Genomic DNA, 144,179 nt, shown 5'->3' with positions numbered 1-144,179 from the left:
CTGACCCACCACCACTCCCCTGCGCACCCCCAGGCTCCGCCCGCTCCTCCCCGAGCCCCGGGCTGGACGCCGCCGCTCCCCACGACGGCCGGCCCAGGGGCTGGGGCGCTGACCTCCAGCTCCGCGCTCACGCGGACCCCGAGCGCAGCCCCACCCCGGGGCCTCCACATCTGGGCTGCATCTGCCCCTGGGGGAAGGGCGCGGTGTCGCTCATCCAGAGAAAGAAAGCGCTCCTCCCCCGGCCGGGCCGTCCAGATAACTGAATCTTACCAAATCAACCTTAAACTTTCCCTATACCTGGGTGGGTCCTTAAGATAGATACCCGCAGGGCAGCAGGATCTGGGGAGTGGGGAGGTGCAGGCCTGGTGGACTCACTTGTCATCCCTGTACTTGGGAGGCTGAGACTTGAGGATCGCAGGTTCCCAGCCAGCCTCAGATACTTAGTGAGGCCCTCTGCAACTTAGTGAGACTCTGTTACAAAATAAAGAATCAAAGAGGGCTTGGAGTGTACCTCCGAGGTAGAAAGCCCCTGGGTTAAATCCCCAGTAAAACACACACACACACACACACACACACACACACACACACAGATATACACGCGTGCGAGCGCGCCAAATTGTCTGGACCTCGAGCTTCTGTTTCCGGGAGCCTCGTGGCCTCGGGCGGGCACTGCCACTCTCTGGGCATCTTCTATTGTCATTTGAATTAGTTTCCTATTACTGCTATAATAAATTAGCACAAACTCTTAAACAACACAAATTTATTATCTAGCAGTTCTACACATCAGGAGTCCACATGGGTCTCGCTGACTGGAATCTTGGTTGTGCTAGGCATGCCTTCCTTCTGGGGTCTCCACAGGCGCCTTTTCCGACTTCTAGAGGCTGCCTCCTCTCTGGGTTGGGGTCCCTTCCCTCTCAGGTTACATCAACCAGGCATGAAGGATTCTGCCCCCAGCTTTTATATTGTTAAGCACCCCAGTGATTCCCTTGGCTCTACCCAAATAATAAATAATCTCCATATTTTAGGTCAGCTGATTAGCAGTTTTAATCTCACCCACAATTCTAATTCCCTTGGCCACACGGCACGACATAATCACAGATTCTGAGCATTAGGAACGGGACATTCTGGGGGGATTTGTGCCCTATGACAATATTTAGGGTGACTTTGAAAATCTCAGTTTTATTTGTTTATGAATTTTTGTGGTCCTGGGGATTGAACCCAGAGGCATTCTACCTCTGAGCTACACCCACAGCCCTATTTTTTTTTTTTTAACTCTGAAACAGGGTCCCACTAAGTTGCAGGGGGCCTCAATACGTTGCTGAGGCTGGCTGCAAAACCGCAATCCTCCAGCCTCAGCCTCCCAAGTACTGGGATTACAGGCGTGCTCCATAGTATCCAGTTTGAGAATCAGATTTAGGAGCAAATGTCGGAATTATGCTTCCTCGGCCACCCCAGGACCTGCGGCATGGTGAGGCCAGAGCGGCCGCGTTGTGGCTGACTTCGGTTCACTTCCACTACCACTCTCTTCCTGGGAGACTGCAAAGTCAGGTGCTGTAAGGTACAGCCTTGCTGCCCTGCCCGGCGTCTGCTGTAGCTTAAAAGCCAGGTCAGATTCACTGGGCTAGAGCTTTGTGTGTAAAGTAAGAGTAAGCAGGCACTGAGTGAGTTTCCCCTTCTCCCATCCCATGCCCTCCCACCCGTATCTGGCATCTCCTCTGTGGATAACAAGCAACGCAAAATCAGCCTCCGTCCTGGGTCTCGGCCTCGCCCACCTCAGGTTCTCAGGGGACACAGAGAGGAAAAAACATCCTTTTACAGCATAAGTGCAGCCCAACTTTCTGGGGGGCAGTTTGGGGATAGGAGTGAGGGTCACTTGCAGGAATTTCGCCTAAGGAAATCAAGTATTCGTGTGCAAGCCTTTTCACTGCAAGATTATTTATAAAGCTGGAAAATCAGAAATAGCCCAAGTGTTCAGGAATAGAGGATTGGTTAAATAAGTTGTACTCCTCCCATGTAATAAAATACTGTACCATTGCATTATATATATAATCATAGCCAGGTGTGGTGATACACCCTTGTAATCTCAGTACTTGGGAGGCTGAAATGGGAGGATCGTATTTTGTGGCCAGCCTCAGCTACTTAGTGAGGCCCTCTGCAACTCAGTGAGACCCTGTTTCAAAATAAAGAATAAAAAATAGAGCTAGGGGTGTAGCTTGGAGGTCGAATTCCTCTGGGTTCCATCCCTAGTACCACAAAAAAAAGGAGATATATAATCTCCAGGTGTGGTGGTACACACCTGTAATCCTAATACTTAGGAGGCTGAAACAGGAGAATTACAAGATCACAGCCAGCCTCAGCAACTTAGTAAGGCCCCCCCAAAACTTAGTGAGACCATGTTCTAAAACAAAACAAAATATGGCTGAGGGTGTAGCTCAGAGATAGAATATCCCTGGGTTCAATCCCCAGTACCACAAAAAAAGTTTAGATATTTAGATATATCTCGTGTTTTGGGTGCTGGTATAGCTCAGTGATATTGCATGTGGTTAGCACTAGCATTCGTGAGGTCTGTTGAGTATGCAGTGTGTAAACACACACACATACACACGGACACACACACACAGACACACACACAGACACACAATTTTCTATAGCTGAGCATGGTGGCACCTGCCTATAATCCCAGCAACTTGGGAGGCTAAGGAGAGAAGGACCGAAGGTTTGAGACCATCCTCAACAATTTAGTGAAACTGTTTAAAAAAAAAATTTTTTTTTTTTTTTGAGCCAGGCATGGTGGCGCACAGCTTGTCATCCCAGCATTTGGGAGGCTGAGACAGGAGAATCGTGGTTGACTGACAGCCTCAGCTACTGATTGAGGCCCTTTGCAACTCAGTGAGACCCTGTTTTAAAATAAAGAATAAAAAATAGGGCTGGGGGTGTTGCTCAGAGATAGAATGCCCCAGTTTCATCCCCAGTATCCAGTACCGCAAAATAAATAAATAAATAAATAAAATTTAAGGCTGAAAGTATAGCTTAGAAATAGAATGCTCCTAGGTTCAGTGTCACCAGAAAAAAAATAAAATAAAATAAAAACAACAAATGAGCCAGGCATGGTGGCACACACTTGTAATTCCAGTACTTGTGAGGCTGAGACAGGAGGATTGCAGGTTCGCAGCCAGCCTTAGCTACTTAGTGAGGCCATCTGCAACTTAGCGAGACTCTGTCTCAAGATAATGTTAGCCGGGTGTGGTGGCTCACGCCTGTAATCCCCGTGCTTGGGAGGCTGAAACAGGAGGATCGCGTAGGTTCGAAGCCAGCCTCAGCTACTTAGTGAGGCTCTCAGCAACTCAGTGAGACCCTGTTTCCAAATAAAATAGAAAATAGGTCTGGGAGTATAGCCCAGAGGTAGAAAGCCCCTGGGTTCCACCCTTAGTACCACCAAAAAAATAAAAAAGATAAAGAATGTTATAAAAAATAGGGCAGGGGGTGTAGCTCAGGGGTAGAATATCCCTGGGTTTAATCCCAGTGCCACCAAAACAAAAACAACAACAACTGCCTGGCTGGCTGGTGAGGACCGACGTCCTCAGAGGCAGTTCGCAATCCTTGCGCACATATAAACACACTCCCCTTGGACTCGGACCTTCTAGAAACGTACCCTACAGATACTGTGAGATGAGGGATGGATGAGGCTTTTTACTGCAAGAATCTCTGCAGCTGGGAATAACCTAAATGTCTGCCAGTAGAGACGAGATAAACAATGTTTGCTCATTCGATGGAGTATAAAAACGAATCGGAATTCTCTTTATGGAACAATCCCCAAGACCTGCTGGTAAGCAATAAATGCTGGAGGAAGAGCAGTGTTCTTAGAGTTTATCAACTGTGTGGGGTTTTGTGTTTTTGTTTTATTTTGTGGTACTGGGGATTGAACCCAGGAGGATTCCCATCTACGCCCTCAGCCCCATTTTCTATTTTTATTTTGAAACAGGGTCTAACTATGTTGATGGGAGTCTCACTACTTGCTAAGGTTGCCCTCAAACCTGTGATCCTCTTGTCTCAGCCTCCCAAGTACTGGGGTTACAGGCCTGGGCCACCAAGCCCGGCATCAACTGTGTTTTAAAAGCGAAAATCACTAGCCAGGTGTAGTGGTGCATTTTTATAATCTTAGTACTTGGGAAGCTGAGACAGGAGGGTCACAGGTTCGTGGTCAGCCTCAGCTACTTAGTGAGACCCTCTGCAATTTAGTGAGACCCTGTTTCAAAATAAAGAATAAAAATCCAGCCGGGCGTGGTGGCGCATGCTTGTCATCCCAGCATTTGGGAGGCTGAGACTGGAGGATCGCGGTTCGCGGACAGCCTCAGCTACTTAGTGAGGCCCTCTGCAACTCAGTGAGACCCTGTTTCAAAAAATAAATAAACAAAAAGGGCTGGGAGTGTATCTCAGAGGTAGAATGCTCCTGAGTTCAATACCCAGTACCACTCACCAAAAAAAAAAAGAAAAAAAAACAAACATAAAAAGAGTGGGGGTGTTGCTTGGAGGTAGAACGTCCCTGGGATCATTCCCCAGTACCACAAAAAATAAAAGTAAATAATAAAAGTAAATAATAATAAAAATTAAAAATAAAAAGGGAAGCCGGGCGTGGTGGCGCGCATGCTTGTAATCCCAGCATTCGGGAGGCTGAGACCCAGAGGATCGGGGTTCGCGGACAGCCTCAGCTACTTAGTGAGGCCCTCCGTAACTCAGCGAGACCCTGTTTCAAAAAAAGAATAAAAAAGCCAGGCATGGTGGCGCACACTTGTAAACCCCGCGCTTGGGAGGCTGAGACAGGAGGATCGCACAGGTTTGATTGAAGCCAGCCTCAGCTACTTAGTGAGGCTCTCAGCAACTTAGTGAGACCCTGTTTCCAAATAAAATATAAAATAGGTCTGGGAGTATAGCCAGGAGGTAGAAAGCCTCTGGGTTCACCCATAGTACCGCCAAAAAAAAAAAGAATAAAAAATTGGGCAGGGGGTGTAGCTCGGAGGTCAAGTGTCTCTGGGTTCCATCCCCAGACCCTCAAAAAAAAAAAAAAAAAAAAAAAGAGGGATAGGGATGTAGCTTGGAGGTAGAATGACCCTGGGTTCAATCACCAGTATAATAAATAAATAAATAAATAAATAGCAAGGCGTGGTGGCTCACACTTGTAATCCCAGCATTCTGGAGGCTGAGACCAGAGGATCACGGTTCACGGACAGCCTCAGCTATTTAGTGAGGCCCTCTGCAACTCAATGAGACCTGGTTTCAAAATAAAGAATAAAAAATAGGGCAGGGGGTGTAGCTTGGAGATCAAGTGCCTCTGGGTTCCATCCCCAGACCCTAAAAAAAAATAAAAATAAAAAGGAATAGGGATAAAATGACCCTGGGTTCAATCCCCAGTATTAAAAAAAAAAAAAAAAAAAAGCCGGGTATGGCGGCGCATGCTTGTAATCCCAGCATTCAGGAGGCTGAGACCGGAGGATCGCGGTTCATGGACAGCCTCAGCTACTTAGTGAGGCCCTCTGCAACTCAGTGAGACCCAGTTTCAAAATAAAGAATAAACACTGGGCGTGAAGTCACAAGCTTGCAATCCCCGCGCTTGGGAGGCGGAGACAGGAGGATCCCGCAGGTTCGAAGCCAGCCGCGCTGGCTTAAAAGACCCTGTTTCCAAATAAAAATATTTTTTAAATGGGTCTGGGAGTGTAAACCGGAGGTAGAAGGGTTTCCAAGAACCCCAGTACCACCAAAAAAAAAAAAAAGAAGAAGAAGAATAAAAAATAGGGCAGAGGGAGGTAAAATGTCCCTGGGTTCCATCCCCAGACCCGCAAAAAAAATAAACAACAACAAAAAAACTCAAATGTTGCATCTATGAAATTCAATCAGCATGGCAGAAGACAAACATTGCCTGGACAGTAACATGTGCATTTGTAGCTCAAAGCTAGAGCCCTTGTCCAGCACGCGAGAGGCCCTGGGTTTGATCTCCACCAGTACTGTCGAAAAAAAAGATTTTGCAATAGATATAAGCAATAAAATATGAATCCTGATAGTGTTTCAACATGAAAACCAGGGAAAGGAGTAGGCCTGGAAATTCACAGAAGAGGAAATCAAAAAGGTCAATTCACACAAGAAAAGGTGTTTAACTGTAGTCATATTCAGGAAACACAATTTCAAAACAATGAGGCTTTGCCCACAATCCTGGCAAAGTTACCAACTGATAACATCTGGAGTTGACAGGGCGTAAGAAACATTTTTGTACCCTCCTGTGCGTTGCTGTGTAAGACAGTAAAATGAGCCGGGCGCGGTGGCGCACGCTTGTCATCCCAGCGTTCGGGAGGCTGAGGCCGGAGGATCGCGGTTCGCGGACAGCCTCAGCTACTTAGTGAGGCCCTCCGCAACTCAGTGAGGCCCTGCTTCAAAATAAAGAATAAAAAATAGGGCAGGGGGTGTAGCTGAGAGGTAGAATGCCCCTGGGCTCCATCCCCAGACCCGCAAAAAGAAAAAAAGAAAAAGAAAAAAAAAGAAAGTAAAATGACAAGGCCTACTAACAATCTAAAGGTACTAGGTTTTGACCCAGTGATGCTGTTTGGACGAATTTATCTTAAACCCAGGAGGAAGGGAGCCAGTACTTACAGATTATTGTAGAAAGCGGTTAATTGAAGTATTCTGTCTTCCATAAGAAGGACAAGTATCCAGAGAGTGCCACCTGAGTAACTGATTGTTCGTAGGACACACGAAAGAGAATGAGTCCTTCGTAGAGATCCTCCTGGAATGATATCCACGGCATATTTTCAGGTTTAAAAAGGAAGTTCCAAAGCCGGGCGTGGTGGCCCACACTTGTCACCCCAGCCTTCGGGAGGCTGAGACAGGAGGATCCGGGGGGTTCGTGGCCAGCCTCAGCTACTTAGCGAGGCCCTCCGCAACATAGTGAGACCCTATCCAAATAAAGAATAAAAAATAGGCCGGGCGTGGTGGCGCACGCTTGTAATCCCCGCGCTTGGGAGGCAGAGACAGGAGGATCGCGCAGGTTGGAAGCCAGCCGCGTGCGCTGGCTTAGGAGACCCTGTTTCCAAATAAAAATGTAAAAATAGGTCTGGGAGTGTAGCCCGGAGGTAGAAGGGCTTCCAGGAACCCCAGTACCACCAAAAAAAAAAAAAAAAAGAATAAAAAATAGGGCTGGGGGCGTAGCTGGGAGGTAGAATGGCCCTGAGTTCCATCCCCAGTACTACCAAAAAAAAAAAAGAGGACGTTGCATTGCTGCCCATATCAGCCCATCTTCCTGCGCGCTGCGGGAGTGCTGGGACAGGAGGGAACAGGCCCAACTGAAAGCCTGTTTTCCCTGGATGTAGGGGGTAGGTTAGAGGAAGAAGGAAGAGAACTCCTCCCTCCGTTCCTTCTTTCCTTCCTCCCTTTTTTTTCTTTCTTCCTTTCTTTCATACGGGGAATTGAACCCAGGGACATTCTACCTCTGAGCTACACTCCCAGCCCTATTTACTTCTTATTTTGTTATTTTTATTTTTATTTATTTATTTTTTTGGTGGTACTGGGGGTGGAACCCAGAGGCTTTCTACCTCCGGGCTATACTCCCAGACCTATTTTCTATTTTATTTGGAAACAGGGTCTCACTACGTTGCTGAGAGCCTCACTAAGTAGCTGAGGCTGGCTTCGAACCTGTGCGATCCTCCTGTCTCAGCCTCCCAAACGCGGGGATTACAAGCGTGTGCCACCACGCCCGGCTTTACTTCTTATTTTGAAACAGGGTCTTGCTAAATTGAGGCTGGCCTTGAATCTATGATCCTCCTGTCTCAGCCTCCCAATTACTGGGATTACAGGTGTGTACCACCATGCCCAGCACTTGTTTTTTCCTTATATATTCTTTGAATTTTTAGAACAAGGTGCAAATTTGGCAAACCATGTGCCACCAACAAGGCCATTAAAATACTACTTAAGAGCCCAGCATGGTGGTACATGCTTATAATCCCAGTACTTGGGAGGCTGAGACAGGAAGATTGTAGGTTTGCGGCCAGCCTCAGCTACTTAGGCCCTTCACAAGTTGGTGAGCCCCTGTTTCAAAATAAATAATAAAGCTGGGCATGATGGCATACACTTGTAATCCCAGCGCTTGGGAGGCTGAGACAGGAGGATCGCACAGGTTCAAATCCAGCCTCAGCTACTTGGTGAGGCTCTCAGCAACTTAGTGAGACCCTGTTTCCAAGAAAAGTATAAATAGGTCTGGGATTATAGTCCAGAGGTAGAAAAGCCCCTGGGTTCCACCCCCAGTACCAACAAAAATAAATAAATAAATAAAATTAAATAAATAAATAACAAAAATAGGACTGGGGGTGTAGCTCAGAGGTAGAATCCCGCTGGGTTTGATCCCTAGTTCTGAAAAAAAAAATTATATATACATATATATATATATATATATATATATATATATATATATATATATACACACACACACACACTTAGAAGAGGAAGCCCTTTGCAACTCACTGAGACCTTGTTTCAAAATAAAGAATAAAAAATAGGGCTGGGGGTGTAGCTCAGAGGTAGAATGCTCCTGGGTTCCATCCTCAGTACCTCAAAAAAAATTTTTTTAATTAAAACAAATGCCTGTCAGTAGTTTCTTTGGGACTTGATGTGTTCGGGCAGGTGAAGTGAGTCCCACACAATTATCCCAGGAGCTGGGAGAGGCCCCTGGAGTTGCCTGGACAGGAGGGCGGGGCGGCTATCTGAGCTGTGCGGCCCGATGGATGGGGAGGGAGGGAGTCCTAGGGATCCAGCTAGACCTGACCGCTGCCGTCAAGGTTTGGCCACCTTCTTGCCCACGGCTGGCCCGGGCGTGCCTCCGAACCCCACAGGGTAAACAAAGTTGTTAAAGAGTCAGCAGAGTATTTCATGCCGGACGCTGTCACTGGATGCATTTGGACTGATGCTGGGCATGTTAGTCATTTCTGAGAAAGCCCGGGTGCCAGTTGGCCACTGCCCACCCGTGCCTCGGGCTGCGGGGTCCTCCTGCCTGGCCGCTGTCTGAGACTTTTGTCCTAAACCCTAAAAAATTGCACTCTGGAGCCGGGTGTGGTGGCGCACGCTTGTAATCCCTGGGCTTGAGAGGTGGAGACAGGAAGATCAGGGTTCGCAGCCAGCCTCAGCTTAGTGAGACCCTCTGAAACTCAGTGAGACCCTGATTCAAAATAAAGAATAAAAAAGCCGGCATGGTGGCCCACGCTTGTAATCCTCGCGCTTGAGAGGTGGAGACAGGAGGATCGCGCAGATTCGAAGCCAGCCGCGCTGGCTTAAGAGACCCTGTTTCCAAATAAAAAGTATAAAATAGGTCTGGGAGTATAGCCCGGAGGTAGAAAGGTTTCCAAGAACCCCAGCACCACCAAAAATAAAAAATAAAAATAAAGAATAAAAAAAATAGGTCTGGGGGTGTAGCTTGGAGATAGATTGCCCCTGAGTTCCATCCTCAATACCGCCAAAAAAAAAAAAAAGAAAAAGAAAAAAATCACACTCTGGGATCCTAGATCTGCCACCTCCTTTTCCGGTCACTCTGCATCTCCCTCCCTTGGTGGCCAGTTCTCACAAACCAGTGTTTTCTGAAATGGTGCCCTGGGCAGAGGGACCAGCGTGCCAGGCCTGGAGTTGGCTGCCTGGGAGGCAGGGCTGTGGTGTCACAGGCTAGACACAAAAGCCTTGAACACTGGGTGAGGGAGTTTGGGCGCTCTCCCGGGGGGTGCTGAATCCCTGGTGAATTTATTTATTTATTTATTTTATTATTATTTTTTATTTTTATTTTTTTTTTTTTGGTGGTGTTACTGGTAGTGGGACCCAGGGGATTTCTACCTCCAGGCTATACTCCCAGACCTATTTTGTGTTTTATTTGGAAACAGGGTCTCACTAAGTTGCTGAGAGCCTCACTAAGTAGCTGAGGCTGGCTTCGAACCTGTGCGATCCTCCTGTCTCGGCCTCCCAAGTGCTGGGATTATAAGTGTGTGCCACCACGCCTGGCTTCCCTGGTGAATGTTAGAAAGGGATGCTTATAGATTAGATCAGCCCTTTAGAGACAGCCCCGGGGGACAGTTTGGGACCAGCTTGTCAGGAGGGTAAACAGAGCAGATGGAGGCCAGGCACGCCGGGCAGCCACAGGGCTTCAGGAGGGGACAGTTCGGGGCTATTAGGAGGCGGTTTCCAGGGCCCTGGTCCAGGGCTGGGGTGGGGTGGTGGTAATGGAGGGCCAGGGACGTCCCAGGGTCACTGCTGGGCTGGGAGGGCCGGGCTGGATCACAGCCTCTTGAGCTAAGATTCTTTAAAAAATTTCTTGTTGCTATTGTTTTCAAAACTCAGCTTGGATTATATTACGAAACTGATTAAAAACACATTTTTTGAAAAAGGGGGAAAAAAAAAAAACAGGAACAAGAGCTGCTTTGGAGTACACGTTCTCAGAGAAGCAGGAAGTACAGAGGGCCTGTTGCTGTCCTGGCCGTGGAGGGGACAGAGGGGACCTGGGCCCCGGGGGAGGGATGGAGTCCCCGAGGCTGGCGGGGCCAAGAGGAGGGCCAGGCCAGGCAGGCAGGGGCAGGCTGAGCCCCGCAGCCCGAGTGGGAGCTCCCCAGGTGGGCTCCCCGGGACCCCAGGGCAGAGCAGGGCCCCAGGGTGCTCAGCAGGGGCCCAGCTCGGCAGGTGGGGACAGGTGACTTCTTGTCAGAGTCCAGCTCGCACAGCTGGGCCACTGCCTCTGGAGGAGACTCCTGTCTCTGCCTCCAGCTCCTGTTCTGTAAGATGGTCTTGGGCCACACGTGTCTGTCTGCCCCTCACAGCCGGCTTGGCTCCCTCTCCAGGTGTCCGTCCCTTTTGGAGCAGGGGCTCCACCTGGATTCGGGCTCAGTGCGTCATGCAGTGACCTCGCAGGGCCAAGGTGCTGGTTTCGGGTGGCCGCCTCTAAATCTGACTCCGATGGTGCAGTGGCGGGGAGGGTCCCGGAGGCTGCGGGGCTTGGAGAGCATCCATCCCGAGGGAGAAGGGGCCCCAGAGAGACCAGGTGATGCGCCTGAGGTCACGGTGATGACTCTAACAGCCCGCGTCCGCCAGGCCCTCAGGACACGCTGACACGTGCTCTTCTGTGATCTTGACCTCTCCTGGCACACCACAGGGCCTGGACAGCACAGAGGGAGGAGAGAACCAGACCCAGGCAGATCCCTGCCCCAGGCCCCGGACAAGGGCCCTGCGTGCGTGTCCTGTATCCTAACACCCTAACACTGCACTTCTGCCCACTGGACATGCTTCAGGTTTATTATTTATTTATTTATTTATTGGTACTGAAAATTTAACCCAGGGACATTCTACTTCTGTACCACATCCCAGCCTAATATATATATATAATTTTTTTTTTTTTTTTTTTTTTTTTTTTTTTGGTGGTACTGGGGTGGAACCCAGAGGCTTTCTACCTCCGGGCTATACTCCCAGACCTATTTTATACTTTATTTGGAAACAGGGTCTCACTAAGTTGCTGAGAGCCTCACTAAGTAGCTGAGGCTGGCTTTAATCAAACCTGTGCGATCCTCCTGTCTCAGCCTCCCAAGAGCAGGGATTACAAGCTTCTGCCACCATGCCCGGCTATTTATTTATATTTTCATTTTTTTGCATGTGTGATACTGGAGATTAAACCCAGGGGCATTCTACCTCCGAGCTATACCCCCAGCCCTATTTTTTATTCTTTATTTTGAAACAGGATCTCACTAAATTGTGGAGGGCCTCACTAAGTAGCTGAGGCTGGCTCCTGACTCAGCCTCCCAAGTACTGGGATTATAAGCATGTGCCACCACGCTCGGCTCCTATTTTATTTTTTATTTTGAAACAAGGTCTTGCTAAGTTGCTGAGGGCCTCGCTAAGTTGCCAAAGCTGACCTCAAACCTGCAATCTTCCGGTCTCGGCCTTCCAAGTGCTGGGATTAACAGCACAAGCACCAGGCTGACATTCCTAAGAAGTGTTTGAACAAGGAGCCTCCTCTTTTTAGTTTGCTCTGGGCCCTGCCAAATGTAGCCAGTCCTGAGATGAAGGCTGTTTCCCCAGCACACAGCGTCCACTTGGAAAACACTAAAGGCAAACAGAGGAAGGTTGAGTCCCCCAGAGGGGAAGCCTCCAGGGCTGGGGAGAGAGTTTTATGGGGGATGTTGGGATAGAAAACTCCTGGCTCCAGGATGTGGGAGTTGAGGGTGGGGATCTAGCACCCCACCTCTCAGATGAGGAAACAGACCCAGAGAGGACATGAGCTCTCCCTGAGGGGCCCAGTCCACAGGGCAGAGCCCAGCCTCTGAGGGACTTCAGATACGGCAGCTCACCCCAGGGGATCTGCCGCTCCAGGGTTCCCTGCATGCCTCCTCCTGAGCCCTCAGCCCCTCCTGCGGCCTGCGGTCTCCTGCAACCGCCCAGCTCTGCTGCTGCCCTCCCAGGCCCCTCCTGTCCTCTCTGCAGCCTGCACAGCTGTGTTCACCGGCCTGGGCCAGTCTACGTTCCCGTCCCTTTTGCCCCGGTGCTGCAGGTATTGCTATAACATTGGATTTTCACCCCAGTTTATTGGTTTCCTGGGTCTTCAGTAAAAAGTGGCCACAAACGGAAGGGGTTTAGTTAGAGGGACAAGCACGTACCCTGCCACTGTCCTGGAGGCCATAAGCCTGTAACCCAGGCATCGGCAGGCTGCGTTCCCACCAATCTCCAGGGGAGAGCCCCGCGCCAGCCAGCCCTTCCTGCTCCTGGTGGCCCTGGCATTCCTTGGCGCCAGTCTCACCGCTGCGGTCACTCAATGTCCTTGGAGGACACTTATCATTGGATTTAGAATTCACCCAGATTGTCCAAGATGGCCTGACCTCCAGATCCTTAATTATGTCAAAACTTTTTCCAAGTAAAATTAAGGTCAGGAAGTGAATGTATCTTTGGGGGGGGGGCACTACTCAACCCACCGCCGCCCCAGGGGGGTGTCCTGCCACCTTCCTCAGCCTCCTTTCAGCCTCTGCTCACTCCCTCCATGGCTCCCCTCCCCCCAGCCTCCCTGCCTCCACTCATAGAGGTCATCGCCTGTGTGAGCGCCACCCTATCTCTTCTCACACTTACTCCTCTACCTCGGGCAGCCCGAGACCTTCTCCAGAGCCCCCTCCTCAGCCCACGGCCTCTCCACTCCCCCGGGCCACCTTGGGCTTTGTTTGCTGTCCTTGTCAGGCTGATCACAACTCTAGAACACTCTGCAGTGCCGGCATCCAGGACTGTACCCTTCCTGCTCACCCCCATGTGCACCAGAGCACCCCTCTGATCTTGACTGGATGTGGGGCCCCCTGTCATCCCCTCATGAGTGTCCCACCACCTCCCACAGACACCGCCCCGTCTTTGTTCACGGACTGTTGTGTCCCGGCCAGCCCGCCCTGGACCCGGCCTACTAATGGACATCTGAACTAAGCATCTGGGGACCTCCAAAGTGTGTGTCCAAACCCACCGTGCCATCCTGCCCCATCTGCTGCCGTCCTCCCTCTTCCTTAGCCAGCGGTGCCACCCCCACCAGGCCCTGGTGGCCCTGTTCCCGGCGCCGGATCAACCCTGATCTGCAGGACCCAGCCCCCGCTACCCCGTGCCCAAGCTCTGGACAAGAATCCTCCCGCTTCGTCTCCAAATACCGGCTTGCCTGCCTTCCTCGGGACCCTGAGTGCCCCCCCCCTCTCCCAAGAAGGGGACTGGCTGTCAGGCACAGGCACGGAGTCTAGCCCCTCCCAAGGCAGGGACGCAGTCAGCCTGCTCCACAGAGCCTGGCGCACAGCACATCGGGCCGGCGGAAAACAGGAGCCGCGCTGAGAGGCCCCTCAGGTGGCCCAGCTCCCGGCTCTTGTCTTCAGAGCCTCTCCGGTGGGTATGGGGGCTCCCCTTGCCCTGCCCAGCCCTGGAGAGTGGCCCCAGACTATTTTAGGGAGAGGCCTGCTCCCTTGGCCTAGGCTGTGAGGTCCACGCCCAGCACTCTCAGGGGCGCAAGTGCCCAGGAGAGGCCACGCCAAGGGCTGGCGGCTGCTGAGCTGCTCAGGCTTCTAAAGGGTCTGGGGATGGGCAGGAACCGAGTCCAACGGGTACCTTCATGGGTGTGCGTGCACAGTGGAGGTTAAAGGTCAGGTTTTGGAGCTGGGCGTGGTGGCACACGCTTGTCATCCCAGCATTCGGGAGGCTGAGACAGGAGGGCCGTGGTTCCTGCACAGCATCGGCTCTTAGTGAGGCCCTCTGCAACTCAGTGAGACCCTGTTTCAAAATTAAGAATAAAAAATAGGGCAGGGGTGTAGCTTGGAGATAGAATGCCCCTGGGTTCCATCCCCAGTTTAAAAAAAAAAAAAAGTCAGCCTTTGGATCCTGGCTATGTCACCCATTACCCCAGCAACCCTGGCTAAATAACATGCCCGTCCTCAGTTTCCCCCTCTGCAGACAGCAACAGCACCTCGCCTCACAGGGTGCCAGTGGAGTGACGCACGGGGCACGGTCAGGCGTAGGTCGGGGTTTTATCACCGTGATCACGGGCAGCCCAGGACGTTGGTGGCTGGCTCGCCTGATCTCTCAGCCCAGAACCCGCCCAGTGCGGGTGGCCCCGCGGCCCAGGGACCGGAGGGACACAGCTGTAGCCGGGCAACTGGCGTGAGGGGTTAGTCTCAGCTTTGGCATTTGCCAGCTTTGGTGGCATAAGTAATTCCTCGCCATCCAGTTTCAATCCACTGCAGAGAAAGAAGCTGGGAAGTCCAAAGAGCAGGTGCCGGTGCAGGCCTGTAATCGCAGCACCTGGGAGGCTGAGACAGGAGAGTCACAGGTTCAAGGCCAGCCTCAGCAATTTAGCAAGGCTGTTTCAAAAACAGTACTGTTTTTCAGTACTGGGGATGGAACCCAGGAGCATTCTACCTCTGAGCTACACCTCCAGCCTTTTATTTTATTCTTTATTTTGAAGCAGGGTCTCACAGAGTTGCAAAGGGCCTCACTAAGTAGCTGAGGCTGTCCGTGAACTGTGATCCTCCTGGCTTGGCCTCCCAAATGCTGGGATTACAAGTGTGCACCACCACGCCTGGCTTCAAAACTTTTTAAAAAATTGAAGACCTGGGGTGCAGCTTGGAAGTAGAATGCCCCCAAGTTTAATCCCCAGTACCATAAGTAAATTAAAAATAAATATAAACAAACAAATAAATAAACTGCAAGGGCATCAGGAAAAGCCTCATGTGTCAACATAATTAGGTTTCGACATTCTTTTTTAATTTTTTTTGGTACTGGGGATTGAACGCAGGGACATTCTACCTCTGAGCTACACACCCAGTCCTATTTTATTTTTCATTTTGAAACAAAGTCTTACTAAGTTTCTGAAAGCCTGAGTTGCTACTGCTGACTTCAAACATGTGAGTTCCCCCCCTCAGTCTCCGAAATACTGGGATTACAGGCATGCGCCACCATTCCTGGCCAACCTCATCTCTTTTTTTTTTTTTTTTTTTGGTGATACTTGGGATTGAACCCAGGAGTGTTCTACCTCTGAGCTATAACCCCAACCCTATTTTATTTTATTTTATTTTATTTTATTTTATTTTATTTGTGGTACTGGGGCTAGAACCCAGGGGCATTCTACCTCCGAGGTACACCCTCAGCCCTATTTTTTATTCTTAATTTTGAAACAGGGTCTCACTGAGTTACAAAGGGCCTCACTAAGTAGCAGCTGAGGCTGTCCGCGAACCGTGATCCTCCTGTCTCAGCCTCCCAAATAATGGGATTACAAGTGTGCGCCACCACACCCAACTTTATTTTTATTTTAAAACCGGGTCTCACTAAGTTACTGAGGGCCTCACTAAATTGCTGAATCTGGCCTCAAACCTGTGATCCTTGTGTTTTAGCCTCCCATGTACTAGGATTACAGGAGTGGGCCTGACTTCCACCTTTACTTTTAATATACTTTGTAAGCAAATATAATTTATTTTTTTATAATGGCCATGCTTAAGAACTGACACAATACCAAGTTACTTCATGCTGGACTGCAGCCTGCAATCGTCCTGTCTCAGCCTCCTTAGTACTTGGATTACCGGAGTGCATCACTATCCCTAGTTTAGAATTACATTTTTTTCAAGGGGGTGGTTATTGAGTACAATTTTATATCTTATTTGGAAATAGGGTCTCATTAGGTTGCTGAGAGCCTTGCTAAGTTGCTGAGGCTAGTTTTGAACCTACGATCCTCCTCTCTCAGCCTCCCAAATACTGGGATTACAAGTGTGTACTACCACACCCAGCTTTAGAATTACATTTTTAAAACACCATTTTGAAGCCAGGCATGGTGGCTCACACTTATAATTTCAGTACTGAGACAGGAGGATCACAGGTTCCAGGAAACTCAGCTACTTAGTGAGGCCCTCCACAACTTGGTGAGACCCTGTTTCAAAATTAAGAATAAATAATAGGGCTGGGGTTATGGCCTAAAAGTGGGTAGAATGCCCCTGGGTTCAATCCCTAGTACAGCAAAAATAAATAAATAAAACCACCGTTTTGAGCCAGGTATTGTAGTGCATGCCTGTGATCCCAGGATTTGGGAGGCTGAGACAGGAGGATTGAAAGTTCAAGCTGTAAGTAGTTGCCTCAACAATTTATCAAGAATCTCAGCCACCAAGCAAGAGCCTTTTTCAAAATAAAAATAAATTTTAAAAAGGCTGGGGGGCAGCCAGGAATGTTGGCACACACTTGTAATCACAGTATTTGGGAGGCTGAGACAGGTGGATCTCAGGTTCACAGGCAGCATCAGCTACTTAGTGAGGCCCTGTTTCAAACAAAGAATAAAAAATAGGGCGGCCGGAAGGAAGGTGGCAGGCCACTATTTTGTGGCACACTTGATATAAACGAACTGCGCCTACTTGAAGTTCAGAGGCTCTGACATGTACGTATCTCCATAAAGCTGTGTCCACATGAAGATAAATAACATACTGATCATGGCAGAAGTTTCCTCATGCTTCTCTGTTCCTCACTCCATCCCAGGCAGTCACCCATCTCCTATTCTGTTTCTGTCATTAGAGATTAGTTTGAATTTCTAGAATTCACTACAAACCAAAGCACACATTTGTGGTTCCACATTTTTTTTTGTTTGTTTTTGTTTTGTTTTGTTTGTCTAGCTGCTTTTGCTCACAGAGTTGCTCTAGGATCAACTGAAGAAATCCGTGTGAAATTCCCTGCACAGTGCTGGGTGCACAGAAAGTATCCAAATCCTCCAGCTGCCATATCAGTCAGTCAGTCAAGGCTACATTAGGCTGCAGTAACAAAGAGTCCCCGGTCTTCATGACTTTCAGCAGGTCTCTTTCTTGCTCACATGACATGTCTGTCATGGGTTGGCCACAGCTCTGTGCAAGTCCTCCATTCTGGGACCCAGGTTGAAGAAGCAACCCATATCTAGGACATTGCCCACCCCCTGGCAGAGACAGAGTGACCTCTGTGGTGTCCTTCTGTGACTCCTGAGGTGTCTTCTCGGAAGCAGCTCACCTTGTTGACACCCACGTCACTGACCGAAGCATGTCATGTGGTGAGCCTGACGTCAAGGGTGTAGGGTGTGCAAACCTCCCCAGAGGGGCAATAACCCTTCTGATCAGTGATAACATCTACCGTGGCTGCCTTCACTATTATCATTGTTATTAGTCATCCCTTCCTGAACTAGAGATGGTGCGAAGGGCTGGCACATGGTCCCAGCCTGCTGCCCCAGGCACGTCACCCCAGGGGCCAGAGTCCTCCACCGGCACCTGGTGACTAGGGCGGTTACCGTCTCAGACATTGAGGGACTAGTTAAATCCCCTGGGCCCCAAATCTCTGCGTCCTTGGCCATGGACCACTTGGTGCACCTCCTCCCTGGAGCCTGGAACCCCTGCTTCTATGGGCCCCATACTCTCCTAACCTGAGCCTCTCTGAGCACTGCCTAGGCCAGCGGCCTCTGCCGGGTTGGCTTCTTCACAGACGCGGCTTCCCTAGTGACCTCTCTGGTCTCACATGGCTTCCTTCCAGGACCCAGGGTCATGCTGCCAACAGCGCCTCTGTCTCTTACTCTGCTTCTCAAGTGCAGGGCACCACCCCCCGTCTTGCTCCTCCAGGGGCTCCACGCAGAGCAGGGCCCCCTTATCCACACAGCCACCAAGGTCTCTCCCTCTGTGCCTCCCTCCAGGCCCAGTGACATTCCCCATCTGCCAACTGGAATCCTAGAAGCACCTATAGACACACTCCCCCATCCCCGCTGTGCACCCTGACCCGGTCTAGGCCACCACCAAGGGTCTTCCAATTGGGTCCCAGCAAATTCTGTTCTTTCATCCATTTTCCACACTGAGCCAGTCACACTCGTAATTCCAGCATTTGGGAGGCTGAGACAGGACATACTGAAGCCAGCTGCAAAAATGAAGCCATGACCAGCCCTCCTCTCCCGTGAACATGCAGACAGACAGCACGTGGGCTCTCTGCTCCCTCGGGGTGAGCTCCCAGTCCCCACTGCACGAGGCTCCGCCCTCCCTCCCCTGCTGGGCCTGGCAGTCTCCTTGGGAACCCTTAGCCTGCGCTCTGGTTTAAACATGCCCCCGAGGTTGATGAGTGGGAATGAGACCCTCAAAGCGTTGTTGTTGGAGGTGGGACCTGGAAGCGCCAACATGGTCATGAGGTTTGCAGGACGGGTAAATGTTATTAGGAGAAGAGTGGGTTTGTCCTAAGAGTCTGTCATCCCACTTTCCACAGTAGGCTTATGCAACATAGAGGACTCTCTAGTCTTCAGAACTGTGAGAAATAAATTTCTGGCCTTTATCATTTAGCCAGTCTGAGCCGTGTGCAGCGGCACACACATGCAATTCCTGTACTTGGGAGGCTGAGACAGGAGGACTGAAGGTTTGAGACCAGCATCAGCAACTTAGCAGACTTCGTTTCAAAATAAGAAATAGAAAGGGCTGGGAGTGTAGCTTGGAGGTAGAACACCCTGAGTTCAATCCCCAGTACAAAAAACTACAGGAACAAAAACACTACAATCCGTGGTATTCTGCTACGGCAGTACCTGACAGGGGTGTGTGGGCTGCGCGCCCCTCTGGCCCTAGGCGATGTCCCTTCTTCCTTTTGTGTCTTCCTAGGCTGCGCCCCTCACCCTCCCACACCACACACCCTGCTGGGCTGGGGATGCTCTGCACAAACGCGGGCACGCCTTCTCTGCATCTTTCCCCATCACCCCAAGAAGGTAGAGTAGGGAGCCTGCGAACGAGCTCTGAGCCGCCTGCACTCAGGCTGCGAGGCTCCGAGAGCTGAGACCTTTGCCCTTCCAGCCTCGCGAGGAAGGCGGAGGGGGTGGAGGGCGGGAGAGAGTGTGCAGAGACAAGAAAACAGTGGCAGCCACGTCCGAGCCCAGGGTGCTCCACCGCCATGCCACATCCCAGCCCTGCCATTACCGCCACAGGCGGCCCTCAGGGTCTTGCTGACTGGCCCAGGCTGGTCTCAAACTTGGGATCCTCCTACCTCAGCCTCCCGAGTAGCTGGGATTACGGGGCCCGCTGCGCCAGCCCAGGTGCTTCCTGTGGACTTTTTACCCCTTCCACACACCTGCATGTTTTTGCTTAGTGAAGTGTGGCATGCCTAGACAAAAACACAAATCCTAATGAAGAGCTCCGTGTGTCACATACCGGCGAGCCAGCAGAGATGAAGGGCGTGGGCTCCGCAGCCCCTCTGTGCCCCCCCCCCCCGTTCTGCCCTCTGAAGGGGCATGCGCAGGATCGTCTTGCCTGTTTGTGAGGTTCAGGTAGAGGAAGCCCTGTGCGCCTGCTGCTCCTGCTCAACGCTGTTGACTCATCCAAACTGTTGCCGGGTGCATCTCTTCATGGCAGAGTAGAATTCCATTGCCGGTGAGCATTCTGGAAGTTTCTGAGCTTTTTTTTTTTTTTGACAGTTTGTCCACACCTTTGGTGAACACACACTCTGGTGGCCTCTAGAGTAACAGGGATGGTGTGTATTGACCCCTGTGGGGTGCTCTGAGCTCCCGGCTTCCCCCGGCCCAGCTGTGTAGGAGCATTCTGGAGTCAGAGCCTCTGGTGCCATCTCTCTGTCTCTGTCGGCGAGCTCTCCTACTTGATGCTGCGTCCAGCCTCCCTCTGCTTTCTGGCTTTGCCTGTGAGCTGAGCTCCCCAAGCGGAGCTGCTTGATAGGAGCCAGCCTCTTGGGGCGAGGCAGGCAGGTTCGTGGCCCTGGTTGAGAGGGGGCAGTGGCAGAGCATGTTCTAAAGGACCCCCCCACCCCCGATTGGCCCAGCTGGCTTTGCTGCAGGCTTTGCATCTTAAGTCTGAGAGCTTCCCTTTAATACATGTCATTTCTGGATTGTGCTGGCTCATGAGGGAGCCTGTTCTCATCCCACAGGTGAGAAAACGGAAGCACTGCAAGGTCAGGCGCTGCTGCCCAAGGCCACAGAGCTGGAAGTAGCAGAGCCAGGATTCTTTGTGTGTGTGTGTGTGTGTGTGTGTGTGTGTGGTACTAGGGGTGGAACCCAGAGGCTTTCTACCTCCGGGCTATACTCCCAGACCTATTTTATATTTTATTTGGAAACAGGGTCTCACTAAGTTGCTGAGAGCCTCACTCAGTAGCTGAGGCTGGCTTTGAACCTGTGTGATCCTCCTGTCTCAGCCTCCCAAGCACGGGGATTACAAGCATGTGCCACCACGCCCGGCTCCAGAGCCAGGATTCTAAACAAATGTCTGCCTCATCCGGAGCTCTCTGCCTGTAATGTGCTTGCTCAGACATTTTCCCTGATAATTAGAAATAACTTGTTTTGGGTCTCGCGGTGGCACACGAAGCCAGGCTCGGCCCCAGCGCCACACACACAGCCAGGGCTGGCCTCCACCCCAGTGCCTCACCCTCAAGGTGGAGGGGCGGGAGCTGCAGTGCACAGAGGAGGAGGCAGGAGCCGCATTTGTTCATGTCAGCTGAACCATCATTGATTCACTGACAATACGGGGCAGGCAGGGGACCAAGCACCCGCCTCATAGCAGCAAAACAAAAGAAGTGAGAAAAACAGAGCTGGGTCGCTCAGCTCACCGTGGCGGCAGGGACCAAGTGGCTGGGACAGGGAGGCCCGGGAGGGCGGCATTTCAGCCAGCTGGCCGGGGAAGTGCTCTGCAGGCTAAGGACAGGAGGCCGCGAGGCAGGCAAGGGCTGGGCGGCCGGTGCTCCTCGGAGCGGAGCCCTCAACACTGCTGGGTGGAGGTGGTTGACTGATGCGTTTGAGTGTTGCCTTCGGCTGCTGTGTGATGAGAGGGGCTACAGGGAGGCAGAGGGGCGGCTGGAGGCCGTGCTGGTGTCCAGAAAGGGTTCGGGCTGGAGGCACAGTGGCGAGACGTGGGTTCCAGGACCCAGCAGCCTCTTGGCGGTGGGTGGCAGGGAGCGTGTGGTGAGGCCTGTGGGGACACATGCGGCCAGAGGAGCTGGTGACCGGGAGAGGAGCTGTCTGGAGTCCGTGGCTCTCTGAGGGCTGGGCTGGGCGTGGGGGGCGTGTCAGAAGCAGGTGTAACTCTGCGTTCTGAGACTCAGGGCAGAGCCCAGGTGATGCCAGGGAACATCACATCAACCCCTGTTTGCCAGAGTTTGGACTGACCCTGGGATTTCCTTCCACCCTGTAATAATGTTGTGCTGTGCACAACATTTAAACTGCAGTGGGGCTGGGCGGCGGTGCCTAGGCCTGAGGCAGGCCCAAGCCGTGCTAAGGGGCCTGGAGATGTCAGAAGAAAACGCCTGCTACAGGGGTCTGAGCCCAACATGGGCCTCGCTGCCTCCCTCTGCACGATGCACAGTAGCACAGAACAAGTTCCAGAAAAGCTTCCTTAGCAGTTCAAATTCTTACTTGTTTTAGTGAGGAAACCTTTTAACAAAAAAAGGTTTATTTCAGCCAGGTGTGGTGGATCGCAGGTTCACAGCCAGCCTCAGCTACATAGTGAGGCCCTCTGCAACTTAGTGAGACGCTGTTTCAAAATATAAAGAACAAAAAAAGAGGGCTGGGTGTGTAGCTCAGAGGTAGAATGCCCCTGGGTTCCATCCTCAGTACAGAAAAAAAAAAAAAAGGTTTATCTCCCAAGCTTACTGGGGCTGCCTTCAGCTGCAGCTACCTAAGGCTGGGCTGGGCGTGCGGCCGGTGGCCCGCAGCTGGCTGGGGGGCCACTCACAGGGCTGGAGAGGAGCCAAGGGAAGGGTGTCTCGCCTAAGGCTGCGGGGCAAGGGTGGTCTTTGGCAGCGGCAGCAGAAAGCGCCTCTCACCGCAGTGCGGGAGTAGGAGGCACCAGGCTGAGCCACCGAGCACCGAAGAGCTGTGAGGTTTGTGTCAGTTCTGCCCTTGAGCAGGCTCCAGGCTCTCGCTTCTCAGGGAAGGTGGAGTCCCTAGGGGGCCCGACTCTTGTGCAGGCCCGAGTGGCCAAAGCCTGTCCCTTGGGTCCTGGACACACGCCCGCCGGCTCCCTCCACTGTGCCCGCTGCACCAGCCGGGTCTCCCTCGCTGCTCCAGGGGAAGGGCGTTACAGGCGCTTCTCCCTGCTGCCCCTGAGGCTTCTGGTCCTACCAAACACAGGTTGCTCAGATTTCAAACCCTCTGCACCTGAAGGGCGCTTCCTGTAGACAGGCCGCTGTCCCCGCCCTGTCCCCCAGGGCCTGAGCACAGAAACTGCCAGCTCTGCCCTCCCAGCACCACCCAGTTCTGCCTAGTTCATCCACTTCCTCCGCAAAACCCCAAAGACGGCAGCAGCCAGCGTCTAGAGAGCCCTCTGTGGTCTACACCACAAAGTCACTCCTCCTAATGGCCCGAAACAGGGACCACTGTTACCCCTTTTGATGAATGAGGAAACTGGTCTTTGGAAAGTTCTGATACCTTGAACTCTTTGGTGACCTACGGGGCCACGCGAGCAGTGTGGGCCCTGCCCCACCACCAGGCTAGCATCCTCTTCCAAGTCCTCTGATTTTGCTGGCTCACCTGGGGCTGCAGAGCACTGGCAAGCCCGAGGTCACTCTTTTAGCCCTCCCCCGCCCCAGTCCTCCCAGCAAGCGGCTCCAGTGACTACGCATTTCCCTCCCCACTGCGCACGGTCCTCATCCCCTCTTCTTGGCCATGTCCCTCCCCACAGCCGAGCACCATCTCAGGGATGACTCATTTCCTCTCCTGCCCACTCAGCTGCTGGTGGGATCTGCCCGGGCGCTGCACCCAACATGCCCACGTCCAAGCTCTTGCCCCTCCTGAAGAGCACCGTCCGCACGGCTCCTCCACCTGCTAGCATCACCATCCGCCTTCCTCCCCCTCATCCTCCACAGCCGCTCCCAAGACTGTAAGAACGGACGACTGTCACCTCACCACTCTCATTCAAGTTATTTATTGAGCAGTACTGACCAGGCACTGTTCACTGCGGCTGGGATACAGCATGGACAGACACACCTCTGCCCTTGAGGGAGGGCAACCTCATAGTGGGAGACAATCATTTAAAAACTAAACATGCAGTAATCAGTGTCTGCGTGGGAAGGGAAGGCCGAGCGAAGGCAGGTGATATGAGTGGGGCTGTTTCCTGTGGCCATCGGGGCCGTCCCCCAGGCGAGGGCACGCCCATAGTGGCTGAGGTCATGAGGAACTGACTCCTGCTTCTGGGAAGCTATGCCCTCAGCTTTGGTGACAGCCCCAGGGACTTGGTTTCTTAATCCATAAAAACTGGTGATACTTGTTGCTAGCAGGGATGGGGCTCAGTGGTTGACTAAGGGTGGGAGCCTTTGGCTGAAGTCTTTTTATTTTCTTAAAATCTGAACTACATGAATACATTTTTTTTGAAAGGAAAAAAAATTGAAAGAGGAGAGAATTTAGTCTTTTGTAAAGGACTAACCATTCTCAAGGAACCACCTAGTATCGGGGCTGCTTTCCCTTCTGCTGCCTCTGCTGCTGTGTGTGGATGCGGGGCCCGGCAGCTGTGAGCAGGGCCAGCGGTGCGCAGGCGCAGCAGACCCTAGGCTAACAGGCACTCCGGTGCGGTGGGATCTCGGTGGCGAGCACGCAGGGCGGTGGGCATTTCAACATCTGCAGAGTGGACACACCCATGCATCTCTCATCTGGGCTTTGCTGACCATGAACCAGACCTGTTCCTGTTATTTCCTATTTTTGCAGAACTGGGGCTTGAGCCTGGGGTGCTCTGCAACCGAGCCATGCTCTGGTCCTTTTTATTTTGGGACAGGATCTTGCTAAGCCGCCGGGTCGCCTCTTACGATCCTCCTGCCTTAGCCTCCCCTGCTCGCTATTTTCACGTGTCAATCACTGCTGCGTCTTATTTGGGAAGCCACAGACAGAGAGTCATACTCAGGAAACCTCAACCACAGACGGGGCCACCACGTAAGATCTCGCTAGGAGCCTAGTTTTATCCACATTCCCCTGCTCTTTCCTGGTGGTAGGGCTGGCTCTGACTGTAGCAGAGCCTGAATAAATGACACTTGTGGGAACTCTGACACCCTGTGCGCCATGCAAGGCCACGCCAGGCCTGGAGGAAGGCGGGCTTGTTCAGGGTATGGCCCCGGCAGCATGATGTGGTCAGCCAGGGCCGGGATGAACTGTTTTCCTTTGGATGTTCTACTGTCAGTCACTTCTATGGCCTCCTTAGCTCTGGGCTGCATGTCAGGCTCCCCTGTCCCTGGAGCCTGCGCACTCCTTCAGATGCCCAGAGCCAACCCTGCACAGGGCCTTGCTTCCCTCTCAGTCTTCAGGGCCTAGAACTGAGCCTGACTCTAACCAGGCACTTAGAATCTGCATCCTGAAAGAACTTCAGATTTTCATTAGTGGCAGTGAGCACAGAAAACCCAGTATCTATACCACCTTAGAAAATCCCTAGCTAAGCATCCAGGGCCAAGGACTCCACCAGTGAGTATAAACCTAACCCCTATTTTCATAACTGATACCTCTTAGCTACAAGATCAAATTTTTTTTTCCAAAAATAGAAAGCCAAGAAGAATTTTCTATTTACCTATTTTGGGGGGATAAAGATGTTATGGCTTTGTGATAGGAAATGAGAAAGCTCGCTGGATTTGCGGGGGACCTGGAGCATTTAATGAATATTGTGGCTTGTCTAGAGGAATGAGTTTCAAAGTAGAAACCAGGTCAGAGCTTTATGCCATTTTAAGCAGTAGTGTGAGGGCAGCTGCCCAGATGCTCACCTTTGAACCCACAGAGCCAAGCAATGGTTTTTGGGAATCATGGGATTCTTTTGGGCAAAACATTTGAAGCCGAGACTACCCTGGGCAATCCAGTGCACGTGACTATCTTGCAGTAACACACTCGGCCGCAGAGCAAGGTAAGCGCAGAGCAGGGAGCTGGTTCTGGCTCTGTGGCCCTCACCAGGACACCTAACACTCTGCGCCTCAGCCCTGGCAGTCACATGGAGGGCAGAGACCTCCGCAGCTCAGTCAGAACCATGCCTGCCTGTCAGTTGTGAGACACTGCTTAATCCCACCGAGACTCAGTTTCCTGATTACAAAGATAAAGTTGGGAGAAGCCACCTTAGCAGCGAGGGACAAAAGGACTTTGGCGTCAGGCAAGTTGTCAGGCTCAAACCTTGGCCCCATCACCTACAGCGGGTCTCAACCTGAGTGGACCTTTTTACCTGTAAAACAAGCACGTCCTGTAAGGGTGACTGAAGGAGCCTGCTCATGCTGCCTTGCGGTAACATTAGTTTCCTTCTTTTATTCTCATGTTGTGAAAGGGATATAAATGTGTCGAAATGTTTACTAAAAAATAAGTTAAATCCTTCAAGAGACTATTGCCAGGGGTTCTGGCATCACACCAATGAGTCATGCTGGGACCCCCCCCAAAGGCCCTGCCTTCTGAGGCTCCTGCAGAGATGCTGAGAGGGAGAGGGTGAGAGGCTGCGGGCAGCAGGGGCACACATTCAGAGATGAACGACAGCGTGGCCCTGACACTCCGTCTTGGTGTGCCCGCCCCAGAGCTGCGCCAGCACCCGCCTGGGCCTGAGACCTCTGCCTCGATGCAGTGGGGGCTCTGGACCATGGCAGCACACTGCCACCCCTGAGACACGGCTACGGCAGTGTGTGGCTGAGAGGCCCACCCTGAGCAGCAGCTGGAGCTCCAAGGCGGCACAGAAGAAACCCTCTTAACGACATGTAAATACTTATGGGTCTCCAGCACCCCGGCCCGGCCAAAGCTCTCAAGCTGCCTCTGTGGCTCCCGCTGACGGGGCTCATCACGCACACAACACGGCACTGAGCCTTCGCTCCCAGGAGGGATCTGTTTTAATCTCAGGAAGTCATGGCTCTGGGAGGTGCCACGCTCTGGCGGCTCCCGCCTTCTCCACACAGGGCCGCCCCCTGCAGGGGGACCCCTCTAGCATGCAGTGATGTGTGGGGCATGCACCAGGCTTAGGACTTGGACTGTGTCCTACACAGTCACCTGTGAGAACAGAACCGGGACTCTGCCAGTGGGGAAGTATCCTTCAGGAGGTGGTGAGCAAACAATGTGGCTAATCAAGGGTTCCGGGTGCAGGGACCCCAGAGGAGCCGGCAGGTGGCGGTGGTTCCTGTGAACCCTCCCACGCCCCCACTCACACATGCCCACACCTGGAGGCCGGGTCCTTTTCCAGTCCCTGGTCCCCGGGAGAGGTGTATGCGGGAAGTGAGGTGCAGCTGGCTTGGCTGAGGAAGGCAGGGCCGCTCACACCCACAGGCCACCGGCGTGGGGACAGCATGACTGCCGCGCGAGGGCCGAGCACCCCGCGCAGGGCGCCCGACTCATGTTGGCGGCCCTCCCAGCCAGGAAGGTTCCAGGTCCTGAGGCGGTACTTCTAAGGCTCAAAATGGGATCTGTTTCCACACTCGACTGACTTGGCTGGTCTCAAGAACTTGAGTGCAGCCCAGCCCTCACCCTCAGACAAACTGGGACAGGTTGGGGACTTTGATGTTGAGATCGCCGATGTTGATGTTCCGAGGGATCTCGGGCAGGTTGATGTTCTTCACGGCGGACACGGCCCGTGCGGGGGCTGCGGAAAGGCCACCCTGAGGAGAAGCGAGAGGCGAGTAAGAGACCAGGCTCCATGTCACCACTTAATGCTTTCAAACAAAGGGATGAGGGAGAACACTGCCAGGCAGCACACACGACAGACGCTTTAACGCCGGGCGTGGTGGCGCACACTTGTAATCCCAGCATTTGGGAGTCTGAGACAGAAGAGTTACGGCTTGAGGACAGTCTCAGTTACTTAGTGAGGCCCTTTGCAACTCAGTGAGACTCCACTTCAAATTTAAAAAAATAGGGCTGAAGGTGTAGTTTGGAGGTAGAATGCCCCTGGTACCACACACACACACACACACACACACAAATAAAAAGTTTAAACTTTTCCTCCTTATTCTGCAAAGGTGGCCAACAAAAACAATCCTTAGGGTAGCTGGGGTTCAGTAGAGGGCTGGCCCAAAGCCTGTGTTCTCATTAGACTGCAAGTTCCTCAAAGGTGGGCTGTGTCTGAGATGGTCTGAGTGCCAGCGTGACGGTACCTGGCCCTCGGTGGGTGCTCAGCAGATGCTCGCTGGGACAACCTGAGACTGTGTGTCCACGAGACGGGAAATATGGGAGTAGTACCTTTTTCTTTTTGGTACTGGGGATTGAACCCAGGGACTTTCTTTCTCTGAGCTATACTCCCAGGCCTATTTTATTTATTTTTTGTGGTACTATGGGTGGAAGCCAGGGGCTTTTCTACCTCTGGGCTATACTTTCAGACCTATTTTATACTTTATTTGGAAACAGGGTCTCACTAAGTTGCTGAGAGCCTCACTCAGTAGCTGAGGCTGGCTTTGAACCTGTGCAATCCTCCTGTCTCAGCCTCCCAAGCACTGGGATTATTACAAGTGTACCCCACCACGCCCGGCTTTTTTTATTTGGAAACAAGGTCTAAGTTCCTGAGAGTTTTGCTCAAGTTGCTGAGGCTGGCCTCCAACCTGCAACCCTCCAGGTTCAGCCTAACAAGTACTGGAATTACAGGTATGCACCACCACATTTGGTTTCTTGAGCCAGGCCTGACGACACAGGCCTGCAGTCCCAGTTCTTGGGAAAATAAGAGTGGAGGGTTGCAGATTCGAAGCTAGCCTCAGCAATTTAGTGAGACCCTCAGAACTTGGTGAGACCCTGTTTCAAAATAAAAAAATAAAGGGGCTGGGATGTAGCTCAGTGGCAAAGTGCCTGCTTTGCAGGTGTGGTGCTCTGGGTTCGATCTCCGGTTCCAAAAAGACAAGAAAAAGAACCCCTTTAAAAAATAAAAATAAAAAATTAGGCCTGGGGTGTAGCCCAGAGGTAGAAGGCCGCAGGGTTCAATCTCCAGTACGAAAGAGAGAGAGACAGAGCGATAGAGGGAGGGGCAGGCTATCTTACAGACACATGCAAAGTCGCAAGGAAATTCTTAAAAGGAAGAAGAACATCACAACTTTTGGGCTAGGAAAGGGTGGGCTGTGGACAAGCCGTGTGGTGAGCAGCTGGGAGGCGGCACACAGGAGGGGGCAGCAGACACAGGGACGGCTGCGTCGAGCCTCCAGGTTCACTCCCAGTGTGTGTGTGGGGGGGGGGAGCTGGTGACTTTTAAATCCTTTTTCCTTGTTGACTTTTTCCTTGTTTCAAATCCTTTTTCCTTGTTGACTGCCTTCAGGATACGCACTGGGCTCTCACCCTCACCCAGCAAGTCTCTGCTTCCTCTGGTTTCCAAACCCCTCGCCTCTGACTCACTCCCTATTCCTGGAAGCTGCCTGGCTTCGTTTCTCAAAGAACTCTGGCTGCCCCAGGGCGGCGGTCTGCAAACACTTCTGCAGCAGGACTGCCAGTCCTCATACTAAGACGCATTCCGGGTCCCGCGAGATCAGGTTCCGTTGCACAAAGCCCAGACACTCTCAAAGATGCGCTCGTAATTAAGAGGCTCTGCTCTGGTGTCTCTGCTCGCGTGAGGTGTCAGCCTCTAACTGCTGCTCCCTGGTGAGGCCCAGGAAGGAGATGGAAGCTCTCAGGGGACAGGACTGACTTTATCGTGAGAGTCTATATCCAGCCCAGCACCCAGTGAGGGCAGATGGGGAATGGTATTTCACACACTCGGCCCCAACTCTACTGTGGCCTTTTGTAAAAAGACTACTAACTGGAAGTGGAGACCAGCGACTCTGCGAGTTGAGAGACACCATGAGAAACGGCTGTTGGGCATGAGGCTCAGAAAGCGCACGAACTAGAAAACCACGGTGGAACTGCAGAAGGGGCTTCTGGGTCCCCCAGCGCGCATGCGGCTTGGAGAGGAGGAATTACAAACCACAAACAGCCACCACCCCAGGCCAGAGCTTGTGCCATCCTCTCCCATCTGCCTCTTCATTCACGCCTGTAGCCTCAAGGCCTGAGACTGCAACTCTCCCCTGTTCAGTTCTCGCGGCTGACCTTCAACTCAATCAGTTTTGCTGAACTCAAGAAAGGTGAGCATGAACCCTTGCTAAGGTCCACAGCACGCTGATGCACCTCCTCGCCCTGCAGCATCTCTACCCAGAGAGGGCAAGGGTGGGCAGCTGGCTCACCTCTGACTTCTCCAGCCTGTTCTGAGCTTCGATCTGAGCCACGATCTCGTTCATGTTCGTTTCCAGCACCATCCCGCCCATCACCACCTCCTGGAGGATGTAGTGTACCTAGAGGGGAAGCAGAGGCACGGTCAGAGCACGCTGCAGGGTGCTGCCACCAGCGCGGACCTGCAAGCCCCTGTGCAGCCTCCTTCCAGTGACACCCAGGGGTCGCTCCCGTCCCTGCATGCCGCTGTGCCAGCGGTGGCAGAGGTGCCTGGTACTCCCAAGGCTGTGACGTGGTGGCTCTGGAGTTAAGTCTTGTTTAAATTTCAGTTCCACTCAATTTTTTTCCTTCTTTTTTTTTATACTGGGGATTGAAGCTAGGATCTTGTATATGCTAACAGGTAAGCATTCTATCAATAAACTATACCCCTAGACCTTTTACTTTTTTTTTTTTTTTTTTTTTTTGCTGTACTGGGGATGGAACCCAGGGGCATTCTACCTCCAAGCTACACCCCCAGCCCTATTTTATTCTTTTTATTTTGAAACACGGTCTCACTGAGTTGCAAAGGGCCTAAGTAGCTGAGGCTGTCTGTGAACCACGATCCTCCTATCTCAGCCCCCCAAATGCTGGGATTACAAGCATGTGTCACCACGCCCAGCTGCTTTTACATTATTTTGAGAAACTGCTTTACTAAGTTGCCCAGGCTGACCTTGCACGTGTGATCTTCCTGCCTCAGCCTCCAAGTAGCTACATTACAGGAGTGCGCCGCCCCGCCCGCCTCAGCTCCACTGTTTCTTAGCTGGCGCCCTGGGCAAATCATCCTTTCAGCGCTTCAACTTCCCTCCAGAACTACAGCAAAGACTGGGTGAGAAAACCAGCGCGTAAAGCACCTTGGCTGATGCCTGACACATGCTGGGCTTACATAAGGAGGGAGAGTTTTTAATATCAATAGTATCATCGACACTGGCTGCATTCAGCAGGCCCAGCTATTTCATTTCCAAGCAAATGAAATGCAATGTCTCCCAGACACCTTCAGACATATTCTCTGTTGGAGGGAAGTGATCAGAGCAAAAGAGAACCCGTTCCTGTACACATGTGCTCCTTCCCTGTCTTACAATTTAGGTAAGAATTGTAAGACAGCTTCAGCTACTTAGTGAGGCCCTCCACAACTTAGTTTCAAAATAAAGGATAAAAAATCAGGCTGGGGTTGTAGCTCAGAGGCAGAATGCCCCTGGGGTTCAATCCCCAGTACAGGAAAGGAAAGGAAAAGAAAGGATGGAGGGAGGGAAGGAGGGAGAGAGGGAGGGAGGGAGGAAGAAAAAAGGGTTGGAGGTTGAGCTGTGAGGTAGAAAGCCCCTGGGTTTAATCTCCAGTACCACACACACAATACATACATACATACATATATACATACATACACACACACATACATACATACATACATACATCAAAATGGCCTTTCAGGTACTTTCAGTCAAGTTGGAAGGATAGCAAGTATCACCTATTGTTGACTAAGTACCACATTATTTTTGTTTGTTTGTTTGTTGGTTGGTACTGGGGGTGGAACCCAGAGGCTTTCTACCTCCGGGCTCTACTCCCAGACCTATTTTCTATTTTATTTGGAAACAGGGTCTCACTAAGTTGCTGAGAGCCTCACCAAGTAGCTGAGGCTGGCTTCGAACCCGTGCGATCCTCCTGTCTCAGCCGCCCAAGCGCAGGGATTACAGGCGTGCGCCACCACGCCCGGCTGTACCACATTACTGAAATAGTCCACGGGAGATAAGAGAAGGAAGAGTGCAATGGCTGAGAGACTGGAGCCTTGCAGAGGCAGTGTGAGGAGCCCGAGGGCTGAGATTGGAGAAGCGGGGTGTGTGTGTGTGTGTGTGTGTGTGTGTGTGTGTGTGTGTGTCAGGTGGGAGGCTGCGAAGAAGTGATTCAGCTGGTGGGTGGACAGGAATGGGAGCGACTGGGTCTGGAGGGGATGGAAGTTTTGGTCCACAGCAGGGCTCCCTGTGTGGGCAAGAGTGGCATTTTGAGCCCCATATTCTCTGATGGGCTGCCCTGTGCACTGCAGTGTGTTCCTGGTCTACCCCAAAGATGCCAGCAGCACCCCTGCAGCTATGCCAGCCCAACGCCTCCAGGCACTGCCAAGCGTCTCCCAGACTCACCCTATGTATGTCTTCACACTGAGTCTTATCAACCATCCCTCCCTCTACAGACACACTCATGAGGCACTCTAAATTTTACCTAATATGATTTATTAACTACCTATATGAAAATGGAGATTTAATGGTGAAATTCCCTATTTTGTTGATTTGCAAAATGTTAACTTAAGACCAGTTTTCAAATAAATTCCCAGAGAACCTCACTGTTTATACTTCCTCATCAAGAATATAAAGTCCTCTGGAGATATGAACTATATGGCAGTTCCTCAGAAAATTCAAAACAGAATTACTATATGATTCAGTAATTCCATTTCTGGGTATATAGCCAAAGTACCGAGAGCGGGAACTCAGAGACACTTGTACACCCATGGTTGCTGCAGCAATATTCACAGCAGCCAAAGGAGGGAAGCAACCTAAGTATCCATTAAGAGATGAGTGGAATATGAATATAACGGAATATTATTCAGCCTTCAAAAGGAAATCTTAACACATGCAACCACATGAGTGAACTCTGAAGGTACTGTGCTAGGTGAAGTCAGACACAAAAGACAAATACTACAGATTTACACTTAGAGGGCACACTTGGTCAAACTCATGTAGACAAAAAGAAGAATGGCGGATGCCAGCATCTTGGGGGAGAAAGAAGTAGTGATTGTTGTTTAATGTGTGTAGTCTTGGGGGCTGTTTTTGTTTGTTGTTGTTGTTGTTTTTATTTTGGTACTGGGAATTGATCCCAGAGGCATTCTACCTCCAAGCCAAATACCCAGCCCAATTCTATTTCTTCTTTGGAAACAGGGTCCCACTAGGTTGCTGAGAGCCTCGCCACGTTGCTGAGGCTGGCTTTGAACCTGGGTCCTTCTGTCTCAGCCACCACACACAATGAGTTTTGGTTTTGTAATATGATGATCTCTGGAGATGGATAGTGGTGATGGCTGTACACTAATGTATTCACATCGTACTTAATGCTAATGAGCTATATAAAATTAAAAATGAGCAGGGCGTGGTGGCGCACGCTTGTAATCCCAGCATTCGGGAGGCTGGGACTGTAGGATCACGGTTCACGAACAGCCTCAGCTACTTAGGGAGGCCCTCCACAACTCAGTGAGACCCTGTTTCAAGATAAAGAATTAAAAAATAGGACAGGGGGTGTAGCTCGGAGGTTGAATGCCCCTGGGCTCCATCCCCAGACCTGCCCCCCCCAAAAAAAAATTAAAAATGATGAAGATGGTAAACTTTGTTATATATATTATCATAACTTCAAAAAGACAGAAATAGGTCTCTATTCTAGTACTTTTAGTATTTTTTCTTTTTCTTTTTTTACTTATTCTAATTTTACAACACTCACCCAATGTAGAAAAGTAACCTTCATTTCATATGAAGGAAAAGTCAATAGAACTGTTGCAGGGCCAGGCACCTCCGCAGCAGGTCTGAATGCTGAATCTAGGCCTGCCCGACTACAGAGCTCATTCTGCCCTTTACATCACATTTCCTTGGAGTCCCAAACTATACCTCCAACTCTCTTTATCCCTAGCCCTCATCCTTATGGAAAAATCGGCAACTTCTCTTTGCTGTGTTAATGTCCCTGTATGAACCCCCATGCTGTATCACCAAGGCCTAGAGTGACGCCAGGGCCAAGCTGACCGGATGAGTGCAAGGATTTCCACACCGCTGAGTAGCATATTACCTGGACCTTAAGGACAGCGTGTATGGATGACAATGTGGTGATGGAGGGTTCATGGAGCAGATGTAATTAAAGGGCTAATATAGTGGGGAGCAGTGATGCACACCTGTGATCCCAGTATTTGGGAGGCTGAGACAGGAGGATTGTAGGTTCAAGGCCAGCCTTGGTTCTTAGTGAGACCCTGTTTCAAAGGAACAAATAAAAAGAATGCTAGGGATATAGCTTGGAGGCACAATGCCCTGGGTCCAATCCCTAGCACCTAAAATAAATAAATGGCATAATATATGATGTCGTGGAGCCCAGTGGTGAGTTAACAGAAAAAAAGTTAAAACTCCAAATATGTACATTGCACCATAAAGTTAGTATTTTCAAAAAGAAGCAAAAATACAAACTTCAGTTCCAATAAAACTAGAAAATAATGCAAATTATAGACCTTAAAACAGGTGAAAAAAGTGTCAGGCACAGAAGCATCTCCTCTGCTTCACAGAAGGAGGAGAGGATGCTGCAGGGAAGACAGGGAGCTAGGACCTCAGACAGGCCTACAAAAATACACTTCCTGGGGCAAAACACACATCCTCTGGTCCCAAACAAATTCCTTGTTTGTGGACGGCAGGAACTTCCTTGGACCTGGAGTTGGGGCCATATGAGAAACCACACAAACAAGCTGTATTTGCCTCATAGAGCAGGTCTCCGTGGTAACAAAGAAGGAAGTCTTTGCATGGTGGAAATACTCATGGATGTCTCTTTATTGGATGGACAGAGATAAAGAGTAAATGAACTCACCCAGAACCCTAAGTCATGGGAACAATGCAACCAGTCTGGAACACAGCCTTGGCACATCCCCGACCAAGAATCCTAAAACAGCTGGACCCTGAAAGACTAACCTGTTTAAAAATGATTATAGCCGAGCATGGTGGCACATGCTTGTAATCCCCGCACTTGGGAGGCGGAGACAGGAGGATCGCACTGGTTCAAAGCCAGCCTTGCTGGCTTAAGAGACCCTGTTTCCAAATAAAATATAAAATAGGTCTGGGAGTGTAGCCCGGAGGTAGAAGGGTTTCCAGGAACCCCAGTACCACCAAAAAAAAAAAAAAAAAAAAGATGATTATAAAAGAGGAGTTTGAACCAGGCATGGTGGTGCACACTTGTAATCCCAGTATTTGGGAAGCTGAGACAGGAGGATCACAGGTTCAAAGCCAGCCTCAGCAACTTAGTGAGGCTTTCAGCAACTTACAGAGACCCTATTTCAAAACAAAAAGTAAAATAGGGTTGAGAGTATAGTTCAAATGTAAAATGCTCCTGGGTTCAATCTTCAGTATCACACACACACAAAAAAAAAGAGAAATCTTCAAGGGATTTATATAAATATATAACCATAAAATAAAAGAAACAAGAAAACCAAATGAAGTCAGGTATGGTGGTGCATGCTTATAATTCCGGACAGAAGGATTGCGGTTCATGGACAGCCTCAGCTACTTAGGGAGGCGCTCTGCAACTTAGTGAGACCCTGTTTCAAAATAAAGAATAAAAAAATGGGCTAGGGGTGTAGCTCAGAGGTAGAATGCCCCTGGATTCAATCCCCAGCACCACTAAAAAAGGGGGTGTTGGGGAGAGCCAGGCATGGTGGCGCACACTTGTAATCCTAGTACTTGGGAGGCTAAGACAGAAGGATTGAAGACAGGAGGATTGTGGCCAGCCTCAGCTACTTAGTGAGACCCTCTGCAACTTAATGAGACCTTCTTGTTTCAAAATAAAGAATAAAAAATAGGGCTAGGGATGTAGCTCAGAGGTAGAATGCCCTCTGGGTTCAATCCCCAGTACAAAAAAAGAAAATAAATAACAAAATATTTTGTGCCAGGTGTAATAGCACAAGCCTGTAATCCCAGTCCTTGGGAGATTGAGACAGGAGGCGTGCAGGTTCAAAGCCAATAGCAGCAACTTAGCAAGGCTCTTAGCAAGTTAGTGAGACCGTTTCCAAATAAAAAATAAAATAGGCCTAGGAGTACAGCTCAGAGGCACAATGCCCCAAGGTTCAATCCCTAGTACCATCACCAAAAAAAAAAAAAAAAAAAAAAATTAAAGAGAGAAAACATTTACTGTTGGCAGAAAAAGGAGGAATATCTACAAAATTCTCAGGTAGAGAAAATATGACCCAAGGATTTTATAACTAATTGATTATCAAGCAAGGGTAATGGGAGGGAGAATAGTGCTCCTGAGTCTGTCTTGATAAAGCTACAAAGGGAAATACTTGTGAAAACTCAGGGGTGACTGGAAAAACCATGGCACAAAGAAAAGACCAGCAGTGATGCCAAAGCTTGAAGAGAGGACCGAGACGAAAATGGAACCATGCTTGCCTCCCTGGACAGACGACTACAGCTAGCTGCAAGGAAGAGAACGGAGAAAGGGGCGGTCGGTGGCAGGCGGAGACCCACGGCTTCCTCACCTTCACAAACTCCCAGGACAGCCTTCAAGTGACAGCTCAAGCAATGAAGACACGGTTATCATGACCTTTGGGACCCCCACCACCCCTGCAAAACATAAGTCCACCATCATCTGCTATAAAAAAAACCAAACCTGCAAATTAGGGCAAAGGAGATCTCTTTTGCTGAGTAGAGTTCTATGCCATTATTTCATAAAACACACTCAATACACATCATTTACAACTTCCAGTTTCTGTAAAGGAGCACTCAGACTCCGGTGAAACAGGAGGTGTGGAATCCTTTAGACTGCTAGGACCCCTCCCCCTCCAGTCTTCTAGCTTAAAATAAAAATCCTAATTCTACTTCCTTTCCTTTATAAGTAGTGAACCCTCCCAGAGCATTCACCTTCGTTTTTATACAATGGTCCCCTCTTCTCACGCCTGTTTTACCTGCATATTAGTTAATTGAATTACATGACTGACTACAATACCAGTACACTGGCATAAACAGAACTGAAAACACAGTGGTGTACGTGAGCAAAGGAGGGGCAAAGAGCTGCCCACCGTCACCTTGCTAGCCAGTGGAGAGCTCTTCGGCTGCCTAGGAGGTAAACTGCGACGAGGGGGAAGTCCTCTGAGTGGAGATAGAGGGGACTTGAGAAAATGGGTGTTGCCAAGCATAGGTATGGGAAGCATGTAGCCAGGAATCGAAACTGAACCCATGCACCCAAAGAAGTAAGAGATACGGTCAGAGCACAAAGAAGGTTCTGTTAAGGAACAGGAAATTGCTGATGGAGAGACCTACAGGGTGCCAGGAGAAATCTAGGTAAATACTGGAAAGGAGAAAAGTTCTGGGAGTCAGAGATAGCATTTAAATCTCAGGGACAGAAGAAAGCAGAGGCAAAGGTCAAGAGCCCAAACACAGCTGGACACAGTTGCACTGAACAAATACAATTATCAAGTAATGATTCTAGTTTCTGATAACTCAGCAACCATCTAGAATAATGACACTAGCAAAATTTATTCAGAAGTGTTTGTTAACAGTTTAAACAAAAGTGTTATTGGTTTCTTAGTCCTTGGCAAATCCAGTGGTAATCTGACCTAGAAATAATCACAACCAGGAAGTTTCATCTGAACATAATGATTAAGATAACCTCAATAAACCAACAAAACAACCTGGAGAAGGCAAAAGAGAAAATATTTTGGGTGATGCAACTAAAATCTTCTTTATGTGTAGGTGGGGATTGAACACAGGGCCTAACACATGGTACGCAAGAATCCTCAGCAAGTACTACACCCCCAGCATTGCATCTGAAATCTTATGAGGCAAAAATGGGTGTTTCTAACATGAAGACATATAAATTTACGGCAATCCTTTAATGAGTGAAAACTGGTACTTTGTTTTTTGTTTTCTTCTGTGGTACTGAGGATTGAATGCACAGCCATCTACCTTTTAGCTACACCCCCAGCTCTTATTTTTTTTCTTTTTTTAGTTTTAATTTTGAAACAATCTAAATTGTGGAGAGCCTCACTAAGTAGCCGAGGCTGGCCACAGACCTGCGATCCTCCTGTCTTGCCTCCCAAGTACTGGGATTACAGTTGTGTACTACCACACCTGGCAAAACTGGTGTTTATAGTCCGTCCTATTTAAATTTTTCTCTTGAAGCTGGGTGTAGTGGCGAATGCTTGTAATCCCAGTACTTGGGAGGCTGAGTCAGGAATATCACGTAGGTTCGAAGCCAGCCTCAGCTACTTAAATTTTTCTCTTGAAACCCATCAAAACAGTGAAGAGCAGGAATAATTTTAGTCAAAATGTCTGTTCCTTTAATGACAACCTAACCCGATACCAAGTCTCTATGCTCTCCTCCCCAAACATCTGACATCCGTGTCCCTTTAGTTTTGTTTTCTAAGAAGCAGTTATATAGGCACTTGCTCCTATAACTGGACCCATTGGACATCCAATGTGGCCCCTTATTTTGTCAGTAGAAGCTACCTGTTTGAGACTTCTCTGTCTCACTCCCTATGGACGGCATGAGTGTCCCGGGCAGGACAGGACCATAGAAGCTGGTACTCGTGCTTTCTGAGACCAAAGTTTACCAACAGGAGAAAGGAAAATATCTAGTGTAAACTGAGGATTCCACAGTGCTTATTCTACTTTGGGGCTCCTAGAAGGTGTAACACTCCTGAAGTGCAACAACGAAGTACAGCCAGCGAAGGTGTGATGAGAAGCTTCACTGCAAAAAATGCAGAGAAACAGGAAAATAAGCCTGGATGGCATGAGAAGAGAGTTGGTGACTACCTGAGACCGTGGTGTAGCTCAGTGGTAGTGCGTGCTTGGCAAGTAAGGCCCTGGGTTCCAGGCCCAGCACTGCGAACTAAACTGTCTAACCCACTGGGACACCCTGATAGGAAGAACCCTTTTTACCTTCTACTGTTCTTCATGCTAATCTTAAGTAGTTTGGTAAAAATCAGAAACATTCTTCCAGGTTTGAGGTGCTAAAACCCAAGGGCTGGGTAACTAAACTTGAGAAGTGCTAAGACCCTCTGTGGAGTGAGCTAATCACCCTCTTCCCAGGGATGCTGCTGTGCCCAGTGAGGTATCTTCTGAGGAACAGGACAGTGCTGGCATACTGTCCTACTTGTCTCTCTCTTTTTCCCACCATGATTTCTTGAGGGCAGAGTCCATGTCAAGTTCTTTTCTGGTGCCCAGTGAACAGTTACTTCATAAACACTGTCAGAATGCATGAGAGGTTTGTCTGGCCAAGAGTGGTGGTGTGTGTCTTTAATCCCAGCACTCAGGAGGCTGAGAAAGGAGGATTGCAGATTCAAGACCAACCTCAGCAACGTAGTGAAATTCTCAGGAACCCAGAAAGATCCTGTTTTAAAATAAAATAAAAAGCCGGGCGTGGTGGTGCACGCTTGTCATCTCAGCATTTGGGAGGCTAAGACCGGAGGATCGCAATTTGCGGACAGCCTCAGGTACTTAGTGAGGCCTCAGGTACTCAGTGAGACCCGGTTTCAAAATAAAGAACAAAAAATAAGGCAGTGGGTGTAGCTCGGAGGTCAAGTGTCCCTAGGTTCTAGCTCCAGACCTGCAAAATAAATAAATAAATAAAATAAAATAAAATAAAAAAGAGCTGGGGTATAAGTTGGAGGCATTTTGAGCTGGCATGACCTCCCAATCTATGGAACATGCTCCACTGTCTGGACACAGCCTCTACAGTTAAAGTAGATTAAAATATGCCCACTAGCTTCATGACAGAATTGTAGAAGTCTAAGAAAAAGGAGTGCCACTCAAGGATACACACCTCAGGAACCTGGCTCTACAACTGCTCGGGTGGGGACCGAGGGCTCCAGGACCTTCCAGGGTTCCATCCTTGGCCACATTTCTCAGTGAGGTCAAGAAAATTCTGAATCCAATCCCACATCAATAGAGACTATCACTAAAAACAAACTGATCTGGAGTTTGAAGATAATCCACAGGAAGGCATAAGCAAAGCACTTATATTAGTCTTTTAAGTAAAAACACAGTCTTAGAACCTTAAGTTGGTCATGCTCCATTTTTAAGTATTAAATTTATAATACAGTTCCCCACCAATATAATAAGGCTCTCAGGTTAATAGCTCATAAAAGTCAACCTAAATACCTAATGTTACACAAAATGTAGTACCACCGAGCACGTCTACAGTTACACCTAAGTATGAATAATACTGTTTCTGCAATAGAATGCAATTCTCTATCTGAATAGAGGGCCCCATCTAGCAGAGCGTCATGGGCAGAGAAGGTAGGTAAAAGCTCCTGGCACACAGCAGAGCAGAGAGCTCACCACAACCCCAAGCTTAATGACATCCACAGAAGTGCTGCTCTGGCGCAGTCCCTCTCCAGGCGCGGTGCCAGCATGAAACCACGGTCTTCCATCTTTCTTAAAGTAATCGTGCTACCACAGAAGAAAATGAACATAACTCAAACAAAGCTGGTCACAGTGGCGCAGACCTGTAATCCCAGTCCTCGAGAGGCTGAGACAGGAGTATTGCAGGCTTGAGGACAGCCTCAACTACTAGTGAGAATCTTTCCCAGTAAATAAATAAAATAGGGCTGGGAGTATAGCTCATAGATAGAATGCCCTGGGGTTCAATCATAAGTTCTACAACAAACAAAACCCCAAAATCAAATGTTAAAAGAGCATGATCACGGTGCTTGTATAGAAAATTAGGATGCCAATTTTATAACACTCAAGTTTGCTTTTGTTTTCTTGTGGTACTGGGGATGGAGTCCCAGGGCATTCTACCTCCAAGGTACACCTATCCCCTGCCATATTTTATCTTAGAAACAAGGTCTTGCTAGGCTGATGAGAGTCTCACTACTTGCTGAGGCTATCCTTGAACCTGCAATTCTCTTGTCTCAGCCTCCCAAGAACTAGGATTATAGGCATGTGCCACAACTCTGAGCAACACTCAAGTTTTCAAAAACAATTCTTAATCACGGACAAGCTAGTGAGTCTATTTATAGAAAGCTGAGTGTTAATAACTTTCTCTGGCTATGATGGTTTTATCAATCCCAGGAAAGGCTTCAGAGAATCAGCAGAGAAGAGACTCTGAGGTGGCAGAGGATGCTTGACTTGTGTCTCTGCCGGAAGATGCAGGGCTCTCATTGAGCCAAAGAGAGGGCTGGGCTCGGCACTGACAGGGAAGAGAAAAATCACTTGAGAATCATCTTGGCCCAGAGTCAGTTTCTAGTTCCATATTTTCCAAATTAGAAAGAAATGAAAAGCAGAAGGAGGCAGAACCATGCCTCCTGGAGATGGTACACGTGCCTTTTCCTCTCTCACCACTACTGACACTACAGAACCCAATTTCCATCCCGTAAAGACATGCAAAGTGCTGCCTGTACTTTGTTCCCTGTGGCTGGACTTGCATCTCTTTTGCCTAAAAATGAACGTATGGTAATCAGACCCAAGGACTGCCGGGTGGCTTCTCTGCAGGGATAGCTGCATGAACACTAAGGACACTAAGACAGACAGGGCTCCGAGAGAATACAACACGAGACTTGAAAACGTAAAACATGCCAGGCGTGGTGGCGCATGCCTATGATCCTAGTACTTGAGAGGCGGAGACAGGAGGACTGCAGGTTTGAGACCAGCCTCAGTAACTTAGTGAGGTTCTCTGCAACTTACTGGGACTCTCTATCAACAGAAAATATAACATAGGGCTGGGGTGTGGCTCAGATGTAGAACACACAGAAAGAAAGAGGAAAAAAAAGAGAGAAAGAAAGAAAAAAAGAAAGAGAAAGAAAGACTTAAACATTAAAGCACCATTAAATTTGGGGGGAGAGCATTAGGGATTGAACCCAGGGGCATTCTACCTCCAAGCTAGCCCCCTTTTTTTTTTTTTTTTTTTTTTTTGTAGTACTGGGGTTCCTGGAAGCCCTTCTTCCTCCGGGCTACACTCCCAGACCTATTTTATATTTTTGAAACAGGGTCTCTTACGCCAGCGCGGCTGGCTTCGAACCTGCGCGATGCTCCTGTCTCCGCCTCCCAAGCGCGGGGATGACGAGCGTGCCCACCGCGCCCGGCTCACCTCCAGCCCTTTTAATGCTGAGTGTCTCACCCAGTTGCTGAGACTGGCCTCAAACCTGTGATCTACTTGTCTCAGCTTCCCCAATACCAGAATTAAAGGCTTGAGCTCCTGTACATGGCCATCATTAAGTTATTTTAACAGGAATCTTCAAAAGTGTATACACAGTCCCCAGACTTCTAAAACAGCATACTCGGTCTGGCTTCTTTGGGCCACCCTGTGGATATCAGTTAGACTGCACTGCCGTGCCAGGGTGCCTGCAGGACTCCCAGGCGCAGCTGCCTGGTCCTGAGCAGCCCCGAGAAGTAAAGCAAGGGGCCGGCAGAGCAGCCTGGCTGTCAAGTTCTGCTTCCTCTTTCACTTGCTTCGGTGTCTTCGGAACCACTTTTACCTTCCCTGATCCGCACAATGGTCATTACAAGTGTTACCCAGATTCCCTGGCCCTTGATTTCTTTTTCTCTTACTCATATGATCATACGTTCTCTCAATGAGTAACAAATGAATACAGTGGAATGTTATCTTACAGAAGGCGTAAGTTCTAGCCATAAAGTAAAATGAATACTATATATAGCCCCAAATACCTTAAATTGCCTATGCAGTCCAACATAGGCCACGGTTCCTTTAGCAATAGAAGTGATGATGGTTTGGGTTTTCTTGTTTTTTTCAGTTGAGTATAGCTGAAGTGGCTGGCTCATTCAGGAACCACACAGGCTGAATATTTGTTTTAAGTCCTAGGATCATTCTAAGCACCTGAGCACGCAGATGACAGAGACCAGAAGCCACGAGGAGCAGAGCCAAGCTTTCCTTCCATACTCAGTCCAGGCACACAGCACACTAACGTGGCGAATCAGCCTGCATTAGAAAACCTCTTTTGCCAGGCATGGTGGCGCACACTTGAAATCCCAGCATTCAGGAGGCTGAGACCTGGAGGATCGCGGTTCACAGACAGCCTCAGCTACTTAGTGAGGCCCTCCACAACTCAGTGAGACCCTGTTTCAAAATAAAGAATAAAAAAAGAGCAGGAGGTGTAGCTCGGAGGTCAAATGCCCCTGGGTTCCATCCCCAGACCTGCAAAAAAAAAAAAAAAAGAAAAGAAAACCTTTTTGGACAGAGAGATGGAGCTGAGTGAGTTAAATGGTTAAATGTGTGCCACAGGTAACAAGTTAGGCTCAGGCATTCACTCATCTCACCAAAAGGGCATAATCTGTAAAAAATGCCTATTTTCTTTTCTTTTCTTTTTTTTTTTTTTTTTTTTTGGTGGTACTGGGGGTGGAACCTAGAGGCTTTCTACCTCCGGGCTATACTCCCAAACCTACTTTATATTTTATTTGGAAACAGGGTCTCACTAAGTTGCCGAGAGCCTCACTAAGTAGCTGAGGCTGGCTTCGAACCTGTGCGATCCTCCTGACTCAGCCTCCCAAGCGTGGGGATTACAAGCGTGCACCACCACGCACGGCACAATGCCTATTTTCAAATATGCTTAACATCACAGACTATTAGGAGCCTTGCGGAGGAAAGTAAGATAAGATGTGGACCCTGTCCTCAAAGGGCTTGCAATCAAGGAAGAAGATAAAACATGTACAAAATTAACTATAATAAAAAGAAGACCGTGATAAGTACCATGACCCCAGTGCAATATGCTATAGTAGCTCAGGTGGGGAGGGGCGGCCGAAACTAACTGGTAAACAGAGAAGAATCTAGAATGTCTGGAATGGCAAATCACCTAGCAACTCAGGAATTATTCTTCATGTTCCAGAAATTCTTTGATTAAAAGGCTTTGTCTTAGCTAGGTGTGGTGGCACATGCTTGCAATCCCCGCGCTTGGGAGGTGGAGACAGGAGGATCACGCAGGTTCAAAGCCAGCCGCGCTGGCTTAAGAGACCCTGTTTCCAAATAAAAATATAAAATAGGTCTGGGAGTGTAGCCCGGAGGTAGAAGAGTTTCCAGGAACCCCAGTACTACCAAAAAAAAAGGGCTTTGTCTTATTCTCTTTAACTACGTAGAATTGAATGTAACAAGAAATGTTCATTGCATATTACGTCCTTTTTAAAGCCAATTCCTATTATGAGTTAGAGTTACTTCTCTGTGAAGCAATTCCTGTGTGTGTGTGTGTGTGTGTGTGTGTGTGTGTGTGTGTGTGTGTGTGTGGTATTAGGTAAGTGCTCTATCACTGAATTATAACCCTTAATTTTTTTTTAATATTTTAGCAAGCTGGCATGGTGGTGCATGCCTTATAATCCCAGTACTGGGGAAACTGAGACAGGAGGATCCCAGGTTCAAGAAAGCTTCAGCAAATAATGAGACTCTCATCAACCAAGCAAGACCTTGTTTCAAAATAAAAAATAAAATAGGGTTAGGAGTATAGCTCAAAGGTAGAATGCCCTGGGTTCCATCCCCAGTGCCACCTACCAAAGGGGGGGGGGTGTAGTAAGACTTCTTTCTAATCTAGTTCATCTTCCCTCCTGGCCAGTTTGTTTGCAGTATTACTGCTCTCAAATGCCACATAGTAGTCCTAAGAACAGAAAACAGTCCAGACCTTGTCGTCTTGAATTTCATCCTTGCCTTCATTGGTTATCTGCTAACCAAACATAGTTCAGGTATGTCTTTTCCATGGTTAGAGTGCTAACACAGGAGGGGGCACTAGAGGAGCCACAGCGTGGTGCAGAAGGAAGTCCCAGCTCTGAACTCTGGCTCTGCACTTGTTGGCCGTATGACCCTGGAGAAACCGAGGCTTCCTATCTCCCAGTCTCTACTGCTTTATCTGTAAAATGGTAAGAACCCGAGTTCTCATCTGCCAGGCCTGCAGTGAGGATAAAAAAAGATAATGCAGGAAATGACAATACTTGAAACTCTTAGCCACTACAGACCTGGTGCTGAGTAAGTACTCGAGGGATGTCAGTGTGTTTCGTAGTTATCCTGCTTGTGTCCTCTGGGGCAGCAAAGAAAATGTCTCTGCTCTCTACTCCAGGATTCTATCATTCTGCCTAATCTGACCAAATGGTAGGCAATCACATAAGTGAAGCACAATTTATTTAAACATAAAAAAAAAAAAATCCAAGCCTTGTATGGTAGTACATACTTGTAATCCCAGTACTGAGGAGGCTGAGACAGGAGGCTCATAGGTTCAAGGCCAGCCTTAACAACTTGGTGAGACCTTGTTTCAAAATTAAAAATAAAAAACGGTAGCCAGGCATGGTGGTGCACACTTGAAATCCTAGTACATGGGAGGCTGAGACTGGAGATCACAGGTTCAAAGTCAGCCTTGGCTACTCAGTGAGGGTCTCTGCAACTTAGTGAGACCCTGTTTCAAAAATACTAAAAGCTGCTGGGTGTGGTGGCGCACGCTTGTAATCCCCGCACTTGGGAGGCGAAGACAGGAGGATGTACAGGTTCGAAGCCAGCCTTGCTGGCTTAAGAGACCCTGTTTCCAAATAAAATAATAATAATAATAATAATAATAATAATAATAATAATAATAATAATAATTGCAGGAGGGGGTATAACTTGGAGGTGGAATGCCTTTGGGTTTCATTCTCATACCAAAACAAACAAACAAACAAACAAACAAATGAAATAAGATTAGGGGTATAGCTCAGAGGTAGAATGGCCTTAGGTTCAATCTCTAGTATAAATAAAATAAAGAAATTCCAGCACTACGCCTGGGTCCAAAAACCTGTGTCCATGAAGTTCTCGATCCCCACAGTTCCTGTTCACTGCCCATGAAATAGCCCTGGGCCGTGCTCCACCAGCATACCCTTTACACATGGGTCAAATGCCTACAAAGCTATTACATCCTAGCAGGCGAGCTACATAAATAGCTCAGGGTCTCTGGAGCACAAACGTTGCAGCAGGAAATGGCAGAGGTGAGACTAGAGAGGAGGCCAGAAAAGCTTGTGGAGGCGTTCACGATGGCGAGGGGCTTCAGCCTCATTCTCCTGGCAACGATCCCCAACATTTTTTCCTACACTCACATAGCACAGTTCCCTCAGTCATTTGGTGTCATTTAACATTCATGAAAGTTTCCAGGAAGATGGAGGGAAAGAGGAAGGAAGAAGTGAGGCATGTCCCTTCTCCTAAAGATCACTGCAGGCAGGGGCATGGGGCCTCTGAGTCATTTAAACACGGGAGGCAGGCAGTCAGGAACACGTTTTTAAATACAACAGTAGGCTGGTGTGGTGGTGCACGTCTGTAATCTCAATATTTGGAAGGCTAAGACTGGAGGATTGCAGGTTTAAGGCCAACCTCAACAACTCAATGCACACAAATTCTCAGCAACTTAGTGAGATTCTCAGCAACCTGGTAAGATCCTGTATCAAAACAAAGACTTAAATAGGCTGGTGGCATAGCTTAGAGGTCGAATGTCAGTGGTCTCAATCCCTAGTACCACTGAATAAATAAATTTAAAAAATACAATAGGCAAGTATGCAAATCATAGATTTAAGGGGATAATTCTGGAGGCAGAGAGGCTGGTAGGAAAAAAGTAAAAATAAAGACAAATTCACCTCTACTGAACTAAGCAATTACTAACTCCAATCCTCAAAATAACTGCAAATGATTGTTACTGTATTTCATCAAATAAAAGACTTCATTGATTGTAAAAACACACCACTATTTTATGTATCACTATAAAAGGAAATTTTTTTGCCAATTAAACTATGACATGCCATTGATTATAAGCCAATTCTCAATGTTAAAATCATAAATATTACCAAAAAAGCAAGCCTAAGAATCAATGAAGAAAACTGAGGTACATAAAGGTCCTTCCAAGGGCTGCACATTACACGGTTAGAATCTGGTAAAGCTGGCCGGGCGTGGTGGCGCACGCTTGGAATCCCCGCGCTTGGGAGGCGGAGACAGGAGGATCGCGCAGGTTCGAAGCCAGCCGTGCTGGCTTAAGAGACCCTGTTTCCAAATAAAAAAATATATAAAATAGTAAAAGGGCTTCCAGGAACCCCAGTACCACCAAAAAAAAAAAAGAATCTGGTAAAGCTGGAAGCCACTTGGTGTCAGAGGCACAGTGCTTCTCCTGTGTCCACTAGGGGTCATCTATCCAGGGATGAAAGGTACCCTGAAACTAGTTAAGTATGAGCAGGTCATAAACTTAAAAGTCAAGGTCTGACTAGAATCCAGTTTTTAAAAATAGGCCTCTAGCTATTGAAGATAATGGCTGAAAATAAACTCATAAAATCAGAAAACACATCTATTACAAATCAACCAATTAACTATGTAAAGAATACCCTGTATCATTGGCTAACTAACAAAGTGTTAATATACTGATACTATTCCAGAAGAGTTTACAATCTAATGGGAATAATTATGACAATTAAGATTAAAAGCAGTACATATCTAGCAGGAATACAAATAGGAGAACTATAATATTGCAGCAATTTTTTTTTTTTTTTTTTTTTTTTTTTTGCAGTACTGGGGATGGAACCCAAGGACATTGTAACTCCAAACTACACCTCCAGTCCTAGTTTTTAGTCTTTTTTTTTTTTTTTTTTTTGGAAATAAAGTCTCACTAAGTTGTGAAGAGCCTCACTAAGTAGCTGAGGCTGTCCGGAATCACAATCCTCTTGTCTTCACTTCCCGAATGCTGGGATTACAAGCAATGCGCCACCACGCCCGGCAGTTCAGAGAAACCTTGGTCAGAGATAAAGCCTGAGTAGATCCTGAAGTTGGAAAAATCAGTAGGGAAGAGGAGAGGACACACTTCAAGGTGGGAAGCACAGGGGATATGTGGAAGGCTGAGAGAAAAGCCTGGCCTGAGCCTGAGGGCCATGTCCCAGAGCAGAGAGCGTCTATGGGGACGAGAGACTCTCTTCCCAGGGACCCTCAGAGGGAGGAAGAACATATATTAAAAAAGGGAAGATGAGAGATGTCTTCTAAGGAGGATGAGAAAGTGTGGTGGGAAAATGGGAGTGAGCCGCTAGAGTCCTAATGCTGAGGTGCCAAGTGCCTGGATCCAGGTAATGGAAAGAAAGGAAAGGAAGAAGCCATGCATTGTGGTGCACACTTGAAATCCCAGTACTCGGAGAATGAGATAGGAGGATCGCAGGTTTGCGGCCAGCCTCAGCAACTTAGTGAGGCCCCGTTTCATAATAAAAAATAAAATAGGGCTGAGGGTGAGGGTGCAGCCCAGTAATACTGGGTTCAATGCTCAATACCACAAAGGGAAAAAAAAAGAGGAAGGAAGAAAAGAAAGGAAGGGGAAGAGAAAGGTAGAGGTGACTGAAAAAATACTGAAAGAAGAGGTGCCCTCTGGTGACTGCTTGGAAGTGAAGGCAAAGTGGCCATCCTGAGGCTTCACGCCTTGGAGGAAGATGGCATAGTGACCCAGGGAAGCCACAGGACGGGTGAAGGGTAGGTAGGAGGGGAGCTGGAGCAGGAGGGGACAGAGTGTGTGCTGTGCACTAGTGAGCGACGGTGGCAGGTCGTCCAACACAGGGCACTGCATACCCCAGAAGCGCCAGCCTTCAGCTTGGCCAGAATGAGAAGCACTGTGACTCCTCTGTATGAGGCAGTGAGTGCACAAGGCCAGATGCTTAAGAGAGGGGCTAGCAGGATGCTGGGACAGAGCTGTGGAATATGCCCATTTTCCCACTTGCTCTTTAAGTAGGAAAAGCCCAAGGGGTTGGCCCAGTAAGTGCTCTTTCTTTGCAACTTCTATGATGAACCTTAGAGGTGACACCTACAGGGTAAATTCAGGTATGTGGCTTCTGAAAATCAAAACAGAAACATTCGTGCAGGGACTTTGCAAAACCCAGGAAATGGGTAGTTCCAGATTTTGCAGAATGGCTTCTCGCCATGCTCTCAGCAGTTATGTAGAGAAGATAGCAGTTATGCTGGCATCCCTGCCAGCCCTGGCTGACCTCAGACAGGGCCAACAATTTGTTCTCCACAAATGTGAACCTTATTTCTTCTTTTGTGGACTGAACCCAGAGCTATTTTACATCTGAGCTATAACCCCTAGCCCTATTTTATTTATTTATTTTTGTGGTACTGGGGATGGAACCCAGGGGCTTTCTACTCCCAGACCTATTTTATATTTTATTTGAAAACAGGGTCTCACGAAGTTGCTGAGAGCCTCACTAAGTAGCTAAGGCTGGCTTCAAACTTGCACAATCCTCCTGTCTCAGCCTCCCAAGTACTGGAATTACAAGCGTGAGCCACCATGCCCAGCTCTATTTTATTTATTTTGAAACAGGGTCTCACTAAGCTGCAGGGGCCTTACCAGGTTGTTGCGGCTTATCTCAGCCTGTGATATCAGCCTCCCAAGTACTGGGATTTCCAGTGTGAGCCAACATGCCTGGCTGAACCTTACTTCTTAAGTCATAAAGAGATAAGGTCACAAAGCCTTAACAGTGACCATGATGTAAATGTACTGTGCCGTTTTCACCAAGCATGACAGACCATCTACTTTCCAAAGAGTGTGCTCTAAGGCTTACTCTGGGTGGCTGCCTGTGCTGCGCACATTCCCTTGACCCTCCCTACCTGTGCTCTGGAAGCTAATCACAGTCCTAGGCCAGGGAGGAAAGGATCTGCAATCTACCATTTTATTGGGCTCAAGCTCAGACTTTGCTTTACAGCAGCAGAATGATTTAACTGTTTGCTAGGCAATAAAGCTGGAGACTGGGTGGGAGGACTATCTGTACTCTTTAATGTACTGAGCCTAAAAGACCCAAGGTGAGCCGGGCGTGGTGGCGCACGCTTATAACCCCAGTACTTGGAAGGCTGAGACAGAGGGATCGCAGGTTCGTGGCCAGCCTCGGCAACTTAGGGAGGCCCTCCACAACTCAGATCTTATTTCCGAATAAGAAATAAAATCGGGTTGGGGGCATAACTTGGAGGTGTAATGCCTCTGGATTCAATCCCTAGGTGATGCACAAGCAAATGTGCATGGCAGGACATTTCTGAAGTTGGTCCCTATACCCATCTGGCTCCCCTCGCAGAAGCAGGAACCCTTACGGTCTGTTCTGTAATCATCACCTACAGTGACCCCCGGGGGTCTCACCTCCTACTCCCGCCGGCGGCTCACTGCGATGCAGCTGTAATGCACAATGGCCCGCCGGCCGTCCTTCAACACACCGCGCTCTGGCCTCAAGGTCCCTGTACTTGCTGGTCCACCTGCCTGCTATGTCCTCAAGCCATACAGCTCTTACTGCTACTACTTCCTCCAGGTTTCTACTCAAATGCATCGTATCAGATGCTTTTCCTGACTCCTCTATATAAAATACCAAGCCATATCAACACTTACCTTACTGTATTTTCCCCTATATTCACTACTATCCAAGACATATTTTACTGTCTCCCCCTTTAGATGCACAATTATGAAGACAGGAGTGTTTTATTAACTGTTTCCCTAGCACCTACAATAGTGGATGGATAGATGAATTTAACAGTAACTGAGTAACCAGTGTGTGCCAACTAACACGTCACTAGAAATACAGGAACAAGGCAATCTGATCCCTACCTTCAAAATACCCCCTGGTGGGGGAAACAGAGCAAATAATGAAATGCTCAATGCCGGCACTGTTCTGAGCACTTCACGTGCACCCAGCCCTCGAAGCTAGCATAGGAGCAGCGGGGCCATGACACACGTTCCTCAGACACAGGCCAGTTCCCAGGGGCGGTGCAGGCTCTGGAGTCCACAGCACTGTGGATGCAGCAGGGAAAGCAGCGAAGGGTGCTGGGGAGCCAGGCAGGCACACACTTGAGTCCAGGGCGAGCGGGGAGTGCGAGGTGCTGACAATGAACGTTCCCTGAGGGGCGAGTCAGAACTGTCACCTGGAGAGCAGGGCCGGGGCTCTGCTCTGGGCAAACTGACTATGAAGCGCCATGAGTTTGGATGGCAACACAGCGAAGTTATGGGACTTGAGACTTCCTGAGAAGAGTGGCGCAGAAAGAAGAGAGGGGTCATTAAGAGATAAGAGCTCCACAGGCCGGAGAACAGGCAGAAAGGTAGAAATACCAAGTGAATGCATGTCAGGGAAACTATGAACAAGAGTGTTTTAAGAATGAGGAAGTATCAAGAGTGCTCGGTGAACAGGAAAGTGTCCACTGGGCTCAGCAACGCGGAGGCCACATCTGCACAATGGCATCACTGTCTGCTTCTCCAAACTCCCCAGCCAGCCCCACACACCCCTACTCCAACCTCCTGCTCTCTGCCAGGGGCAATCCCGCTCCCAACCCACAGGGGCTTTGGAAACTGAAAGGGCTCGGAACCCACTGGCACTTAGAAGGGACCAGGGATACTTAACACTAGCAATTCAATGACAAAAAACAGACCTAAATTGCCGCCACCAGAGCCCCTGTCTAGCTGGAGCTCCCACAGCTGCAGACCTCCACAGCCCTGCCTCTAGCAGACCATCCTCCCTCCTGCCTCACACAGCCTTCGTTCTGCTGCTGTCTCCTGGAGTCCTGGCCTTGGAAACTGACCCAGGCAAGGTGGGCAAGCTTGTGACCCCTACGGGTGGGAGGCGGAGACAGGAGATGGCAGGTTCGAGGCCAGCCTCAGCTACTTAGTGAGGCTTACAGCAACTTAGTGAGACCCTGTTTCCAAATAAAATATAAAATTGGGAAAAAAAGAAACTGACAGGTTATGTATATATATTTCACACATACATTGGTCATAATAGTCATCCTATTTAACAAAAGATAACCAGGAATAAAGCACCCAGGGCAATGCCTAGAGCATGGCAGCTGCGGTTTTTATTAGACAGGAGGTGGTGCTCCTGTGTAACAGATGAGGATACAGAGGCCCAGGCTGAAAGTGCCTGAAATTTTATTTATTTATTTATTTATTTATTTATTTATTTATTGCAGGCCTGGGGGTAGAACCCAGGAGCATTCGACCTCTGAGCTACACCCCTGCCCTATTTTGTTATTCTTTATTTTGAAACAGGTTCTCACTAAGTTACGGAGGGCCTCATTAAGTAGCTGAGGCTGTCTGCGAACCGCGATCCTCCAATTGCAGCCTCCTGAATGCTGGAATTTTAAGCATGCGCCACCACACCCCACTGTGCCTGAAATTTTAAAACCAATGTTCTTTCGAAGCCACAGATTTTGAGAATTTCAAAGCATGATTATCATGCCACTCTTCTCACTTGGCACCGATTTTCTACCTCACACTGCCAGCATTTTCTCCCCAGCTATGTGACTGGGGCAAGTCACACCCAGGGCGCTTGGCCAGCATGCAGGAGGCTGCCGGACATGACGACCTATGGAGGACCCCAGACTCTCAGCCAAAGGCTGCAGATGGACAATCTGCTCTGCCTTTGTCCATGTCAGAGCCTGGCCTCGGCAACAACTCTTTCTTATCATTACCATTAGACAAGGGAGCTTGTAATAAAGCAACGAATCTTGTGTATGAATGATGTTGTGCGTGGCCTCTGGCTGCATGAAATGCCACACCCAGACACATCCTGCATCTGCCGGAGGCAGCGCTTGAGATGCCCGTAAGCAGCAGCATAGGACGAGGGCTCCCTCAGACACCGCCACGCCAGCTGAGCAGCCGCCCCACTCCAGCACCGTCCCCAAGAGCTGCCTACCCGAGACCAGGGAACGCGCCTGAGGGCTTACCCTTCTGTTTGGACTAGAGCTTCTTGAGGGCAGAGAATTTGGCTAAAAGACAAATTTTATCTTTACTTCATCACCTCTGAATCTCCATAGTTAGCAGTGTTCTCCTCAGAGTGAATGCTTAATAAATATTAGCCTGGCACATTCTTCTATTTTTGTAGTATTAAAATCTAGCCGAAGCCAGGCGTGGTGGCGCACACTTGTAATCCCAATCCTTGGGAGCCTGAGACAGGAGGATCGCACTGGGTCAAAGCCAGCCTCAGCTACTTAAGGAGGCTCTCAGCAACTTTGGGAGACCCTATTTCCAAATAGAGTATAAAATAGGTCTGGGAGTATAGCCCAGGTGTAGAAAAGCTCTTGGGTTCTACCCCCAGTGCCACATAAAAAAAAATAAATAAAATAAAAAATAAATCTCTAGCTGGGCATGGTGGCACATGCTTGTAATCCCAGTACCTGGGAGGCTAAGATAGGAAAATCACAGGTTTGTGGCCAGCTTCAGCTACTTAGTGAGGTCCTCTGGAACTTAGTTAGACCCTGTTTCAAAATAAAGAATAAAAAAATAGGGTTGGGGGTGTAGCTCAGAGGTAGAATCCCCTAGGTTCAATTCCCAGTACCACAAAAATAAAAAAATTAATTAATTAATAAAATAAAATATCTCGCTGGGTGTGGTGATGCACAATTGTAATCCCAGTACTTGGGATCCTGAGACAGAAGGATCACGGTTCATGGCAGTCTCAGCTACTTAGTGAGGCCCTCTGCAACTTAGACCCTGTTTCAAAATAAAAATTAAAAAACAGGGCTAGAGGTATAGCTCTGAGGTAGAAGGCCCTGGGTTCCATCTCTAGTACCACAGAGAAAGAAACACAAATGAAGGGACCTGGGTGTGGCATGTGACATACTAGCTAGTGACATGTGTGAAGGAGCCGGGTGTGGTGGGCAGCTTGTCATCCCAGCACTCGGGAGGCTGAGACAGGAGGATCCGGGTTCACGGCCAGCCTCAGCTACCTAGTGAGGCCCTTCACAACTCAGTGAGACCTTGTTTCAAAATAAAGAATAAAGCCAGGCGTGGTGGCGCACGCTTGTAATCCCCGCGCTTGGGAGGCAGAGACAGGAGGATCGCGCAGGTTCAAAGCCAGCCATGCGCGCTGGCTTAGGAGACCCTGTTTCCAAATAAAAATGTAAAAGTAGGTCTGGGAGTGTAGCCCGGAGGTAGAAGGGCTTCCAGGAACCCCAGTACCACCAAAAAATAAAAATAAATAAAAAAAGAATAATAAAGAATAAAAAAATAGGGTTGGGGGTACACCTCAGAGGTAGAATCCCCTGGGTTCCGTCCCCAGTATGGAAAAAATAAATAAATAAAGTCTGAAGGGATTTGTCTCTGTGAGCCAACACACAAGTGCCCAGGCAGAAGCATAAACCCAGGAGGACTTCCATCAGCCTGGAACCCTGCAGTCAGCAGACATCACAACGGCCACATAGCATGAGTGGAGCTACTGGGGTTTTGAAGTTATGTATTATAGAAACACAAGTCTGGCGAAGGCCGCCGGGATCAAGGAGTTCTGCTCTTTATGTCAGGGTAGGCTGATCTTCTTCTGTAATGTAAGGGATAATAGCAAGAACAGTAGCAGGGAGTCTCAATTCTAGCATTTAGGGCACTTACAAAGCAGCAGCCAACATGACATGTAATTTATTTCATGTGCAACTGATGCAGGTAGTAACACTGGTGATAAGCTTTGCTCTTAACCAGCCTTGACAAACACTGGGTTGTTGAGGTTGGATAACAGATAGCTCTAGCGGTCAAAATTGCTATTTCATCTACACTAGTATCTTACTGCTCTTAACCAGTGATAAGGAATGGCTAAACCAAAGAGGCTCTCTGTAATTTCAAGTACTAGGCAACCAATGAGACTGAGGCATGGAGCAAAGTTCAAATACAGACGATATGTACTGAAGAGAAATTAGGTATAGTTTGCAACAATATATTTTCTTTCTTTCTCTTTCTCTCTCTCTCTCTCTCTCTCTCTCTCTCTCTCTCTCTCTCTCTCCTTTTTGTGGTACCGGGGAATAAAATCTGAGCTATACCTCCAGCCTTATTATTATTATTTTTATTTTGAAACAGGGTCTTGCTAGATTGATGAGTCTTGCTACGTGCTGAAGCTGGCTTTGAACCTGCGATCCTCCTTTCTCAGCCTCCCAAGTACTGGGATTATAGGTGTGTACTATCTATATGCCTAAAATCCACACCTAGCTTGTGTGTGTGTGTGTGTGTGTGTGTGTGTGTGTGTGTGTGTGTGTGGTACTGGGGGTAGAACCCAGGGGCTTTTCTACCTCCGGGCTATACTCTCAGACCTATTTTTATATTTTATTTGGAAACAGGGTCTCACTAAGTTGCTGAGAGCCTCACTAAGTAGCTGAGGCTGGCTTCAAACCCGCCCAATCCTCCTGTCTCAGCCGCTCAAGTGCTGGGATTACAAGCGTGTGCCACCACACCCGGCTTCTCTCTTTTTTAATAAAGAGATCTTGGAAATTAAAGCAATCATCATTTTAAGAAAATTAAAGAATTCCCTGTCAGTTTCTCTAAGGGAGTAAGATATTGGTCTTTGAATCGCATCTATGGCCAACACTAAGGACTGAAGATAAAAGGTGCAGCATTTGGGTCTCTGACAACAGTCACCAAACCCCTGGCTCATCATCCTTTAACTCCGCCCCACGGCTGGCCTCTGGGTGTGTGAGAGGATAAATTTCCTCATGGCTTAAGCTAAACCCAAATCTGACAATAAAAAAAAAAAAAAAACCTCTTATTTATCAGCATCAACAGAGGGCTAGAGATTTGATGGAACATAAGGTCAGCCCTGGCTCCCCTCTGCTCTTCCAAGTACATCCAGGTGAGCAAAACAGAGGTGGCTGGGGTGGTCAGATATGCACCTTTTATAAGAAGTAAAACTCAAACAAAATGTCTTGCTCTTCTAGGCCAAGACAGTTCCTCTCATTCAACAAACCACACAAAATATGCACCCTTCATTCTTTCCTTCCTAGACCAGCAATCGAATCACCTGCTTCAAAATCACTAGGGTGTGAAGGGCGTTAACAGCTTTGTTATCACTAGATCTGTCCCCAGTAGGGACATTTGACAAACATAATCCATTATTACTGTTTATGATCCTTTCATCCTAGCATCTACAAGTTCAATTGTGAACACTAAGCATTTTCTCATTTTAGCAACATACTTAGTCGAGATTTTAATCCCACACCACAAGGTTTTCTTTAAACCCAGATACACAGGGTTGCAACTCTCCTGAGAGCTCACTGCAAAATAAAATCTAGAGGACAATATTACCATCTATCCCTCTGACATGGCTACTGAACTGTGACCCTGATCACTAATTTTTTATTATTTATTTATTTTTGCAGTACTAGGGATGGAATCCAGGGGCATTCTACCTCTGAGCTATACTCCCAGCCCATTTTTTTATTCTTTATTTTGAAACAGGGTCTCACTGTGTTGTAAAGGGCCTCACTAAGTAGCTGAGGCTGTCCGCGAACTGCGATCCTCCTTTCTCAGCCTCCCAAATTCTGGGATGACAAGTGTGCGCCACCCCGCCCGGCTCTGATAACTAGATCTTGAAACCCAGTCATGTGAGTTCCAAATCCTGCTTTGCTGTTGAGACGCTGGTTGATTAGAATGTTAGGTCATCTACATAGTTTTCTTCACATGAAACTCAATTTACCATAATTAACACAAACAACAACTCTGAAACTCAATTTACCATAATTAACACAAACAACAACTCAGTCGTGATGTTGAGCTGTGTTTAGGGATTTCTGAAAACAAGAAACAATTGTCCCAGGCAAGATAAGTCCTAGACAGCTGTCCAGAGAGTTGATAGCTACCTCAGAAACCATGAAATTAGACCTTATTCCAGCCTCTGACAGCTCCCCCCCCCCCAGTCTCTGAGAGTTTAAGTCATCAACAAGCTTATGAGGCTGGAATATGGGGAGCTCTTAGGCAACCCTCACCTGAAAAGTTCCCTGCTCAATAAAAGATTCAGGGAGGGGTGCGAGGGTAGAAACAAAGACAAGGACCCTCATCAACCTAGATACACTGTTTCAAAATAAAAATAAAATAGGGCTGGGGGTAGAGCTCGGAGGTAGAATGCCCCTGGATTCCATTCTCAGTACCAAAAAAAAAGGTTAAAAGTTAATTTAGGCAGAGCAATGAGGTAGAAAGTACAAAGTGAGAAAGAATGATCTTTTCTGGCCGGTACAGAGGGTGTGTAGCAAGAATTAATGGTAAGTATAGCCAAGAATAGGATAGGGAAAAACTGTTAAGAGCCTTGAATGGCTGGTCACGGGACCAAGGATAGTCTAAAGAGTAGTTTAGAAAAATTAATCGAATTCCAGTATGTAGAATCAATAAAAAGGAATAGAGAATAAGGTTAAGAAAAAGCTTAGAGAGGCAGTTGGGAGTTGTGGCACATGCTTGTAATCCTAGTACTTGGGAGGCTGAGAGGAGAGAAGGGGAAGAAAGAGAGTGGGCACGAAGAGCGATGGGGGGAAGAGGAAAGGGAGTGGGCATAAAGAGCAGTGGTGGCTCTTTTAAAAAAGGAAGCCATGGAGAGAAATATTGAAGTGGGCTCTGTGTAGGAGACAAATGGAAATTCAGATACAAGCTGGTACCTGGAAGAAATGTCTTCAGGCAGGTGGAAATAAAACAACAGGATTCAGGCTAGACATCAGGACTAAAGTATCAGGCCCAATTCTGGAATTACCTACATGGATGATAATTTAAGTATGAAATCTGTAATAGAAATATGGAGCTGGGTGTGGTGGGGCATGCTTGTAATCCCAGAATTCGGGAGGCTGAGACAGGAGGATCACGGTTTGAAGACAGCCTCACCTACTACTTAGTGAGGTCCTTTGCAACTCATGGAGACCCTGTTTCGAGCTAAAGAGTAAAAAATAGGGCTGGAGGTGTAGCTTAGAGTTAGAATGCCCCTGGGTTCCATCCCAGTACCACACACACAAAAAGAAATACGAGAGGTGAGAGATGACGGACAACACGATGTGCTGCTGGAGTGGGGACAAAACAGAAGAAGGCTCTCGGAGACAGAAAAGTGGGAAAAGAATGAAGAGATTGCTCCGCTGCAGGATTAACAGCTGCAGACACTGCAGACAGAGTAACGAAGGCAACGATCAGGAAATGGTTATAGGATGTGGTGGTTAGGGAATCCCCCAAGAATTTTGGACAACGAGAACAAGACTGTGGGGTTCCAGAAAAGGAGAAGATGAAGCGAAACTAAATGACTGGGTATAAACCACTCACTCGTTCAAGAAAGTTCCATGAATAAAGAGCTGTCTTTTGTGGGAGATTAGAGCAATTTGGTATCTATAGAAACCTGAGAACAAAGGAACCTTAAAAACCAGGTGAAAAAGCAAGATTGTGGTACCGGTTGGGGAGAGATAGGAAGAGGACTTAGCTCCAGAAACAGGAGGAACAAACCTGCCTTTAAGACAGGAAGAGCAGGGCATGGTGGGCACATTAGTAACCCCAGTGCGTGGAAAGCTGAGATAGGAGGATAGCAGGTTTGAGGACAGCCTCAGGATTTTACCGAGGGCCTCGGCAACGTAGTGAGACTCTGTTTCAAAGTAAATAAAATAAACTGGGGCGGGGTACAACTGTAATCCCTGTACATAGGAAGCTGAGACAGGAGGATCAAAGGTTCAAGGATAGCCTCACCAAGTAGTGAGCATCTCATCAACCTACAGAGACCCTATTTCCAAATAAATAAAAATCAAGCTAGGGGTGTAGCTTGAAGGTAGAATGCCTCTGGGTTCAATCCCCAGTACCATAAATAAATAAATAAATAAATAATGTTGGGGGTTATAGCTCAGAGGTATCCCCAGTAGCATAAAAGGGAGGGGTGACATTAGTCAGATGTGGTGGTGTATGCCTGTAATCCCAGTACTTGGAAGGCTGAGATAGGAGTATCCTGGGATCACAACCAGCCTCAGCTACTTAGTGAGGCCCTCCACGATTTCAAAAAATAAAGAACAAAAATCTGGCTGGGAGTGTCGCTTGGAGGTAGAATGCCTCTAGCGTCAATTTCCAGTACTGCAAGAAAATAAAAAGACAAAGGAAAATAGGGCTAGAGGTGTAGCTCAGAGGCAGGGCATGCCTGGGTTCAGTCTATAGCACCACGCACCAAAAAGAGGATATCAACAAAAATAGGTTAGGGATCTGAAAAAGAAACCATAAGATTAGAAATGAACAATTTAGCAGGGTATGGTGGCACATGGACATAATCCTAGTACTTGTGAGGATAAGACAGGAGGATTGCAGGTTTGAGGCCAGTCTCAGCAACAAAGAGAGACTCTTGGCAACCTAGTGAGACCCTGTTTCGAAATCAAAAATAAAATAGGACTGAGGGTATAGGTCAAAGATAAAAATGCCCGAGTTCAATCCATAGTACCAAAAAAAAAAAAAAAAGAAGAACAAAAGAAAAAACCAGGAAAGAAAAGAAAAAAAGAAAAAGCAACTTGGCAGAGCAGCAGGAATTCAGCCGCATCTGGTCCTTATGAAGGCCTGCTACTCTAGCCACTTCCACGGGAGTTGAAGGGGCAGCTATCCGGGGCTAGTTAATGCAGAGCGTCAAGGGCTAAGGCCTGCTAGGAGATTCTAGCTCCAAGGTGGGGTGACTCTTCAACTAAGAATGGGGCTCACAGTGCTATTCCTGTTCTTATGACGAGTGTTTGCATATATAATTTTAAAAAAAGAAAAGGAAAAACACCCCACAGTTCCCATTATCAATAGAAGATATGCCTGAATTAGCAACAGCTTGATATGAGGGCAAAGATAAGTTGAGTATCTCGGGAAAAGAAAGTTACTTGCTGGAAACACCTTCGGACAATTCTAAAGGTGGCCAGGGCAGGATTCTGACTCCTTGCACCTCATTTTTCAAACCACCAGTAGATATGAACAGTCATTTCCCAATGCCATATGGTCAACTAAAAGTAAACAGTTTTATAAACTGTGGACTAAATTTGCAGCAGCAGCAAAAAACTTTATGGAGCTTGTTCGAAGATAAGAGATACGAGCAAGAGTAACATTTATGGCATTTTATTTCCTTTAAAAGCCTTGTCCAATAAAACAGTCATGGCTGGAATGACTTTACTGCTTTAGCAGACATCCTCACAAATGTTCAAAAAGCAGTATTCTAATGATGAAGCAAAAACATACAGTTACCTCAGAAGATGGAGAAAAAGCTTTTATTATATTTTAATATTCTTTCATCATCCAGAGCCATTAGCTAGGCATGGTGATGCATACTTATAATCCCAGTACTTGGGAGGCTCAGACAGGATGATCACAGGTTCAAGGACAGCCTCAGTAAGTAGTGAGGCTCTCATCAACCTAGAGACCCTTTTCAAAATAAAAATAAAGGAGAGCTGGGGGTGTAGCTCAGAGGTGGAATGTCCCTGGGTTCAATCCCCAGTACCACAAAAATAACTAACTAAATAAATAAATATCCTTAGCCACTAGGAAGAGGAGAGAGGAAATTTTCTTAGCCTGATAAAGAATATTTACCCCCCCACAAAAAAAAACCAAGCCAGGTGCGGTGGCGCATGCTTGTAATCCCAGCATTCGGGAGGCTGAGATAAGAGGATCACAGACAGCCTCAGCTACTTGGTAAGGCCCTCTGCAACTTAGTGAGGCCTTGTTTCAAAATAAAGACTAAAAAAAATAGGGCAGGGGATGTTGCTTGGAGGTCAGATGCCCATAGGTTCCACCCACAGTACTGCCAAAAAAAAAAAAAAAAAAAAATAGGGCTGGGGTGTATCTCAGAGGTAGAATGCCCCAGGGTTCCATTCCCAGGACCACCAAAACAAACAAACAAACAAACCAAAAAACAGCCAGGCATGGTGGCGCATGCTTGTAATCCAGCATTTGGGAGGATGAGACAGGAGGATCCGGGTTCGTGGACATCCTCAGCTACTCAGTGAGGCCCTCTGCAACTTAGTGAGACCCTGTTTCAAAAATAAAGAATAAAAAAATAGGGCTGGGAGTGTTGCTCAGAGGTAGCTTGGAGGTCAGATACCCCTGGGTTCCATCCCCAGTACCAAAAAAAAAAAAAAAACATATGGCAAATACTGTACTTCACAGCAACAGATAAAAGGTCCTTTGAAACCAATAACAAGACCTAATGCCTACTGTCCCCATTTCTGTGTGTGTGTGTGTGTGTGTGTGTGTGTGTGTGTGTGTGTTTTACTGAGGATGGAACATGGGCCTCCAGGCTACACTCCCAGACCTATTTTATACTTTATTTGGAAACAGAGTCTCACTAAGTTGCTTAGAGGCTCACTAAGTAGCTGAGTCTGGCTTTGACCGGACAACCTGGAATCCTCCTGTCTCAGCCTCCCAAGTGCTGGGATTACACGCGTGCACCACCACACCCGACCTTACTGTCCCCGCTTCTATTCAACACAACACTAGAGATCCTAGTCAGCACAGTAAGGCAAATAAATAAATAAATAGACAGAAATGGCATAAGAACTAGGAAGAAGTGAGCAAAATGTCTACAGATAAAATATCAGAATTAGTAAGAATTTAATACAACTTCTGATTTCAATATCAACATATAGTGATTTCTATATTGCAAAAAATTTTAAAAAATGAATATTCCAAGCCGGGCGTGGTGGGCACACTTATAATCCCCGCGCTTGGGAGGCAGAGACAGGAGGATTGCGCAGGTTCGAAGCCAGCCGCACGTGCTGGCTTAGGAGACCCTGCTTCCAAATAAAAATGTAAAAATAGGTCTGGGAGTGTAGCCTGGAGGTAGAAGGGCTTGTAGGAACCCAGTACCACCAAAAAAAAAAAAAAAGAATATTCCAAGTGCCATATACATAAAAAACAGATAGCTAGGACTAGGGATGTAGTTTAGTGGTAGAGCACTTGCCTAGCAAGCACGAGGCTCTGCGTTCAATATCCAGTACCATAAAAGAAGTAAAACAAAAACCAAAGGCAATACAAATATCCAGCATAAAAAAATTAGCCGGGAAGCCAGGCGTGGTGGCGCACGCTTGTAATCCCAGCATTTGGGAGGCTGAGACAGGAGGATCGTGGTTCGCAGACAGCCTCAGCTACTCAGTGAGGCCCTCTGCAACTCAGTGAGACCCGTTTCAAAAATAAAGAATAAAAAATAGGGCTGTGGGGGGGTAGCTCGGAGGTAGAATGCCCCTGGATTCCACCCTCAGTACCACAAAAACAAAACAAAAAATAGCCGGGTGTGGTGGCACACACTTGTAATCCCAGCATTTGGGAGGCTGAGACAAGGAGGATAGTGGTTCACGGAGAGCCTCAACTACTTAGTAAGGCCCTTTGCAACTCTGTGGGACCCTGTTTCAAAATAAAGAATAAACAATGGGGCTGGGGGTATAGCTCAGAAGTAGAATGCCCCTGGGTTCCATCTCTAGTACTACAAAAAAATACTATTACTACTACTGCTAATAATAATAATAATAATATGAGAAAAATTTCTAAAGAAAAAATTATAAATGTTCATTGAGAAAGTTCAAAAGAAGACCTAAAGAAATGAAGAGATATACAATACTATGGGTAAATTTGTTATTGTAAAAATGTAAATTAATTATCCTCAAATGTTCTACAGATTTGACCCAATTCCAACCAAAATTCCAACAGGTGTGTGTGTGTGTGTATGTGTGTGCGCGCACGCACTCACATATGATTTATACAACTGACATAATGGAAAAGACTAAGAACAGCCAAGCTACTCTTAAGAAAATGAGTAGATTTTCTCTCTTCACAATTATAAAAATGAGCTGGCTGCTGTGGCACACATCTGTAATCCCAGTACTTTGAGAAAATGAGACAGGTGAATTGTAGGTTTGAGGCCAGCCTCAGCAATTTACCAAGACCCTCAACAATTTAGTGAGATGCTGTTCCAAAATTTAAAAATAACCAAGCATGATGGTGCATGCCTGTAAATCCCAGCACTTGGGAGGCTGGAAGAGGAGGATCACAGCTTTCAAGGGTAGCCTCAGAAACTTAGAGAGAACCTGTTTCCAAATACAAAAAAATAACAAAAATATAGGACTCAGGATATAGTTCAGAGGTAGAATGCCCCTAGGTTCATCCTCAGGTGCCAAAATAAATAAACAAACAAAATAATATAGGGCTAGGGGTATAGCTCAGAGGTAGAATGCTCCAGAGTTGTTCAATCTCTAGCAACACACACACACACACACACACACACACACACACACACACATTAATAAAAATGTCGTTAAAAAGTTGGGTGTAGTAGTCGGGCGTGGTGGTGCATGCTTGGGAGGCAGAGACAGGAGGATCTCAAAGCCAGCCGCACTGGCTTAAGAGACCCTGTTTCCAAATTAAAAAGAGTATAAAAATAGGTCTGGGAGTGTAGCCCGGAGGTAGAAGGGTTTCCAGGAACCCCAGTACCACCAAAAAAAAAAAAAAAAGAAAGTTGGGTGTGGTGACACACACTTAAAATATCAGTAATTGACAGGCTAAGACAGGAGGATCAGAGGTTCATGGCCAGCCTCAGCAACTTAGTGAGACCCTACTTCAAAATAAAAAAATAAAATAGGACTGGGAGTATAGCTCAGATGTCCCCGGGTAAAATCTCCAATACCAGAAAAAGAAAAAAATAAAAGTTTTAAAAAGCTGTAGTAATAGCCAGGCATGGTGGCGCACACTTGTAATCCCAGCATTTGGGAGGCTGAGACAGAAGGATTGCGGTTCATGGACAGCCTCAGCTACTTAGTGAGGCCCTTTGCAACCAAGTGAGATCCTGTTTCAAAATAAAGAATAAAAAAAGGTGGGCGTAGTGGCACACGCTTATAATCCTAGCATCTGGGAGGCTGAGACAGAAGGGTCATGGTTCACAGACAGCCTCAGCTTCTTAGTGAGGCCCTTTGCAACTCAGTGAGACCCTGTTTCAAAATAAAGAATAAAAAATAGGAATAGGGGTGTAGCTTGGAGGTAGAATTCCCTGGGTTCCATCCCCAGTAACACACACACACACACACACACACACACACACACACACACATCCAAAAAATAAAATAAAGAATAAAAAAAAATAGGACTGGGGGTATCACTTGGAGGTAGAATGCCCCTGGGTTCCAACCTCAGTACCACACACAAAAAAAAAACCTCTACAAACCGAGGATGTGGAGAAGTGGGAACTCTAATACATTGTCAGTGGGATTGCATATTAGTGTAACCACTTTACAAAACAGTACGGAGGATCTTCAGAACAAAGCTACCATATAATTCAGCAATACCACTTCGGGGTATCTATCCAAAAGAATGGAAACCAAAATACCAAACTAATGCGTGCATATCTATTTTCATAGTCACATAATTCACAATTGCCAAACTATGAAACCAGCTAAGATGTCCATCAACAAATGAATGAATTACAAAACTATGAGATATGTACACAATGAAATTTTACTCAGCCATAAAAAAGAAAAAAATTACGTCATTTACAGGGAAATGAATGGAACTGGAGGACATTATGCCAGGTAAGATTAGTCAGTCACAAAGGTAAAAAACCAGATGATCTCCCTAATATGACGAAGCTAGAAATTGTAGACAAAGAAAGAAAAATCATAGATAAGCAACTAAGGTGACCTGAGAGGGATGGGAGAAGGAAAGAGGGAAATTTCCTAATGTACATGATATACATTCACCAGCACATCGAAGTCATCACTAAGCCAAACATGAAAAAGAGGGAGGAAATGGGGTAGGATATGGGGAAGGGCTAAATGAGTGATGTGTGTATGTGTGCCTCTACCATCTTGTACTCCATTAAGATGTATGACAATACATCAATAAAAAAAATTTTAAGCCAGGCGTGGTGGCGCACACTTGTAATCCTAGCGCTTCAGGGTCAGAGACAGGAGGATTGCACAGGTTCGAAGCCAACCTCAGCTACTGAGTGAGGTTCTCGGCAACTTAAGTGAGACCCTGTTTCAAGATAAAATATAAAAAATAGGTCTGGGAGTATAACCCGGAGGTAGAAAGCCTCTGGGTTCCACCTCAGTACCAAAAAAAAAAAAAAAAAAAAAAAAAAAGCTAGGCGTGGTGGGCGCATGCTTGTAATCCCCGCGCTTGCGAGGCAGAGACAGGAGGATCGCGCAGGTTCAAAGCCAGCTGAGCGCGCTGGCTTAGGAGACCCTGTTTCCAAATAAAAATTTAAAAATAGGTCTGGGAGTGTAGCCCGGAGGTAGAAGGGCTTCCAGGAACCCCAGTACCACCAAAAAAATAAAAATAAAAAAAATAAAAAACGTCTTCAAATACAATTTTAAAATACAGGCAGACGAGCTAGTCAAAAAATGAACAAAAGCCTCAAATAAGTACTTCAAAAGAGAGAATCTCCCAATGACCGATAAATACAAGAAGAAGCACTCATCTTCCTGAATAATCAGAGAAAAGCCAGGTGTGCCGCAATGCAAAATACCTCCGGACACCCAGGAGACCGGCTAAAAATCGTCCCCCTGCACGTTCTCGATCAGGACCCTGGGTGAGGGGACCGTTCATGCTTCCACAACTGTCAAAGCAGAAAAAAAGGAGACTTGTAGACTGGCTCACTGCCCTTGCATTCCATTAGCTAGTTCATACTTTATGGGCTAAAGCGAGTCACACAGTTACACCTAACTTCAAGAAGCATAATTCTACCATGTGTCTGGAATGAGAAAGAACTGGAAATACCTGATGAACCACACAGATGAGTACCACACTGAGAATATCAACTTCTGGTGAGTACCTGGATCCCCGGTAACGCTCACCCCAACCATGAGGGAACCAACACTCCAGATGAGCTTGGAAACAGCCAGTCTGTGGCAGACACTGTGGCTGTTAGGATCCGCCCAGGACTCGGCCTCGGCCTCAGCTTTTGCCGGTGCTGCTGCCCCGGGGCTTCGCGCTCCCCTGCCTCTCCTTCCTCGGCTTCCATCTGTGGCCCAGCAATTCCATAGCAAGTTACAGATGTCGTGAGAGAAATGTACCTGGCATACCCATTCAATGATACTTCCATGGCAGCATACTTCATAGTCGCCCCAAACTCAAAACACTCTTATCTTCCTTTAGTTCATTAATTTGTATTGAGAGTTAAACCCAAGGACACTCTACCTGTGAGCTACACCCTTCAGCCCTATTTTATTTTTAAAATTTTGAAACAGGGTCTCTCTTAAGTTGCTGAGGGTCTCACTAAGCTGAGGCTGGTCTCAAACCTGCAATCCTCCTATCTCAGCCTCCCAAGTACAGGTATATGCTACCACACCTGGCTATTAATCATAGAATGAATATATAAGGAAAATTAAACAACCTAAGGCTACTATGGCAAAGAGATTCCTAGAAACAATACCAACCAAAGAAGGAAAGACACTGAACAGTACGTTATGATTTTGTTTTGTTTTGTTTTTGCAGGTCTGGGGATGGAACCCAGGGGCATTCAACCTCCAAGCTACACTCCCTGCCCTATTTTTTATTCTTTATTTTGAAACAGGGTCTCACTAAGCTGTGAGACCCTGTACCTGAGGCTGTCTGCAAACCGTGATCCTCCGGTCTCAGCCTCCTGAATGTTGGGATTACAAGCGTGCGCCACCACGCCCGGCGTATGTTGTGATTTTGAACATCACCTTGGAAGCACACTCTGGGCTGCCTAGAGCGTGAACTAGCTTGGACAAGGGGGCTCCCCATTATCCCAATGAGAGGGGCTGCACCCAAACTCAATTTCCCACAACACCTACAACTATACATTCCAGGTGTACCATCCATAGGTCCTAAGTTTTCAGGTATTAGGCAGTTGGCATTCCTAGACAACATCTTTATACAGCTGATGCTCAAATGCAAAATGGTATCTGGGCCTTTTGTGTGTCTCTTCATGGAAAGGCTACTTTCACAGTGGCCTGGGTAAACAGGCAAGGAGGAGACATTGCAGCAGGGACTGGCCCAACACATCTCTCTAAGGGGACAATGGAAGATGAGGGTCTATGCCTTCTCTTCTCTTGCTTAGAAAATTCCCCTTTCTCAGTAAGATCTATCCCTTAATCTATGCTGTGAGATACTGAAAAATTCATCTCTGGCATGGTAAGCAACAGATGACATCTGCAAAGAAACCCACTTTGTACACCAGGTGGTAGCCCCTAAGGTAACACCTTATATATCACAATCTTAATGGTGTGTTAAAATAATAACAATCACATTCTCAAATCTCTTAACATTTTTCCCCCAACTAGTACAGAAGGGAATCTTATCTGAACTATGGCTCTCCTTGACAGCAATCACAACCTAGCAGCACCTTTAACAACTGCCAAGCATAAAACGATTCTAGCACCTGCAAGGAGAAGGGGCTAAAAGAGCTCTGAAGTTCCCATGAACCTTTCCTATGAAAGGAAGAGTGGCCACCTGAAAAGCAACAGTGAGCCCTGGACTCCTGGCGAGGCTTCAGAGTCCCAAATGAAGAAGGACCAGAGCGGGGCGTGGTGGTGCATCCCTGTAATCCCAGTACTTGGGAAGCTGAGACAGGAGGACTGCAGGTTTAGGGACAGCCTCAGCAACTTCCTGAGAATCTCAGTAACCTAGTGAGATCATGTTTCCAAAAAAAACCAGCCGGGCGTGGTGGCGCACGCTTGTAATCCCCGCGCTTGGGAGGCAGAGACAGGAGGATCGCGCAGGTTCGAAGCCAGCCGCTCGCGCTGGCTTAGGAGACCCTGTTTCCAAATTTTAAAAAAATGTAAAAATAGGTCTGGGAGTGTAGCCCGGAGGTAGAAGGGCTTCCAGGAACCCCAGTACCACCAAAAAAAAAAAAAAAAAAACAACCAAAATCAGGGCTAGGGTTGTAGCTTGGAGGCAGAATGCCTCTGGGTTCAATCCTCTGTACTGAAAGAAAAAAACACAGGGTTCTACGATTCTCCTGCACAAGGCTGCTGGGATAGCCACAGAGCCAAGCCAGATATTGAAAAAAACTTCATTCCTTTCTAACATCCAGAGGTGCAGCATCTAAGAATCCTGGCAGAGTCGACTGAGACCAAAGAAGATCCTACTGGAAAACCAGAGCGACTCCAGACAGCATCTTTACAGTGCTAGTACTGTTACAACGCGAGTAGCAATGGGTCTAGAAACAGCTTCATCATGATGAAGACAGCCTCACAAAGAGCAGCGGTCTCCCCAAACTCCTGCTGTCCCTGGCCACAGACCACAGGGACGGCAGTCAACTGACTCACCGTGAACAGCGCTGAGGCGTCTGTGCCCAGCTGCATACAACACTGCTCCCTCGCCTCACTGCAGTCTCCTAAGTCTAATTTGGCACATGAGGACAGAGGCCATGGCACAGGCATGCTAGCAAAACAAATTTGAGAGCACTACTTGGGACCAGTTCAATTCTGCCTGAATATCACCTTAAATTATGTTTCAGATATATCAGCCTTTGCATTACTCCTTAGGAAAGATATAAATTGCACCAAGTCAAAGTTCCTATGTTATGATTATTCCAAAGTTTCATCATCACTGTCCATGCCTAGGAAACTCATTTTTCTTTTCTTTTCCCCCCTTTGGTACTGGGGATTGAACCCAAGAATGTTCTACCTCTGGACCAGCCCTTTTTATTTTGAAATGGGGACTTATTAAATTGCTGAAGCTGGCCTTGAACCTGCAATCCTCCTGTCTCAGCCTACCAAGTACTGGGATTACAATTGTGTAACTGTATGAACTGCACCCGGCTTCATTTTATAGTTATTATACAATTATGAACCCTCACCTTTGGCCAGGTGGCTAGTTATTCTAGCGTCATCACTGCCCTGTCCCAAGACATCTGTGAACAGATGAACCATGATACAGGCCCAGGAGTAATGCTGTGGATGTTAAAATTGGTAATAGATCTCAGCAAAAAAGGTAAGAGAGAGAGAGAGAGACAGACAGACAGACAGAGAGAGAGAGAGAGAGAGAGAAAGAGAGAGAGAGGGAGAGGAACACAAGCTATTAAATTTGAATTATTAAATAAAACAGGTTCTAGAACTGTGAAGTTAAAAAAAAAAAAGATAAATAACTTGGAGATGGAAAGGTGGCTAGAGATGCCCTGGGCTCTTAGTTTTCTAGAAAACTGGATTTGAGAGAGTATATATACCTTATCCATATGGAAGATCAAATCCAACTCACATACATTTTCAAAACACTTATCCAGAGTCTCTACAAAAACCTAGAAAACAAAGAGAAATACAGAAATGAAAATATATTTAGTTCCATAAAAGTACATTTGATAAATTTCAAACCCAACATATCCTCCCTCAACTGCCAGCATTAGCCCTTCTTTTTTTTTTTTTTTTTTCCTGGTACTGGGGATGGAACCCAAGAGCATTCTAATTATAAAAAAAAAATTAGCCCTTTTTTTATTATTTATTTTGAAACAAGGTCTCACTAAAGTTCCAGAGGGCCTCACTAGCTGAGGCTGTCCTAGAATCTGTGATCCTCCTGTCTCAGCCTCCCAAGTACTGGGATTACAAGTGTAAGCCACCATGCCCAGCTCATTAGCCATTCTTGTCCCAATTCAGAGGGACAATCTAAGACAGGAAAACCTTAGTTTTGGAATAGCAATACAACCAAGCAGACACATGTGGCTTTCTTTCTTGCTTTATAAGATGCTAATTTGAATAAAAAATAACAAATTAAGCCAGGCATGGTGGTATACACCTGTAATCCTAGTATTTCAGAGGCTGAAACAGGAGGATCACAGGTTTGAGGACAGCTTCAGAGATGTAGTGAGACTCTGTTTCAAAACAAAATTTTTTTTAAAAAGGGCAAGGAGTTTAGCTCAGAGTAAAACGCCCCTGGGTTCAATCACCAGTACCAAATAAAGAATGACAACTACCTAACAATACTTCATCCTCTTCCTAAATGTTGATGTACACATGTAAAAACATTTTTTTGCTGTGCGTGGTCACTCACACTTGTAAACCCAGCAGAGGCTGATACCAGAGCAACTTAGTGAAACCCTGTTTCAAAATAAAGAATTAAAAAACTGGGCAAGAGGTGTAGCTCAGAGGTCGAATGTCTCTAGGTTCCATCCCCAGACCTGAAGAAAAAAAAGAAAAAACTTTTTTTTTTTTTGGTGGTATGGAGGATGAAACCCAGGGACATTCTATCTCCAAACTACACCCCCAGCCCTATTTTTTATATTTTTTATTCTTTATTTTGAAACAAGGTTGCAGAGGGCCTCACTAAGGAGTTGAGGCTGTCCTTGAACTCAGATCCTCCCATCTCAGCCTCACAACACTGGGATTACAAACATGCACCACAACACCCAGCTTAATTCTACTTCTTAGATATATACCTAACAGAAATACATACACATGTATGCCCTAAACCACAAACAGTTCATAATGCAGAACTATTCATAAGTCTTACATTTTTAAGAGGGAGAGAATATTTCACTGCAAGGCTGTTAAATATGGATCTAAACCAAGAACGGTGGCACATGCCCATAATCCCAATACTTGGGAAGCTCAGAGATGAAGATCATTGATTCAAGGCCAGATTCAGCAATTTGGCAAGACCTTGTTTGAAAATAAGAAAATAAGCCAGGCATGATGGTGCATGCTTGTAATCCAGCATTTGGGAGGCTGAGACAGGAGGATAACGGTTCGTGGACAATCTCAGCTACTTAGTGAGGCCCTTTGCAACTCAGTGAGACCCTGTTTCAAAATAAAAAATAAAAAAATGGGGCTGGAGGTGTAGCTCAAAGGCAGAATGCCCCTGGGTTCCATCCCCAGTACTGTAAAAAAATATAAATAAATAAATAAAAAGGGCCAAGTGTGGTGGCACATGGTTGTACCATGTTTTACTAGGTGCAGGAGTGTGTGTGGGTGGGCAGGTGTGATGGGTTTTTACTATTTTGCTCAGGCTAGTCTCAAATTCCTGGGCTCAAATGATCCTCCTGCTTCAGCCTCCCAAGTAGCAGGGAGTACAGGTACACAACACAGTGCCCAAACTTCCATTTCTTTTATCATTCATTTGTTTGTTAAAATTGGAGTGAGTGGCTGGGCATGTTGGAACATGCTTATAATTCCGGGACTTGGAAGACTGAGACAGGATTACCACAGGCTCAGCAATTTGGAAGGCCCTCTGCAACTTAGTGAGACTGTTTCAAAAAAGAATAAAATAGGGCTGGGGGTGTAGTTCAGAGGTAGAATGCCCCTAGATTCAATTTTCAGTAATGGGGGGGGCGGGCTGAAGTAAATGGCTGGGCATGGTGGCGCACACCTATAATCACAGTACTTGGGAGGCTAAGACAGGAGAACTGCAGGTTCCAGACCAGCCTCAGAAACAGTGAGACCCTGTTTCAAAATAAAAAATAAAATGGGTCTGGAGATGTAGCTCAGAGGTAGAACACTCTTAGGTTTAATCTCTAGTACTACAAAAAAAAAAAAAAAAGTATAATAAATGTATAAAGCACTCTTGCTTTCAAAAATGCCTATGGATTTCTCCCTTGACATAACATTGGCTATTGGTTGTGTTTTATTTTATGGTACAGGGTATTGAATTCAGGGGCATTCTATCTCAAAGATACACCCCAGCCCTATTTTAGTATTTATTTTGAAACAAGGTCTCAGTAAGTTCCTGAGGGCCTCACTAAGTTGCTAAGGCTGGCCACCAACTGCAATTCTCATGTCTCAGCCTCCCAAGTACTGAGATTACAAGGGTGTTCAATCGTGCCCAGCTGGCTCTTGGTTTTATGTATTTATTTATTTATTTATTTATTTATTTATTTATTTATTTATTTTTGCACTACTGGGAATGGAACCCAGGGGCATTCTACCTTAGAGCTACACCCCCGGTCCTATTTTTTATTGTTTATTTTGAAACAGGGTCTCACCGAGTTGCAAAGGGCCTCACTAAGTAGCTAAGGCTGTTCACGAACCTGTGATCCTCCTGTCTCAGCCTCCCAAATGCTAGGATTACAAGTATGCGCCACCATGCCCGGCATGGCTCTTGATTTTGTTTTTTTGTTGTTGTTGTTTTTTTTTGGTGGTACTGGGAGTGGAACCCAGGGGATTTTCTATCTCCAGGGTACACTCCCAGACCTATTTTATACTTTATTTGGAAACAGGGTCTCACTAAGTTGCTGAGAACCTAAGTAGCTGCGGCTGGCTTCAAACCTGTGCGATCCTCCTGTCTCAGCCTCCCAAGCACTAGGATTACAAGCATGCACCACCACACCCGGCATGGCTCTTGGTTTTAAAACTAAAATTAGTTGCTTCTACAAAAGTACTCAAGTGAGTAGGAGGAGGAGAAGGATAAGTATACATTTTTACTGTATACTTGGAAGTGTGCCTGTGGAATTCTGAACCACAGAAACATATTAACATATTATTTCTTTAAAATACAGTTTAAGGATGAGGTCTGGTGGTGCACACTTGTAATCCCAGCATTCAGAAGGCTGAGACAAAATTGCAGTTCATGGCCATCCTCAGCTACTTAGTGAGGTCCTTTGCAACTCAGTGAGACCCTGTTTCAAAATAAAGAATAAAAAATAGAAACAGGGTGTAGCTCAGAGGTAGAAGAGGTAGAATGCTTTTGGGTTCCAGTCCCAGTGCCACAAAATATAAAAAATAAAATAAAGGGGAAAAAATAGGGCTGCGAGTGTAGCTCAGAAGTAGAAGCCCCTGGGTTTCATTTACAGTACCAAAAAAAAAAGAAAAAAAAAAGAAAGAAAGAAACCAATCTCAGCAGCTTAGTGAGACTGTTAGAAACCTAGTGAGACCCTGTTTCAAAATCAAACATAGAATAGGGCTAGGGATGTAGCTCATAGGTAAAGGACTACTGGATTCAATCCCCAATACCACAAAAATAAATAAATAAATATGCCTAAGATTAAAAATGTTTCAGATTTTGCTTTTCTCAGGTTTAGGAATATCGACATATACATTACTGAGATATCTTGGGGATAGGACCCAAGTCTAAGCACAGAATTCATTTACATTTCATATGTACCATATACACATAGCATTTAAGCAGCTTCATGTAATTTTTTAGTGGGCCTGTGTTGTTGTGTTTTTTGGGGTTTTTTTTGGTTTTTTTTTTTTTTTTTTGGTGGTACTGGGGATGGGACCCAGGGGCCTTCTACCTCCAGGCTTCACTCCCAGACCTATTTTATATTTTATTTGGAAACAGGGTCTCTTAAGCCAGCAGAGGCTGGCTTCAAACCTGCACGATCCTCCTGTCTCAGCCTTCCAAGCACGGGGATTACAAGCGTGTGCCACCATACCCACTGGGCCTGTGTCTTGACATGAGGTCAGGTATAGAATTTCCTATCTGTAACATTCAAGAAGATTAAATTTTGAAGTAGCCGGGCGTGGTGGCACACACTTGTAATCCCAGCATTTGGGAGGCTGAGACTGGAGGATCACGATTCTCAGACAGCCTCAGCTATTTAGTGAGGCCCTCTGCAACTTAGTGAGATCCTGTTTCAAAATAAAGAATAAAAAATAGGGCAGGGGGTGTAGCTTAGAGGTCAAATAGCCCTGGGTTCCACCCCCAGATCTACAAAAAAAAAAATTTTGGAGTATATCAGATTTCAGTGCCAGGCATGTGGCGCATGCTTGTAATCCCTGTGCTTGGGAGGTGGAGACAGGAGGATCGCGTAGGTTCGAAACCAGCCATGCTGGCTTAAGAGAACCTGTTTCCAAAAATAAAATAGGTCTCCAGTACCACCACCAAAAAAAAAGAAAGAAAAAAAAAAAAGAACAGACTTCAGGATTTTGGATTTGGAATGCTCAGGCAGGTGCAGTGGTGCACACCTGTAATCCCAGTACTTGGGAGGCTGAGAGAGTAGGATCACAGGTTCAAGGCTAGCTTCAGCAACTTGGCAAGATCCTGTATCGAAAAATAAAATAGGCCGGGCGTGGTGGCGCACGCTTGTAATCCCCGTGCTTGGGAGGCAGAGACAGGAGGATCACACTGGTTCAGAGCCAGCCTCGCTAGCTTAAGAGACCCTGTTTCCAAATAAAAAAATATATAAAATAGGTCTGGGAGTGTAGCCTGGAAGTAGAAAGCCCCTGGGTTCCACCCTCAGTACCACCAAAATAAATAAATAAATAAATAAATAAATAAATAAATGGTTGAGTTTCTTTGCTTTAGGCTATAATGACAGTAAAATAAATTAAATAAAAATAAAAATTATAAATGTTTAAATGTTATTTGGTTTGACAGATGAAAGAAAATTCAAACCATGAAAACTAAGGGCAATCCCAGGGCTAGGTAGAAACCAATAAACCTGAAAGCTGAGTCTTTGAAGGCTGCTCCAGTTTTCCAAGAGCACCACCTGGTGGACATCTGGCAACTTTTACTAACAGCAACAGGAAGGCTGACAAAAGGTTGTTCCTGAAAAAGCACCTGCACCGGGTGCACAGGGAGGCAACACCAGAGGATAGCGGTTCGCAGACAGCCTCAGCTACTTAGTGAGGCCCTTCACAACTCAGTGAGACCCTGTTTCAAAAATAAAAAAGACTAAAAAATAGGACCAGGGCTATAGCTCAGAGGCAGAATCACGCTGGGTTCCATCCCCAGTACCACAAAAAAAAAAAAAAAAAAAAAAAAGAAAGAAAGAAAGAGAGAGAGAGAGAGAAAGAAAAAGTACCTGCAATCTTTCAAAAGGCACTGCCATCATTAGCTAACTACACATACCTGAATGAGGTCCAAGATCCCAAGTTCACTCTCTGATGAATCCACACAAAATACAAAGTAGAGGGTAGCATAGTGCCGATAAATCAGTTTGTAGTCAGAGCCACCAATCAAACTGTAGAAGATGAGAAACATTTAAATGCCTGTACCTTACTGAAATATATCAAAGAGACACTCCGTGCCAAGAAATGAGGAAGGGGGCAACAGAAAAGAGGAAGGCTAAATGCTTGAAGAGGCATGGTGGCACATGCCTATAATCTCTGTACTTGGGAGGCTGAGACAGGAGGATCACAGGTTTGAGGAGAGCCTCGGCAAGAAGTGAGACTCCCAGCCAGGCATGGTGGTGCACGCTTGTAACCCCAGAACTGGGGAGGCTGAGAAGGATTTCGGTTTGCAGACAGCCTCAGCTACTTAGTGAGGCCCCTTGAAATTCAGTGAGACCCTGTTTCAAAGTAAAGAATTTTTCAAAATAAAGAATAAAAAAATAGGGCTGTGGGTATAGCTCAGAGGTAGGATACCCCTGGGTTCCATCCCCAGTACCACAATAAAAAAAAAGTGAGACTCTCATCAAACTAGCGAGGCCCTGTTTTCAGTTAAGAAATGAAAATTAAAAAAAAAAAAAAAAAAAAAACTCGGGCTGGGGATGTAGCTAGATGGTAGAATGCCTCTAGGTTGAATATCCAGTACTAAAATAAATCAATAAATGCTCAAAGTAGGCCATTACTGCCAAGTTTAGCAGAGGTTTCTAAAGCCTATTTACCTCCCTCTTGTCCTGACTATCCTCCAGGGACTAGAAATCTAGGTACATCTGTGTAAGTACCGGAGAAGCACAATAACGCAACTGCTTCCCAAAGTCCAGAATCTTGAACAAACCATGCGGAGACAAGTTCAAGTGACTGCAGGCTCCCACCTGACACTCAAGCATGCCAGAGGAAGAAAGACCGATGAAGGCCACCTGAGAGTGGACACATGGAGAGAAAACGCGAGTTGACAGTTTACCTTCCGCCCTCCAAGAAATTACAGATGTTGTCATCCCGCTTGAGGACTAGATGGAAAGTCTCTCGAACGATCTGCTGTTGAATTTCTTCTGGCTATAGGAATAAAAACAACAACAAAGTGAATCAGTAGGCATGTTTGAAAACTACATCCCATCAATGGGGACGGACAGGGAAAGAAGTGCCTTCAAATTTGGGGATAACTTGAACATTTAGAGCTAGTTTTCAGAAAAAAACAACAAGTAGTGAACAAACAGAGCGCTATGAAAAAGCAGACCATGAGGTATGTTTACCTCGCTATCTTGCACACTATTGCTCTCCTACAGGTAAGTCGTTATTTAAACAAGGATGGCAGAATTTATAAACTCTCATACAGGGCTGGGGATATAGCTCCGCGGCTGCCTAGTATATTCAGGGCTCTAGGTTCATCCCCAGAACTACAAAGAAAAGATTTTTAAAAAATATTCTTATACAAAGTCAAATAACTAGAAGGCCTAATCCGAAAGTATTTTATCGTCCTCTGGAAAACCTCATGAAAGGCAGTTAAATAACAAATCTCAACGATTCCAGCATTCGATGAAGTTTTAAAATGTAATCATGTACATGTTTCAAAAATCTAAATTTATGCCAGGAGGTTGGTGCATCCTTGAAATCCAGGACTTAGGAGGCTGTGACAGGAGGACCACAGGTTGACAGCCAGCCTCAACTACTCAGGCACTCCACAACTTAGTGAGACCCTATTTCAAAACAAAGAAAAAAATAGGGCTGGAGTATAGCTCAAAGATAGAATGCCCCTGGGTTCACTCCCCAGAACCACTAAATAAGTAAATAAATAAATAAATATATATGTATATATATATATATGTATATATATATATATATATATATATATATATATATATTTATAAATTTGCAATCTTTACCTGAACTGGTAACACAGGTACTATATACAGGACACTGTGTTACTGGTGGGACGTGGTGGCACACACCTATAATCCCAGCTAATCAGGAGCTGAGACAGGAGGATCTCAAGTTCAAGGGCAGCCTGCACAACTTAGAATTACCCTATCTCAAAATAAGAATAAAAAGTGTTGGGGAAGTTGGGCGTGGTGCCACACATTTGTAATTCCAGTACTTGAGAGGCTGAGACAGGAGGATCACAGGTTCATGGTTAACCTCAGCTACTTAGTGAGGCCTCCACAACTTAGCAAGACACTGTTTCAAAATAAAGAATAAGCCGGGTGTGGTGGCGCAAGAGACCCTGTTTCTGGCTTAAGAGACCCTGTTTCCAAATAAAAATATAAAAAATAGGTCTGGGAGTATAGCCCAGAGAAGGTTTCCATCCCCAGTACCACCAAAATATATATATATATATAATAAATGAATAACTAAATAAATAATAGGGCTAGGGGTGTAGCTCAAAGGTAGAATGTCCTTGGGTTCATCCCTCAGTACTGAAAAAAAAAGTTTTGGGGATGTAGCTCGGTTTTAGAGCACTTGCCTAGCATGTGCAAGGCTCTGGGTCAAATTCCCTGAATTGAAAAAGAAAAACAGATGTTGTATTACCAACAAATATTAAGAAAGATAAAAGTTCTACTTACAGATTAGATTTTTTTTAGTACTGGGGATTGAACTCTGAGGCATTCTATCTCCAAATTATACACTCAGCTGGATTTCTTTTTTGTTCTTTTTGTACTTTTACAATATTGGGGGTGGAAACCAGGGGCATTCTACCTTCAAGCTACACCCCAGCCCTAATTTTTACTCTTTATTTTGAAACAGGGTCTCACTGAATTGCAAAGAGCCTTACTAAGTAGCTGAAGCTGTCCGCGAACTGTGATCTTCCTGTCTCAGCCTCCCAAATGCTGGGATTACAAGCATGTGCCACCACGCCTGGCTTCTGATTTTATTTCTTGTTTAAAAACAGGGTCTCACTAAGTTGTGCAGGGTCTTGTTGTCAAGGCTGACTGTGTGTGTGTGTGTGTGTGTGTGTGTGTGTGTGTGTGAGTGAGATACTGGGGATGGAACCCAGGGGCCTTCTACCTCCGGGCTACACTCCCAGACCTATTTTATATTTTATTTGGAAACAGGGTCTCACTAAGTTGCAGAAGGCCTCACTAAGTACCTGAGGCTGGCTTCGAACCTAGGCAATCCTCCTGTCTCAGCCTCCCAAGCACTGGGATTACAAACGTGCGCCACCACGCCTGGCTTTCAGATTAGAATTCTGAACAACTGAACAGAGCTACAATTTTTTTCACTTGAGCTAGGAATGTTGTCTAAATGCAGATTCTGACAGCATGTCTGGGTTAGGTCCCCCAACTACAGTTCTATCAAGCTTCCATCTGATACCAGTGCTGATGGTCTGAGGACCACTTAAGTAGCAAAGCATTAAAAACCTTTAGATTAGCTGGGCACAATGGTGCACACCTGTAACTTGGGAGGCTGAAAATGGAGGATCACAGGTTTGAGGTCAGCTTCAGGAACTAGTCAGATCCTCTTTCAAAAGAAAACATAAAAGCCGGGCATGGTGGCACACACTTGTAGTCCCAGTGCTTGGGAGGCTGAGACAGGAAGACCGCACAAGTTCAAAGCCAGCCTCAGCTACTGAATGAGGCTTTCAGCAACTTAGTGAGTCCCTGTTTCCAAATAAAGTATAAAAATAGGTCTGGGAGTATAGCCCAGAGGTAGAAAAGCCCCTGGGTTCCACCCCCAGTACCACAAAATAAGTGAATAAATAAATAATAATAAAACATAAAAGCCAGGTGTGGCAGCACATACTTTTTTTTTTCTGGGTCTGGGGATGAAACCCAGGGGCATTCGACCTCTGAGCTACACCCCCTGCCCTATTTTTTATTCTTTACTTTGAAACTGGGTTTCACTGAGTTGCAGAGGGTCTAAGTAGCTGAAACTGTCCGCGAACCACGATCCTCCGGTCTCAGTCTCCCAAATGCTAGGATTACAAGCGTGCACCACCACGCCCGGCTTTGGCACACACTTATAATCCCAGCATTTGGGAGGCTGAGACAGGAGGATCCAGGTTCGTGGCCAGCCTAAGCTACTTAGTAAGCCCTCTGCAACTCAACAAGACCCTGTTTCAAAAAATAAAACAATTTAAAAAATTGGGCTGGGTATGTAGCTCGGGGGTAGAATGCCCCTGGCTTCCATCCCAAGTACCTCAAAATAAAACGAAAAAAAGTCTGGGGATTTAACCCAAGAGATAAAATGTCCCTGTGTCCAAACCCTAGTATTAAAAAAAAAAAAAAAAGTAAACAGAGAGAAAAAAAAAAAACAAGGGAAAAGTCATTGTAGATAAATTACCTGGACTCAATGTGGGTATGAAATGGTTCAGGATTCACTGAATAGATGAATACAACCTTGCTAATCACTGCTCATTATATATTAGAGTAATTCAATCACTCTATTCCTGGTTTCCATCTAAAGAATGAGCAAAGCTCAAAGAAGCCAGGATGTTGTAAAAGATTAACTCTGTATGCTAAAAAATACAAAACATGCAAAGCATCAGCACTTTATTTTTTATATTATTATTATTATTATTTGTTTTGTTTTGTGGTACTGGGGTTCCTAGAAGCCCTTCTACCTCCAGGCTACACTCCCAGACCTAATATATATATACAATAAATATATAAAACAATATTATATAAATATATAAAATAAATATATAAATATATATTTTAAAATAAATATATAATAAATATATAAAACAATAAATATTAAAAACAATAAATATATATATATTTATTGTTTTTATTTGGAAACAGGGTCTCTTAAGCCAGCAAGGCAGGCTCGGAACCAGCGCGATCCTCCTGTCTCCACCTCCCAAGCGCGGGAATTACAAGCATGAGCCACCACGCCCAGCATCAGCACTTTTTTAAACTGACAAAATCATCTTTTAAATTTTTATTTTTGGGTGGTACTGGGGTTCCTGAAAGCCCTTCTACCTCCGGGCTACACTCCCAGACCTATTTTATACTTTTTATTTGGAAACAGGGTCTCTTAAACCAACACAGCTGGCTTCAACCCTGCACAATCCTCCTGTCTCCACCTCCCAAGTGCGGGGATTACAAATGTGCGCCACCACGCCTGGCCAAAATCATCTTTTAGATTAAAGCCTTTTATCTGATTCCAGGGGGAAATGGTGGCAGTGAGGATTGGTATAAAAGGGTGAAGCCAACTGATTTCTAGTCCAACAAAAAGGCAAACTACCAATGGCTTGCATGCCTCACTCATTTTAACAATCCCTCATAGCTTTTAGTACTCTGCAATTGTTTTGGTGTGGTACTGGGGATTAAATCCACGGGTATCCTACTTCTAAGCTACACTCCAGCCCCATGTTGATTTTGATTTTTTTTTTTTTTTTTTTTTTTTTTTTTGCGGGTCTGGGGGTGGAACCCAGGGTCATTCGACCTCCGAGCTACACCCCCTGCCCTATTTTTTATTCTTTATTTTGAAACTGGGTCTCACTGAGTTGTTGCAGAAGGCCTCACTAAGTAGCTGAGGCTGTCCCCGAACCACGATCCTCCAATCTCAGCCTCCTGAATGCTGGGATTACAAGTGTGCACCACCACACCCGGCTTTGATTTTGATTTTTTTAAAAAGATCTCCTTAGGCTGATGAGAGCTTCACTACTTGCTGAGGCTGCCTATGAACCTGTGATCTTCTTGTCTCAGCCTCCCAAGTACTGGTATTACAGGCTTTTGCTACTATACACCACACCTGGTTCTGGCATGTGTGTGTATATGTATTACCAGGGATTGAATCCAGGCGCATTCTACCTCCAATCTCCATACCTCCTAATTCTGAGGCGCTGGCACAAGCACGCATGCGTGTGTGTGTGTGTGTGTGTGCGTGTATTACTGAGTAATGTATATGTGTGTGTTATCAGAGATTGAATCCAGGGTGTGTGTGTGTGTGTGTGTTACCAGGGATTGAATCCAGGGGCATTCTACCTCCAAGCTACATCCATGCCCAGGTTCTGACTCTTTTGTGTGTGTCCAAGCTACAGAAGCCCTATTTTTTATTCTTTATTTTGAAACAGGGTCTCACTAAGTTGCAGAAAGCCATGAACCAACAATCCTCCTGTTTCAGCCTCCCAAGTACTGTGATTACAAGTGTGTACTACTATGTCCAGCTCATATTTACATTTTGTGTGTGTATGTGTGTGGGGGGGGGTAACTGGGAATGGAACCCAGGGGCATTCTACCTCTGAGCTACACCCCAGCCCTATTTTTTGTTCTTTATTTGGTAAAAGGGTCTCACTGAGTTGCAAAGGGCCTAAATAGCTGAGGCTGTAAGCAAACTGTGATCCTCCTGTCTGGGCTTCCCAAATGCGACCTCTCAAATGCTGGAATTACAAGCATGAGCCACCACATCTGGCATGTTTTCATTTTTAAAAAGTGACTTTCTTCAACCCTACAGGGTGAAAGTGGCAATTTCAGACAATATGAGAAAAAATAATAATTCCAAGAAATAACTTTTCCAGACTCCCTGGCTCAAATAAAAACTTTAAGAAGCTGACTGTGTCTCTCTCCTCAAAAAATTGCTGCCGACAACAAAAAAAGATTAACAGAAAATGACTTTAAGCACTCAAGTTCTCAGTAAGACACAATCCCTATGCCAGGGTTGCACGACCGAAATCCCAGTACTTGGAAGGCTGAGACAGAAGAATGGCATGTTCGTGGCCAATATCTGCAAAGCAGCGAGACTCTCAGAAGCTTAGTGATAACCTCTTTGAAAATAAAAAATAAAATTGGACTGGGAATGTAACTCAAAGATAGAATGTTTCTGGGATCAAGCCCCAGTACCAAAAATAAAATAAAATAAAAAAGAGTAACTTTTCCAGACCCCCTAACTCAAAGACTGTCTCCTTCCTGCGAAACTGTGGTCGACAACGAAAAAGATTAAAGAAAGTGACTTTAATCATTCAATTTCTCAATGAGACACACTTTCCACTGTCGCTTACATCTTGTGCCTCTAGACCCAAGGGAAACGGTCACAAAAAGGCACAGAAAAGATGGTGTCTGGGGAGGGGTCAGAGAATAGTGGGACAGCGGGGAGTGAAACAAAAGGGCCCGGCACCCGCCGGGCGCAGGGGCTGAGGCTACGCAGCTCGAGGGTCGTGCGCCGTGCAGGAGCCCGGGCTCGGCGATCGGGCGCTCTGCGGGATAGCGCGGGGCGTAGCGAGGCGGGGCCACACTCACGAAACGCTGGTAGAAGCGGACCAGCCGCGGCTTCCCGTGGTTGTTGAAAACCAGGATCGCCTGAATCATCTTTGCCCGCCACGGTTCCCTTAGCACCGGCGGCTCCCAGAAAGCACCTTCTTCCGCCACAACACGGGAACTTCCGGTCTGTGCCCGGTTAAAAGCCACCCCCGGAAACTCAGTCCCGAAGCTTAAGGGTCCGGGCGCTGAAGGGTCCGGCCTCTCGGGCGAGCTCGCCGGGGGAGGACCGGTGTGGACCCGGAGGAGGGGCGTAGCCTCAGCGGCACCCGCTGGCCTGTCAGATCCTGGCCGTTCCGGGTCTGCGTCCTCACCCCACCAACCGCTGGCGCCAGAACCCCCGCCCGGTGCAAAGCCGAGCTCGTCGCAAAAGGCCGAATGAGCGGCGAGTCCCGCCAGCGGCCGCGCTGACGATCTGCAGAAGGGGCCGCACAACCCCGCGGTGCTCGCTGTCCGCCCCAGAGCCCGCAGAACGCAGAGAGGCGCTGGGTTAGCCATCCCTTGGCTAGGGGACGTTCGGTTCATTTTTATTTTCAGTATTGCAGTGCCGCAATGATTTATATAGATGTCTCCTCGTGCAAATGGGCTGTTTCTCCATTAGATGGTGAAAGGTGGAATCGAGGGATCTTGAATGCAATTCCATTCAATATGTTCTGGCGAGCCGAGCGTGGCAGTGGCTCACTCCTGTAATCCTATTACTTGGGAGACTGCGACTGGAGGATCGCAGGTTCGAAGCCAGTGCACGGTAACTTATCGAAGCCCTGTTTCAACACAAAAATAAAAACAGGACTGAAGCCGGGTGTGGTGGCGCACCTTGTAATCCCAGCGTTCAGGAGGCTGAGAACAGAGGATCGCGATTCGCGGACAGCCTCAGCTACTTAGGGAAGCCTTGAAACCCTGCTTCAAAATAAAGAATAAAAAATTGGGCAGAGGGTGTAGTAGCTCGGAGGTCAAATGCCCCTGGATTCCATTCCCAGACCTGCAAACAAAACAAAACAAAAAACAGGACTGAGAATGTAGGTCAGAGTAGAATGTCCCTGGGTTCAACTCCCAATATCAAAAAAATAAGATAGAGCCGGGTGTGTTGAACCACGCTTTTAATCCCAGCATTTGGGAGGCTGAGACAGGAGGATCGAGGTTCGTGGACTGCCTCAGCTACTTAGTGAGGCCCTCTACAACTTAGTGAGCCCCTATTTCAAAATAAAGAATAGGGCTGGAGGTGTACTGCCTCAGCTACTTAGTGAGGCCCTCTACAACTTAGTGAGCCCCTATTTCAAAATAAAGAATAGGGCTGGAGGTGTAGCTTAGAGGTAGAATCCCTCTGGGTTCAATCCCCAGTACTGCAAAATAAAATAAAAGGTATTGGCCGTTCCGAATTGGTAACGTCCTAATTTTATTTCTTCTTAACAACCTAGTGCAAGTGAGATGAAGCACATATGTACACTGTGAATGGACCTATGGATGGAGCTGCAGATCTACCTAGAGGCCTGTGGTGATATGCACCAAATGCCCTTAAACTATGTATGTGTTTAACATTAGACAGAGTTTCCGGCTCCAGACTTCATAATGAAATGGTTGTGTATGAATGAAAAGGCTTAGACTGGAGCATGTACATCTCAGCAGTGTCATTACAGGAAAAAATGGGAGGCAAACTATCAAAGTGAGGCTCTGGTTAAATGCTTTGTTCTAGATGCACGTAAGAAATACTAATGAGCCAGGTGGTAACCCACGCTTGTAATCCCCACGCTTGGGAGGCGGAGACAGGAGGATCTCGCAGGTTCGAAGCCAGCCGCGCTGGCTTAAGAGACCCTGTTTCCAAAAATAAAAAAAAGTATAAAATAGGTCTGGGAGTGTAGCCCAGAAGTAGAAGGGCTTCCAGGAACCCCAGTACCACCAAAAAAGAAAGAAAGAAAGAAAGAAAGAAAGAAAGAAAGAAAGAAAGAAAGAAAGAAAGAAAGAGAAATTAAAGAAATCCTAATGATTATCTAAAAATCATTCTGTGAAAGATTTACAATACAGGGAAATGCTCATGACCTAGTAAGTGAACAGATTACACACAGTATATACAGGGGACAATTCACTTTGTCCAGACTGAAAGTAAATACACCAAAATATGAATGAGAGTTGCACCTGCTGGGATGGGACCATCGGTGTGTTTGTTCAGCACAGGCCCCTGAGGCCACACTACCTGACTTCACCCCGGCTCTGGGCACCTTGGACAAGAGCCTTGTCTATAGAATAGGTGTAATACCCGTTTCCTTAGCTGGAAAACTGGGAAATGATTCAACTCACTCCAGAGAGTTGTTCTAAAACAAAAGGATTGAATATTTGGTAGCTCTTGGAAAGATGTTTAGCATATAACTGAGTATTTATAGTATGAGAATATAACATAAGTTTTGATTTGGGATATTTGTTTTGTTTTGTTTTGTTTTAGTGGTGCTGGACATTGAACCCAGGGGCATTCTACCTCTGAGCTATACCCCCAGCCCTGTTTTCATGTTTGTTTGTTTGTTTGTTTGTTTTTGTTTGTTTGTTTGTTTTTGGTGCTGGGGGTGGAACCCAGGAGCCTTCTACCTCCAGGCTACACTCCCAGACTTATTTTATTTTTTTTATTTGGAAACAGGGTCTCGCTAAGTTGCTGAGAGCCTCACTAAGTTACTGAAGCTGGCTTCGAACCTGCAATCCTCCTGTCCCTAATAAATAAAACTCCAAAAAGCAATTGCGGAGCCAGGCATAGTGGCGCACCACTGAAATCCCAGGACTAGGGAGGCAAAGTAGTGAGACTCTTATCAACCTAGCAAGATGTTTCCAAGTTGGGCTGGGGGTGTAGCTTGAGGGCAGAATGCCTCTGGGTTCAATCCACACTACCACAAAAAAAAAAAAAAGAAGAAGAAGAAGAAGAAGAAAGAAAGAAAAGCAATTACACTGAAACTTCTTGACAAAATGTTTCAAGTATTAAAGAGGAGTATCAAAGAAAATTCTAGAAACAGGCGTGGGAGCACACACTTGTAATCCCAGCATTCAGGAGGCTGAGACCAGAGGGTCATGGTTCAGCTACTCAGTGAGGCCCTCTGCAACTCAGTGAGACCCTGTTTCAAAATAAAGAATAAAAAATAGGGCTGGGGGTGTAGCTTGGAGGTAGAATGTCCCTGGGTTCCATCCCCAGTACCACAAAAAAAAAAAAAAAAAATCTAAGCCAGGCATGGTGGTGCACGCTTGTAATCCCAGCATTAATCATGGTTCCAGGACAGACTCAGCTACTACTTAGTGAGGCCCTTTTAAACTCAGTGCGACCCTGTTTCAAAATAAAGAATAAAAAATAGAGCTGGGTGTATAGCTCGGAGGTAGAATGCCCTGGGGTTCCATCCCCAGTACCACAAAAAAATAAAAATAAAAACATAAAGAAAATGTTAAAACAGAATGAAGGGGAACCAGCTCTACCAACTAATAAAACCTACTATGATAGTTTAAATTGTAATTAAAGGAAGACTTATTGAAATAGAATATATAACTTAAACATAATAAAATCTTGATATGTGATATAGAAAACAACATAATTTGATGGTGGGAAAATTAAATACTGTTGAGGTACCTGGTGAGCGATTTAAAAACAAGAAGTTTAGTTATTTTATTTCATACCTTCCCACAGATTAAAAGCAGAATGGATTAAAGAGTTAAGTATAAAATCAAATAAGCTGGGCATGGTGGCATACTCTTGTAATCCCAGTACTTGGGAGGCTGAGACAAGGGAATTAATTGCAGGTCCACGCCAGCTTCAACTACTTAGTGAGATCCTCTACAACTTAGTGAGACCCTGTTTCAAAATAAAGAATAAAAAATAGGGCTGAGGGGTGTAGCTCAGAGGAAAATGCCTCTGGGTTCAATCTGGGTTCAATCTCCAGTACAACACATACATACACACGTACATGCAACAAACATCAAATAAAACCAAAATGGAATAAAATGATATTGAATAGCATCTACTAGGTTTTTATGTGTTTTTTGCCGTACTGGATATTAAATCCAGGGTTGCTTTACTACTGAGCTACATCCCTCGTCCTTTTTATTTTGTTTGGAGGGTCTAACTAAATTGCCTAAACTAGCCCGGAACTTTTGACCCTCCTGGGCAGCCAGAATTGCAAGGCACGTACCACCTAACCCAGCCTTAGAATAGCTAATATCTGAAAAGAAAATACTAGCTTGGAAACAAGTTAAAAAATAAAATCACAGCTAGGTGTGGTGGCACACGCTTGTAATCTCAGTACCTGAGAGGCTGAGAGACAGGAGGATCGCAGGTTCAAGGCCACCCTCAGGAAGTAGTGGGACTCTCATCAACCTAGTGAGACCCTGTTTCAGAATAAAAATAAAACAGGGCTATGGGTATACCTCAGAGGTAGAATGCCCCTGGGTTCAATCCCCTGTGCCACAAAAAAAAAAAAAGAAAGAAATCATTAAAAGCCAACAGCTATGTCTATATAAAGATTATAATTTCTCTATGGAAAATTCTTTAATAAAAAGTTGTTAAAATATGGCAAATGATCATATTTTAAACATAAATAATTCTGATAAACCAAAAAGATCCCGATAGCCGGGCGTGGTGGCGCACGCTTGTAATCCCCACGCTTGGGAGGCGGAGACAGGAGGATCGCGCTGGCTTAAGAGACCCTGTTTCCAAATAAAAATATAAAAATAGGTCTGGGAGTGTAGCCCGGAGGTAGAAGAGCTTCCAGGAACCCCAGTACCACACAAAAAAAAAAAAAAATCCCAATAGTTAAATGGGCAAATGATCTGAGTTAACAAAAGAGGAAATAGATACAGAAATGAAAAAATGTTTAAGCTCACTATAAATGGCAGAAAAGGCAAATTAAAATATATTAAAGTGTTATTTCCCCCTCATCAGATATCATTTTAAACAATGTTTTCATACCCAGTTCTGGCAAAAGTAGCATGAAAATGGTTCTCTCCTACATTGCTAGTGAAATTACAGCTTAGAACAACCCTTTGGGGAAGTAATTTGGCAATACAACAATTTTACAAAAGATTCTGAGATTCCCAGCAATCTGACTCTTGGGAATTTGTTTCTAAATAACCAAAAAGTACAGTGTGTGGTGGGAGAAAGGAGGGTTGAGGGAGCCACAGCTCTTTCAGCAGTTTCTGAAACAATTATACTGGCTACGTGGGGATCAACTTAAATACACAAAAATGAGACCGTGACAGAACTATTCAACTGTAGTCCGTCATATAGATGATGGTTATGAAGACTGTGTGGCGATTATGTAACACTAATGGAAAAAGTAATATCAGATTTTATGTGTACGCATATTAAAAGCCCAAAATACTAAAAATTATGAGCACAACTGAGCGAGATTCTGGGAGTGAGATTCAGGCCCCGGCTCCCCACACAGCCTCTGAGCCACAGCAGCTTCCATCTTCCCCTGTCTTGCTCCTGGGGGAGAGGACTCAGCCTGTTTCCTGCCTGCTGAGTCTGGAGCCTTCTCATCCTCGGCCCATCTGGCTTCCCTTCCACCAGTCTCCAGTTCCCAGCTGGGCTGGGCTCCTGCTGAACGGGCAGGTCACCCAGACCTTAGGCACCACAATACCGCCACCCAGATTCTGGACTCTTTTTTTTTTTTTCAGTACTGGGGATGGAACCCAGGGGCATTCTACCTCTAAACTATATCCCCAGCCCTTTTTTTTTTATTCTTTATATAAAACAGGGTCTCACTGAGTCGCAAAGGGCCTCACTAAGTAGCTGAGGCTGTCTGCATACCTGAATCCTCCTGTCTCAGCCTCCCAAATGCTGGGATGACAAGCGTGTGCCACCACGGCCTGGCTGGACTTCATTCTTGATCCCAGCCTGTTCTCCCAGGTCCTGTTGATTCTGCCCACCCAGATGCCCCTCAAAGCACTTTCTTCCCTCCATCTACCCTGACCCTACCAGAAACAAACAAACAAACAAACAAAAAACCCGCCAGCTTCTCCCTTAGATAATTGCCGGACTCCTAAATGAACTCACAGCTCCAGCTTCTCTGAAATCAAGTGAGCGTGGAAACAGACACATCAGACCTGAGCCTCCCCGTGGGACCACTAGCTTCCAGGATGTTAAGGATTAAAGTCCCCAAAGCCTGAAGATGCCATGTCCAATCTCCAGGCTCATCTCGACACCCCACACACACACTCCACCCCAACCTGCTGAGCTCCGGGCATAATAATCTTCCTTTCCAGAAACCTCTCCAAGATTCTGGACCATTCTTGTTGCCTTAGGACATCTCCTGTTGCCAATGAGGCTCTATGTTGGGAATGGTGGCCTGTTAAAAAGTTTGCTATACTCTTTGACCACGGTGCTTTGGGCAGCAGGGTGCCCCACGACACACCTTTACCCTTAGTCAACGTCCCCGGTTCCCCCTGCTCAGCCACCTCCTTGACCACACTAAGGCTGAGGTCCCTGCATGAGCTGCTTCTAAGCCAGTCCTGTTCACATACAGGACACCAGAAAAATGGCTACTCCATTATAGACCCTCCCACAGGCCAAGGAAGCAGATGACAGCCCTGGGTTTGAATTGTGGTCCTGACACTATTAGCTGGGCAAGTTGCTTAATCTTTCTGAGCCCCTTTCCTTCCTCTGCAATATGCATGTAGAAAGGGAATGGCTGGGTAGGTAAGAATGTGGACTTTGAGGGTGGGTGGGTAGTGGCACACACCTGTAATCCCAGTACTTGGGGGGGGGGCTGAGACAGGAGGATTGCAGGTTCAAGGACAGCCTCAGCAACTTTGTGAGATTTGCAGCAACCTGGCAAGACCGTTTCCTATCAAAATAATAACAAGGGCAGGGGTGTATCTCAGAAGTAGAATGTCCCTGGGTTCAATTGCCAGTAACACACACACACACACACACACACACACACGAATGTGGACTTTCAAATTTAAGTTCCTCTCATAGTATAACCATCCACAGATCCTAGAGTTTCAGTCGCTATGAAAAAACCTGGAATTATCATGCGTGCCACATGAGACTGTGACAATTAAGATTTTATAAGTACGTAGCATAAATACTAGCACCAGGAAGAACTCATTAGTCAGAAGCTACAACAGGCATGGAAAGCACCTGGCACTGTGTTTAAGACTTTAGGGAGGCTAATTACTAGTTCACAGCCACCCCTCTTCTCTAGGTCAAGAAGAGTCCACGGGCTACAGACATGTAAATTTCAACTTAGGACAAGCAGATGGCACTCCACGTCCCACTGCAGGTTTGGGTAAGGACATACCACCCAACAAGACAATGTTCGGGACCAAAGACCAGTGGCTTCCTGCTTCTAGAGACACTGTTCAACCCAAGGACAGTTAATACCTGACAAGAACCCAGGCAAAATGGCAGAATTCTTTCCTGAAGGTTTGCTCATTCGTGACAAGTTCTCAAAATACAAAGCAATAGCAAGATAGGTGGTATAAAAATTGTGGCCCGGAACCAGGCATGGTGGTGCATGCTTGTAATCCCAGTACTTGGGAGGCTGAGACAGGAGGATTCTGCAGGTTTGAGGACAGTCTCAGCAAGTAGTGAGACTCTCATCAACCTAGAAATACCGTTTCCAAATAAAGAATAAAAAGAGTGCTGGTGATGTAGCTCAGAGGTAGAATGCCCCTAAATTCAATCCCCAGTACTGCCAAAAAAAAAAAAAAAAAAAACCTGGCCCAGTGCACGGTGTGGTGGCACATGACTATAAGTCCTAGTACTTGGGAGACTGAAAGAGGAAACTCGCAGATTCGAAGCCAGCCTCAGCAACTTAGTGAAGGTCTCAGCAACTTAAGGAGACTCTGTTTCCAAATAAAAAATAAAATACAGTTGAGGGGGTAGCCCAGAGGTAGAAGGCTCATGAATTCCATCCCCAGTACCACAAAAAAAAAAAAAAAAAAAAAAAGAGAGAGAGAGAGAAAGAAAGGAAGGAAGGAAGCGGCTAGTGGATGTATAGCTTAGTAGCAGAGCGCTTGCCTAGCATGCTCAGGGCCCTGGCTTCCATCCCAGCACCACAGAAACAATAAAAAATGTGGCCTAGCAAACAGAAAGACGCAGACTAGCCTGCGACACCTGAGAAGGCTGCTGGCCTCCCTGGAACGGCCTCCACTGGGACAGCAGAGAGGTCTGAAGACAGAAAACCCAAAAGGACACAGGGTCAGAGGAGGAATAAAGACGCCGCATGTGCAGGCGTGGTGGCTCACGCCTATAATCCCAGTTCCTGGGAGGCTGAGAAAGGAGGATCACAGGTTGGAGCCAGCCTCAGCTACTTGGTGAGGCCCTCCGCAACTCAGTGAGACCCTGTTTCAAAAAAAAAAAAAAATGGGGCTGAGAATGTAGCTCAGAGGTAGAATGTCCCTGGGTTCAATCCTCAGTACCGGGGGCGGGGGAGGAAGTGGCACTTGTGTGTGAGGAGGGGAGGAGCAAGCACAGAGGCTTGACGCAGGAGAGCAGAGGCTGCAACAGAGTGCTGGGGGGTAGAAGGAAAGCAGGAAGGGGGTAGAAGGTCAGAGGAAGGAGCCTGCTCACTTGTCCTCAGAACCCCTTTGCATTTATACAACAGGAAAGTCCCCAGGTGTGCACCAACACCAGGTCCAGCTCCTCTGAGCTCCAGCAGCACTGACAACTGAGCTCCAGCAGCAAGGTTGCCGCCAGGGAGGTGGAGTCACAGGATGTTTAGGAAGGCTAGAAGTCCAACCCAGGGGACCCGGAGCCACAGCCTGGGGCCCCTCTGCCAAAGTCGTAGTCTTGGATTTGATCTCAGCAGAGCGTGTTTAATGGGCATTCAGAGGTAGCTGCAGGAAGAACCAGATAAGACTTGAGGGACTGGACTCTCCAGCTCCAGGCGGAAGTCGGTGGTGAAAATTCTCAACAGTGCCTCAGAAGATGCAGGCGGCCCCGGAGACATGTGGGCCCTGCTAATCTCAGTCCTCCTGGAGAAATCCAAAGGGGTAAAGAGAGGTTAATGGAACATATTTCAGAAAAGTCTTCTGCGAGCTGTCACGCAAACAAGGGTCAACTGGGGCTGGGCGTGAGGGCACACGTTTATACTCCCAGCGTTCAGGAGGCGTAGACTGGAGGATCGCGGTTCGCTGACAGCTTAGGCCCTTTGCAACTCAGTGAGAGCCTGTTTCAAAAATAAAAAGACTAAAAAATAGGGCTGGGGGTGTAGCTCAGAGGTACAATGCCCTCTGGGTTCCATCCCCAGTACCACACAAAAAAGGGTCAACTACATGGCCCCCGTGGCCCCTCAGCCATCGCCGGCAGTAGAGCTGGCTCCAGCACTGGCCTGTAGCTCCACTACCTGTCATCTGGCTTTATTAAGACAGAAAGAAGTCAAGACTCCCCACACTACCTGCCCAAAGTCATCAAATTCATCAACCAAGAGAAAACCCCATTTTTTGTTTGTTTGCTTGCTTTTTGGTGGTGCTGGGGTTCCTGGAAACCCTTCTACCTCTGGGCTACACTCCCAGACCTATTTTATATTTTTATTTGGAAACAGGGTCTCTCAAGCCAGCGAGGCTGGCTTTGAACCTGCGCGATCCTCCTGTCTCCACCTCCCAAGTGCGGGGATTACAAGCGTGTGCCACCATGCCTGGCCAAAAAAAACACCATTTTTCTGTGACTTCTTCTTTTTTTTTTTTTTTTTTGGTGGGTCTGAGGATGGAACCCAGGAGTATTCGACCTCGAGCTACACCCCCTGCCCTATTTTTTCTATTCTTTATTTTGAAACAGGGTCTAAGTTGCAGAGGGCCTCACTAACTAGCTGAGACTGTCCGTGAACCGCCATCCTCCGGGTCTCAGCCTCCCAAATGCTGGAATTACAAGCGTGCGTCATCACGCCCAGATTTCTGTGACTTCTTTGCTGTATGTTTGTATGTATGTGTGTGGTACTGAGGATTGAACCCAGGGGCATTCTACCTCTGAGCTACACCTCCAGCCCTATTTTATTTTGATTTTGAAACAGGGTCTCATTAGGTTGGTAAGAGTCTCACTACCTGGCTGAGGCTGTCTTAGAACTTGTGATCCTTCTGTCTCAGCCTCCCATGTACCAGGACTACAGGCCTTCCCATCATTTAGAGCAACTTCTTTGCTCTAAATGTCCCATTTGGGGCCTTTTGACATAACTCAGTTCTTCAGGGAAGCCGGGCCTGGTGGTACACGCTTGTAATCCCAGTACTTGGGAGGCTAAGACAGGAGGATCTCAGGGTTGCAGCCGGCCTCAGCTATTTAGTGAGGCCCTCTGCAACTTAGTGAGACTCTGTTTCAAAATCAAAAACAGAAGCTGGGCATGATAGCCTTAGCTACTTAGTGAGGTCCTCTGCAACTAAGTGAGATCTTGTTTCAAAATAAAGAATAAAAATTAGAGCCGGTAGTGGTGGCGCATGCTTGTAATCCCAGCATTCGGGAGGCCAAGACCAGAGGATCGCAGTTCGCAGCCAGCCTCAGCTACTTAGTGAAGCCCTCCGCAACTTAGTGAGACCCTGTTTCAAAATAAAGTATAAAAAATAGGGCAGGGGGTGTAGCTCAGAGGTCAACTGCCTCTGGGTTCCATCCCTAGACCCGCAAAAAAAAAAAAAAAAAAAAAAAAAAAAAAAAAAAAAAAAAAATTAGGACTGGGGTGTATCCTGGAGGTAGAATATCCCTGGGTTCCATCCCCAGTACGGGGAAAAAATATTCAGGGAAAATGTACTTTAAAAAATATGGTAGGGCATAGGCATTTTCCAGCCATTGCAGGCCAGGAGTCCCACCAAGGAGAAGAAAACACAAGCTTTGAGAGCTCAGAGGCTCCTTGTGTGTTCACTTGAAGTAGAAACATTTGAAGACTTAATAGCTGTCATTGTCCCTTCTGCACCCCTCCTCCAACCCCTTGCTTTCATGAATCTTTGGGGCTTCATGTAGATAGGTATAGTTCAGGCCACCAACAAGAAAGTCCCAGGTTTGTTACTTTCAGTAACTCCTTGAAGGATGCTAACATGCTTTAGGGAATTCCACAGAATTCTACGCAGGCTGGAGGCTAGTTTATCCCACTCTCTTCTGGTCCTAGCCCCAACCGCAACCACTCCAACACCAGGTACACAGTCGTCACCTTGACCTACCCATTCCTCATCCTCTGCCCCATCTCCTTGCTCGCGGATCTCCGCTGCAGGCCCCTCTGAAGACTTCTGGGCCATGATGTTGTCTGTCCAGGATGCCCCTGTCTTTCTGTCACCAGCAAAATTACACTTGGTCACCGTGCCAGCCTCCAATTTGGCTAATGACTCTAAAAGAAGAGAAGTGGAATGTCCTCTCTCCTTGTGGCAGAACAGTGGGGGCTGGGCCCATCCTGGTGGGGTCCCCTAGGCCGGGGTTAAGTCATTGTTCTGCCCAGGCCTAGGGGTGGTCAGAAGGCCCTGGGTGGGGCCTCCAAGGGATAAACAGCAGGGGTTAACCACAGGAACCCCAAGACTGGGTGACACCCTGGGATCTAGTGTTTTCAAAGTAATGGCCCCAGGGTACTGGTCCAGGGATTTAGGAATGAATCTCAAGGGGGCCAGTTCCCAGGGGAGGCCAGACCTGGTCTACTCCCATAAGCTCTAACTAGGAGGGCCTCAGAGGGGGCCCACAGCCCTGCAGACCACAGGAGAACAGTGTGAAGGCACACTGCTTACCGAGGAAGGGACCGTCACCCCGAGTCTTCAGCCGTACCCCGGCCCCCAGTTCGAGTTCCATGGCCTCCATCTCTGACTCGGGAATCCAGAAGGCCACCGCCTGGTCGGGGGTGAGGGTCTCCGTCAGTGCCAGCAGCTCGGGCTTGTTCACCAGCCCCCTCAGCTCCTCGGGGGTGAGCCTGTCAGTGTCCCCCTTGGCTTCCACCTCTGTGGGCACACAGGGAGGAGACTGCTATGGCTGGGAGAATAAGTATGTCCAGAGGCCTCTGCCACCAAGGGCTGAGTGCTTTACATGCTCACACCCCTTCTACCTGCACACATTAAAGAAGCCCACGGTACAGGAGCTGTAGGCCTGGCTCTGCAGCGAACCTGTGCTCTGCTCTAACCTGCACAAGGGCTGGGCCCTGGCTAGACCCTGAGCCCTCCTTAAGTGTGCACAGCCCTTCCCAGCCCAGCAACCCAGAGCTGGCCCTACATGGAAACCAACCCAGGGGGCTACACCCTGCTGGAGTACACCCCAGCTGACCCAATACCAATCTCTACTCAGGGCACACAAGCGCAGCCAAGCCCCGGGCCAACTTCTCCAACTTCTCCAACACCCAGACAAACCATCTCATCACGCCCGGCTTTCCTTTTATTTTTTATATTGAAAGAGGGTCTTGCTAAGTTGCTGAATCTGGCCACAAACCTGCAATCCTCCTGTCTCAGCCTCCCAAGTACTGGGCTTACAGGCACACACCACCATGCCTAGCTACTGAGAAACCACTTTCCACAGGCCAAGCAGCTGTAGACAGACAAGCCCTGCTGTCCGAGGGCCTGAGAGAGAAAGGGCTGAAGCTACTTACTGTAGGACGACATGAGGAAGCCAGTGTTCACCTTCCTGGTAGCGCTGAAGTTGGGCTCAATTTCATCTCCCTTCGGGTCGAACTTACGGCGGTGGATACGACTGGGCCGGATATATAGCACATGGTAGCGCTCCTGGGGCCAGGCAGAGACAGAGTGAGGGGCAGCTTCTCCCGCCACCCCAGCCCCAGTGCACACACACAGCCTGGGCTCTGCTGGCAGCCTTGACCACCTCACCCTGTGCCTGGCATCCTACCTCAGCTCCAAAGATGTCCAGAGCGGGCAAGTGCCCCCCAGAACTCATTCTCTCATGTGTTTACTAGAGCACCACTAGGTCCAGGACAAGGAGGGTGCAGAGCCGGGCCCCAAGCCTACATACAGCCAGAGCAGAACAGACATGCAGGAAGCCAAAACCCAAGCCACAGGAATCCCAAATCCCAGAAAGCCAGCGTGGATGCTGCCCCGATGCTGTGGAAAGGCCACTGAAGGGCCCTGGGGGGGAGGGAGGGCGCTCCCCCAGGGAAGGGGCCTCAGCTTCTCCCATCACCCAGGGGCAGAGGGATCCTCTTTTCAGGAACACGTATGAATTCAGAGACGAGAGGGGGGAAGGAATGCAGAGCAAACCATTAAGTACTTATAATGTTAAGCAGGTGGGAGAACTGGCCCCAAAGACTGAAGAGGCTGAGGCCACTTCCAGGGCGAAATAAGCAAGAGAGATGGAGAAAACTGCAGCGGTGGGAACAAGAATATGAAAAGCCTGAGGCTACCGGGCGTGGTGGCGCACGCTTGTCATCCCGGTACTTGGGAGGCAGAGACAGGAGGAGCGCAGGTTCAAAGCCAGCCTCAGCAACTTGTGAGACCCTACACAACTTAGTGAGACTCTGCTTCGAAATAAAGAATAACAAGCTGGGCGTGATGGCGCACGCTTGTAATTCCAGCATTCGGGAGGCTGAGACAGGAGGATCGTGGTTCGTGGACAGCCCCAGCTACTACTTAGTGAGGCCCTTTGCAACTCAGTGAGACCCTATTTCAAAATAAAAAATAGGGCTATGGGTATAGCTCAGAGGTAGAACACCTCTGGGTTCAATCCCCAGTACCTCAAAAGAAAGAAAGAGAGAAGGAGAAAGAAAGAAAGAAAGAAAGAAAGAAAGAAAGAAAGAAAGAAAGAAAGAGAGGTGTGCAGAACGCAGAACTAAGGCTCAGAAAGGAGACACAGGCTAGTACCACAGGGGAATGCCAGGAGTCCACAGACACCTGAGATGGTGTGGTGATAAATGTCATGACCCCAAGAAGCTGACAAGACAAAGGCCAAAGAGGCATCAAAAGGGGGACGGAAGGCCCAGACAGCAACAGCAACATAGACTTCACATCAGGCTGAACTGCTACCTTCTCAGCTATGAGCCAGCCCCTCCCACCCCCACCCGTCTGCTGTACCCTCTCCGCCCCCTGGTCCCATGTGGCTGCTGACCTCATGACCCCACTTCCTATCTGCTCTGTGATCTCATGGGAGACAGGGCACAAGGGGATGCTTGGTCCTCACCTTCCTGCCATGGGCATCCGAGATGCTGTGCCGAGATACATCCACCAGTTCTCCCTCCAGCAGGATGCCGCTTCCCCTGAGGGGAGAAGGAGAGAAGGGATGGCTGGTTCCATTCTCTCCAACCAGGAGAGAGCCAGGATTCCAATTCTGTGGTCCAGGTCAGAGTCTACACTACAAGTTCCACCCAAGTCTCCTAGTCCCCTGGCCCTGAGCTGCCTGTACTGAGCAGCCCCTCTCTGAGCTTCCCACCTGGGAGCCCCCATTCTTCAAAGGCCCAAAGGACAGGAGCAACCTGGTCAGCCTGCCTCAAAACCAAACTATGAGCGGAGCATGGTGACTCACACTTGTAATCCCAGCATTTGGGAGACTGAGATAGGAGGATCGAGGTTCATGGCCAGCCTCAGGTACTTAGGCCCTTTGCAACTCAGTGAGACCCTGTTTCAAAAATAAACAATAAATAATAGGGCTGGGGGTGCGGCATGGAGGTAGAATGCCCCTGGGTTCTATCCCCAGTGATGCAAAAAAAGAAAAAAAAAAAAACTATAACCCCCTCCTTCAGGGCCCCAGGGGTTATTGTAAACAGAGCCTCAGTCTTATCTACAAAACAGGGAGAAAAACAGGTCCCTACCTCCACTCCTCTGATGCTGGCATGAGATCATGCAGTGAAAGGTATTTTGTAAACTATTAAGTGCTAACTAAATATAAGGGATTTTGCCGGGCGTGGTGGCGCACACTTGTAATCCCAGTATTTTGGAGGCTGAGACAGGAGGATCACACAGGTTCGAAGCCAGCCTCAGCTACTTAGTGAGGCTCTCAGCAATTAGTGAGACCCTGTTTCCAAATAAAATAGGTCTGAGAGTATAGCCAAGAGGTAGAAGAAGCCCCCTGGTTCCATCTGTAGTACCACGAAAAACAACAAAAAAAGGGATTTTACTGTGTGTGTGTGTGTGTGTGTGTGTGTGTGTGTGTGTGTGTGTGATGCTGGGGGTGAATAGTAGCCAGGGGCCTTCTACATCCAGGCTATACCCTCAGCCATTTTTACTTTATTTCATTTTATTTATTTATTTTTGCAGTACTGGGATGGAACCCAGAGAATTTCATCCTCCGGGCTATATTCCTAGACCTATTTTATATTTTATTTGGAAACAGGGTCTTACTAAGTTGCTGAGAGCCTCACTAAGTAGGTGAGGCTTTGAACCTGGCTTTTGATCCTCCTGTCTCAGACTCCCAAGTGCCGTTATTTTATTTTATTTTTAGTTCTGGGAATTGAAACCAGAAGCATTCTACCTCTGAGCGATACCCCAGCCCTATTTGGTGGTGGTGGGGGGTGTCTGGGGATGAAACCCAGGGGCTTTCTACCTCCAGGTTATACCTCCAGACCTATTTTATATTTTATTTGGAAATAGGGTCTAAGTTCTGAGCGCCTCACTAAATGGCTTTGAACGAGCCATCTTCCTGTCTCAGCCTCCCAGATACTGGGATTACAAATGTGTCTACTACCTGGCTAACCCCAGCCCTATTTTTATTCTTTATTTTGAAACAGGACTTCACCAAGTGTGGAGGGCCTAAATAGCTGAGGCTGGCTACAAATCCACACGATCCTCTTGTCTCAGCCTCCCAAATACTGGGATTACAAGCATCCGCAACCACACCTGATGACCCCTAGCCTTGTTTTGTTTTGAAACAATCTCTCTAGGTTGATGAGTCTCACTACTTGCTGAGGTTGTCCTTGAAACTGTGATCCTCCTGTGTAGGCCTACCAATTATTAGGATTACAGATGTACACCACCACACCCAGCTAGGATTTTACTTTTTTATTTAAGCAAATTTGGGCAGGTATCGAAGCTGTTGGAAGTTATCTTCCCTCTTCATCTATTTTAATATACCTGCTTGCATTCAAACTCACAGTTACCAACCCAAAGAAACAGCTCTTGTCTCTTTAGGGGTGGTGAACTCTAGGCTTGGAGACTAACCTCAGATCATAGGGTCCCACGCTGAAATGGACGGCCAGGCTCTACTAACAAGAACCTGGCCCTCCTACCTACCTGCTGCCCAGCACTGCCCGCCTGTCCCCTCTCCACTCACTTTTTTTTTTTCCTACCTCCGGGCTATACTCCCAGACCTGTTTTTTTATATTTTATTTGGAAACAGGGTCTCACTAAGTTGCTGAGAGCCTCACTAAGGCTAGCTTTGGAACCTGTGCAATCCTGTCTCCGCCTCAGAAGCAGGGATGACAAGCGTGCACCACCACGCACTTCTTGACCCCCTTCCCACCTGCTCTGTAGCCCATCAGGGAAGGGGCTAGATCCTGTCTTAGCACTGGCAGACTCCCCACTCAGATTCTAGTTTTCACAAAAGCAGATTCCTCTTTCAAAATGGAATAATAAGGGAGGAGCAGGGAGCCGGGTGTGGTGACCACGCTTGTATTCCCCCGTGCAGAGACAGAAGGATCCCTCAGGTTCCATGGCAGCCATGCTGGTTTAAGAGATACTGTTTCCAAAAATTAAAAAAGGTCTAAAATAGGTCTGGGAGTGTAGCCCGGAAGTAGAAGGGCTTCCAGGACCCCCAGTACCACCATTAAAAAAAAAAAAATAGGGACAATGAAGAGGGATGAAGCAGGAAGCAAAAGCACCCTACCTTACACACTCCACCCCCTCCCCCGCCATATTCTTTTTTTTTTTTTTTTCTTTTTTTTCGGTACTAGGAATTGAACCCAGGGGCATTCTACCTCTGAGATACACCCCCAGCCCTGTTTTTAATTCTTTATTTTAAAACAAGGCCTCACTTAGTGCAGAAGGCCTCACGAAGCTGAGCACGGCCCTGAACCATGATCCTCCCACCTCAGCCTCCCAAGTACTGGGATTACAAGTGTGCGCCAGCACACCCGGCTCCCCGTATTCTTTTTAAAAATATTTAGCTGATGAAGATTCTATATATTCAAGGTCTGCAATGTGATAACCTGATATAAATCCGTATCCTGTAATGATCACAATCAAATTAATCCATCCGCTACCACCCTGGCTACACATTAGATCTCCAGAACTTGTTCCTCGTCTAACAGAAAAGCTGCACCCCTTGGTCATCTCCCCAAATGCTCCCTTTTCCCCTTCTCCTCCCCCCCCCCCGAAAACCACGGTGCACGCTCTGCTTCTGCGTTGCACTGTTTAGATTCCACAAATGAGAATGGATCCGGCGCACTCTGCCTCATTCCTCAGGGTCTGCAATTGCAAATAAGAGGGTGGGTCCTTCGCAAACCCAGGGGGAGGCGGGGTCCCTCGCGCGGACCCCCGGGGGCAGGCGGAGCAGCCGGAAGGAGCTCAGCGCTAGGGACAGCTGGGTGGGGCTCAGCGCCGCCTGCCGAGCCGGTCGGGGCGGGATCCTGCCCCGGGTGCACCCACCCAAGGGCGTTCAGAGCCGACCTGTGTCTTCGGGGTGCGCTGGGAGGAGGGGCTCGAGGTCAGAAAGGTGGCGGGGGCAGCTCGGGCTTCCTCCCATCGCCTCCCCACCTCCAGTCTGGATCTGCATTAAGGGTCGGAGGGCCAGGCCGCAGCGCCTATCCGCGCCGGGTCCAGGCCCGGGGCGCCCCGGTGCCCGCCGGCTGGACAGCAGGGGCGCGGGGCGCGGGGTCCCAGGCCCCGATGGGCGGCGGGGCCTACCCCTGGTGGGCGGCGGGGTCCCAGGCGCCGGGCAGCCGCGCGCTCAGCACCGCTTTGTTCCGGAGGGCGCCGTCCTGGTAGATGCGGCTCATGCTCCCGGCGGCTGCTCGGCCTGGAGGGTCCGGAGGCCGCGGCCGCACCGCCCTCGAGCCCGCAGCTCCGGAGCCGCCCAGCCCCGGGAGTTCCCGGACCCGACTTAAAGGGGCCGAGCCCCGCTCCTCCGGCCGGGCGGAGTCGGCGGGGAGGGCTTCAGGAAGGACCCCAGGCCAGAGGCTTATCTCCAGCCTGTCCTCTCTCTTCTCCGTGCTTTCTCTCCTTCCTCGTTACTAAAGATAAATTCCTGCCCCAGCGCGCACACAGAGGGCCAAGGGAGCCCCAGAGATCCTAGAGGATCTTTCTTAGGATCGCCTCTGGAATGATGTTTTTCTACCGAGCAGGAATGGAGCAGAGGGGACAGCTGATGGTCGGCCTAGAAGCTGCGCTTTAGGCCGCAGTCCCACCATGTCTATAGGAGGAGTCTGGGGTTGGTGGCAGGTGGAAGACCGACTGGAGTTTGAATGCCTGCCCTGTGAGTTTGGGCAAGCCCCTCCGCCTTCCCAACCCCAAGCTTCTTCCTAGGTGGGGAGGAGTCAAGTGTCACAGGGCCAGAAAGATGAATGTAAGAGCCCCCGTGTGTGGTGGGTGTGGTGGCGCAGGGTTGTAATCCTTTTTGGGATGCTGAGACAGGAGGATCCGCAGTTCGTGGACAGCCTCAATGAGACCTTGTTTCCAAATAAGGAATAAAAAATAGTGCTGGAGTTGTAGGTAGGAGGTAGAATTCCCCTGGGTTCCATCCCCAGCACCGCCAAAATAAATAAATAAAAAAGAATGAAGAAGCCTCAGGCCTGTGATCCAGTACTTGGGGGGCTGAGACAGGAGGATCACAGGCTCAAGGACAGACTCAGCAATTTAGTGAGACCCTGTTTCTTTTATTTAGGTTTCTTTTATTTAGGAAAGTGGGGTACACATTCAAGGGAGAAGGCACACCATCACAAAAGGGCATCTTTGAGGGTTTCACAGTTCTTTTATAGGAGACTGGGGGGTGGGGGTAGCGGCACCCAGGGTGGAGGTCTGGACTTCCTCCGAATCCTCTGGTTCCTTGCAAGGATGGGTGTTGGCTGAGTGACACCTGAATTTGACCTTCCTCATGGACCATTTGTTTACTAAGCATCTCAGGTGGGGAGAAGGGTCATTCTGATGAAGGATGTGGCGCTATTGAGGCTTCTAGCTAAAAGAGAACAAGCTCTGCTAGGTGAAGTTAAGGATTATGAAGTTTCTAGATTTTAAAAACTATAGTTCTAGCCGGGCATGGTGGCACACGCTTGTAATCCCAGCATTTGGGAGGCTGAGACGAGGATAGACGAGGATCTCGGTTTGCGAACAGCCTCAGCTACTTAGTGAGGCCCTTTGCAACTCAGTGAGACCCGGTTTCAAAATAAAAAATACAGCAGGGGGTGTAGCTCGGAGGTCGAATGCCCCTGGGTTCCATCCCCAGACCCGCAAAAAAATAAATAAATAAATGAAAAGAAAAACTATAGTTCTCTCTTCCTTCCCCGTTTCTCTCCCTTTCTTTAACCTTTTATTTTTATTTTTCTATCTGACTTCATTTCCTCCTCCTGAGAGTTGGATCCCTTAGTTTTTGTTTTGTTTTCTTTTCTTTCCGGTACTGAGGATGGAACCCAGGGGCATTCGACATCCAATCTACACCTCCCCCCCCTCCCCGCCCTATTTTTATTCCTCATTTGGAAACAGGGTCTCACTGAGTTACAAAGGGCCTCACTAAGTAGCTGAGGCTGTCCATGAACCACAGTCTTCCTGCCTCAGCCTCCCAAATGCTGGGATTACAAGCATGCACCACCTTCCCTTAGTCTTAAGGATTGATGAAGGGTTGAAGTCTGTCTTTTATAGCTTCTTCAGTGCTGACAAGGGGCAAAGGCCCTACCTAACCAGAGATCAAAAGTCTTATCCTAACCGATCTAAATCAAAATAAAAAATAAAAAAGAGGGTGTAGTTCAGAGGTGGAATTCCTCTGGGTGGGTTCCCAGTACCAAAAAAAAAAAAAAAAATGAGAGCACTCTCCTCTCCAGAGCACAGCATTGCCTCCCTCTTTCCAGGCCCCTCCTGAACTCCTCCCAGCCCCCAGGGCCCTTGGCTGGAGTATGCCTCAGCCTGCAGGTGTGCTGTCCATGCCTGGGTACAGGGTCTCCTCTGACCACTGGATTGTTGAGAAGAATCTTGGGTCTCTCACTGGGCTCCTTTGTGTTAGGCCCTGGGGCAGGTGTGCCCTCTGGGGAGTATGCAAAGAGGAGGTGGCCAGGCAGACACCTGGGAGTCCAGGATGAGCTGTCAGTGTTGAAGAAGCATATCCCTCCCACATACACACATCATGACTCATGGGTCCTAGGCATTTTTTGCTTTCAAGGCCCCTTTGGTACATTAATAATATTTTAAAATTACGTCTTACCACTGGGTTAGTATAAAGATGAATATGTTAATAGTATTTGTTAAAACATTTTTTCTGTGTGTGTGTGTGTGTGTGTGTGTGTGTGTGTGTGTGTGTTGCTAGGGTTGGAACCCAGGGGCATTCTACCTCCAAGCTGCGCACTCCCAGCCCTACTACTTTTTTATTCTTTATTTTTGTTTGTTTGTTTGTTTGTTTGTTTTGTGGGCCTGGGGATGGAACCCAGGGGCATTCAACCTCCGAGCTACACCCCCAGCCCTATTTTGTATTCTTTATTTTGAAGGAGGGCCTCACTGAGTTGCAAAGGGCCTCACTAAGTAGCTGAGGCTGTCTGTGAACTGCGATCCTCTGGTCTCAGCCTCCCGAATACTGGGATTACAAGCATGCGCCCCCACACCCGGCTCTTCTTTAGTTTGAAACAGGGTCTCACTGAGTTGTAAAGGGCCTCACTAAGTAGCTGAGGCTGTCAGTGAACCGCGATCTTCCAGTCTCAGCCTCCCAAATGCAAGGATTACAAGCATGCGCCACCATGCTCAGCTGTTAAAACATTTTTTTCAGACTAAATTTTTTTCTTCTAAATTTAAAAGAAATTAAAACATGTTGGTAGCCCTTGAAAGCATGAAGGGCCCTTGTGCCTGATGTGTTAGCTAGCTTTCCCCTCTGGCCTACCTGGCTGCTTAGTGGGCAGAGCTATCCTTGGACCCTCACAGGTGGCCAGGCATGGTGGCACATTCCTGTAACCTCATCTATTCAGGAGGCTGAGGCAGGAAGATCACAAACTAGAGCCCCGCCTGGGCTACTTAGCAAGACCCTATTTCAAATAAATAAATAGGCCCAAGGTGATAGAACACTTGTTTACCAGGCAAGGCCCTGGGTTCAACCTCCAGTTCTCAGGAGGAGAGGAAGCTTTAATTAACTAAACCTAAATGAAATTTAAAACTTAATTCCCTAGTCTCACTAGTGGTGCTTTTGTTTTCTTTTCTTTTGTTTTGTTTTGTGGGTCTGGGGTGGAACCCAGGGGCTTCGACCTCTGAGCCACACCCCCTGCCCTATTTTTTATTCTTTGTTTTGAAACAGGGTCTCATTGAGTTGCAGATGGCCTCACTGAGGCCGTCAGGAACCACAACCCTCCTATCTCAGCCTCCCGAATGCTGGAATTACAAGCGTGCCCCACCATGCCCGGCCTACTAGTTGTGTTTTAAGTGATCCATAGCAACAGATGGTTAGTAGCTACCACTTCATGCTGTGCATGAAACGCTGGCATCATCAGAGAAAATTCTATGGGCTCTCTAAATTATAAAGCAATTATTTCCTACTCATTAGGCTCTGCAACTTCACCCATCAACACTGCAGATCAAGCACCAGCAACACAGGGGGATGTAAAACAACAAGAAAAAAGGTGTGTGTGTGTGTGTGTGTGTGTGTGTGTGTGTGTGTGTGTGTGTGTGTGTGTGTTGCTGGGAACTAAACCCATGGGGTCTCTACCACTGAGCTGCACCTTTTTATTTTTTATTTTGAAATAGGGTCTCACTGCCAATTATAGTAGGGCATGTCATACCCAGGAAAAGAAAAAAAAAACAGGCATGGTGGAGCTCGCTGGTAATCCCAGTACTTGGGAGGCTGAGAGAGGAAGATAGAAGGTTCAAAGCCATCCTCAGCTACTTAGTGAGGCCCTCCACAACTTAGTGAGATCATGTTTCAAAATAAAGGATAAGCCGGAGCCAGGCTCGGTGGCACACACTTGTAATCCCAGCATATAGGAGGCTGAAACAGGACGATCGCAGTTCACGGACCACCTCAGCTTCTTCTTAGGGCCTTTGCAACTCAGTGAGACCCTGTTTCAAAAGAAAGAATAAAAAATAGGGCAGGGGGTGTAGCTTGGAGGTAGAATGCCCGTGGGATCCATCCCCAGTACCACAATAAAAAGAATAAAAGAAGGAAAGAAAGAAAGGAAGGAAGGAAGGAAGGAAGGAAGGAAGGAAAAGGAAGGAAAGAAAAAAGGAAGGAAGGAAGGAAATAGGGCTAGGGGCGTGGCTTAGTAGAATGCCCTTGGTTCAATCACCAGTACCACCACAAAAAAAAAAAAAAAAAAAAAAAAGCCAGGCATGGTGGCACACACTTGTAATTCCAGCATTTGGGAGGCTAAGACAGAAGAATAGCACAGGTTCAAAGCCAGCCTCAGCTACTTAGTGAGGCTCTCAGCAACTTAGACCCTGTTTCCAAATACAGTATAAAATAGATCTGGGAGTATAGCTCAGAGGTAAAAAACAAAACAAAAAAAAAAGCCCCTGGGTTCCACCCCTAGTACCACCAAAAAAAAAAATATTGGGCTGGTATAGCTCAGTGGTAGAATGCCTCTTAATTCTAGTACAAGAAAGAAAGAAAGAAAGAAAGAAAGAAAGAAAGAAAGAAAGAAAGAAAGAAAGAAAGAAAGAAAGAAAGAGAGAGAGAAGGAGAAAAAGAATAGGAAGAAAAGAGGGTCTCACTAAGTTGCTGAGGCTGCAATCCACCTGTCTCAACCTCCTAGTCACTGAAATTACAGGCATGTGCCATTGGGCCTGGCTGTCCACCTACACTAAGCCGTCGTCAGCTGCCTTGGTGTGGGGTACACCACCAGCCTCTGAGTCAGCTTCCCCAGTGCAGGACACAAAGGAGCAGGGCAGGGAGCACATCACAGTGGAAATGTGTCCGGCGTCACCTGGCTCCGAGACAGAACAATGGAGAAGAAATGAGGTATGAAACATAAGAATCCAGAAACTGATGAAGAAATCCTTCCAGTCATCAGACAGGTAAAATTCTAAGTAAAGGATTTGTTTCTCATTAATCCTAATCAAAATAGAAATTCTTGAGCCGGGTGTGGTGGCGTAAGCTCAAATCCCAGCATTTGGGAGGTTGAGACCTGAGGATCAAGGTTCACAGCCAGCCTCAGCTACTTAGTGAGGCCTTTTGCATCTCAGTGAGACCCTGTTTCAAAATAGAAATTTTTAAAAAATAGGGCTGGGGGTGTAGCTCGGAGGTACAGTGCCCCTGGTTCCATCCCTAGTACCAAAAAAAAAAAAAAAAAAAAAATCAAAATTCATGAATATTCCAGTTTAAGTAATGCAACTCTCCCCTACTTACCTCCCCATTATGGGGCAAAATAGAATTGATATGGATTTTTATTGCGGGCACAAACATAACAGCAAAAACAAACGAGGACTGCGTTTGTGTGCAGAATCTTGGGTTTTATGCATCAGATCACATCGTAGCATATCTGACACATCTTGTCCTGACAAAGTCTGGTGGTTGGAGAAGAAATAGCATGCCAAATTGCCACCAGTGCAGTGAAATCGCCTGAAGAGAACACACGTACACACGGTAGAGCAGAAGCTACAAAACAAAGGAAGCACTCGAGAGAGAAAGCATCACATCAAATAAGACGCCAGGAGGACGACCAGGCCTATCCATCACAGTCCGTCAATAAATGCAAATGGAGTATGCCTGGTTCAGAAAGAAAATCTGTGCTGCGTCTTTGAATCAGAAATCTCTTAATGTCGCCTCTGTGCCTCCTGGTCTCACGTTCCTCCAGGCCTGCTCCGGCCTCTCTGTAGCCACCGACTGTTTGTGGTGCTCACACGAGCTATTCCTCCGTCTGGCCCCTTGATCCCTGAGAAAAAAGACTCCTATGAGTGTTGTCAATCCGACTGCTTTCTGCTCTGATGGAATAGGGTCGCTATAGCTGGTGGCCAGTGAGTGGAGATAACTCTTGGCATGAAGGGGCCTTGAAATAAGGTTTTCACATGGCCAGGAAGGGTGAGGTATGGAAGAAAGGGGAGATAGGGCTGGGAAATGGAGTGCCATGGCATGATTGGTATGGGAACAATGGTGGTTAGAAGAAATGTAGACTAGCTTTTATTAACAGGATTGAACTTTGGGGGGAAAATAAAGAAAATGATGAGCTAACAGCCAATGTCAGATATGTGAAAGCCATAGGGGTCTTTATAGCTGTTTTTTGGGAGCCTCAATGGCTGAAAGTCAGACTCAGCATCTGATTGTAAGGGTGACAGATGCCAACGCAGGCTGGATGTGCGGCCTTGATGGATCTCCTGTCACACCGATGGAAAAGGGTGGGCCCTGGGCTGGGATCATGGGCCCATGAGCCCATGAGCCTGAGAACCTTGTACTTTGAAAACCTTGACCCCCAGCCGGGCATGGGGGTGCACGCTTGTAATCCCAACATTTGGGAGGCTGAAACGGGAGGATTGCCATTTGCAGACAAACTCAGCTACTTAGTGAGGCCCTTTGCAACTCAGTGAGAACTGGTTTCAAAAGAAAGAATAGCGCCAGGCATGGTGGCGCATGCTTGTAATCTCAGTGCTTGGGAGGCTGAAACAAGAGGATCACACAGGTTCAAAGACAGCCTCAGGTACTTAGTGAGGCTCTCAGCAACCTAGTTAGACCCTGTTTCCAAATAAAATATAAAAAAATAGGTCTGGGGGTATAGCCCAGAGGTAGAAAGCCCTTGGGTTCCATCCCCAGCACCACACACAAAAAAAAGCATAAAGATTAGAATATAGAGCCAGGTGTGGTGGCGCACGCTTGTAATCCCCGCACTTGGGAGGCAGAGATGGGAGGATTGCGCTGGTTTGGAGCCAGCCTCGCTGGCTTAAGAGCCCCTGTTTCCAAATAAAATATATATATAAAATAGGTCTGGGAGTGTAGCACGGAGGTAGAAGGACTTCCAGGAACCCCAGTACTGCCAAAAAAAAAAAAAAGAATATATAGCTGAGGATATAGCTTGGAGATAGAATGCCCCTGGGTTCCATCCCCAGTAAACACACACACACACACACACACACACACACACACACACACACACACCTTGACTCCAAAAACTCAAGTATGAAACTTACAAACTAGGTATGGTGGTGCATCCTTGTAATCTCAGTACTTGGGAATCTGAGACAGGAGGATCACAGATTCGAGGACAGCTTCAGCAAGTAGTGAGGCTCTCATCAACTTAGTGAGACCCTGTTTTTTTCTTTTTCTTTCTTTGTTTTTTTTTATTTATTGTGGTGTGTGTGTGTGTGTGTGTGTGTGTGTGTGTGTGTGTGGTACTGGGGATTGAACCCAGAGACATTTTACCTTTAAACTACACCCCTAGCCCGATTTTATTTCTTATTTGGAAACAGGGTCTTACTAGGTTGATAAGACTCAATACTTGCTGGGGCTGTCCCTTTGGGGACAGGTTTGCCTGCAATCTTCCTGTCTCAGCTTCCCAAATACAGGGATTACAGGTGTGCACCACCACACCCAGCAACCCTGTTTTTTGTTTTCTTTTTTTGTGTGTGTGGGGGGGTCTGGGGATGGAACCCAGGACTATTCAACCTCCAAACTACAGCCCCTGCCCTATTTTTTATTCTTTATTTTTGAAAACCGGGTCTCACTGAGTTGGAGAGGGCCTCACTAAGTAGCTGAGACTGTCCACAAACTGTGATCCTCCAGTCTCAGCCTCCCAAATGCTGGGATTACAAGCGTGTGCCACCACACCTGGCTAGCAATTCTGTTTCAAAGTAAAAATAAAATAGGAGATGGGGGAGTTGCTCAGAGGTAGAATGTCCCTGGTTTCAATCTCCAATATCACAATAAACAAACAAATCAATAAATAAAGCTGGGCATGGTGGTACACACTTGTAATCCTACTACTTGGGAGGCTGAGAAAGGAGAATCATGGGTTCTCAGCCAGTCTCAGATACTTGGTGAGGTCCTCCACAACTTAGTGAGACCCTGTTTCAAAAATAAAGAATAAGATAGGCATGGTGGAGCACGCTTGTAATCCCAGCATTTGGGAGGCTAAGATAGGAGGATTGCGGTTCACAAACAGCCTCAGCTACTTAGTGAGGCCCTTTGCAACTCAGTGAGGCCCTCCTTCAAAATAAAGAATACGCTGGGCGTGGTGGTGCATGCTTGTAATCTCGGCGCTTGGGAGGCGGAGACAGAAGGATCGCACTAGTTTGGAACCAGCCTCGCTGGCTTAAGAGACCCTGTTTCCAAATAAAAAATATAAAAAAATAGGTCTGGGAGTGTAACCCAGAGGTAGAAGGGCTTCCAGGAACCCCAGTACCAAAAAACAATCAAAAAAACAAAAATAAAATAAAATAAAATAAAATAAAGAATACAAAATAGGGGCCGGGGGTGTAGCTCAAACGTAAAATGCTCCTGTGTTCCATCTCCAGTACTGCAAAAAATAAAAAAAGAAAAAGAAAGAAAAAGAAAGGAAGAAGCCGAGCGTGGTGGTGCACGCTTATAATCCCAGCATTCGGGAGGCTGAAACAGGAGGATCACAGTTTGTGGACAGCCTCAGCTATTTAGCGAGGTCTTCTGCAACTTAGTGAGAACTTGTTTCAAAATAAAGAATAAAAAAATAGAGCTGGGGGTGCAGAGATAGAATGCCCCTGGGTTCCATCCCTAGTACCGCCAAGAAGAGAGAGAGAGAGAGAGAGAGAGAGAGAGAGAGAGAGAGAGAGAGAGAGAGAGAGGAGAGGGAGAGGAGAGAAAGGAAAGAAAGAGAAAGAAAGAAAGAAAGAAAGAAAGAAAGAAAGAAAGAAAGAAAGAAAGAAAGAATAAAAAATAGGGCTGGAGGTGTAGCTTGTAGGTAGAATGTCCCTGGGTCAATCTCTAGTACCAGGGGGAAAAAATAGGGCTAGAGGTGTAGCTTGGAGGCAGAATGCCTTTGGGTTCAATCCCCAATACCACATACATACACATACACACACAAAAAGTATGAAACGTACACATGACAACTGGGTGAGGGTGCCAGGGCTTCCGAGACATGGCACTAGGGATGTGGTTGCAGGTTGAGGGAGAGAGGACTGTTCAAATGGGCTTCCTAGGTCAGGCTTGGGACCCACCATCTGACCTTGCCCAGCAGGCGCAGAGGCGGTAAGTGCCTCTGAGACGCCTGTGGGGCTGATGGAAGTAGACACGGCTAATGAACTAGACTCTCGAGTAAGAGGATAAGGAACCTGGAACAGCAGAGGCCTGGTGCCGCCCTCACCTGCTAAGCCAGGTAGATGTCATTACTGGCAAGGCGCCTGGGCAAGCTTTGTGGTCTCAGGAGGGTCACGATAGGTGGGCGGGCCATGAGGGTGGTGTGTGAGCTGTTGACCTGAGTCAATTTTCAGATGCAGGGTCCACTGGCTGGAGGAGATGCTGGGCCCCAGAGGACCACCATCCCAAGTGTTCTCTAAATAATCTAGTCTTTTCTCAGGGCATCAGTGACCACTTGACAGGATAACTGTGCACTAGGGAAAACAGACTACTCAGAATTTTAAAAGATTGTTAAATATGGTTCTTAGCCAGCAGGACACCTAATACTATCATAGTGCTCCTGTTAGAACAGGCTTATGGAAATCAGGCAGTTAAGGAGTTTTAACCCAATTATTTTTCATTCGGTCCAATGAATATGAAGGCAGTGAGCTCCCTTAAATATAAAAAAATAAGAGTAAAAAATACTAGAAGAATTTTTTTATGTGTGTCATACTAGGGGTGGAACCCAGGGGCTTTTCTACCTCTGAGCTATACTCCCAGACCTATTTTATACTTTATTTGGAAACAGGGTCTCACTAAGTTGCTGTGAGTCTCACTAAGTAGCTGAGGCTGGCTTCGAACCTGTGGATCCTCCTGTCTCAGCCTCCCAAGCGAGGGGATTACAAGTGGGCGCCACCACGCCTGGCTGGGGAAATTTTTAATAGTTTGTGCAGGATGTCTTTTCTTTCTTTTCTTTCTTTTCTTTCTTTCTTTTCTTTTCTTTTCTTCTTCTTTTTTTTTTTTTTTTTTTGTGTGTGTGGTACCAGGGATAGAACCCAGAGACATTCTACCTCTGAGCTCTACTCTCAGCCCGATTTTTATCTTCCTTCTTTCTTTCTTTCTCTCTCTCTCTTTCTTCCTTTCTTTCTCTCTTTCTTTCTTTTGGTACTGGGGATGGAACCCAGGGCTATTCTACCTTTGAGCTACATCCCCAGCCCTATTTTTTATTCCTTCTTTTGAAACAGGGTCTCACTGAGTTGTAAAGGGCCTCACTAAGTAACTGAGGCTGTCTGTGAACTGCAATCCTCTCTCTGGTCTCAGCCTCTCAAATGCTGGGATTCTAAGCATGTTCCACCATGCCCAGCATTATTCTTTATTTTTAAACAGGGTATCACTAAGTTAAGGAGGGCCTCGCAAGTTGCTGAATCTGGCCACAAACCTGCAACCCCCCGTCTCAGCTTCACAAGTACTGGAATTATAAGGGTGCGCTCCCATACCCAGCTCACAGGATGTCTTTTCTAAACAAAATTTAAACTAGGTGTGGTGATGCATACCTGTATTCCCAGCACTTGGGAAGCTGAGACAGAAGGACCTCAGGTTCAAGTCCAGTCTTAGCAAATTAGCAAGACCCTGTTTCAAAATTAAAAGGGCTGAGTCAGTGTGGTGGTGCACACTTGTAATTCCAGCATTCAGAGGCTGAGACAGGAGGATTATGGTTCCAGGACAGCCTCAGCTACTACTTGGCGAGACCCTTTGTAACCCAGTGACCCTGTTTCAAAATAAAGAATAAACAAATAGGGCTGGGGTGTAGATCAAAGATAGAATACCCCTGGTTTCCATTCCCAGTATTGAAAAAAAAGGGGGGACTGGGGGAGTCGGGCATGGTGGTGCTTGCTTGTAATCCCAGTGGTTGGGAGGGGGAAACAGGAAGACCACAGGTTTGCAGCCAGCCTCAGCAAGTAGTAAGACCCTGGTTTTTTTTTTGTTTGTTTGTTTGTTTGTTTTGTTTTTTTGTTTTTGCAGGTCTGGGGACAGAACCCAGGGGCATTCAACCTCCAAGCTACACCCTCTGCCCTATTTTTTATTTCTTATTTTGAGACAAGGTCTCACTAAAGCCTCACTAAGTAGCAATCCTCCACTCTCAGCCTCCCGAATGCTGAGATTACAAGCGTGCACCACTACGCCCACCTAAGACCCTGTTTTAAAACAAAAATAAAAGCCAGGCGTGGTGGCGCATGCTTGTAATCCCCGCGTTTGGGAGGCTGAGACAGGAGGATCGCACAGGTTCGAAGCCAGCCTCAGCTACTTAGTGAGGCTCTCAGCAACTTAGTGAGACCCTGTTTCCAAGTAAAATAGAAAATAGGTCTGCTCCCAGCCCAAAGGTAGAAAGCCTCTGGGTTCCATCCCCAGCGCCACAAAAAATAAAATAAAATAAAATAAGATAGGGCTAGTGGTGTACCTCAGAGGTAAAATGCCCTTGGGTTCTACCCTCACTAACACACACACACATACTCACATACACAAAAGCTTAAAAGTCTCAGCCATTAATTTTAGTGCTTCTGGGCTCACATGTCAGTGGCATGAAAAGGGAGAATATTATTTTATTTATAAATGGTAGCCAGATGTGATGACACATCTTGCAATCCCAGTACTTGGGAGGCTGAGACAGGAGGATCATGGGTTCAAAGCCAGCCTCTGCACCTTCCTGAAGTTCTCAGCAACGTAGAGAGAGCCTTGTTTCCAAATAAGAAATTTTTAAAAATCAGGCTGGGGGTGTAGCTTGAAGATAGAATGTTTCTGGGTTCAATCTCCAGTACCAAAAATAAACAAACAAATACGTAAGTAAACAAATGGCTTATAAACATGTTACAAGACGCGGAACCTCACGCAGTGATTCTAACCTGCGTATCTTTAATTCTGAATGAGATTGAGCATCTTTTAATGTGTTTTAAAACCATTTAAATTTACTTTTTCTGTGAAAGCAGATTTTGGCATTCATCCATTTCCCACCCCTGCCCAGTTTGGCAAAGATCAAAACATTTGCTAATACAGATTTGGTCACAGCATGGATAAACAGACACCCTGTACATTTCTGGGGAAAACACACATGTGAATTGGTGTGGCATGCATATGTGCATGTACATACACGCCATGCATATATTAATTATGTTATATGGCCCTTTATATATTATATTATATACAATAATTTGTATGTGTATGTTTGTGTGTGTGTGTGAGAGCGAGAAAGAGAGAGAGAGAGAGAGAGGAGAGAGAGAGGCCGGGGATTGAACCTAGGGACATTCTACCTCTGATTTACACCCAGCCCTATTTGATTGCTTACTCTGAAAGGATCTAATTTGTGGAGGGCCTCAGTAAATTGCTGAAGCTGGCTGTGAACCTGCCATTTTCCTGTCTCAGCCTCCCAAGTACTGAGATTACAATCATACACCACCACGCCCTACTTGGTGCGGCTTTTATTTGTGCGTGTGTGCGTGTGTGTGATACTGAGGATGAAACTTCTACCTCTGGGTTACACCCTCAGACCTATTTTATATTTTTATTTAAAAACAGAGTCTCGCTAAGTTGCTGAGAGCCTCACTAAGTAGCTGAAGCTGGCTTCGAACCCGTGCGATCCTCCTGTCTCAGCCTCCCAAGCGCGGGGATTACAAGCGTGCGCCACCACACCCGGGTCAAAGTACTGCATTTATTAAATGAAAAACAGCAAGTGCTGCCCAGCGTGCCCAGCAATCACTCATTCCTTGAGGACTTCCTTGCTTGCCAAGAACTGTCCCAGGTGCTGGACACAGAGGTGACCTGAGCAGGCCAGAGACAAGCTGTCACGAAGCTGACACCCCAGTAGAACTAACAACTCAGAAATGAAGTAACTTCGGGTCATGGTAGATGGTATGAAGGAAACTGTAAGAACAACATCCCAGAGGCAGGAGAGGGCTCCTGTGCTAAGTAGAGCGATTTGGAGCTGTGCGGGACCTGTAGTTCTGCTAAGGAGTAGAACAGTTGCAGTGATCATGGGGAAGAAAGCCGAATGGGACGCGCCTGAGTTGGCCGACTCAGGATCTGTGTTCAAGTCTATAAGCACAAGAGGATATAGCTGAGCGTAGGAGCACAGGCCTGAAATCTCAATATTGGGAGATGGAGACAGGAGGATTGCAAGTTCAAGGCCAGACTCAGCAACTTAACAAGAACCCTCAGCAACTTAGCAAAATGCTGTTTCAAAAAAATAAAATAAAATATGGTTTAAAGCCGGGCGTGGTGGTACATGCTTGTAAATCCCAGTACTTGGGAGGCTGAGGCAGAAGGACCATTGGTTTGAGGATAGCCTCAGCAACTTAATGGGGCCCTACACAATTTAGTGAGACCCTGTTTCAAAATCAAAGAATAAAATAGGGCTTGGGGTGTAGCTCAGAGGTAGAATGCTCCTGGGTTCCATCCCCAGTACCACACACACAAAAAATATGGCTCGAGGTATAACTCAGAAGTAAAATGACCCTAGATTCAATCCCCAGGCCAAAAAACAAGGCAGATATATAAGTACATAAACGTGTTTATAGACAATATTTCTGGGAGAAGGAGGCACTGATCCCGGTGGCTGCCTTGGGGCCTGGGCTCCAGGGCAGGAAGGAGACTTCGGTTTCATAATATATTTTTTATGCTATTTGATACTTTTTCCATGTACATGAATTACTTTTTCTATTAAAAACTAGTTAAATTTTTAAACTCTGGAAACATCTTAATATTCCATCTCAGTTGTAATCAGAAATGCAAATTAAAACATCAAGGAAATAAGATTGTTTAGAAAGGATTTAAATTTTGTAAAGCTTGTAGTTGATGAGGATATTAAAAATAGACTTGTGAAGCCGGGCGTGGTGGCGCATGCTTGTAATCCCCGCGCTTGGGAGGCTGAGACAGGAGGATCGCACGGGTTCGAAGCCAGCCTCAGCTACTTAGTGAGGCTCTCAGCAACCTAGTGAGACCCTGTTTCCAAATAAAATAAAAAAAGGTCTAGGAGGATAGCCCGGAGGGAGAAAGCCTCTGGGTTCCACCCCCAGTACCACCAAAAAAAAAAAAAAAAAAAAAAAATAGACTTGTGTATTGTCTGTATATTCTGTTTATGGTAATGAGCAATGGTAAACTTTGCCTGATGATCATTTGACTATTTTGATATTAAAAGCCTTAACTGAGAAAGGCATGGTGCTGCGTGCTTGTAATCCCAGTACTTGGGAGGCTGAGACAGGAAGATCGTGGTTTCCAGACAGCCTCAGATGCTTCATGAGGCCCTCTACAACTTACTGAGACCCTGTTCAAAATAAAGAATAAAAGACGGGCATGGGCACATGCTCATAATCCCAGCACTTGGGAGGCTGATACACGAGGATCGCACAGATTCAAAGCCAGCCTCAGCTACTGAGTGAGGATCTCAGCAACTTAGTGAGACCCTGTTTCCAATTAAAGTATAAAATAGGTCTGGGAGTATAGCCCAGAGGTAGAAAAGCCCCTGGGTTCCACTCCCAGTACCACAAGAAGAAAGAAAGAAAAGAACAAAAGAAAGAAAGAACAAGAGGGAGGGAGGGAGAGAGAGAGAGAGAGAGAGAGAGAGAGAGAGAGAGAGAGAGAGAGAGAGAGAGAGAGAGATGGAAAGGAAGAATAAAAAAAAAAAATAGAGCTGACGCCCGGCGTGGTGGTGCACACTTGTAATCCCTGTGCTTGGGAGGTGGAGACAGGAGGATCACGCAGGTTTGAAGCCAGCCAAGCTGAAATAAAAAAGTATAAAAATAGGTCTGAGAGTGTAGCCTGGAGGTAGAAAGGTTTCCAGGAACCCCAGTACCACCAAAAAAAGAAAAAAAGAAAAAGAAATAGGGCTGGGGGTATAGCTCAGAGGTAGAATGCCCCGGGTTCCATCCCCAGTACTATAATAAATAAATAAATAAGAAAGAAAGAAAGAAAGAAAGAAAGAAAGAAAGAAAGAAAGAAAGAAAGAAAGCCAGCCAGTCCAGCAGGGGTGGTGCACGCTTGTAATCCCAGTATTTGGGAGGCTGAGATAGGAGGATTGCAGGTTCGAAGCCAGCCTCAGCAGTTTAATGAGACACTCAGCAAATTAGTGAGATTCTGTTTCCAAATAAAATATAAAATAGAGCCGGGCGTGGTGGCGCACACTTGTAATCCCAGCATTTGGGAGGCTGAGACCTGGAAGATCGCGGTTCGCAGACAGCCTCAGCTACTTAGTGAGGCCCTCTGCAACTCAGTGAGACTGGTTTCAAAATAAAGAATAAAAAATAGGGCAGGGGGTGTAGCTCGGAGGTCAAATGCCCCTGGGTTCCATCCCCAGACCCGCAAAAAAAAAAAAAAAAAAAAAAAAAAATATATATATATATATATATATATATATGGACTGGAGGTGTAGTTTGGAGGTAGAAGGCCCCTGGGTTCCATCCTCAGAAAAACAAAAATAAGGAAGGAAAGAAAGAAAGAAAGAAAGAAAATCAGCTGGGGGTGTAGCTCAGACATAGAATGCCCCTGGGTTCAATCCCCAGCACCACACACAGATACACACACACACACACACCACACCACACCACACCACACCACACACACACAGCCGTAATTGTTTTGGTGGCTTCTTGCATCAATCAATCATTCCATGAATTTCCCCACAGTAAAGACTCATGGACCAGCTGTGGGTATATTCATCCCAGCATGTTAATATCAGGGAAGTGATAGAAACAATTTAAATTCTAACAAGCCAGCCAGGAGTGGTGACACACACCTGTAATCCCAGTACTTGGGAAGCTGAGGCAGGAGGATCAAGTGCAGTTTATGTACAGCCTCAGCAATGCAGTAAGACCCTCAGCCACCTAGCAAGACCCTGTCTCAAAATAAAAAACATAACGGGGCAGAGGAAGAGTTCAGAGGTAGAACACCTCTGGGTTCAATCCCCAGTAACACACACACACACACACACACACCACCACCACCACCACCACCACCACACATTTATTTGTTTGCTTGTTTGTGGTAGGGGTAGAACCCAGGGGCATTCTACCTCCAAGCTACAACCCCAGCCCTATTTTATTTTTTATTTTGAAGGAGGGTCTCACTAGATTAATGAGAATCTCACAACTTGCAGAAGCTTCCTTGAACCTGTGATCCTCCTGTCTCAGCTCCCAAGTACTAGGATTATAGACATGCACCACCACACCCGGCCTATTTTATTTATATTTTTAAACAGTGTCACACAAAGTTGCTGAGGCTGCTGGCCTTGAACCTGTGATCCTCCTACCTCAGCCTCCCAAATACTAGGATTATTTACAATCATGTCCCACCAAGCCTGGCTAATTAATTTTTTATTTGAGCTATTCCCACAGCCCTATTTTTCATTCTTTATTTTGAAACAAGTCTCACTAAGTTGTCAAGTGCCTCACTAAGTATCTGAGGCTGGCTGTGAATCGGCCTGGCTCTGGCTAACTAATTTTTTTTTTTTTTTTTTTTTTTTTTGTACTGGGGATGGAACCCAGGGTCATTCTATCTCCCAGCTACACTGTCAGTCCTATTTATTTATTTATTTATTTATTTATTTATTTATTTATTTATTTGCAGTTTTGGGGATTGAACCCAGGGGCATACTACCTCTGAACTACACTCCCAGTCCTATTTTTTATTCTTTATTTAGAAATAGGGTCTCACTGAGTTGCAAAGGGCCTCACTAAGTATTAGTTGAGGCTGCCTGCGAACCACGATCCTCCTGTCTCAGCCTCCCAAATACTGGGATTACAAGTGTGAGCCACCAGGCCTGGCTTTGGTTAATTAATTTTTTAAAAATAGAAAGGGCTGGAGGATGTAGGTCAGTGGTTCAATCCCTAATATCACAAGAAAGAAAGAAAAAGAAGAAAAGGAAAAAATGCAGATCAACCATAAGATCAACATATCTGGGTTGTAGGGAAAATGTAGATTTGTGTGTGTGATACTGGGGATGGAAGCCCCTCCTTCCTGCTCACATCCTCCCACTGGCCCTGCTGGGAGGACTTCTAGCAGAGGATCCTGCACACGAGGCTTCCAGGCTTGGTTGAAATGTTAAAGGAGGCAGTGTGTGTGTGTGTGTGTGTGTGTGTGTGTGTGTGTGTGTGTGTGCGCGCGCTGAGGATCAGAAGAAAGCAATTTCTATTTCTCTTAAGACAAACAGCCATTTGGAAGGCTCCTGTCTTGCTGCACCAGTCTATTTTGAATGTCAGAAGTTAGATATTAATTCCTTCTTCTCTCTTCATTCTTTCTTTAATTTCTCATTTTACTGAAACCCGGGCCATCCGCTGTGAGCTACGCTGTTATTTTAGGTACTCCCAAGAAAGACACGAGTTGCCAATTCAATTAGGAACAATGCTTTCTTTTTATAATTTGGTTTAAATTTATTTAAAAATCTCTTTTCAGATGTCTTTAAACATATATTTTTACCATATTTCACTCTTGTACATATGTAAAAATGGAAAATCTAAGGATAATAAATTGGAAGGAATCACTAAAACATCTCTGCAGTCAGGCACGGTGGCACACACCTGTAATCACAGCAACCTGGGAGGCTCAAGGCAAGAAGAATACAAGTTCAAAGCCAACCTGGGTAACTTAGTGAGACCATGTCTGAGACCATGTCTCAAAATAAAGATAAAGATAAAAATAAAAGGCCTGGGGCTGTAGCTCAGTAGTAAAGCACGTGCTTGGTGTGTGCAAAGTCCTGGGTTCAATTTCTAACACTGCAGAAAAATAAAATAAAATAAAAAGAAAGAAAGAAAGAGAGAAAGAAAGAAGAAAGAAAAAAGGAAGGAAGGAAGGAAGGGAGGAAGGAAAAAGAAAGACTTCTTTACAGAAGAGACTGGTATGGAAACTGAGTCTTCCAAATCCTTCTTCTTGCTTTTGTGTACACACATGCGTGCATGTGTGCGTGCATGAGTGCGTGCGTGCGTGCGTGCGTGCGTGCGTGTGTGTGTGTGTGTGTGTGTGTTACTGGGGATGGAACTCAGGAGTGGTCTACCTCTGAGCTATACCACCAGACTGGTTTTTATCTTTATTATTTATTTATTTATTTATTTGTTTGTTTGTTTATATATTGTGGTTCTGAAGATTGAACCCAGAGGCATTCTACCTCTGACCTACATCATCAGACTGATTTGCTTGTTTTGAAACAGGGTATCACTATGTTGCTGAGGCATGGTTAACCTGCAATCCTACTCTCAGCCTCCCAAGTACAGGAATTACAGGAGTGTGCCACAACAACCAGCTTTATTTTAATTTTGAAACAAGGTCCTGGGTCTTACTAAGTTACTGTGCCTGGCTATGACCTTTCTACACAGTGATGCTGCCTGTGCCTTCTGACTGTTGTACCGCCTGGCCTTTTTTTTTTTTTTAATGTGGTACTAGGGATGGAACCCAGGGGAATTCTGCCTCCGAGTGACACCCCCAGCCCTATTTTTTATTCTTTATTTTGAAACAGGCTCTCACTGAGTTGCAAAGGGCCTCACTAAGTAGCTGAACCGCGATCCTCCTGTCTCAGCCTCCCAAATGCTGGGATTACAAGCGTGTGCCACCATGCCCGGCTTAAAAGTTCTTTCTTAAAAACTGTATAGAAGCCGGGTGTGGTGGTGCAAACTTGTAATCCCAGTACTTGGGAGGCTGAGACAGGAGGATCGCACGGGTTTGAAGCCAGCCTCAGCTACTTAGTGAGGCTCTCAGCAACTTAGAGAGACTCTGTTTCCAAATAAAGTATAAAATAGGTCCACGAGTATAGCCCGGAGGTAGAAAGCCTCTGGGTTCCACTTTCAGTACCACAGTAAATAAATAAATAAATAAATAAATAAATAAATAAATAAATAATATGTATAGAAGATGTTCAGACCAAGTTTGCACATAGGCAGACAATAATACCCAATGATGGCCAACAACTAGTCGTCAATATTGATTGTAGGGCACATTCCAATTTCAAAGAAATGTATGCCTTATAAATGATGGATTCTAATCAACCTTAATATTTCTTCTTCCCACACCTCTACTTTTCCCTCTAAGCAGGTGGATGCTTCAAGTTGCACAGAAAGAAAGTTACAAGCCAAGAGTGGTGGCGCAGGCTTGTAATCCCAACATTTGAGAGGCTGAGACAGGAGGATTGCAATTTGAGGACAGCTTCGGCTATTACTTAGTAAAGCCCTTTGCAACTCAGTGAGACCCTGTTTCAAAATAAAGAATAAGAGCCAGGCATGGCAGCACACGCTTATAATCCCAGCATTTGAGAAGCTGAGACAGGAGGATCATGGTTCTTGGACAGCCTTGGCTACTTAATGAGGCCCTTTGCAATCAGTGAGACCCTGTTTCAAAATAAAGAATAAAAAATAGGGCTGGGGGGTATAACTCAGAGGTAGAGTGCCCTTGGGTTCTATCCCCAGTACAGCAACGGAAAGGAAAGAAGGAAAAAGAAAAAGAAAGAAAGAAAAAGAAGAAAGAAAAGAAAAGAAGAAAGAAAAAAAAAGTTATGTACTTGGAAAGACTCCAATTCTCTCTGAGATATCAGTCTTATCACATAGACATTGCTCAAAAGAAACCTTTGAATATAAAACTGTGACCAGGATTCTGCTCTTTCTTTAGATAGAGTCCTAAAAGAGAGCTTAGATGCTTACAAATAATGCTGACCATTCTCTTCATCAATATAAATCACAGCCATTGGATCAGACAGGAGGTAGGAGTTCATGAAAACAGTGCTCCCAGTAGACCAGAGGGGATCAGGCGCTCCTGAAAGGCAAGAGAGCACAAGGCCAGGCAGGAGGAGACCACAACAGAGACCACAGTGGACAGACGAGGCTCTAGAAACGCCTCGGAGCTCAGAGCTCGGACAGTGGAGAAGGCGAAGAGGAAGCTCGGGGAGCGTTGAGGGTGTTGGCTCAGCCATCGGAATGTGGGACTTACTCCCTCCCCGTTTGTGCCAAACAGAGGGCAGCAGAGGCCTCTGCCTGCAGCCAGGAGTAGCAAGGTTGGCACACTTTAGCCCAAAAGGCAGGCTGGAAACACAAGCTATTGGTAAATAGCTAAACACATAGCTATTTGGTTCAGCCTGCCCAGCAGAGTGTTTGGTGGAATTCAGGATGTAGCAAAAAGTCACACTGTTTACACAGCGGCCACATTTAGTTAGGAATGTTTAGTAAGTAATAACAATCTGACTTATTTGGTTCAAGCAAAAAAGACATTCAGAGCCAGGAGTGGTGGTGCACGCTTGTAATCCCAGCACTTGGGAGGCTGAGACAGGAGGATAACAGGTATGTGGCCAGCCACAGCTACTTAGTGAGGCCCTCTGCAACTTAGTAAGACCCTGTTTCAAAATAAAGAAATAAAAAAAAATAGATCTGGGGTGTAGCTTGGAGGTAGAATGCCCCTGGGTTCCATTTTCCATTCCCAGAACAGAGAGAGAGAGAGAGAGAGAGAGAGAGAGAGAGAGAGAGAGAGAGGTTGATATTGATTCAGGCTGGGTGGAGTGGCACGCATGTAATCCCAGTATTTGGGAGGCTGAGACAGAAGGACGGCAAATTTGAGACCAGCCTCAGCAACTTAACGAGGCCCTGTTTCAAAATAAAAAATAAAATAAGAGCTAGGCGTGGTGGCGCATTCTTGTAATCCCTACGCTTGGGAGGCGGAGACAGAAGGATCGCGGTGGTTCGAAGCCAGCCTTGCTGGCTTAGGAGACCCTGTTTCCAAATAAAAATATAAAATGGGTCTGGGAGTATAGCCCGGAGGTAGAAGGGTTTCCAGGAACCCCAATACCACCAAAAAATAAAATAAAATAAGACTGGGGTGTAGTTCAGAGGTAGAAGGGCCCTGGGTTCAATCTCTAGCACCACAAAAAATAAAAAAATAAAAAGAGAGAGACATTTCAGTTCAATCACACCATTAGATGTGTAGAGAGGCGGCTTCAGGCGTGTTACCTCTGACCCAGCGAAGCCACGCAGGGAGCGGCTTTCCTTCTCGTCCATGCCACTGACCTCAGTATAGCGCTGCCTCCTGGTCTCATCATGGCTCCTGTGCCACAGACGTTACATCAGACCAGAGGAAGAGCCAGTATCCTTGAACCTCCCCTTGCAACAATGCCCCTTCTGTAATAAACTGACCCTTTTCCTAAGGATTCCTAAGAAAGCTTCTACTTATGTCTCATGAGCCAGAACTTGGTGACACTCCATTTTTAGTTGCAAGTGAGGCTGGAAAGAGCGTGATCCGAATTAAAACGATTGATTTCTGCCAGTGTGGTGGTACACGCCTATAATTTTAGTACGTGGGAAGCTGAGACAATAGGATTGTGGGTTCAAGGACAGCCTCAGCAATATATATATATATATATATATATATATGTATATATATGTATATATATATGTATATATATGTATATATATACATATATATATACATATATATATATATTTTTTTTTTTTTTTTGCGGGTCTGGGGATGGGACCCAGAGGCATTTGACCTCCAAGCTATACCCCCTGTCCCATTTTTTATTCTTTACTTTGAAACAGGGTCTCACTGAGTTGCAGAGGGCCTCACTAAGTAGCTGAGGCTGTTCGCGAACCGCGATCCTCAGGTCTCAGCCTCCCAAATGCTGGGATTACAAGCGTGCGCCACCGCGCCCAGCAGCCTCAGCAATTTAAAGAGGTCCTGCTGGCATACTTGTAATCCCAGCATTTGGGATGCTGAGACAGGAGGATCACAGGACCTCAGGTTGTGGCCAACCTCAGCTACTTAGTGAGGCCCTCTGCAACTTAATGAGACCCTGTTTCAAAATAAAAGAATAAAAAATAAGGCTGGGGGTGTAGTTCAGAGGTAGAATGTCCCTGGATTCTATCCCCAGTACTGAAATAAATATAAATAAATAAATATCCTCAGCAACTTAGTGAGATCCTGTTTTTAAATAAAAAATAAAATAGGGCTGTTTGCTGTAGGTTGGAGGTAAAATGTCCCTGGGTTCAAACCACACTCAAAAATAATAAATAACAAAAAATAAATAAAAAAGAAGAGGGAAAGCCAGGTGTGGTGGCATACACTTGTGATCCCAGCATTCGGGAGGCTGAGGCAGGAGGATTGCAGTTTGTAGTCAGCCTCAGCTACTTGGAGAGGCCCTCCAGAACTTAGTGAGACCCTGTTTCAAAATAAAAAATAAAAAAAAATAGGGCAGGAGGTGTAGTTCAGAGATTGAATGTTCCTGGGTTCCATCCCCAGACCCACAAGAAAAAAAAAAAAAAGAGGGACCTCGGTGTGGTGGTACATGCTTGTAATCCTAGTACTTGGGAGGCTGAGACAGGAGGATTGCAAGCTCATGGCCAACCTCAACTACTTACTGAGGCCCTCTGCAACTTGGTGAGATTCTGTTTCCAGATAAAGAATAAAAAATAGGACTGAGGGTGTAGCTCAGAGGTAGAATACCCCTAGGTTCAATCCTCAGTACCACAAAAGAAGAGAAAGACTGAGAATGAGAATGAGAAGAGGAAGAAGAGGAAGAGGAAGAAGAAGAAGAAAGAGAAGAAGAAAAAAAAGAAGGAAGAGGAGGAGGCGGAGGCCTGGGCCGGGGATATATCTTGGTAGAAGGCCCCTGGGTTCAATCTTCAGTACCAAAGGAAGGGTGGGGGGAGGGATGCAGAGTGGCGCACGCCTGTGATCCTAGTGCTTGGAGTCTGAGACAGGAGGATCGCAGGTCCCAGGCCAGCCACAGCAACTTAGTAAGGCTCAGAAAACTGGCAAAATGATGTTTCAAAATAAAATTTAGGGCTGGGGGTGTATCTCAGACTCAGAGGCAGAAGGCTCCCGAGTTCAGTCCCCAGTACCACACACACAAAAAAAGAAAGAACTTTCTAAAATTAACTTTCCACTTTAAATATTAGAAAAAGAATAGCAAACTCAGTGAGTCCAGAGAAGGAAATAAGAGAGGAAATCAATAAAATAGGAGACAGACAGGCATTAGGGAAAAATCAATAAGACCAAAAGCCAGTTCTCTGAAAAGATCGATAAAATTGATAAACCTCTAGATAGACTGATCGAGAAAAAAGAAAGGAAGATGCAAATTGCCGATACGTGTTGATTTAAGTTGGTTTTGCTCTTGTGCTAAACATTCCTATAATTCTAGAGTTAAATCCACAAAACAAGGGTTATTGAGCAAAGTGGAGCTTCTGCCCCCACTCCTTTCACCCTATCTCCTTTATTCCAATAGGTGATCGTTTTAGTTACCATTTACGCTTTATCTTTCCATGTTTCAGCATCAGAAAATATATTTGTAAGAGCCGGGCGTGGTGGCACACGCTTGTCATCCCAGCATTTGGGAGGCTGAGACAGGAGGATCGCAGTTCGCAGTTCGCGGACAGCCTCAGCTACTACTTAATGAGGCCCTTTGCAACTCAGTGAGACCCTGTTTCAAATTAAAGAATAAAAAATAGGGCTGGGGTGTAGCTCGGAGGTAGGGTGCCTCTGGGTTCCATCCCTGGTACCGCAAAAAAAAAGAAAAAAAAGAAAAAGAAAATACGTTTGTAGTTAATATGTTTGCAGTGTTGTTTTAAGGTCCGCTTGCCTTCTGAGAAGGTATTCACAAGGGGTGAAGATTCTTATGCTATTGTCGTATTCAGATATAGTCAATATATTCAAACAAAAGCTTCTTAGTATGTTCAAAAATACATGCAAGAGTGTGCTCAATAGATCAATACAGACGATGACATTCAGTAAACATTTGCAGGGATACCTAAGGGCTTTAGCCTGGCTCTACAGAAGAAACGTTCCATCTTTCAGTTGACCATAGAGCCACAAAGAATCTGGCTATTCAAATTAGGTTTCTGTGCAAAACTTGCTCAGGTCTATTTTTTTTCCCCCAAAATCCTATTTTAGAGCCATACTTGGTGGCACATGCTGATTGGAATCCCAGGACTTGGGAGTCTGAAACAAGAGGATTGCAAGTTTAAGGTCAGCCTTAGCAACTTGGCGAGATCCTGTTTCAGAGTAAAAAGAAAAGGGGTTGGGGTGTAGTTCAGAGATAGAATACCCTGGATTTAAGCCTTAGTACACACACACACACACACACACACACACACACACACACACACGGCAAGTTTATCTAGATGGAGAGATGGGCTCTCTATCTAGAGAGAGTTTGACTGTCTAATTCTGTCAAACTTCTGCTTTTAGAAAGTGATAATTGTTCCCTAAAAACTATTAAAACTATGATTACATAGTTTACATAGGGTGTAGCTCTGTGGTAGAACATACCCTTAAGCACACTCACGACCCTGGGTTCAATCCCCAGCACCAAAAATACATAAAAATAGAGGTATAGTGGCTTGTTTGTTTCATCCTGACATAAGGAATAGTACCACAGAGTATGGTGGCATACTCCTGTAATCCCGCTACTTGGGGGGGCTGAGACAGGAGGATGGCAGGTTCAAAGCCAGCCTTGGCATTTTCGTGAAATCCTGTTTCAAATAAAAAATAAAATAGGGCTGGGGGTGTAGCTTGGAGGTAGAATGTCCCTGAGTTCCATCCCTGGTAACACACACACACACACACACACACACACACACACACACATGCGCGCGTGCGCGCACACACACACATACAGGCGCGCACACGCACACACACACACACACACACACACACACACATAGTTTCAACACTGATCATAAGCCAGGTGTGGTGGCACATACTTGTAACCCCAGTACTTGGGAGGCCGACATAGGGGATCACAGGTTCGCAGACAGCCTCAGCTACTTAAAGAGGCCTTCTGCAACTAGGTGAAACCCTGTTTCAAAATAAAGAATAAGAAATAGGGCCGGCGATGCAGCTCAGAGGTAAAATACCCCTGGGTTCAATCCCCAGGACCAAAAAAACCTTTAAGGCTTGAGAAAGAAGCCATGTGCTTTACACTGGACAGGAGCACAGAGCCGGAGTTCACGCGGAGTGAGCTGCGCCAGTGAGCCCCTCTCCTTTGCTCAAATATCTTGGAGCTGATTTATAGTGTACAGGTCCAGATAATTTCCATTGTTAGCATCATGTAACATAATGCTGGTTATTTTAAAAAGAAAAGGAGTCCTAATATACCCTTAGGGAAACATAAGGGAGAATATATTTGCAGATAGAGTTTTAGATGAATAATAAAGGTTGAAATATAGAGAAATACACGTTCTTGAAGTATAGGCAAATTTTTCTTTTTGTTATTTAGGTTTTTAGCTAGATATAGTGCATTTTATAAGTTCAATATATATTTAATTTATTTGTGAAATTATTTGCCTTTTTTGTAGGCAATATTCTATTGAACTCCAATTACTCGGAAGTCTTTGGATAAGTAAAGCTATTTTTATTTTTTGCAGTACTAGGGATTAATCCCAGGGGCTTTCTACCACCAAGGTAACAGCTACAGGCCTTTTTACTTTTGCCTCACAGTGCCTAAAAAGACATTTTAAAACCCAGTCTTAAGCCAGGCGTGGTGGCACATGCTTATAATCCCAGTGCTTGGAAGGCTGAGACAAGAGGATCGCACAGGTTCGAAGCCAGCCTCAGCTACTTAGTGAGGCTCTCAGCAACTTAGTGAGACCCTGTTTCCAAATAAAGTATACACTAGATCTGGGAGTGTAAAAAAAAAAGTACCTGGGTTCCACCTCCAGTACCACACACACAAAAAAATTTAATAATTAATTAAATTCAGTCTTGTTTTTATCCAAAATCCTCAAAGCATAAAGTGTAAAAAACTAAAATTAAGAAATATTAAAATGCATTAAACCAGACACGGTGATGTATACTTATAACTGCAATACTTGGGAGGCTCACAGGTTCAAATCTAACCTCCGCAACTTAGTGAGGCTGTCAGCAACTCAGCAAGATTCTATTTCAAAATAAAAAAAAATAAATCTGGGCATGATGGTACACACTTTTAATCCCAGTACTTGGGAGGCTGAGACAGGAGGATCGCAGGTTCGTGTCCAGCCTCGGCTACTTAATGAGGCCCTCTGCAACTTAGTGAGACCCTATTTCAAAATAAAAAACAAAATAGGGCTAAAGGTGTAGTTCAGAAATAGAATGCCCCAGGCTAGGTATAGTGGTGCATGCTTGTAATCCCAGTACTTGCGAGGCTAAGACTGGAGAATTACAGGTTTGAGGAAAGTTTCAGCAAGTAATGAGATTCTCATTCATCTAGCAAGACCCTGTTTCAAAATGAAAATAAAATAGGTCTGGGGGTATATCATGAAGGTATAATGCCCATGGATTCAATCCCCAGTACCACAAAAATAAATAAATAAATAAATAAATAAATAAATAAATAAATAAATGCTAGGTGTGTATAATCTGGAGGTAGAATTCACCTAAGTTCAACTGCCTGTAACAAAAATATATTAATAATAAAAAAATAAATAAAGCCAGGTGTGGTGGCACATGCTTGTAATTTCAGTGCTTGGAAGGCTGAGACAGGAGGATCGCAGGTTTGAGGCTGCCTCAGCTATTCAGTGAGACCCTCTGCAAGATAGTGAGACCTTGTTTTAAATAAAGAATAAAAATAGGGCTGTGGGTGTAGTTGGGAGGTAGAATGTCCCTGGGTTCAATCTCTAGTACTACAAGAAGAAAAGAAAAAATCTCACTAGGGTACTACGGTGCTGAGGCAGGCCTTGACCTGTGATCCTACTTTCTCAGCCTCCCAAGTACTGAAATTACAGATGGACACCACCACACCTAGCATTACCTGGTCTTAATTTTACTTTATAAATTTATATTTATGTATCTTGATATAAAGTAAGTGGTCCTGAGTGATACACATCAAGGTAAAGATATCCCTGGATGCAATCACAACTGTATTTTCTGATCTTTCTGTAATAAGCCTTTATTGCTTTTCTAATAAGAAATAAAGTCATTTTGTAGTATTGACTGGGGAATAAGCCAACAAATCAATAGAACAGAATAGAAGACTGAGAAAGAGATTCAATAGATATAAGAATTTGATGTGTGATAAAGGTGGGGTTTTAAATCAATGGGGGGAAAGATGGACAGTTCAATACGTTTTGTTGGTTCAACTGGCTAACAATTTGGAAGATAAAGTTTAGCTCTGCCTCATACTCCATTCTAAGTAAACCTCACATTACTTAAAAGCAAATAAAAAAGCCAGGCATAGTAGCCCATATTTCTAATCCCAGTACTTGGGAGGCTGAGACAGGAGGATCGAGGTTCTTGGCCAGCCTCAGCTACTTAGTGAGGCCCTCTGCAACTTAGTGAGAGCCTGTTCCAAAATAAAGATTTTAAAAATAGGGCTGGGAGTATAACTCAGAGTTAGATTGCTCCTGGGTTCCATCCCCAGTACCTAAAAAAAAAAAAAAAAAAAAAAAATCAGAAAAAAAAAAAATCAGAAAAAAAAAAAAAAAACCTTCTGCCGGACATCATGGTGGTGCAAACCTATAATCCCCCCAGTACTTAGGAGGCCTAAATAAGAGTACTGCAGATTCAAGGCCAGCCTCAGCAATGTAGTAAAACACCCAGTATCCTAATAAGACCCTGTTTCAAAAAAAAAAAAAAAAAGAAATGAAAGGGCCAGGAACATAGCTCAATCCTCAATACCAAAAACATAAAGAAAAAAAAATTGTAGCCAAGGAGGTTGAGACAGGGGAATCATGGCCAGCCTCAGCAACTTAGTGAGGCCCTTCCCAAATTAGTGAGATCCTGTTTCAAAATAAAGACTAAAATAGGGATGGAGATGTAGCTCAGAGGTAGAATGCCCGTGGGCTCAATCCCCAGTGCCATAGACAGATAGATAGATAGATAGATAGATAGATAGATAGATAGATAGATAGACAGACAGACAGACAGACAGCTGGCATGGTAGTGCACATTTGTAATCCCAATACTTGGGAAGCTGAAACAGGAGGATCACAAGTTCATGGCCAGCCTCAGCTACTAAGTGAGGCCCTCTGCAACTTAATGAGACCCTGTTTCAAAATAAAGAATAAAAGCCGGGCGTGGCGGTGCACGCTTGTAATCCCCACGCTTGGGAGGCAGAGACAGGAGGATCGCGCAGGTTGGAAGCCAGCTGCGCGCGCTGGCTTCGGAGACCCTGTTTCCAAATAAAAATGTAAAAAATAGGTCTGGGAGTGTAGCCCAGAGGTAGAAGGGCTTCCAGGAACCCCAGTACCACCAAAAAAAAAAAACAAACAAACAAAAAAAAACCAAACAAACAAAAACAAAATAAAGAATAAAAAATAGGACTGGAGGTATAACTTGGTATGCCCCTGGCTTCAATTCCTAGTACCACACACACACACACACACACAAAAAAAAAATAGAGCTCAGAGGTATATCTCAGAGATAGAATGTCCCTGGGTTCAATCCCCAGTACCACACCAAAAAAGAAAAAGAAAGAAAACCTGTAACTTTTATGCCTTTGTTAAGTTAAAAACATGAGAGTTTTAAAAAAAATATAAGCAAACAAATTCCATTAACTTGGAGTGGAGATGGCCTTTGTAAGCCACAAAACAAAATTGGCATGCACAAAGAAAAAGGTTGGCATATCTGGCAACAGAAACTAGTAGACAGAGGAGATTGGAAAGATGGCAGCGGCCGCGGTCGCACTGGCAATCGCAGCTGCCGAAAAGGATAAGCATTCCTCGGAGAAGCCCTGGACACCAGATTTTGGTTTAATATTGGACTGGGACAACTTAGGGAGACATTTCCAGCCGTGACTTCCTATCTAGAATACAGGAGAGAGAGTGGATAACGGCGGAACTAGAAGCAAGATGACAAGGAGGCGCCAGCCACACAAGAAAAGTGATTTTTGGAAGAACACCCCAGAAGGGATTAGAGAAAAGACCACTTCAGCCACGCATGTTGGGGACTCGTAACATCATACCTTGTAAGAAAAATGACCCGGGCATGGTGGAGGGAGTCGAGCAGTGCCGGGCAGGAAGCCCAACCTTGTGTCGTTGGGGGGAGGGGGACTCAGCGTGCCTGGCCGCTGTGCCCTGTTATGCTGCGCCGGGGGCCACGGTGCGCCTGTAACAGCAGATCCTGCTCTAAACAGTGAGACTGTGGCCTCTGCTCTTGGAAGGGAGATAAAATTCATTGCTGCTGAGTGTTCAATCTCACAACCTCTTAAAAAAAAAAAATATTGGAGAGGGGTTAAGATGGCGGCGGCGGCAGCCAGGATTCAGGAGATGCAGACAAACTCTATCCAATTCACCTGGAACGTTTGGGGGAAAAAAATCCCCACAAAGGGGGATTGCCCCGCCGCACAGGCCTAAGAATTCTGGACATCATATCATGTAAGGAAGGAGCTCAGCAGAGAACCAGGAGGAAGTCAGTGGCGGTGGAGCTGTGGAGCGGCAGCCTGGCAGCGCAGCAGCCCCGGCGCTGGAGCCAGAGGCAGAGGTGGAGGCTATTATTTTGGAGAGGCAGACATTTGATTCAACCTAACTTGATCTCCTGAAGAAATTGCCCCAAAGGTAGAATTTGGAGGGGCAGACATATCCAGCCCAGTCCACCTTGAGCTTTTGAGGAAATCTCCCTAAAAGTAGACTGGCTGACTCTGATACATATGCTCGAGAAGTCTGGACAACATGCTAAGTGGCAAAAGGGTTTGGGGGGTATCAGAGGGGGCCCCGCATAGCCGGCATGGACCTACATTCTGCGTGTTCTGGGAGTCATCAGCCCTCATGGCCACTGCACTCCTCAGCTCAGAGTGAGAGGCCAGGGTGCACATGGAGCAGCAGAGCCTGCTTTCTGAAATGAAGCTGTGGACCTCTGCCTTTGGAGGGAAGACAAAATTTATTGCCACTAGGTATTTGGGGTCCCATCGTTTGCAAAAGACATGTTCTGCTTTCTCATATTAAAAAATAAAAATGGAAGAACGCCGGGCATGGTGGCGCATGCTTGTAACCCCAGCACTTGGGAGGCAGAGACAGGAGGATCGCTCTGGTTCGAGGCCAGACTCGCTGGCTTAAGAGACCCTGTTTCCAAATAAAAGTAGATATAAAAAAAAAAAAAGAGTCAGGTCTCTGGGAGTGTATCCCAGAGGTAGAGGGGTTTCCAGGAACCCCAGTACCACCAAAAAAAAAAAAAGAAGAAGAAGAAAAGAAAAAAGGAACATCTGTAGATGACCTGCTCATAGTGACAGAGATCAGGGCCCAGTGCACAGCAAGGCCAGTACCGGGGACTCTGAGGCCTGGATAGGAGCCTGCCTGGTGGCTAGGCCGGTGCCGGGGCCAGGAAGGCAGGGATTGGAGCCTTCCTTGAGGCAAAGCTGGTGCTGGGGCCTCCATCCGAGGCCGGGATCGGAACCCACTGAGGGATGTGGCCAATGCCAGGGCCAGTAAGGCCAGGATCAGAGCCTGCCATGAGGCAAGGCCGGTGCTTGGGCTCCAAGGCCAGGATCAGAGTCTTCCGAGGGGTAAGGCCAGTCCTGGGGCCACTCAAGCCAGGATTGGAGCCTGCCGTGAGGTAAGGCAGGTGCTGGGGCCGCCGAGGCTAAGATCGGAGCCTGCCAAGGGGTGAGGCCAGTGCCGGGGCCAGTGAGGCCAGGATCAGAGCCTGCCGTGAGGCAAAGCCAGTGCAGGGGCCTCCGAGGCCAGGATCAGATCCTGCTGAGGGGTAAGGCCGGTGCCAGGGCCAGCCTGGCCGGGATTAGGGCATGCCGTGAGGCAAGGCCAGTGCTGGGGCCTCCAAGGGTGGGATCGGAGCCTGCTGAGGGGTGAGGCCAATGCCAGGGCCAGCAAAGGGTGGGATCGGAGCCTGCCATGAGGCAAGGCTGTATCTGGGGCCTCCAAGGCTGGTATTGGAGGCTGCTGAGGGGTTAGGCCAGTGCCAGGGCCAGCAAGGCCGAGATTGGAGCCTTCCTTGAGGCAAGGCTGGTTCTGGGGCCTCAGAGGGTGGGATCAGAGCCTGCCAAGGGGTGAGGCCAGTGCCAGGGCCAGCAAGGCCGGAATCAGAGCCTGCCATGAGGGAAAGCCAGTGCTGGAGCCAGCGAGGCCAGGATCAGAGTCTGCCGGGTGGCCAGGCCAGTGCCAGGGCCTTCAAGAGTGGGATCAGAGCTGGGTGTGGTGGTGCACACTTGTAATCCCCGCACTTGGGAGGCTGAGACAGGAGGATAACAGGTATGTGGCCAGCCACAGCTACTTAGTGAGGCTTTCAGCATCTTAGTGAGAGCCTGTTTCCAAATAAAAATATAAAAATAGGGCTGGGAGTATAGCCCGGAGGTAGAAAGCCCCTTGGTTCCACCCCCAGTACCACCTAAAAAAAAAAAAAAAAAAAAAAGAGTGGGATCGGAACTTGCAATGGGGCATACACAGAGAAATATCACAGAAAATAAAAAACCAGTTGCTTTCCCTAATATGCAAAAACTAGGAAGAAATAGGTAATAGGAGCAGATATAGTTGAAGAAAGGGCCCTATAGAGGAGCAATTAAGGTGACCAATCAGAGGGATTGGGACGGGAGAGGATGGAATCTCTTTAAAACTCATGATGTATGTAAACAAATATATCAAAGTTAATCAGCAAATCAAGCATGGGATCGAGGGAGGGGGAGGGAATGCGATGGGGATTGGATAAAGGCTAATTGGATGATGTGTGCTTATGGTCTCACAAGTCTTGTATTCCATTGTGATGTATGACTACAATCTACCTAATATATATATATATATATATATATATATATATATATATATATATATATATATATTAGTAGACACACATCTTGCCCCAGAAAGAGACTGACGACCTATGCCCATGTGGTCATGCTGCGACAGCCACGGCAGATGCCCTCTCGTCACTCTGTACCCAGAGAATAGCACAACGATGTGTCATCATGTTGGAGAAGAAATGGTGCCAGGAACCCAGATGCACAGTCTGAATGAAGCCTCAGCTACTTCATGAGGCCCTTTGCAACTCAGTGAGACCCTGTTTCAAAATAAAAGAAAATATAAGGGCTGGGGTGTAGCTCAGAGGTAGAATGCCCCTGGGTTCCATCCCAGTACCGCGCGCACACACACACACACACACACACACACACACACACACAAAGGGAAAGGGAAGATTTTAGACTGCCCAGGTTCAAATCCAGGTCTCACGTTTGCTGGCTAGCTGTGTGGCAGTGACAGGCTGCTTAACTACTCTATGCCTGTTTTTCCTCTGGAAGATGTACTGCTCTGAAGTGCTCTTATGACAGTGTCTACTTTTCAGGGCTCTTACAAGATTAGCCAATTTCGTATCTAATGCATACATATAACCATTGAAGTGTTAGTTGTTTTCACCATTACAACGAAATTGAATAGACTCAAAACCCCTGCCCAGGAGGAGCCCCACCCGGGACCGGCTAGCTCCCCTAGCACCTCTTCAAAATACAGATGCCACCTTTTTTTCTGTGTGTGTGTGTGTGTGTGTGTGTGTAGTCCTGGGGTTGAACCCAGGGACCTTCTGCTTCCAAGCTATGTTCCCAGCCCTATTTTACTTTTTATTTTGAAACAAGATCTGGCCGGGTGATGAGGGTCTCACTAGTTGCAGAGGCTAACCTCGAACTCGAGATCTTACTGTCTCAGCTCCCAGATACTAGGACTAAAGGCCTGTGCCACCACACCTGCCTATACATTTATTGTTTAAAACATACATGAGTCTGACATGGTGCCATGTGTCTGGAGTCCTAGCTACCCAGGAGACTGAGGCAGGAGGACTGCTTGAGCACACTTTTGTGTGTGTGTGGTACTAGGGATGGAACTCAGGGACATTCTATTTCTGAGCTAGCTACAACCCCCAGGCCTATTTTTTTTTTTTTAATTTGGTGGTACTGGGGTTCCTGGAAGCCTTTCTACCTCTGGGCTACACTCCCAGACCTATTTTATATATATTTTTTGGAAACAGGGTCTCTTAAGCCAGCGCGGCTGGCTTCGAACCTGCGCAATCCTCCTGTCTCCGCCTCCCAAGTGCAGGGATTACAAGCGTGCGCCACCACGCCCAGCGCCAGGCCTATTTTATTTATTTATTTATTTATTTTGGTAGTACTGGGGGTGGAACCCAGAGTCTTTCTACTTCCGGGCTATACTCCCAGACCTATTTTATATTTTATTTGGAAACAGGGTCTCACTAAGTTGCTGAGAGCCTCACTAAGTAGCTGAGGCTGGCTTCGAACCTGTGTGATCCTCCTGTCTCAGCCTCCCAAGTGCAGGGATTACAAGCATGTACCACCATGCCTGGCTATTATTTATTTATTTATTTATTTATTTATTTATTTATTTATTTAGCGGGTCTGGGGATGGAACCCAGAGGCATTTAACCTCCGAGCTACACTTCCTGGCCAATTTTTTTATTCTTTATTTTGAAACAGGGTCTCACTGAGTTGCGAAGAGCCTCACTAAGTAGCTGAGGCTGTCCACGAACTGCGATCCTCCAGTCTCAACCTCCTAATGCTAGGATTACAAGCGTGCACCACCACGTCCGGCTCTCCCAGGCCTATTTTTTAGTATTTATTCTGAAACAGGATCTCACTAAATTGCAGATGACCTCACTAAATAGCTGAGCCTGTCCGCAAACCTGCTATCCCCTGTCTCAGCCTCCCAAGTACTGGGATTACAAGTGTGTGCCACCACGTCCCACTTTGAGCCTACATTTTGAAGCCAGCCTGGGCACTATAAAGAGACCTTGTGTCTTAATAAATAAATGAATAAAGCCATATATGGTGGCACACACTTGTATTCCCAGCATTTGGGAGGCTGAGACAGGAGGATCGCAGTTCACAGACAGCCTCAGCTACTTAGTGAGGCCCTTTGCTACTCAGTGAGACTCGGTTTCAAAATAAAGAATAAAAAATAGGGCTGGAGGTGTAGCTTTGTCTCCAGAGCTGGGGTACTTTCATTATTTGCCATAGATCAACCAGTACTGTTTTCATAAAAAGCGTGTGCAACTTTCACTTTATTAAAGAAAATAGTCCTGCTAGGCATGATGACACATGCTTGTAATTCCAGTACTTGGGAGGCTGAGACCGGAGGAGCGCAGGTTTGAGGACAGCCTCAGCAAGTAGTGAGGCTCTTATCAACCTAGCAAGATCCTGTTTCCAAATAAGCATAAAATCAGGCTGGGGAGTAACTCAGAGGTAGAATGCCCCTATTATTAAATCCCCAGTCACACACACACACACACACACACACACACACACACACACACACACAATGGTGCCTGCCTATAATCTCAAAGACTCCAGAGGCTTGTCAGGAAGATCATATAAGTTCAAGGCCATCTTGGGCAATTTAGTGAACTATTGAGGATGTAGTCAGTAGCAGAATGGCCTGGGTTCAAACTGCAGTACTGCAGAAATAAATAATAAATAAATAAATAAATAAATAAATAGAGATATTTTTCAACAGACATCAAATCACAGGAAAATATTTACAACATTTATGGCAGACAAAGTATTAAATCAATATATATGTGTTTATGAGCAGAAAAAAATAGTTGCAGAGACCAGAATAAAATAGCATCAGCTGTCATCCCTAGAGGAGCTTAATGGGATATTTTAATTTTCTTTTTTACCTTTTCCTATATTTTCCAAAAATGGAGCAATAAAAAAAAAGAAAAAGAAGGAATGTATTATATGATTCTAGTCAGAAAACTGTGGGGGCTGGGGCTCAGCTCAATGGTAAAGCTCTTGCCCAGCATGTGAGAGACCCTGGGTTCAATCTGTAGCAACACACACACACACACACACACACACACACACACACACACACACACCTAATCTATATAATCTATATCTATCTATCTATCTATCTATCTATCTATCTATTCTCAGTTCCAGAGAAATCAGTCCAGAGGTACCCATTATGCAGTATTTAGCATACATTTTCTAGACATTTTGTGTGTGGTATGTGGTACTGGGGATTGAAGCCAGACGTATTCTACCTCCAGGAGCTACACTCCCAGTCTTATTTTTACTTATTATTATTATTATTATTATTATTATTATTTTAAAATAAGGTCCCACTAAACTGCTGAGGGCCTTGCTAAATTGCTAAGGCTGGCCTTGAACCTGAAATCTTTCTGTCTCTACCTCCCAAGTACTGAGAGTGCAGGCATGCGTCACCACCCAGCTGAGACAAGGGCTCTTTATGTTGCCCAAACTGCACTCAAACCTGGAAAGGAACCCAGGGCATTCTACCTCCAAGCTACACTCCCAGCCCTATTTTTTATTCTTTTTTTGGAAACAGGGTCTCACTAAGTTGTGGAAAGCCTCACTAAGTAGCTGAGGTTGGCTGCGAAACTGCGAACCTCCTGTCTCAGCCTCCCAAGTACTGGGATTACAAGTGAGCACCACCAACCCCGGCTAATAACATAATTGAAGAAAAGGTGTGAAAAGAAATCACAATAGTTAAGAGGTTTGAAAGGATGAGAGAAACAAAGCCATTTAAAAAGGAAAAATAAGCTGGGTGTGATGGTACATGCTTGGAATCCCAGTACTTAGGCACTGAGATTGGAGTATTGTAGGTTCAAAGCCAGCCTCAGCAACTTAGTGAGCCTGAAGTCCCTGCTACATCCATACAAGCCCTGTTACCTGTTTCTAGACCACCCTGAGGCCTCCCAGGCTCTGCGCCTGGTGCATCCTCAAGTCAGACCTGCAGAGTCGGTCCCTGTGCGGCCCCAGCAAGTGGCCTCATGATAGGAGCCTCGGCCGCCAGCTCCCTTCTGTGAGCATTGGCTGCACAGATCAAATCGCTCCAAGTTTGCAAGGTGCCTGGTGCAGAGGAGGCGGTTAGCAGATGCCTTGGGAGAAGCGCCTGTGAGCAGCTCACATCTCGCAGGTCGGAGCACAGAAATTCAGAATTCCACTCAGCCTGGGCTCCGCGAGGTAGCTGCTCTGTCCTCCCAAACGGACAGAACGTGCCTGCCTGGCATAGCTTCCCTTGGCCTGCCGGTCACAGGACGCCCCACGCTGCCAAAAGAATGCCAGGCCACCAGGAGACTGGTGCAGGAGAGAAGGGTGATCTGTGAGCCCAGCTGTGAGCCCAGCAGCCTTCTCCCGGCCTGCAGACCACACCCTGCCACCCAGCTATGAAGCACCTTGTGTGGCCTCAGGGAGCCCAGGGCCTTCAGCTCACTTCCTCGGGCCCTGAGCTGACCATGGGGTGCAGTCGAGGCTCTCAGTTCAAATTAGGGCCATGCTTCTCCACAGAGTATAAATAAACCTTTAACCTTCTAGCTGTGTTCAGCCCAGGACTGGTGATGCTGGTGAGATTTCTCAAATTTATTTATTTATTTATTTATTTATTTATTTATTTTTGTGGGTCTGGGGATGGAACCCAGGGACATTCGACCTCCGAGCTACACTCCCTGCCCTATTTTTATTTTTACTTTTTTTGTGTGGTACTGGGGGTGGAACCCAGAGACTTTCTACCTCCGGGCTATACTCCCAGACCTATTTTCTATTTTATTTGGAAACAGGGTCTCACTAAGTAGCTGAGGCTGGCTTCGAACCTGCGTGGTCCTCCTGTCTCAGCCTCCCAAGCGCGGGGATTACAAGCGTGCACCACCACGCCCGGCTTTTATTCTTTATTTTAAAACAGAGTCTCCCTAAGTTGCAGAGAGCCTCACTAAGTAGCTGAGGCTGTCCACTAACCTCGATCCTCCTGTCTCAGCCTCCCAAATGCTGGGATTACAAGCATGCGTCACCACGCCCGGCCGAGATTTCTCAAATTTAAACGAGGAAATGATTGTGGAGGATCTTGTGAAGTGCAGGCTCAGATTCTGCAGGTCCATGTGGACTCAAGATTCATCTTTCTTTCTTTTATTTTAGTTTGGCACTGGGAATTGAATCCGAGGACATTCTACTTTTTTCTTTCTTTCTTGAAACAGGGTCTCACGAGGTTGCTAAAGAGTCTCACTACTGAGCCGGGCGTGGTGGTGCACGCTTGTAATCTCTGCTCTTGGGAGGCTGAGACAGGAGGATCACACAGGTTCGAAGCCAGCCTCAGCTACTTAGTGAGGCTCTCAGCAACTTAGTGAGACCCTGTTTCCAAATAAAATATAAAATAGATCTAGGAGAGTAGCCCAGAGGTAGAAAGCCCCTGGGTTCCATCCTCCATCCCCAGTAACACACACACGCACACGCGCGCGCGCGCGCGCGCACACACACACACACACACACACACACACACACACACACAGAGTCTCACTACTGGCAGAGGCTGGATTGGAACCTGTGACCCTCCTGTCTCAGCCTCCCAAATATGGGAATTACAGTCGTGCGCCACCGCGCCCACTGAGATTCACGTTGACAAGCTCCCCCAGCTGCTGCGTTTGCTCTAGGAAATCTGAGGCTGAGGCAGGCTGTGAGACATCCCTCATGTCTAAGAAATCTTTAGATTGGAAAGGACCCCTGAGACCATGTCTCCCCTGCATTGAGGACAGTAATTTCTCTTGCAGCCTCTCTGAGGGCAGGACAGTGCACAGCAGCAGCAGAAGTTAAATAGGTGGCAGTGGCTTGAAATGAAATCATTCCCAGGAACAGGAAAACAAGCCTTCAGGCTTTCAGTGGAAGTGGCACTCTCCTGGTTACAAAGCTTCCTCTTCCTCCTCCTCCTCCTTTTTTTTTTGGGGGGGGGGGTCTGGGGATGGAACCCAGGGGCATTCGACCTCAGAGCTTCACCCCCTGCCCTATTTTGTATTCTTTATTTTGAAACAGGGTCTCACTGAGTTGCAGAGGGCCTCACTAAGTAGCTGAGGCTGTCTGCGAACCTTGATCGTCTGGTCTCAGCCTCCCTAATGCTGAGATTAAAAGTGTGCATCACCACGCCCACCCAGCGGCAGCAACTCAGTGAGACCCTGTTTCAAAATAAAGAATAAAAAATAGAGCTGAGAGTGTCGCTTGGAGGTAGAATGCCCCCTGGGTTCCATCCCCAGTACCGCTAAATAAATAAATAAATAAATAAATAAATAAATAAATAAATAATAATAAAAGAGAAAAGAGAAAGTGAAAGGCAGTCTGGGGCAGCCAGAGCGGGGATCTCTGAAGCAAGCCAGCTATGCCTGACGCCAGGCAGAGATGTCCACATGATGGCAGGAACTTGGGGAGCCAAGGAAGGTTCTTGAGTAGAAGCACAATGTGACTCCAGCCAAGTCCGTAGCAGGTGAATCCAGTGGCAGTGTTCAGGGGCTCTGGCTGGACCCATGTCCCCTGCACCAGGGGGAAAGGAAGTAAGTTGGCTAGTGGGAGCCCCCTCTTCCACCCTCCCTGCCCCCAGCATTCCCCGGCCTCTCCCACTCCCGGAGCAGCAAGTCTCCTGGTTCCTGTCCTGCTCTGGCTGAGTGAGAGACAGGGCAGGCTGCCTTCTGCTCTGGTGCCTGGCACCATGGCCCCGCCTGGCATGGGGCACCGCCTGTCCCTGTGGACGCCCTCTGCTGGGGGCTCCTGGCCTGGCACATGCCTGCAGGCTTGGGCGCTGGGCCCAGCCGGCCTTCATTTTTTTATTAGAACCATGGGGATGTCTTTCAGAGCCACAGTAATATTAATTACAGCCTGTTGTATAACAGCGCATGGCTTCACTGAGGATGCGCTTATTTACCCGAGGGCTGGAGGCCCTTGAGACCCTGAAAAAGGACTGACTTGAGCATCCTGGGCTCCCTCCTCCTCCTGAGGCCTAGCACACCAACTTTGGCCCCCTAGCTCATCCCTCAGGAGAGTGCAACAGGCAGGCCCCTGGGAGTCCTGGAGCTCCCGGCTGGCTATGCTGAAAGCCACTTCGTAAGAATAAAGAATTCTGCCGGGCATGGTGGCACATGCTTGTAATCCCAGTACTTGGGAGGCTAAGACAGAAGGATTGCAGGCTTGTGACCAGCCTCAGTTATTTAGTGAGGTCCTTTACAACTTAGTGAGACCCTGTTTCAAAATAAAGAATAAAAAATAGTTGGGAGGCTGAGCAGGAGGATCGCAGTTTGCAGACAGCCTCAGCTACTACTTAGCGAGGCCCTATGCGACTCGGTGAGACCCTGTTTCAAAATAAAAAATAAAAAATAGGGCTGGGGGTGACACTCAGAGGTAGAATAACCCTGGGTTCCACCCCCAGTACCTAGAAAGAAAGAAAGAAAGAAAGAAAGAAAGAAAGAAAGAAAGAAAGAAAGAAAGAAAATATAGGTCTGGGAGTGTAGCTTGGAGGTAGAATGTGCCTGGGTTTGATCCCCAGTACCACACACACACACACACAAAAGGAATTCTATGCCGGGGGTGGTGAACATGACTATAAAACAATAATGATAATAATAAAGAAAATGGCAACCTCACTCCTGTGCTCACCTGATTAAAGGCTGTCCCTTGTACAGCCAGCCCTGGGTAAAAATGTGCTCACCCTGAGTGTTCAATAATGTGCCAGGCAGGTATGTGCGTCGGCACAAGTATCAGAAGTATGTCTCCATTTGCCCATTTTATAGATGATAAAGTTTCCAAAGGCCACTCTTGGCTTGTTCAAGCAACAGGACTCTTCCAGGCACGGTAGTATACTCCGATAATCCCAGTACTTAGAAGGCTGAGAAAGAGGATTGCAGGGATACAGCCAGCCTTAGCACCTTAGTGAGGCCTTCAGCAATTTATTGAAACCCTGTTTCAAAATTAAAAAATAATCTGGGCACAGTAGCTTGCCCCTTATAATCCCAGTACTCCAGAGGCTGAGACAGGAGGATCACAGGTAGTGAGACACTGTAGAAAAAATAAAATGGGTCGGGTGTGGTGGTGCACACTTGTAATCCCAGCATTTGGGAGGCTGAGACCGGAGGATCATGGTTCGCAGACAGCCTCAGGTACTTAGTGAGGCCCTCTGCAACTCAGTGAGACCCTGTTTCAAAATAAAGAATAAAAAGTTGGGCAGGGGGGTGTAGCTCAAAGGTTAAATGCCTCTGGGTTCCATCTCCAGATCTGCAAAAATTAATAATAATAATAAAATAAAATGGACCATGGGTAGCCAGGCGTGGTGGTGCACGCTTGTAATCCCAGCATTTGGGAGGATTGTGGTTTGCTGATAGCTTCAGCCACTTAGTGAGGCTCTTTGCAACTCAGTGAGACCCCAGTTCAAAATAAAGAATAAAAAATAGGGCTGGGGGTAGCTCAGAGGTAGAATGCTCATGGGGTTCCGTCCCTAGTACCGAGAGAGAGAGAGAGAGAGAGAGAGAGAGAGAGAGAGAGAGAGAGAGAGGAAGAGAAGAGAAGAAGAGAAGAGAAGAGAAGAGAAGAGAAGAGAAGAGAAGAGAAGAGAAGAGAAGGGAGGAGAGAGAACGAGAACTAGGGTGTAGCTGAACCCCTGGGCTCAATCCTCAGTACCAAAAAAGGACAAATGTTTTTTAAGTGGTAGAGCCAGACTTGAGCCTCTATCCAGCTGCAGCTATGGCCTATGCCCTTCACCCTGGGTTCCCACTGACAGGTAGCAAAACAAAGCTAGCTTTCACCTTCTCTGTTTAGAATTAGCAGAACAAAATGGTGGCTTGTGATCCTAGTACTTGTGAGGCTAAGACAGGAGGATCGCAGGTTTGTAGACAGCCTCAGCAGTTTCTGAGTCCCTCTGCAACTTAGTGAGACCTTGCTCCAAATTAAAGAATAAAAAATAGGGCTGGGGGTATAGCTCGGAGGTAGAATGCCCCTGGTAGAATGCATGCATGCACGCGCACGCGCGCGCGCACACACACACACACACACACACACACACAAACACGAATTGAATTAGTGGGAAATTGAAATTGGAGATGATGTTTTTTCTCTTCCTCTTCTTCTTCTTCTTCTTCTTCTTCTTCTTCTTCTTCTTCTTCTTCTTCTTCTTCTTCTTCTTCTCTCTCTCTCTTTTTTTTTGTGGTACTGGGGATTGAAGGTTGCTATCCCAATTTATTTTACTCTTTTCTTTCCCCCAGTACCAAGGCTAAAACCTAGGGCCTTGTGCATGCTAGGCAAGTGCTCTACCACTGAGCCACCTTTTAGCCCTTTTCTTATTTATGTATTTATTTATTTTATTTTATTTTTGTGGTACTGAGATTGAACCCAGGGGTATTCTACCTTCAATATCCCCAACCCTATTTTTTATTCTTTTATTTATTTATTTTGGTGGTACTGGGGTTCCTGGAAACCCTTCTACCTCTGGGTTACACTCCAGACCTATTTTTATACTTTTTTATTTGGAAACAGGGTCCCTTAAGCCAGCGCAGCTGGCTTCAAACCTGCGCGATCCTCCTGTCTCCACCTCCCAAGCATGGGGATTACAAGCGTGCGCCACCACGCCCGGCTTTATTCTTTATTTTAAAACAGGGTCTTGCCAGGCGTGGTGGCGCATGCTTGTAACCCAAACATTATGGAGGCTGAGATAGGAGGATCCAGGTTCAGAACCAGCCTCAGCGACTTAGTAAGGCCCTTTGCAACTCAGTGAGACCCTGTTTCAAAATAAAGAATTTTTAAAAATATAGCTGGGGGTGTAGCTTGGAGGTAAAATGCCCGAGTTCAATCCCTAGTACTGCAAAATAAAATAAATAAATAAATAAATAAATAAATAATAAAACAGGGTTTCACTAAGCTGCTGAGGGCCTCACTAAGTAGCTATGACTGGTCACAAACCTGCGATCCTCCTGTCTAACCTCCCAAGTCCTGGGATTACAAGCGTGCACCACCAGGCCTAGCTATGTATTAATTTTAAATTTTATTTTGAGACAGGGTATCACTAAGTTATCCAGGCCATCCTCGAATTTGTGATTCTCCTGTCTCAGCCTCCCAAGTCTCTGGGGTTACAGACACGTGCCATTGTGTCTGGTTATCCCCATCTTACTGACAAGAAAACTGAGACTCAGAAGGCTCGGTAACTTGCCAGTAGCACAGCTCCTTGATAGTAAGAAGAGGGTTTGTCCCCAGATCTGAATGATGCCTGAGCCCAGACTTTGCCTGCTGGGTTTGTTGTTCTTCTGATCAAGGCTCGAGTTCTCCCTGCCTCTGGAGCTGGGCCAGGAGGCAGGTCAGCGCAGAGCGGCGGTCAGGAGACTCGGCGCACCTGAGGTCCCCGCGGCCCGGGTGCTGCCCGCAGCGGCTCCTGTTCCCCACGGGGAGCTGCTCTGGGTTTCAGGACGGAAGCCAGATGACAGCTAGAGCGTCTGCCGGAGCCCTGGGAACATATGTGATGCGTCTATTTGAAGGTACCGATGAGACTGGAGCTTAGACTGTTTAAAAACAGTTCCTTTTCTTTCAGCAAGACGCCTGTGCAGTGCTCATCCTCCAAAGAGGCGGCAGAGAGGGGGGATTAAATCAGTAGTGAGGAGGGTGAGTTGGCTTTAGGACTTGTTGGTGCAGAAGTAGATGGGTGGTCTGGGCGCAGAGGCACACGCCCGTAATTCCAGGACTCGGGAGGCTGAGGCAGGAGGATCACAAGTTTGAACTCAGCCTCAGTAACTTAGCAAGGCTCTCAGCAACTGTTTCCAGTTAAAAAATAAATAAAGCCGGGCGTGGTGGCGCACGCTTGTAATCCCCGCGCTTGAGAGGTGAAGACAGGAGGATCACACAGGTTCGAAGCCAGCCACGCTGGCTTAAGAGACCCTGTTTTCTTCTTTCTTTCTTTCTTTTTTTGCGGGTCTGGGGATGGAACCCAGGGGCATTTGACCTCCGAGCTACACCCCCTGCCCTGGTTTTTATTCTTTATTTTGAAACTGGGTCTCACTGAGTTTCAGAGGGCCTCACTAAGTAGCTGAGGCTGTCCGTGAACCGCAATCCTCCAGGTCTCAGCCTTCTGAATGCTGGGATGACAAGCGTGCGCCACCATGCCTGGCTAAGAGACCCTGTTTTCAAAAATAAAATAGGTCTGGGAGTGTAGCCCGGAGGTAGAAGGGCTTCCAGGAACCCCAGTACCACCAATAAATAAATAAATAAATAAATAAATAAATAAATATTTAAAAAGATAGGTCTGGGGTATGGCTTGGAGGTAGAATGTCCCTGAGTTCAATCCCCAGCACCACAAAGAAAAAAAAAAAAAAGGGGAGTAGATGGGTGGAGAGAACCAGGCCTCTTTTGGTCACGAGTGACAGAAACCTCAACCCAAACTGCTTAAAGCAAAAAGTTGACTTATGGACTCACAGAGCAGAAAAACCCAAGGGAAGCTTGATATGGAATAAAGGACGACTCTTACACCCTCTCAGGAAAAGGAAGTCTGAGAGAGGACTGGCTGGTTTCACTGGCTCTGCCTGCCTGGACTCTGATCCATACCGCACAGGCAGATGTGAGGCCTCTGTTGACTGAGCCTGGCTCCTGCCACCCCTGGGTGGGTCCAGAACAGCCAAGTGCGTGGACTTGCGTGAAGGAGGGGCTGTGCCGTCATCAGTGCGATGCTTTAGAGGAAGCAGGCTGGGCGGGCTGGTGGATTCGGAAGGAAAGGACAATGGAAGGGAGGGAGGAGGAAGATATGCAGAAAAAAAAAACACTCGGGATCAACAGAGATGTGACAGGTGGCTGACAGACAGGGCATGCTCCCAAAGTGTATTTGTAAATTAGTTTAGAACTTAGAGCACATTTTAACCCAAATGGGAAGATGGGAAGTAAAATGTGTGTGTGTGTGTGCATGTGTACTGGGGATTGTCTCAGCCTCCCAAATACTGGGATTACAAGCGTGTGCCACCATGCCCGGCCCTATTTTTTTTTTTTTTTTTTTTGCATTACTGGGAATGGAAGCCAGGGTCATTCGACCTCCGAGCTACACCCCCGCCCCATTTTTTATTCTTTATTTTGAAACCAGGTCTCACTGAGTTGCAGAGGGCCTTGCTAAATAGCTGAGGCTGTCCACGAACCGCGATCCTCCTGTCTCAGTCTCCCAAATGCTGGGATTACAAGCGTACACCACCATGCCCGGCCCTATTTTTATTTAGAAACAGAGTCCTGCTAAATTGCAAAGGCTGGCCTCCAACCTGCAATCCTCCTGCCTCAGCCTCCCAAGCACTGGGATGACAGGCGTGCACCACCACACCCCGCAGAGGTGGAATTTTTCACTGTAACATTCGCAGGCTAGCTTAGCACCTGCCATTTGATCTGCAACACAGTGGAGATGCAATGAAAGCCAGAAAAACAAAACTTACAACCGTGGATGATAAATAAGATTTGGAACCTGAAGCCTCATCTTGGTTTGTGATGCTGGTGAAAAAAACTCTAATTACTGAGGACGAACTGGCAGATGGAGACCCCAGTAGGGATCCGAGGGGCTTCCGGGCTTCTCCTAGGCTCCAAAGGGAGGCTGCCGGCAGGGCTCTCTGCCATGCTGGATTTTCCTTTTTTTATTGTGCTCCTCCTCCTCCTCCTCCTCCTCCTCCTCCTCCTCCTTGTCCTCTTCCTCCTCTTCTGTCTCCTCCTTCTTTTTCTCTTTTTTTCTTTTTTCTTTCTTTCTTTTTTTTTTTTTTTTTTTTGGTGCTGGTATTGATACCAGGGGCATTCTGCCTCTGAGCTGCACTCCCAGTCCTATCTTATTTATTTGGAAACAGGCTCTTGCTAAGTTGGTGCAAACCTCACTGAGTTGCTGAGGCCGGCTTTGGACCTGCGATCCTTCTGTCTCAGCTTCCCAACTACTGCGATTACACACCTGCACCGTCAAGCCCGGCGGGTTTTCCTTTTTCTTTGTGTAAAAGGATCCAGGACACTCCTCACAACTTCTCTCATCACAAGATGTGGCTGCAACCACACCAAGGTTCCCATCAGTTTTTTTTTTTTTTTTTTGGTGGTACTGGGGTTCCCGGAAGCCCTTCTACCTCCGGGCTACACTCCCAGACCTCTTTTATTTTTTGAAACAGGGTCTCTTACGCCAGCACGGCTGGCCTCGAACCTGCGCGATCCTCCTGTCTCCGCCTCCCAAGCGCGGGGATTACAAGCGCGCGCCACCACGCCCGGCAGGTTCCCATCAGTTTTGACTCACAAATCGAGCCCACCTGGGCATAAGGTGGGGGCAGGCCAGGCACAAGTGGTGCAGATCTATAATCCCAGTGACTCGAGGCTGAGGCAGGAGGATTATAGATTGGAGACTAGCCTGGACAATTTAGCAAGACCCTCTCTCAAAATTTAAAAAGGGGGTCTAGGGGTACAGCTCAGAGATAGAGCACCCCTGGGTTCAATCCTCAGTACTGCAAAACTAATAAAATAAATAAAATTAAAAGGGCCAGGGAAGCCAGGCATGGTGCCACACACTTGTAATCCCAGTACTTGGGAGGCTAAGACAGGAGCAACTTAGTGAGACCCTGTTTTAAAATAAAG

The 144,179-nt window shown here is 46.9% G+C and overlaps 2 protein-coding genes across 2 annotated transcripts; both read right to left on the bottom strand.

The window, feature by feature from the left end:
- Positions 1 to 26,922: 26,922 nt before the first annotated feature.
- Positions 26,923 to 80,988, bottom strand: LOC308261263 (AP-3 complex subunit sigma-2; the record flags this gene model as incomplete). Its single annotated transcript, XM_080693063.1, has 6 exons — positions 26,923 to 27,051; positions 29,584 to 29,691; positions 68,155 to 68,226; positions 73,710 to 73,821; positions 74,706 to 74,797; positions 80,920 to 80,988. The coding sequence occupies 6 exons, from the start codon at positions 80,986 to 80,988 to the stop codon at positions 26,923 to 26,925; spliced, it is 582 nt and encodes a 193-aa protein (XP_080549189.1).
- Positions 80,989 to 81,110: 122 nt separating this feature from the next.
- On the bottom strand, positions 81,111 to 98,729 carry LOC308260396 (arpin; the record flags this gene model as incomplete). Its single annotated transcript, XM_080691688.1, has 6 exons — positions 81,111 to 81,352; positions 92,037 to 92,210; positions 92,599 to 92,805; positions 93,444 to 93,576; positions 94,982 to 95,057; positions 98,638 to 98,729. 6 exons carry the CDS (start codon positions 98,727 to 98,729, stop codon positions 81,111 to 81,113), a joined length of 924 nt encoding a protein of 307 aa, XP_080547814.1.
- Between the last annotated feature and the right edge of the window lie 45,450 nt (positions 98,730 to 144,179).

The sequence above is a fragment of the Muscardinus avellanarius genome, assembly GCF_963383645.1.
Source record: "Muscardinus avellanarius genome assembly, chromosome: 3".
In the NCBI taxonomy this organism is placed as follows: Eukaryota; Metazoa; Chordata; class Mammalia; order Rodentia; family Gliridae; genus Muscardinus; species Muscardinus avellanarius.
The sequence above is the reverse complement of the archived record's forward strand: the minus strand, read 5'-3'. Positions and strand labels throughout refer to the sequence as shown.